The sequence below is a fragment of the Musa acuminata genome, chromosome BXJ2-10 (genome assembly GCF_036884655.1).
Source record: "Musa acuminata AAA Group cultivar baxijiao chromosome BXJ2-10, Cavendish_Baxijiao_AAA, whole genome shotgun sequence".
Classification (NCBI taxonomy): domain Eukaryota; kingdom Viridiplantae; phylum Streptophyta; class Magnoliopsida; order Zingiberales; family Musaceae; genus Musa; species Musa acuminata.
This window is the reverse complement of record NC_088347.1, coordinates 18,324,005-18,468,183: the sequence shown is the minus strand read 5'-3', so window position 1 is coordinate 18,468,183 and position 144,179 is coordinate 18,324,005. Positions and strand designations below refer to the sequence as shown.

At 40.6% G+C, this 144,179-nt stretch overlaps 5 protein-coding genes across 9 annotated transcripts; 2 read left to right on the top strand and 3 right to left on the bottom strand.

Moving 5' to 3' along the window:
* The first annotated feature begins 56,192 nt into the window (after positions 1-56,192).
* Positions 56,193-78,994, top strand: LOC135624375 (two-component response regulator-like PRR73). Of its 4 annotated transcripts, none has more exons than XM_065127894.1 (9): positions 56,193-56,450; positions 56,853-57,207; positions 67,221-67,382; positions 67,493-67,626; positions 67,862-68,020; positions 70,119-70,284; positions 70,364-70,799; positions 70,885-71,704; positions 78,646-78,994. In XM_065127894.1, exons 1-9 carry the CDS (start codon positions 56,436-56,438, stop codon positions 78,760-78,762), a joined length of 2,364 nt encoding a protein of 787 aa, XP_064983966.1. In that variant the 5' UTR covers positions 56,193-56,435; the 3' UTR covers positions 78,763-78,994. The 4 variants fall into 4 exon arrangements, with proteins under 4 accessions (XP_064983966.1, XP_064983964.1, XP_064983965.1 ...); XM_065127892.1 differs by having other exon boundaries at positions 56,757-57,207; XM_065127893.1 differs by having other exon boundaries at positions 56,719-57,207.
* A 1,594-nt stretch (positions 78,995-80,588) lies between these two features.
* On the top strand, positions 80,589-84,080 carry LOC135624374 (probable serine/threonine-protein kinase PBL7). 2 transcript variants are annotated; one of them, XM_065127889.1, is made up of 5 exons: positions 80,589-80,780; positions 81,469-81,689; positions 82,044-82,233; positions 82,330-82,721; positions 83,423-84,080. In XM_065127889.1, the coding sequence occupies exons 1-5, from the start codon at positions 80,711-80,713 to the stop codon at positions 83,744-83,746; spliced, it is 1,197 nt and encodes a 398-aa protein (XP_064983961.1). In that variant the 5' UTR covers positions 80,589-80,710; the 3' UTR covers positions 83,747-84,080. The 2 variants fall into 2 exon arrangements, with proteins under 2 accessions (XP_064983961.1, XP_064983963.1); XM_065127891.1 differs by having other exon boundaries at positions 80,590-80,780; positions 81,472-81,689.
* A 3,135-nt stretch (positions 84,081-87,215) lies between these two features.
* Positions 87,216-89,684, bottom strand: LOC103973641 (uncharacterized). The gene is made up of 4 exons (XM_009388271.3): positions 89,255-89,684; positions 88,861-88,977; positions 87,642-87,856; positions 87,216-87,566 (listed from the first exon to the last, which is right to left on the bottom strand). The coding sequence occupies exons 2-4, from the start codon at positions 88,951-88,953 to the stop codon at positions 87,257-87,259; spliced, it is 618 nt and encodes a 205-aa protein (XP_009386546.2). The 5' UTR covers positions 88,954-88,977; positions 89,255-89,684; the 3' UTR covers positions 87,216-87,256.
* A 424-nt stretch (positions 89,685-90,108) lies between these two features.
* On the bottom strand, positions 90,109-97,181 carry LOC135624372 (ADP-ribosylation factor GTPase-activating protein AGD7-like). Its single transcript, XM_065127887.1, has 3 exons — positions 96,150-97,181; positions 94,576-94,653; positions 90,109-90,730 (listed from the first exon to the last, which is right to left on the bottom strand). The coding sequence occupies exons 1-3, from the start codon at positions 96,957-96,959 to the stop codon at positions 90,269-90,271; spliced, it is 1,350 nt and encodes a 449-aa protein (XP_064983959.1). The 5' UTR covers positions 96,960-97,181; the 3' UTR covers positions 90,109-90,268.
* A 34,075-nt stretch (positions 97,182-131,256) lies between these two features.
* LOC108951943 (transcription factor bHLH113-like) lies at positions 131,257-132,614 on the bottom strand. Its single transcript, XM_018821519.2, has 8 exons — positions 132,523-132,614; positions 132,392-132,449; positions 132,155-132,308; positions 131,960-132,091; positions 131,804-131,878; positions 131,671-131,736; positions 131,537-131,587; positions 131,257-131,467 (listed from the first exon to the last, which is right to left on the bottom strand). Exons 1-8 carry the CDS (start codon positions 132,575-132,577, stop codon positions 131,357-131,359), a joined length of 702 nt encoding a protein of 233 aa, XP_018677064.2. The 5' UTR covers positions 132,578-132,614; the 3' UTR covers positions 131,257-131,356.
* Between the last annotated feature and the right edge of the window lie 11,565 nt (positions 132,615-144,179).

Here is a 144,179-nt window from a genome sequence, read left to right as displayed (position 1 = left end):
ATGTTGGGCTCTATGACTCCAGAGTTACAGAGACAACATGAAAAGATGGATGCCAGATCCATTCTCCTACATGTCCGTAAATTGTTTGAGGAACAGGGAAGGACTCAACGATATGAGATATCCAAGAGCCTTTTCCGCGCTAGGATGACTGAGGGGACACCGGTTCAGAACCATGTCCTAAAGATGATTGAGTGGATAGAGAAACTCACAGGTCTAGGAATGGTCCTAGAGGATAACTTGTGTGTGGACATCGTGCTTCAGTCCCTACCAGATTCCTTTTCACAGTTCATAATGAATTTTAATATGAACAAGCTTGAAGTGACTCTCCCAGAGCTCCTCAATATGTTGAGGGAGGCAGAGAGTACTATTAAGAAAGAGAAGCCAGTTCTCTACACTGGTGAGACCAGAAAGAAAAGGAAAGCAGAAAGGTCCCTTAAGAAGGGAAAGGGTAAGGGCAAACAAGGTAAAGCAAAGGTTGCTAAGAAAGACCCAACAAAGGACAAAGGCCAGTGCTTCCACTGTGGTAAAGATGGGCACTGGAAGAGAAACTGCAAAGAGTACCTTGCAGAAAGGGCGAAACAAAAGCTTGATGAAGCTTCAGGTACATTCATGATCAGTCTCCATTTGTCAGACTCTTATGATAACACATGGGTATTAGATACCGGTAGTGCTTATCATATATGCAATTCGTTGCAGGTTCTGGCAAGGCCTAGGAGACTAGAGAGAGGCGAGATGGACCTCAAGATGGGTAATGGAGCAAAAGTTGCTGTATTAGCTGTTGACGAGGTCGCCCTACATCTGCCTAGTGGAGCTTTTATTGCATTAGATGCATGTTATTTTGTTCCTTCTATTATCAAAAACATTATCTCCATTTCATGTTTAACAGTTAGTGGATATAAATTTGTTTTTGAGAACAATGGTTGTTCGATATTATTAGATGATAAGATCATCACGAAAGGAACATTGCATAATGATTTATTTATGTTAGACACCACTCCACATATCATGAATATAAATGTGTCCAAAAGGAAACGAGATGAGTTGAACAGTGCATACCTGTGGCATTGTAGGCTAGGTCACATCCATGAAAGAAGGATTCAAAAGTTGCTAAATGATGGATATCTAGATCCATTCGACTATGTGTCATATGCAACTTGTGAGCCTTGCATTCGTGGAAAACTGACCAACTCTCCATTTAGTGGAACTGGAGAGAGAGCCACTGAGTTGTTGGAACTCATACATAGTGATGTATGCGGACCCATGTCAACTCATGCCATTGGAGGTTACTCCTACTTCATTACATTTACTGATGATTTCTCAAGGTATGGATATGTGTACTTAATGAAGTACAAGTCCGAGGCCTTTGAGAAATTCAGAGAGTATAAGAATGAGGTGGAGAACCAGACTGGAAAGAGTATCAAAACTCTTCGATCAGATCGAGAAGGTGAGTACTTAAGTACAGAGTTTACTCACTTCCTCAAGGACCATGGGATATTATCCCAATGGACACCTCCTTATACACCTCAGCTCAATGGTGTCTTTGGAAGGAGGAATCGTACGCTATTAGATATGGTACGGTCCATGATGAGTTTCGTTGACCTACCCATCTTATTCTAGGGATATGCCCTAGAAATCGCAGCTTACCTTCTGAACAGAGTTCCAACTAAGTCGGTAGTGTCTACACCATATGAGATATGGAAAGGGAAGAAGCCTGATCTTAAGGTTGTTAAGATTTGGGGCTGCCCAACCCACGTTAAAAGACACAACCCCGATAAGTTAGAATCAAGGACAGAGCGATGCATATTTGTGGGATACCCCAAGGAAACTTGTGAGTATTATTTCTATCATCTCGAGGACAAAAAGGTCTTTGTAGCTAAGAGAGCAGTGTTCCTTGAGAAGGAACACATTCTTGGCGGAGACAGTGGGAGAATGATAGAGTTGAGCGAAGTTAGAGAACCAAGCTCAAGCACCACTCTACAGCCCGAGTCTGTTCAGGTATCTAATACACAAGTTTCAACTTTACGCAGGTCTGATAGAGTATCCCATCCTCCTGAGAGATATGTGGGACATATTAGAGCAGAGGATGTAGAGGATATTGATCCTCAGACCTACGAGGAGGCTATTATGAGTATAGACTCCGGGAAGTGGAAAGAAGCCATGAATTCTGAGATGGATTCTATGTACTCCAATAAGGTTTGGAACCTAGTTGATGCACCCGAAGGTATTGTACCCATCGGTTGCAAGTGGATCTTTAAGAAAAAGATCGGAGTAGATGGAAAGGTAGAGACCTATAAAGCAAGGCTAGTGGCTAAGGGGTATCGTCAAAGGCAAGGTGTTGACTACGACGAAACTTTCTCACCCGTAGCAATGCTAAAATCCATCAGAATTCTATTGGCTATTGCAGCACACTATGATTATGAGATCTGGCAGATGGATGTGAAAACCGCATTCCTCAACGGGAACCTGGAGGAGGAGGTGTATATGATGCAACCTGAGGGATTCGTGTCCAAGAACTGCCCAGATAAGGTGTGTAGGTTGCTTAGATCCATTTATGGACTAAAGCAAGCTTCCCGAAGTTGGAACATAAGATTTGATGAGGCAATCAGATCTTATGACTTCGTTAAGAACGAAGATGAGCCTTGTGTATACAGAAAGGTAAGTGGGAGCGCTATCACCTTTTTGGTGTTATATGTGGATGACATCCTCATCATTGGGAATGACATAGGAATACTATCCACAATAAAGGCTTGGTTATCGAGACACTTCTCCATGAAGGACTTAGGGGAAGCATCTTATATCTTGGGGATTAGAATCTATAGAGATAGATCCAAGAGGATGCTTGGCTTGTCCCAGTCCAGGTACATAGAAACCATTGTCAAAAGGTTTGGCATGGAAAATTCCAAAGGGCAAACATGAATATGATACCTTATGCCTCAGCAATAGGGTCTATCATGTATGCCATGCTATGTACTAGGCCTGATATAGCGCATGCTCTGAGTGTCACGAGCAGGTATCAGGCGGATCCAGGCTTGGAGCACTGGAAAGCAGGAAAGTGTATCCTTAAGTACTTGAGAAGGACTAAGGATCTTTTACTAGTATATGGAGGTAATAGCCTTAAGGTTGAAGGCTACACTGACTCAAGTTTTCAGTCTGATGTCGATGATAGCAAGTCGAATTCAGGGTATGTGTACACCTTGAATGGAGGAGCAGTGTGCTGGAAGAGTTCCAAGCAAGATACCACTGCTGACTCGACCACAGAGGCGGAGTACATTGCTGCATCAGATGCAGCAAAGGAGGGAGTCTGAGTGAAGAAGTTCATCACAGATTTGGGAGTCGATACAGATAGCGACAAGTCGACTTCCTTATATTGCGACAACTAAGGGGTGATTACTCAAATAAGGGAACCCGGGTCTTATCAGAAGTGTTCTGAGGAGGTTCCAACTTATAAGAGAGATTGTCACCCGAGAAGATGTAGCAGTGGAAAGAGTTCCATCCGAAGATAACATTGCAGATCCACTGACAAAGCCGTTGTCTCATTTTGTCTTTGAGCGTCACAGGGGTCTGATGGGGATCAGACACATAGGTGATTGGCTTTAGGTCAAGTGGGAGATTGCTAGTCATAAGTGCCCAGCAAGCCAATCACGTGAGTGATGGCACGTGTGACTTGATACAGAATCTTTTTGCTTATTATATTTTGGCGTATATCACTTTATAACTATTGCATAAATGCATATATATTGTGATGTCCTTGGATTTGTGCAATGGGAATCGGATCGTGATGAGATCACGATAATGAGACCGATTCACCTTTAAACACATATCCTAAATAATCCCGGTCATAGGTTACTCGAGAGGGACATCGTGATAACCGGATAGACTGGTGTGCTGTATACCCGTCCATATGATGGATGCAGCTGGTCTCATAGCTGCTCGTGTAGGGACACTAGGGATACAGTACAGGTGCTCATTGGAGAATGAGTTCACTGATTGATCCGCTTACGGAATGCTGGATGGTTGATGATGCCTTATTGTCAGACAATGATTCCGTAGTCCTAGTGGTGTATCTGGTCCTTAGACTTGAGACACCAAGGATGTCCTGTATGAGTGCTCCACTCTTTGATACCAGACTTATAGGTTTGGCTGTTCCCAGATCTAGTACAGCTGGTCATTGGGAGTGGTAGTCGACCTTACGAGGGCTATTGAGTGTCGATAGAGGATCATCCACTCTCGGCATCATGAGAGGAATATCCCATGTGTTCTTGCTCAGACAAATCCCTGGCCAGGGTCATTCGGGTTGAGAGAGAAAGAGTTCTCCGGGAGAATCCGATTAGAGCGAGACTCGAGTAGAAACCGTATGGGTCTGACAGCACCATGCTTGATATACGGTCTCTGGGATATTAGATGGATGAGGGACTATAGGTACATGGTAACTGAGGACAGACAGGTCCAATGGATTGGATTCCCCTGTATCGTCTGGGGACTACGGCGTAGTGGCCTAGTACTTCCGTAGTCGATGAGTCGAGTGAATTATTACAGAGATAATAATTCACTGAGTTAGAAGGAGTTCTGACAGGTATGACTCACGGCCAGCTCGATATTGGGCCTAGAGGGTCACACACATATGGTAGGCATTGCGATGAGTAGAGGTTCGGATATGAGATATCCGACGGAGCCCTTGTCTTATTGGATGCAGATCTAATACCCACTAGGGAAAGGACCCATTAGGGTTTTGACACGGGATCTCTATAAATAGGAGGGATTCACAGCCTCATAGGCTAGAGTCTTTGCTTGCCCTTCCTATTCTCCTCTCCCTCTCCACCTCAGAGTAGGCCTGGAGTTTTGAGGAGCGTTGTCGCAACCCTGCTGTGTGGATCACCGCTAGAGAGGAGGACGCTTGACCTCCTTCACCCTCTCCTAAGGATCTGTAAGGAAACAGGGATATACGATCTCCCTAGGTAACACAATCTCTATACGCAGTTTTGTGTTTTTGCGGATTTTGCGCACCAATCTTCGCACGACGATGAACATCTTTTTGGGAATCGGGGAATTTTGTTTTCTTGTTCTTCCGCTGCGCATATGATGTCGCCCCCCTATGATTTCCCAACACTTACAGTAGTAGCCTGTTAAACCGAGAAAGCTGCATAGCGATTTTATGTTCCTCGGGGTGGACTAGTTCTGCATTGCTTTACTTTTAGAGGGGTCCACCGCCACCCTATTATATAATATGCCCAAGATATTCTACCTTCTATTGACGAAAGCTGCACTATGATTTTTTTGACAAAAAGAACATATTCTTGTAAAATCGTCAAAACAAGACGTAAGTGTTGAAAATGACTTTCAAGAGAAGGACTGTAAATAAGGATATCGTTGAAGAAAACCAACACAAACCTACGAAGATAATTTCTGAAAATATCATTCATAAGACTTTGGAAGGTGGAGGGAGCATTGGTGAGACCAAAGGGCATACCAAAAATTCGTAGTGGCTGTTGTGTATTCGAAAGGCGGTTTTCGGTATGTCTTCTTCGCACACTCGTATTTGATGATAATCGGATCGAAGGTCTAGCTTTGTAAAGACTTATGCTCCCTTTAATTCATCAAGCAATTCATCTACTATTGGAATAGGGTATTTGTCCTTAATGATTATGCTGTTTAGAGCTCGGTAATCAATGAACATTTGCTATGTTCCATCCTTCTTTTGTACGAGGAGCACCGGTGAAGAGTAGGGGTTGCAACTTGGCCGAATAACTCATGTTTTGAGCATCTCTTTTATAATCCTTTCTATTTTATCCTTTCAAAGATGTGGATACTGATATGACCGAGTATTTACTGGAGGCTTGCCCGTAAGAATTGGTATACATTGATCATGCCGATGGGTAGGAGGTAGGTTACGCGGTTTGTCAAATATATCTGAAAATTCAGCAAGCAAAGGAAGTAGGTTTGAATCTTCAAATTCTATTAGCTCTCCCTTAGTTTGATGCTCAAGTTGTACTAAAAAGACGCTGCATGCTCGGTACAAAACCTTATCCATTCGTTGTGAACAAATCATCATTTCATCGCCCCCTCGTTTTCTGTGTAGTATCACCTGTTTCCCCTTATTGTAAAATTTCATAATTAGTTTCATAAAATTTCAGAAAACATCACCTAATATCATCAGTCATTCGATACTAAGCACACCTTATAATCATCAAGAGGGAGGAGGAAGAAATCTGCAATTATCTCTTGATCCTGCAGCAACAGTTTCACCCACGGGCACCTATGATCACACTTCAAAATTCGTCCGTCGGTGACCTTAATGTCAAAACTGCTGTAATTCTTGATAGGTAAGGCTATTCAGATAGCAACCTTTCTATTCATAAAATTATTAGTGCTCCCGGTGTCAATAAGAATGGTGATAGGTTGTTGCTTTAGAAGTCCTCCCACTTTTATCGTTTGCGGGTTTGCGTAGCCGGCAAGGGCATGCATCGTAATATCGATCGATTGTTGTTTTTCATTCGTGACCTTTTCCTCATGCTCCTAGACCTCCTCCTCCATATCTTCAAGAGGTTCAATTAGTAGGAGGCAGCCCCTTTTGCAATGATGATCGTGGTTCCACGGCTCGTCGCAATACCAACAAAGACCCTTTGCTGATTGGTCACGTTTTTATTCTCTTGTCAAGTTTTTTGGCAGCAAAGGACGGCTAGGAGCAGAAGGAGGTTTATATGCCATGGGTCTAGGAGAGGTTCTCATCCTCTAAGTATTTATTCTTCTTGTATTTGGGCGAAAGAAATCATAGTTATCACGGTATGGAACTGTCGTGCCTTATCCTCCCCTTTTATCTCTAGCTTGAGTCATTCGATAAATGTTCTTAACAATTGATAGTCAATCCAATCACAAGCAAGGTAGGATAGCTTCTTAAACTTGGTTTGGTACTCTTGAATCATAGAGATTTGTCAAATCTTTGCGAGTTGGCCATCGATAATTTCATACTTCGTAAGTCCGAAATGATTCAGCAGTGTGTTCTTAAATTGATTCCGAGCTCCATGATTGTATTCCAGCCAATATACTATTGAATAGCATCTTCTTCAAGGTGGATGATAGTAATTTCTGCCATAGCATCATCCAATGTTCGGTAGTAGCGAAAGTAACATTCGGTGTGCGAAATCCACCCCACCAAGTCTACTTCTTCCCATCACAGGAAGTCCACCCTCATGCATGGCTGAAGCATGTCCGAGAGCTATCCCTCCTTCTCTAGAGGCCTTTCTAAACTCTCTCCTTGCTAAAATTTGATTGGACTCGACGGTTGTCCAATTTTGAATTCTGTAAACAAAGCACACAATTTGTCCTCCAAGCGTGATTCAATCCAAGATTCCCATGCTTCAAATTTGGCATTAATTGGATCTTGAGAAGCCATAGCATATGCATGTAGATCAGAGATGTCCCTGTCTTTTTTTTGTTGATAGGTTAATGGCATGGGGTGGTGGAAGGTTTAGAAAAATTGAGGATCACGGAAAGGTACTACAGTAGATTTTTACATCTAAAGTATAACAGTTTGGACGTAAAAGGTCAGTGGTTTATATTGAGAAGTTTTTAACGAAACCAAAAGAAAATCCATTGTTTGGAAGTGTCAAAGCTGTCATAAAAATTTCATAGAGATTTGGATAGAAAAAATATAGTAGTAAGATCAAACAAACTGTGCTATGTGATTGGAATTCTGTAGTGCATTTAGCAGTTTAGACGTAAAAGATTAATGGTTTATATTGGGAATCTTTTGTTGAAATCAAAGGAAAATCTACTGTTAGAAAGCGTCAAAGCTATAATAAAAATTTTGTAGAGATTTGGACTGAAAAAATGTAGTATCAAGATCAAACAAACTATGTTATGTGGCTAGAATTCTGTAGTGCATCTAGCAGTTTGGATGTAAAAGATCAGTGGTTTATATTAAGAATCTTTTGATGAAACCAAAGGGAAATCAGCTGTTAGGACATGTGCTATATGGTTTATATTGGGAATTTTTTGATGAAATCAAAGGGAAATCTACTGTTAGGACATGTCAAAGCCATTATAAAAATTTTGTAGAGATTTGGATAGAAAAAACACAGTAGCAAGATCAAACAAACTGTGTTATGCGGTTAGAATTCTACAGTGCATCTAGTAGTTTGGACGTAAAAGATCAGTGGTTTATATTGGGAATCTTTTGATGAAACCAAAGGAAGCATCAAAGCTATCATAAAAATTTTGTAGAGATTTGGACTGAAAAAATACAGTATCAAGATCAAATAAACTGTGCTATACGACTAGAATTTTGCAATGCATCTTTCGTCGTAGAGATAAAAACTTTACGACGAAAAGTATATGCAGCAATATAGGAACAATTTTTTTTGAGATTTTTGAACAAGGATAACTAAATTACAGTAGTAGTAAGGTAGGAAACCAGAACCTGTTGTAATTCATTGGGAGATCAAAGGATGATCTGCGATGGTGTAGATGATAGCGAAATTTGGCGATGATCTTTTAAGCAATTATGAAAATTACTTTGGGCAGCTATGGAGGGATGATGGATGACTAGATTTTTGAATAAAAATAACTAAATTGCAGTAACAGTAGGGTAGAAAACCAAAACCTATTGTAATTTACGGGGAGATCAAAGGATGATCTGCAGTAGTAGAGATGACGATGAAATTTGACGACGATCTTTTAAGCAATTGTGGGAATTGCTTTGGGTGGCTATGGAGGGTTGATGGATGGCTGTGGAAGGGCAGCAAGATGTTAGGAATCCTACTCTGATACCAAGTGTTAGAACCCTAATGGATTCTAAGCTTGGGGTTGATCTCTTTAAGGGATCAGTCTCCTTGGAACTCTATAGGGGTTCCTTCCTCCAAGTTATTACTCAAAGGTTGCTAAAAAGATTCATCTATTGCTTATCAAAAGAGGATGAATACATAACTATTTATAGGACTTCTAAACCCCAACTCCTAATAGGACTCCTACTTAAGACTAATACTTCTAACTAACTCCTAATAAGACTCATACTCTAAGAAGCAACCTCCCAACTAACCCTAACCCTAGCCGACCTCTTCTTTAATAGGGATCAGCTAGGTAGGTTTTACATGAATGCCCCTTTCAATAAAATTCAATTAGGACTCTCCTAGCTAGAGTCATAATAGGGAGATTGTTAGTTATAGGTGCCCTACAAGTCAATCACGTGAGTGATGACACTTGTGACATGCTGCAACGATCTCTTTGCTTATTATTAGTGACATTTTATCATATATTATCCATATGTATATTGTGAGATCCTTGGATTTATACAACAAGAATCAGATCATGATGAGATCACGATAATGAGACCGATTCACCTTTAAACACAAATCCTAAATCATCACAGTCATAGGTTACTCGAGAAGGACATCAAGATAACCAGATAGACTAGTGCACTGTATACTCATCCATATGATAGAGGCGGTTGGTCTCATAGTTGCTCGTGTGGGGATAAAAGAGATATAGTATAGGTGCTTATTAGAAAATGAGTTCATTGATTGATCTACTTACAGAATGCTGGATGGTTAATGATAACGAATGTCAGACAACGATTTTGTAGTACCAGTTGTGTGTTTGGTCCTTATACTTGAGACACCAAAGATACCTTGTTTGAGTACTCCATTCTTTGACACCAAACTTACAGGTTTAAAAGTTTCAAATCTAGTACAACTAGTTCTCAAGAATGGTAACCAACTTTATAAAGGAAATTGTTTGTCAATAGAGGATCATCCACTCTTGGTATTGTGAGAGGAATATCCATTGTGTGCTCACTCAAACAAAATCCCTAGCCAAGGTCATTCAGATTGAGAGAGAAATTCTCTAGGAGAATACGATTAGAGCGAGTCTCGGACAAGATTCTATATGGGCCTGATATTACCATACCCAATATATGGTCTCTAGGATGTTAGATGAATGAGGGATTATAGACATATGGTAATTATGGACAGACAAGTCCGATGGATTAGATCCCTTGTACCGTTTGGAGACAATGGCGTAGTGGCCTAGTACATGTGATGTATGATGTGTGGACGAATTATCATGGACCGTGTGATGTGTGTACTTGTGATTATTATTATTGAGGTCTGCGAGCCTCCATTATATTTCTCGTTTATTGTCGGGCCTGCGTGCCTATGATTAAGTTGTAATCACATGAGGAGGCGCAGCGGGAGCGTGGATACGATAGCGGGACCCACGAGACGGACGATCGTGATGAATGAAGATGCATCAAGATGTCGACGGAACCGACGAGGACGAGATGGACGATCACAGGGCATGGAGATGCACTGTTGCACACATAGATCTTGATGTGAGTGATTAGGCCTACTGGCTTGGGCCTAATCACATTAGGTTATGGTCCATGATCATCTGGTGCAATTGATTATACACATACTAGATAAGTAGATATATTTGCATGCAATGTAGATATATATTAAATATGTATATGTGTGACATGTCATATTAGGAGACCAAATCATAGAAACATCTCTCGATAATATTAAGTCGGTAAACGTGAGGCAATTATATTGACCCACGTGGCCTTGCATCGTTATGAGTAGGAACCGATTCTTGGTGTAGGTTGAGTTGGTCGAGTCCCTCGAGACTCACCTATATCGCGATTCGCTATCTTGCTTACGACATAGAGATGTCACTGGTGACTTGAGGGCATGGTATACTTGGTCGAGTCCCTCGAGGGTATATCATCAAATCAGACTCATCTTGTAACGAAGGTGTTGACTTAACCGAGCATCATGGTTGGTCGAGTCCCTCGAGGCCATGGTGATTCGGAGGCCGAACAGGACGGGAATCACAAGGAGTTGTGATTGGTAAGAGTTGCCTACCTTTTAGGCTTAGTGTGATTGGTCGAGTCCCTCGAGGTTACACTAAGACGCTGATTGGATCCTGATCCCCATTAGAAGTCTGTCGGAGACTTCCGTTTCACGTGCTGAGGGTGTTGCGTGACTCATTAGTAAAATAGTGGGAGCATATTAAGATAGAAGTCCATATCTTGATAGTTTATTTCTTGTAAAATCTGCATGTTATTCATTTCTACTGCATCTTTATTTTCAGAAAATGTCGCTTTTAAATCCCTTACGTGGCATACTTGATGTCAACCGCCTCATTGGTCCAAATTATACGGATTGGCTCCGTAACTTGAGAATTGTTCTCACAGCGGAGAAAATCGTATACGTCCTTGATATAGTGATGCCTACGCCCGAAGAAGGGGCAAGCGAGGATGAGATCGCTTGCTACGTGAAGTACATTGATGACTCCACTTTTGCTCAGTGCTATATGTTGGGCTCTATGACTCTTGAGTTACAGAGACAACATGAAAAGATGGATGCCAGATCCATTCTCCTACATGTCCGCAAATTATTTGAGGAACAGGGAAGGACTCAGCGATATGAGATATCTAAGAGCCTCTTTCGCGCTAGGATGACTGAGGGGACACCGGTACAGAACCATGTCCTAAAGATGATTGAGTGGATAGAGAAACTCATAAGTCTAAGAATGGTCCTAGAGGATAACTTGTGTGTGGACATTGTGCTTCAGTCCCTACCAGATTCCTTTTCACAGTTCATAATGAATTTTAATATGAACAAGCTTGAGGTGACTCTCCCAGAGCTCCTCAATATGTTGAGGGAGGCAGAGAGTACTATTAAGAAAGAGAAGCCAGTTCTCTACACTAGTGAGACCAGAAAGAAAAGGAAAGCAGAAAGGTCCCTTAAGAAGGGAAAGGGCAAGGGCAGACAAGGTAAAGCAAAGGTTGCTAAGAAAGACCCAGTAAAGGACAAAGGCCAGTGCTTCCACTGTGGTAAAGATGGGCACTGGAAGAGGAACTGAAAAGAGTACTTGCAGAAAGGGCGAAACAAGAAGCTTGGTGAAGCTTCAGGTACATTCATGATCAATCTCCAATTGTTAGATTTTTGTGATAGTGCATTGGTATTGGATACCAGTATTGCTTATCACATCTATAATTTATTATAAATTCTAACAAAGCCGAGGGGAGATTGACGAGAGGAATATTGCATAAAGGTTTGTTTATGCAAGACACTACTCCACATATCATGAATGTAAGTGTCTAAGAGGAAACGAGATGAGATGCACAGTGCATACCTATGGCATTGTAGGCTAGGTCATATCCATAAGGGAAGGATTCAAAAGTTGCTAAATGATGGATATCTAGATCCATTTGACTATGTATAATATGCAACTTGCGAGCCTTGCCTTCGTGAAAAACTGACTAACTCTCCATTTAATGGAATTAGAGAGAGAGCCACTGAGTTGTTGGAACTCATACATAGTGATGTATGTGGACCCATGTCAACTCATGCCATTGGAGGTTACTCCTACTTCATTACATTTACTGATGATTTCTCAAGGTATGGATATGTGTACTTAATGAAGTACAAGTCCGAGGCCTTTGAGAAATTCAAAGAGTATAAGAATGAGGTGGAGAACCAGACCGGAAAGAGTATCAAAACTCTTCGATCAGATCGAGGAGGTGAGTACTTAAGTACAGAGTTTACTCGGTTTCTCAAGGACCATGGGATATTATCCCAATGGACACCTCCTTATACACCTCAGCTCAATGGTGTCTCTGGAAGGAGGAATCGTATGCTATTAGATATGGTACAGTCCATGATGAGTTTCACTGACCTACCCATCTTATTCTAGGGATATGCCCTAGAAACCGTAGCTTACCTTTTGAACAGAGTTCTAACTAAGTCGGTAGTGTCTACACCATATGAGATATAAAAAGGGAAAAAGACTGATCTTAAGGTTGTTAAGATTTGGGGCTGCCTTGCCCATGTTAAAAGACACAACCCCGATAAGTTAGAATCAAGGACAGAGCGATGCAAATTTGTGGGATACCCCAAGGAAACTTGTGGGTATTATTTCTATCATCTCGAGGACCAAAAGGTCTTTGTAGATAAGAGAGCAGTGTTCCTTGAGAAGGAACATATTCTTGGCGGAGATAGTGGGAGAATGATAGAGTTGAGCGAAGTTGGAGAACCAAGCTCAAGCACCACTCAACAGCCCGAGTCTGTTCAGGTACCTAATACACAAGTTTCAACTTTACGCAGGTCTGATATCACATCCTCTTGAGAGATATGTGGGACATATTAGAGGAGAGGATGTTGAGGATATTGATCCTCAGACCTACGAGGAGGCTATTATGAGTATAGACTTCGGGAAGTGGCAAGAAGCCATGAATTCTGAGATGGATTCTATGTACTCCAATAAGGTTTGGAACCTAGTTGATGCGCCCGAAGGTATTGTACCCATTGGTTGCAAATGGATCTTTAAGAAAAAGATCGGAGTAGATGGAAAGGTAGAGACCTATAAACCAAGGCTAGTGGCTAAGGGGTATCGTCAAAGGCAAGGTGTTGACTACGACGAAACCTTCTCACCCGTAGCAATGTTAAAATCCATCAGAATTCTATTGGCTATTGCAGCACACTATGATTATGAGATCTGGCAGATGGATGTGAAAACCGCATTCCTCAATGGGAACCTCGTGGAGGAGGTGTATATGATGCAACCTGAGGGATTCGTGTCCAAGAACTGCCTAGATAAGGTGTGTAGGTTGCTTAGATCCATTTATGGACTAAAGCAAGCTTCCCGAAGTTGGAACATAAGATTTGATGAGGCAATCAGATCTTATGACTTCGTTAAGAACAAAGATGAGCCTTGTGTGTACAGGAAGGTAAGTGGGAGCGCTATCACCTTTTTCGTGTTATATGTGGATGACATCCTCATCATTGGGAATGACGTAGGAATGCTATCCACGGTAAAGGCTTGGTTATCTAGACACTTCTCCATGAAGGACTTAGGGGAAGCATCCTATATCTTGGGGATTAGAATCTATAGAGATAGATCCAAAAGGATGCTTAGCTTGTCCCAGTCCAGGTACATAGAAACCATTGTCAAAAGGTTTGGCATGGAAAATTCCAAGAGAGGTCTCATACCGATGAGACATGGGATATCGCTTTCTACGAGTATGTCCCCAAAGACTCTAGAAGAAAGGGCAAACATGAATATGATACCTTATGCCTCAGCAATAGGGTCTATCATGTATGCCATGCTATGTACTAGGCCTGATATAGCGCATGCTCTGAGTGTCACGAGCAGGTATCATGCGGAACCAAGCTTGGAGCACTGGAAAGCAGTAAAGTGTATCCTTAAGTACTTGAGAAGGACTAAGGATCTTTTACTAGTATATGGAGGTAATAACCTTAAGGTTGAAGGCTACACAGACTCAAGTTTTCAGTCTGATGTCGATGATAACAAGTCGAATTCAGGGTATGTGTACACCTTGAATGGAGGAGCAGTGTGCTGGAAGAGTTCCAAGCAAGATACCACTGCTGACTCGACCACAGAGGCGAAGTACATTGCTGCATTAGATGTAGCAAAGGAGGGAGTCTGGGTGAAGAAGTTCATCACAGATTTGGGAGTCGTGCCGGGTAGCGAGGAGCCGATCTCCTTATATTACGACAACAACGGGGCGATTACTCAAATAAGGGAACCCGGGTCTCATCAGAAGTGTTCTGAGGAGGTTCCAGCTTATCAGAGAGATTGTAACCCGAGGAGATGTAGCAGTGGAAAGAGTTCCATCCGAAGATAACATTGCAGATCCACTGATAAAGCCGTTGTCTCATTTTGTCTTTGAGCGTCACAGGGGTCTGATGGGGATCAGACACATAGGTGATTGGCTTTAGGTCAAGTAGGAGATTGCTAGTCATAGGTGCCCAACAAACCAATCACATGAGTGATGGCACGTGTGACTTGATACAGAATCTTTTTGCTTATTATATTTTGGCGTATATCACTTTATAACTATTGCATATGTGCATATATATATTGTGATGTCCTTGGATTTGTGCAATGGGAATCGGATCTTGATGAGATCACGATAATGAGATCGATTCACATTTAAACACATATCCTAAATAATCCCGGTCATAGGTTACTCGAGAGGGACATCGTGATAACCGGATAGACTGGTGTGCTGTATACCCGTCCATATGATGGATGCAGCTGGTCTCATAGCTGCTCGTGTAGGGACACTAGGGATACAGTACAGGTGCTCATTGGAGAATGAGTTCACTGATTGATCCGCTTACGGAATGCTGGATGGTTGATGATGCCTTATTGTCAGACAGCGATTCCGTAGTCCTAGTGGTGTATCTGGTCCTTAGACTTGAGACACCAAGGATGTCCTGTATGAGTGCTCCACTCTTTGACACCAGACTTATAGGTTTGGCTGTCCCAGATCTAGTACAACTGGTCATTGGGAGTGGTAGTCGACCTTACGAGGGCTATTGAGTGTCGATAGAGGATCATCCACTCTCGGCGTCATGAGAGGAATATCCCATGTGTTCTTGCTCAGACAAATCCCTGGCTAGGGTCATTCGGGTTGAGAGAGAAAGAGTTCTCCAGGAGAATCCGATTAGAGCGAGACTCGAGTAGAAACCGTATGAGTCTGACAACACCATGCTCGATATACGGTCTCTGGGATATTAGATGGATGAGGGATTATAGGTACACGGTAACTGAGGACAGACAGGTCCAATGGATTAGATTCCCCTGTATCGTCTGGGGACTGCGGCGTAGTGGCCTAGTACTTCCGTAGTCGATGAGTCAAGTGAATTATCATAGAGATAATAATTCACTGAGTTAGAAGGAGTTCTGACAGGTATGACTCACGGTCAACTCGATATTGGGCCTAGAGGGTCACACACATATGGTAGGCATTGCGATGAGTAGAGGTTCGGATATGAGATATCCGACAGAGCCTTTGTCTTATTGGATGCAGATCCAATACCCACTAGGGGAAGACCCATTAGGGTTTGACAGGGGACCTTTATAAATAGGAGGGATTCAGAGCCTCATAGGCTAGAGCCTTTGCTTGCCTTTCCTATTCTCCTCTTCCTCTCCACCTTAGAGCAGGCCTGGAGTCTTGAGGAGCGTCGTCGCAACCCTGCTGTGTGGATCACCGCTAGAGAGGAGGATGCTTGACCTCCTTCACCCTCTCCTAAGGATCTGCAAGGAAACAAGGATATACGATCTCCCTAGGTAACATAATCTACTCTATACGCAGTTTTATGTTTCGCGGATTTTTGCGCACCAATCTTCGCACGACGACGAACATCTTTTTGGGAATCGGGGATTTTGTTTTCTTGTTCTTCCGCTGCGCATGTGATGTCGCCCCCAAGATTTCCCAACACTTTCTGGTATGCTTGAAATATAATTTGAATTGTCATATACATTGCAACACATCGCAAATGCTTGAAACATATCAAAATATACTTCATATGCATTGTAGATAAATGTATTTCATTATGATAAGATATCTTGAGCTTAGCTTGCTATTTTACAATTGATATCTTGCCATGGAATGATGGATTGCTATCTTTGTTATCTTGATATCTTTTATATTTGAAATACGTATCATACTTGAAAACGATGATTGTCTATCATTAGACTTGAAAATGGATGTCATGCATTTACATCATTTTTATTGATAAATACATGACATCGTATTTTGAGAATTTTAAATCATAATAGGAATCATAATGTGCATGTTGATAAGTTTAAATGAACATAACTTATCGGTTTGATACTTGAATTCAAAAATATCTTTTCTCAAAGTTGTTAGGATCGAGAGCACTAAGAGGGGGGGGGTGAATTAGTGCAGCGGAAATCTTACAGCGATTAAAAAACAAAAGCTGCGTTCGTTCAAAAACTAATATGATGCAAAAGCAAATTCTCAGTTTGTATCTAAGTGCAGTTTGCGTCTAAGCGCAGATTGCGTCTAAGCGCAGTTTTGCGTCTAAGCGCAGTTTACGTCTAAACTCAGATTTACGTCTAAACGCAGTTTTACGTCTAAACGCAGATTTACGTCTAAACGCAGATTTACGTCTAAACGCAGATTTACGTCTAAACGCAGTTTTACGTCTAAACGCTGTTTTACGTCTAAACGCAGATTTACGTCTAAACGTAGATTTACGTCTAAACGCAGACTTATGTCTAAACGCAGTTTTACGTCTAAACGCAGATTTACGTCTAAACTCAGATTTACGTCTTAAACTCAGATTTACGTCTAAACGCAGATTTACGTCTAAACGCAGTTTTACGTCTAGACGCAGATTTACGTCTAAACTTTGAAACTTGTTTGTATACTCGCAGAAGGCAAGTATGCAGTTGGAATCAAGACATAAACGTGAACTGAGATCTGATGATTGAGCAAGGAAAGCCGATTTACGTCTGAATGCAGTTTTACGTCTAAATGCTGAAACTCGTTCGTAAAATCGTAAAGGAAAGTTTGCAGTTATCAATAGGATCAAAATGTAAGTATAAACTGCAAAGAAGCTTGTTCGTAAAAGCACGGAAGACAGTTCTGCAGAATCAAACGTAAACGTAAACAGTAACGTATGAAAATACGAATTTACGTCTGAATGCAGATTCGGAAGAACAGCACTTAGAACTTGTTCGTGAAAGCGCAGAGAGCAGTAGTAATGAGGGAGGTTTGCAGTAATGATAAAGTGCTCGAAAATAAACGCAAACCAGAGATTTAGAGTGGTTCGGTCAGCCTTGACCTACTCCACTTTTGGCTTCCTCCACCGATGAGGTTGCCGACGTCAACTAGGTGCCTTCCTTCAATGGGCGAAGGCCAAACTGCCCTTTTACAATTTCTCTCCTTTTGACAGGCTCAGGAGACAACCTTTACAGACCTTTCTCTCCTCACTTTACAACTGAAAACTTGAAGAACAGAAGGAGGAGACTTAAAGGCTTTACAACACTTTTGAGCTCTTAGAATCACAGAAAAGATCAAGATTTCGGTGTAGGTCTTTATCTTTTCAGTGCTAAATGGGTGGGGTATTTATAGGCCCCAACCCAATTCAAAATTCGAGCTCAAAACGATCAAATCGATCAAATCCCAGAATTCTGGGATCAGGCTGTTGCACCTCTTGACTGGAGAGGTGGCACCGCCTGGCAGAGCTCAAAGACTGAGCTCAGGCGATTGCTTCTCTCTGCCAGAGCTCGAAGACTGAGCTCGATGGTTCCATCACCTGGCAGAGCTCGAAGACTGAGCTTGGTGGTTGCATCACCTGGCAGAGCTCGAAACTGAGCTCGGTGGTTGCATCACCTGGCAGAGCTCGAAACTGAGCTCAGGCTGATGCACCTCTCTGCCAGAGCTCGAAGACTGAGCTTGGTGATTGCATCACCTGGCAGAGCTCGAGACTGAGCTCAGGCTGATGCACCTCTCTACCAGAGCTCGAAGACTGAGCTCGATGGTTGCATCGCCTGGCAGAGCTCGAAACTTGAGCTCTGGCGGTGCTACCTCTTGGCAGAGGAGGTTGCACCGCCCAGTCTAGCTCGAAGACTGAGCTCTGGGCGGTTGCACCTCTTGGCTGGGGCGGTTGCACCTCCCAGCCTCGCAGCCCTGGCGGTTGCACCTCCTGGCTGGGGCGGTTGCACCTCCCAACCTCGCAGGAAGACATAGCCTGGGCGGTGCTACCTCCAACCCTGGCGATGGCACCTCTTCACTATTCCAGCTCACTTGGTTTGGCTCCAAACTTGGTCCAAACCAGTCCGAACTTGGGCCTAATTGGCCCCTTCTTGGGTTATAGGATTAACACCTAATCCTAACCCTAATTAACGTGCTAACTATGAATTTAAAGACATTTTCTAAGCTATTACAAAGTCCGCAAGTCAAGACTTCTTCTAGCGAGCTTCCGGCAAACTTCCGGTGGTCTTCCGATGAACTCTCGGAAACCATTCTGCGGACTCCCGGCAAGCTCCTAGACTTCACGATTTGTTCTTAGCGAGTTCCAACGAGCTTCTTCGGCAAGCTCCGATCTTTCTCGGCGAGCTCCGCGAACTCCCAACGAATCTTCGGACTTCCGTCGAACTCTCGAACTCGCAACAAATCCTTCGCGCTTGACTCCAACACTTTGTTTCGCTTTATGTCTTCATCGTTATCATAGTTAATCCTGCACAACAAAACAAAACTTCAATCGAGACAATTAATCCTAAGCAATTAACCAAGTTGTCCGACATGTCATTGGTCCCTCGACGCTTCGTCCGATTCTTCGCCGCATCGTCCTCTCGTGCAGCCTATTGCCCAATCGGCCAGTTGACTCTGCAACTCCGATATCCTTGGCACAATACTCGTTCTTCTTGGCCCGATGCCCGAGTCCACGGCCCGAAGCCTTCTGTCGATACGCCGACCGATCCACCGGCCCGACGTCCAATCTTCTGACATGTTCCTTCGGCACAACATGATTTTCATGCTTTAATTGTCTCATCCTGATCGAAGCATCCTGCGTCACTCAAAACGCAGATTAAATCATAAACATATATCAAGTAGTTTCATCATCAAAATACGAGATTCAACAAAAGTATGGCATATAGATAGGGAGAGTTAAGGATACCTCCGTCATCAATTGATTGTTATCATCAAAATGGGGGAGATTGTTGAATCTCATATTTCGATGATAAAATTAATTGTAAATTATTAGATCTAATTTATATGTTGAGAAAAGTGTGCAGGATTAACTACGATAGCAGTAAGACAAAAAGCAAGTGCTATGTCGGAGTCAAGATTGAGATCTCGTTAGGAGTTCAAGAGTTCGTCAGAAGTCCGAACGTTCATCGGAAGTTCTACCGGAACCAACCGAGAAGTCTAGGAGCTTGCCAAAGAAGTTTATCGGAACTCACCAAGAAGATCATCGTAAAGTTCAGGGGCTTGCCGAGAGTCTACCGGAACATTACCGGTAGTTCGTCGGAAGTTCGCCGAAAGATCGCCGAAAGAGCAATTGACGTACCGGAATAAGATGCTTTGTCAATTGTCTTAATTATTATAGTTAGTCTATAAATTGAGTTAGAATTGGGAGGTAATCCCACTAACTTAGTTAGGGGCCAACTAGGTCCTTAACAGGGTTGAATTGGGCTAGATTGAACAGCCCATTCAGCCCTTGAAACCAGGGCCGACGGTGGCACCGCTTAAGAGTCCCAATCTCCAAGGTGGTCTGGATGATGGTACTGTTGGCAGTTAATGCTGCCAGCGGTGGTACCGCCCCAGTCAGGCGGTGGTACCGCCAGAGCTCGGTCAGGCAATGGTACCACCTAGACTAGGTGGTGGTACCACCTAGACTAGGTGGTGGTACCACCTAGTGTTAGACTGCAAGTGGTAGTATCGCCCAGTAATGACGATGGTACTGCTAGTACCTCGAAATCCGTGGATATGACACTTTTAGGCTCCAATTTTGAAGCCAATGGGGCCTATAAATGCCCCACCCTTTTCTGCATGAAAGAGTACAAAAGTATTAGCATAATCTTGAGTCTTTGAAGTGTTAAAGAGTTATAAAAGTGCTAGAGTCCTCCTCCCTTTCTTAGTGTTGAGATCATTCAAGAGAGGTATGAGATTTGTAAGGGTTCTCTCCTTAACCCGTGAAAACGGAAAAGCGCTATAAAGAGGTGATTGGTCTTCGCCTATTGAAGGAAGGCCATTAGTGGATGCTGGTAACCTCGATAGAGGAGGAATCCGAAAGTGGATGTAGGTCACGATGACCGAACCACTCTAAATTTTGGTTTGCTTTTCAATTATACAATTTACATTATTGTAAACCTCCTTAATCTTCTCTTTGCACTTTTACGAAAGCTTTCAAGTTCAATTTCTCTCCGAAACAGATTGAATCGAAATGAATATTTTTCAGAATCAAGTTTAATGGGGAAAGTTTTTCGCTGCACTAATTCACCCCCCCCCCCTCTTAGTGCCGCTCTTAATCTTAACAGATCTGTGGTAGATGGCAGCAAAGGTTTGATAGAAATCAGTGGAAGTTGCTACAGATATGTGTTGTCTTGTAAGAGCAGAATTATCGTCGAAGAAATAACGATTTCTCGATGAAATTTTCAGCAAAAATTGAGAGATTTTATGAGGGAATTTGATAGTAAAATCTTGGTTTATATAACAGTAAATATAACTAATTTAATCAAGAAAATTTTGGTAGTATAATAGCAAGGAAATTGGTATAAGTTGTAATAGCAGAATTCTCGTCGAAAAATTTCAGTGGGTTACGATGAAAATTTGCAACAACACAAGAATGTTTTTAGAGATAAATTCCTCAATAGATCAATCTTAGATAAAAGCCAAGATGATCTATGAAGTGTATAAGAAATTTTATTCAAAAAGGGTCGTAAATAGATTGGCTAAGGCAACAATATTCGATTGAAATTTTCTACAACAATCCTTCGTTCACAAAGGTGATAACTTTTGCAACAAAAGGAATTCACGGGAATATAGAAATAATTTTTTTTTAGATTTTTGAATAAGGATAACTAAATTACAGCAATAGTAAGGTAGGAAACCAGAACCTATTACAATTCACGGGGAGATCAAAGGATGATCCGCGATGGTGGAGATGACGACGGAATTCGGCAACGATCTTTTAAGCAATTATGGGAATTGCTTTGAGCGACTGTGGAGGGCTAATGGATGGCTATGGAAGGGTAGCGAGCTACTAAGAATGCTGCTCTGGTACCAAGTGATAGAACCCTTACATATTCTAAGCTTGGGGTTTATCTCTTTAAGGGATCGACCTCCTCGGAACTCTATAGGGGTTCCATCCTCCAAATTGCTGCTCAAAGGTTGCAGAAAAGATTTATCTATTGCTTATTAAAATAGGATGAATACATGGCTATTTATAGAGCTTCTAAACCCTAACTCCTAATAGGACTCCTACTCAAGACTCCTATTCCTTTACAACTCTTAATGCTTCTCTACGAACAACTCCTAAGAGGACTCCTACTTAAAACTCCTATTCCTTTACAACTCCTAATGCTTCTCTAAGAAATAACCTCCTAACCCTAGCCGACCTCTTCACCTCTTTAATAAGGGTCGGCTAGGTAGGTTAACATGAATACTCCTCTCAATTATGACTCTCCTAGTTAGAATCCTAATAGTATGTCCCCAAAGACTCCTGAAGAAAGGATAAACATTGATATGATACCTTATACCTCATCGATAGGGTCTATCATGTATGTCATGCTATGTACCGAGTCTGATATAGCTCATGATTTGAGTGACACGAGCAGATATCAAGCGGATCTAGGCTTGGAGCACTAGAAAATAGTAAAGTGCATCCTTAAGTACTTGAGAAGAACTAAGAACCTTTTACTAGTATATAGAGGTAGTAGTCTCAGGGTTGAAGGCTACACAGACTCGAGTTTCCAGTCCGAAATCGATGATAGCAAATCGAATTCAAGGTATGTGTATACCCTGAATGAAGGAGCACTATGCTGAAAGAGTTCTAAGCAAGATACTACTACTAACTTGACCATAGAGGCAGAGTATATTGCTACAGTAGAGGCAGCAAATGAGGGAGTATGGATGAAGAAGTTCATCATAGATCTGGGAGTCGTGCCGGGCAACGAGGAGCTGATTCCCTTATATTACGACAACAACAGGGTGATTGCTCAAGCGAAAGAACCTATGTCTTATCAGAAGTCTAAGTACATTTTGAGGACATTCCACCTGATCGGAGAGATCGTGACTTGAGGAGATGTAGTAGTGGAAAGAGTTCCATCAGAAGATAATATTGCAGATCCACTAACAAAGTCGTTGTCTTATATTGTCTTTTAGTGTCATAGGCGTCTGACGGGGATCAAACACAGAGTTGATTGGCTTTAGGTCAAGTGAGAGATTGCTAATCATATGTGCCTTGTAAGCCAATTACATTAATGATGGCACGTATGACTTGATACACTATGTTTTTGTTTGTTATTATTATTTGGCATTTTATCACTTTATATTCAATATATTATGATGCCCATGGATCTGTTCAATGAGAATTGGATCATGATGAGATCACGATAATGAGACCAATTCGCCTTTAAACACTGATCCTAAATAATCTCGGTTATAGATTACTCGAGAAAGACATCGAGATAACCGAACAAACTAGTGTGCTATATACCCATCCATATGATGGATGTAGTTAGTCTCATAGCTGCTCGTGTGGGGACACTAAGGATATAGTGCAGGTGCTCATTGGAGAATAAGTTCACTGATTGATCCGCTCATGGAATGCTAGATGATTGATGATACCTTATTGTCAAATAGGGATTCCTTCATCCTAATGGTGTATCTAGTCCTTAGACTTAAGATATTAATGATGTCCTGTATTAGTACTCCACTCATTGATACTATACTTATAGGTCTTGAGGCTCTAGATCTAATACAATCGATCATCGGGAGTGATAGCCAACCTTACGAGAGTTATTGAGTGTCGATAAAGGATCATCCACTCTCGGTGTTATGAGAGGAATATCTCATATGTTCTTGCTCAGACAAATCCTAAGCTAGTGAAATTTAAATTGAGAGAGAAAGAGTTCTTCAGGAGAATCCGATTAGAGCGAGACTCAAGTAGAAACTGTATGGGCTTAACAGTACCATGCCCGGTATACGATTTCTAGGGTATTAGATGGATGAGGGACTATAGATATATAGTAACTGAGGACAAATAGGTCTATAGGATTAGATTCCCTTGTATCATCTAGAGATTGTGGCGTAATGGCCTAGTACGTCCACAGTTGATGAGTCGAGTGAATTATTATGGAGATAATAATTCACTGAGCTAGAATGAGTTCTAACAAGTATGACTCACTACCAGCTCGATATCTGGCCTAGGAGATCTCACATATATGGTAGGCATTGCGACGAGTAGAGGTTCATATATGAGATATCCGTCGGAGTCCCTATCTTATTGGATATCCAATAAGCCCATGAATTATTGGATCCTATGGATGAGATCCAATAAAAGATTATTGGATAGAGATCCATTAATCTAAGAGGCTTGGGTAGTTGGATGGAGATCCAATACCCAATAGGGCAAGATCCATTAAGGTTAAGTTGACAATGTGCCTCTATAAATAGGTGAGAACCAAACACCCATTGGCTAGAGGTTTTCTTGGTTGCTACCTCCTATTCTCCTCTCCCCTTCTCCTCCTTAGATAGTAGGCCTGGAGATTTGAGGAGCATCGTCACAACCTTACTATGTGGATCACTATTAGAGAGGAGGATGCTTGATCTCCTTCATCCTCTTCTACAAATCTATAGGGATTCAAGGATATACGATCTTCCTATGTAACACATCTATCTCATGCGTGATTTTTAGTTTTGCAGATTTTGTACACCAATCTTTGAACGACGACGAATACATCTTTGGGAAATTTTGGGATTTTATTTTTTTGTTCTTCCACTGCAATGTGATGTCGCCCCTAGATTTCTCTACAAGGTATTGCAACAAGTAGAGATTCATATATGAAATATCAATTGGAGCCCATATCTTATTGGATATCCAATAAGCCCTTAAATTATTGGATCCTATGGATAAGATCCAATAAGAGTCAATAAGAGATTATTGGATAGAGACTCACTAATCTAAGAGGCTTGGGTAGTTGGATGGAGATTCAGTCCCCAATATGGCATGATCCATTAGGGTAAAGTTGATAGGGGACCTCTATAAATAGGAGCGAACCAAAGGGCCTCTAAATTCTTTTTAGCTACCACCTCCTATTCTCCTTTCTCTCTCTCCTCCTCAATCTACAACCCTTATTTGGGGCATGTGGATAGCAAGAAGGGGCAGCCCCTTCTTAATTGTGTGGTGCGTGCAACGAGGAGGATTGTACAATGATTTGAGGAGTGTCTTCGCAGCCCCTACCGTGTGGATCACCGCTAGAGATGAGGGCAGTTGACCACTCTTATCCTCTCTCATAGATCTATAAGTTTTCAAGGATATATGATCTTCCTAGGTAACACAATCTTCCTTGTACCCATAGTTTTTTAGTTTTGCGAGTTTTTGCGCACCAATCCTTGCACGACGATGAAACCTTATTTTTTTATAGAAATTATGGGATTTTATTTTATGTTCTTCCTGCACATGTGATATCGCCCCAGATTTTCTAACACCACGATGAGCCCCCACGGCCTTGGCAGGATGGGCCACAGCCACTCGTTGATAGCGTCGGAACCCGCTCCAAGATCGGCTACGTCAAAGACTCTATGGATGGCTACAACCTAAAACCCCCGCTCGACCTCCAGTGTGCTCGAAAGATCGAGGAGGGATGCTAAAGGACAAAGACTAATAGGATCCATACCTGTAAAACAAGGAGAAGCTCAAGTGGCACAAACGATAATGACTGATGGGACAAACATCAATGAAAGACCAAGACAAGAGGCACGTGGGAGTAACACGGTCAGGGCACTAAATAAATCCCCCTCCCAATAGCTAAAGGGACATAAGAAGACCTCTCGTCTCCTGCAAAAATGATGCCCATGCATATCTACCTCGGATGGCATAAAATCCCCATGTTGTCACCCAAAAGCGACCACAACGGGATTCGGGCTGCGAACCTTAGTAGATGGAACCCCCCAAAACCCTAAAAGGGCTGCCAAACCCAAGGTTGGCCAAAGTCCTTGAGTGGGGAGGGACCCCATCATGATCAAAAGCCAACTAAAAGGGCACCTTATCAAGAAAGACCTAATGCGCCATCAACGTAAAAAGGATGCCACATAAAAAATGACTCAGCGTGCCACAACATCATTACCCAAGGAGAAAAGACATTGCCAAACCAAGCGACCAGATCTACCCCGGAAAAAGCTCCAAGCTAACATGACAAATCAATACTCCTGCTACGGTGGTCGATCCATGACTCATTATAGCAGAAGTCGCCATGGAGAATCAATACTTCTATTATGATGCTAGAGTCGAGACCTGCTACGATGGAAGCCGCTATGGCGGATCAATACTCCGCTATGGCGGTTGAGCCCAAACTCGGTATGATGGAAGCCATCATGACGGATCAATACTCCCGCTATGGTAGTCAAGCTAAGACCCGCTACAGTGGAAGCCACCACTGCAAATTAATACTCTCTCTATAACAATTGAACCAAGACCCACTATGGTGGAAGCCATCATGGCGGATCAATACTCCCACTATGGTAGTCAAGATAAGACTCACTATGGTCGAAACTATCATAGTGGATCAATACTCCTGCTATGGCAGTCGGGCCAAGACCCGCTATGAAGGAAGCTACCACGACATATCAACGCTCTCGCTACGGTGGTCGAGCCAAGGCCCACTATGACAAATCCCCAAACCGACACCCTCTCCTATAAGTAATAGAAGGAGAGCTCGCCCCCTGCCTCTTGAAGCAGAAGGGGAGGCAGTGATAAAAACAACCTCCTAGAGCGGATGGGGGAGGTAAAAATAGACGGATAAGAAAACCTCCCCAAGTGGAAGGGGGAGGTCAAAATTAGAGAGGAAATGAGCTCCTAGAGCGGAAGGGGGATACCAGAGAAAAATGAAGGAAAAAGAAAGGACTTACTAAAGAAAAACCACCATGGCAGTCTCCTACTCCCGCTATGACAATCGAGTTAAAATATGCTATGGCAAATTCCTACTCCCACTACGATAGTCAAGGCAAAAATCGTCACAGTGGACTCCTACTCCCGCTATGATGGTCGAGGTAAAATCCACCATGGTAGACTCCTAGTCTTGCTACAGCGGTCAAGAGAAGATCCATTACGACGAACCCTTACTCATGCTACAACAGTCAAGGCAAAATCCACCATGGAAAACCCTTCCTCTAGCTATGATGGTCGAGGCAAAATCTACAACTGCGGACCCCTACTCTCGCTATGACGGTCAAGGCAAGATCCACCACGATGGACTCTATACCCATTACAGTGAAAACCTACTATGGTGGATAAACCCAATACCAACGCTTGGGAAAGACCATCATGAGAAGCACGAAGCCACTACGTGGCAGCACCTACAACTTGACACACCTAAACGAAGTAGAGCTATGCAGCGAAATGACATGCCTCGAAACCCCTACCAAAGCCCCGAAGCATGCCTTCTGGGGGGATGAATGATAAGGAAAATAACAATGCTATCGACTCACCTCGCCACCTGAGCTGAGGAAACCACCTCAACAGTAGCTAAAGGAAGGTCTGCATGCATGCATTACAGCTAGGCTGCATGGCACAACTTCCCCAGCCCTACCTTCCAGATGAATGACATAGGGGACCATTACTTACTTGTCCTGGACAGGCTAAGAGCACTAGCAAGGCATATTATCACTGGTGTCCTACTCTGACATCGTCCTTCAGAGGACGTGCTCGTTAGCTACCACCATCAATAATCTCCTAACAAGGTAATGGACACCATAACCCATCGTTGCCTTCAAGTCACCTACCGCTCAAGTATAAAACCCAAGCCTTCAAGCCAAATAGGGGCAAGCGAGCTTTATCTCAACTCTTCTAAGCTCTACTAAACCTCCTCTACCTACTCTACTAACTTGAGCGTCGGAGAGGTCGGGTTGGGACATCCCTTCGATAACGATCGCTTGTGCAGGACCCAAGCACGTTTAAGGAACACCTCAAAGCAACGTTTGGCGCTTCAAGACAAGGCCAAGGTGCCCCTCGGGATAATCTCTAATTTTCTTCAACAAATAAACTGTACCTCGGGACGATCATGAGTCAGCTGCCGTGAGCCAACAATACCTAAGAGTTCATATACCACCTCGGTTGCCTGCCTGGATTGCCTCATCCATCCCGATGCGGGTCCCAAGATGGATCTATATTTTTGGGATCAAACCATCCTCGGCTGCCTCAAACTGCTCGGACTCTCCTGTCAAGATAATAACACTTCCCTTGTATCACGTTCAGGAATCTGATCCCCAGACCACCTTATGAACTCTGTATCGAAAGCCATGTGGTCTCCGAAACTGCTTTCGAAGAAGACAACATCTACGATGGGAAACAGGTGGCAGTGAGGAAGAATATAGCCTCTTTCACCTTCTTCCGTCTGCACCAACCAAGTAGAGGAGATCCAAAAAAAACCCAAGGATAAAAGGTGCCAAATGCAAAGGGAATTAAAGAAGGACACACAAGCAGAAAGAAGAAGATGCAAAGATCCTGCGACTGGCTCGTGGCCATTCGAGGGAAGAAGATGGAATCCTTAGACTTTGACAGTATCTTCCTGCATGGCGAAGCTCAAGGAGCCATCCATGCTTGTCTCAGCCGGGCAGCACGACTGGGAGCTAAGCTTACAACTGCAAAGCTTATCCTGGTTTTGTTCTGCTCTGGAGGATGCACAATTGACGACGAGCCCTCTGTGTTTACGTGTTGAAGGAATCTTGACCTTAGGAAGTTGATTGCGACCGGAAGTCTGGGTGTCATCACTTTGGCGCTCTGGATTGGAAAGAGCCACATTTGAATAAAAGAAGCCTATCCAGGCAGCATAAACGCCCACATCACACATCAATTACGACATGATTAGAGCGTTCATTCGAGTGCGACTGAGAAGAATATATATGTGCAAAGCTGTATAGTCTCTAGAACATTCTACTTAGTCCTCTGTTGAGAGTCATGGGGCGTTGGGCTCATTATTTTAATTCTTCTATCCTTTCATCGCAAGCATGTTCCCTCTGCATTGTAGTGTGAGTGAGAAGTTTCGAGAAGCCCACTTGTCTTGGTTTTGTTGACGGCATCCCACTCCATGTACAAACTTGATTTGGGGATCATTCCAGTGATTAAGACACTAAATAAGATAAGAAGACTAATCCAAAACAATTAGAGGCTATTGTCTCGTATAACAAACTAATTACATTTGACAATGGAATTTTAGGGAAAAAAAACAGTTTATATGCATTTGATAGAGAATATTTTGGTATCACCCCACAGCAACAACCGATAACAACCTCGGAATCAACGTGGTATCTCAGAGTCAACATAATGCACATGCATGGTACGAACTACGTGTTAGGAACGAGCCGGCATTAAGAGAGGTGGTGAATTAGTGCAGGGAAAAGATCACGGATTCAAATCGTTTCATTTCGATTAAAACCAATTTCGACAAAAACCGTTTCATAAAAATCTTAACTTCAAACATATTCGTAAATGTATTGAAAGCGGTAAGCAAGTAAAGTAGTTTACAGTTAAAGTAAATTGCTCAAGATAAAATGCAAATCAGATTTTCTAGTGGTTCGATCGTCGTGACCTACATCCACTCCGTCGATTCCTCTTTCGTCGAGGCCACCGGCATTCACTATCGGTCTTCCTACAATAGGCGAAGACCAACCATCTTTTATAACTTGATTCTCCTTTTACCGGATTTAGGAGATAACCCTTACACCCCCACTTACTTATCTCTCAAACTATTCTAACACTTTGAACTTTGAGAGGAGTTTCACACAAGATTACAGCAGCGTTTCTTTCCTTTTTACTCTCAATACTCGTGTATCTTAACTAGGGATGAGAGGGGTATTTATAGGCTTCAAGTTGATTCAAATTTGGAGCCCAAAAATGTCTCATCCTGGGTTTTCCGAGTACGGGCGATACCACCTCTTGGCATCATGACATTGGGTGGTACCACTGCCTGACAGGGGCGGTACTACCGTTGGCAGTATTTACTACCGACGGTACCACCACCCATACCACCTGGGAGACTGAGTCTCCCTGGCGGTGCCACCGTCGGCTGGGCTTTGTTAGGACTCTAGCTAGGAGAGTCCTAATTGAGAGGGACATTCTGTTAGGACTCTAGTCCTAATTGAGAGGGACATTCTGTTAGGACTCTAGCTAGGAGAGTCCTAATTGAGAGGGACATTCATGTAGGAGGTTTTTTCTTAGAGAAGAATTAGGAGTTGTAAGGGAATAGGAGTCTTGAGTATGAGTCATATTAGGAGTTGGTTAGAAGTAAGAGTCTTAAGTAGGAGTTCTATTAAGAGTTAGGGTTTAGAAGCCCTAAATAGCCATGCATTCCTTCTCTTTTCTTAAGCAATAGATGAATCTTTTCTGCAGCCTTTGAGCAGCAACTTGGAGGGAGGAACCCCTATAGAGTTCCAAGGAGGCTGATCCCCTAAAGAGATCAACCCCAAGTTTAGAATCTATAAGGGTTCTATCACCTAGTATCAGAGCAGCGTTCTTGGCATCTCGCTACCCTTCCACTGCCATCCATCAACCCTCCACAACTACCCAAAGCAATTCCCACAATTGCTTAAAAGATCGTCGCCAAATTCCGCCATCATCTCCACCACCAGGGATCATCCCGTGAATTGCAACAGCAAACTTTCACTGATTTCTATCAAACCTATACATGTCTTTAACCCGTCAACAAAAGAGAGATCTTAACATCATAGATTTGGAGTCATATACTATGGCATCTGAGGACGCAATCAATGCTAAATTTGAAGCCTTTGAGGCACGAATGGAGGATAAGATTCAGACTCTCCTTACCGAATTCAGTTTGGGCCGACCACCAAGCCCGAAGAAATCACATCAAGGAGAGAGCTCTAACTAATCACATCATGCCCAAAGAGATGACTTCCAAGAGAGGAGAGGCTCTATGACTGACCCCAACTATTCGTGCATGAGAGTAGACTTCTCTAGATGGGAAGAAGGAGACCCAATTGGTTGGATCTCGCGCACAGAGCGATATTTTCGTTACCATAAAACTGCGGATGCATCCATGGTGGAAATTACAGCTATACATCTTGAAGGGGATGCCATACAATGGTTTGACTGGTTTGAACACACTTATGGAGTCCTTTCATGGCGACAATTCAAAGAAGGACTACTGATTCGCTTCGGACCAACTTATTACGAGAACATTGACGGACAACTAGCAAAGATCCGACAAACCTCCACCATTCAGAAGTACCAAATCACGTTTGAAAGATTATCTAATAAAACTCATGATTGGTATGAAAAACAACTATTGGGGACTTTTATTGAGGGCTTAAAGCCGGAGATCTGGGGAGAAGTTAAGGCGCGACAACCATACACGCTTATGGCAGCCATCTCTTTCGCATGACTTCAAGAGGAGCGATTGAACCATGAAGCCCGGAGGACTAGGATCACTCCATGACCTACAATACTAAAGCTCTTAGCCCCCCCTACTATCAACCGAGTCCCTGCACCGAAAAGATTAACAAGAGAAGAACTTCAGGAGCGATCTGCGAAGGGGTTATGTTGGCATTGCGACGAGCCGTGGAGCCGCGAGCATCGCTGTAAAAAAGGTAGACTTCTTATGATTGAACCAATAGAAGAAGAGGTCATTGAACATCTAGAAGAGAGCCTTGAACATGAAGAACAAGATATGGAAGAAGAGCCACAGCCGACCGACATTACGGTACACGCACTAACCGGCTACTCAAATCTGCAAACGATGAAAGTTGGAGGCCTTCTCAAACAACAGTCGATCACTATTCTCATCGACACGGGTAGCACTAATAACTTCCTGAATAGTAAGGTTGCTGCTCGGATGACACTGCATATTGAAGGTTGCAGCAAGTTCGATGTAAAGGTTGCCGACGGTAGAATCCTAAAGTGCGACCAAAGATGCCCGCAGGTGAAACTATTACTGCAAGACCAAGAAATTATCATCGATTTCTTCCTCCTACCAATCGATGACTATGAGGCAGTGCTTGGTATAGAATGGCTGACTACACTAGGTGATGTCTCTTGAAACTTTTCTAAATTAATTATAAAATTGGTGATGTCTCTTGAAACTTTTCTAAATTAATTATAAAATTCTACTGTAAGGGCAAACATATCATCCTACGCGGGAAGCGCGGAAGCAACGTTACCACTGTTTCGACCCAACGAATGGAAAAAGTTTTGCACAAGGTAAATGGTGGCTTTTTGATGCATCTCCAGCCACAACCACAAGAGAAGAAAATAGAAATTGAAGATCAAATTCTTGCCCAATTGCTTACTGAATTTGCCGACATATTTGATGAACCGTGCGGTCTTCCTCCTTCTCGGCAACATGACCATCGAATTCCAATCCTTCCGGGCAAGCCACCAGCGAACACTCGACCGTACCAATATCCTCACCTCCAGAAAGATGAAATTAAAAAGATCGTAAAGGAGATGCTTGAAACAGGGGTGATTCGGCCAAGTTGCAGTCTCTATTCCTCACCGGTGCTACTTGTACGCAAAAAGGATGGAACTTGGCGGATGTGCATCGACTACCGAGCTTTAAATGGCATCACCGTCAAGGACAAGTACCCAATACCAGTGGTGGATGAACTTCTTGATGAATTGAAAGGAGCTCGAGTCTTCACGAAGTTGGACCTCCGATCCGATTACCACCAAATTCGGGTATGTGACGATGACATTCCAAAAACTGCATTTTGCACACATGATAGCCATTATGAATTCTTGGTAATACCTTTTGGACTCACTAATTCTCCTTCAACCTTTCAAAGTCTCATGAATGATATATTTCAGAGCTTTCTTCGTAAATTTGTGCTAGTATTTTTCGATGATATTCTTGTTTACAGCCCTTCTCTTAAGACTCACTTTCAGCATTTACGGATTGTTTTGACGATCCTTTGGGAGAATACTCTTTTTGTTAAGCAACTAAAGTGTAGCTTTCTCTAGCAAAAAGTAGAGTACCTTGGGCATATAATATCAGAAGGAGTGGTGGTAGACCCAACAAAAATTGAGGCAATGCAAGGCTGGCCGAAACCTACAAACATGAAATTACTACGGGGGTTCCTTGGACTAACGGGCTACTACCGAAAATTTGTTAAGGACTATGGGAAGATCAGTGCACCACTCACTTCTTTACTAAAAAAAGATGATTTCCAATGGTCGGACAAAGCCTCTGTTGCCTTCGACAAACTTAAAGCAGCCATGACAACGACGCCGGTGCTTGCGCTACCAGATTTCAATAGACCCTTCATCATTGAGGCCGACACATCTGGAGTCGGAATTGGAGTCATTCTCATGCAAAATGATCGACCACTCGCATACACTAGCAAGACATTGTCTCCCTCCCATCAAAACATGTCAGTATATGATAAGGAGATGCTTGCCATTGTACACGCAGTAACGAGGTGGAGACCTGTTAGAACCCTTGCAGATTCTAAACTTGGGGTTGATCTCTTTAGGGGATCGGCCTCCTTGGAACTCTATAGGGGTTCCTCCCTCCAAGTTGCTGCTCAAAGGCTGCGGAAAAGATTCATCTATTCCTCTCAAAAGAGAAGGAATACATGGCTATTTATAGGGCTTCTAAACCCTAACTCCTAATAGGACTCCTATTTAAGACTCTTACTTCTAACCAACTCCTAGTCAAGACTCCTATTCCCTTACAATTCCTAATTCTTCTCTAAGAAAACACCTCCTACATGAATGCCCCTCTCAATTAGGACTCTCCTAGCTAGAGTCCTAACAGAATGTCCCTCTCAATTAGGACTCTCCTAGCTAGAGTCCTAACAGTTTACATGAATATCCCTCTCAATTAGGACTCTCCAAGCTAGAGTCCTAACAGACTCACCCTCTTCAAATCAGCCTTGTCCTCGAGACTGATGATTCGTGAATTCTGGGAATTTGATCTTCAAGTCATCATAGTTCTCCCAAGTGGCATCTTCTATTGGTAGGTTCGTCCACTGTATTAGCACTTCATTAGTGGGTCGTCGTCGTCGAGTCACGATCCGTCGATCAATAATGGCACTTAGCTAGGTCTGGAGTTCTCTTTGGGTAGTCATATTTGGTGGGTGGCTTTGGGCTGTCTCCAAGCACCTATTTAAAACTTTCGTCTTGCTGTTGGTTTATGGGTGATATGTCGTACTCCTTTCTAATTTAGTACCCTGCATATGGAATAACTTTGTCTAAAATCTGCTCTTGAAGATGCAAGTAGAATTTGTCACAAGCACAATGCGTCCCTTATAGCATAATTCTTTTAAGTCCCGATTGTAATGAGCCACAGAGCTTGGTGCTTCCTCTAATTTTTTTTTTGTATCTTACTGGTCTCCGAATCTTCCTACCATTCCATCTTAATATCCTCAAGGAAGTCCCTGGTTGGAAGTAAAACGACCGAAAATTCAGCTTGTTCAGGTAGCTGCGAAAGCGCATCTGCAACAATATTCTCTTTCCACCTTTTGTAAGTTATTTCATAATCAAATCCAAGAAGTTTTGTTACCCATTTTTGATGCTCAAGGGATGATATCTTTTGCTCCAAAAAGTACTTGAGGCTTTTATGGTCAGTTTTGATTTGAAATCGTCGACCAATCAAGTAGGGTCTCCACCGCGTTACTGCACGCACAATAGCGAGCATCTCCTTATCATATGTTGACTTATTTTGATAGGAGGGAGATAATGCCTTGCTAGTGTATGCGAGTGGTCGACCATCTTGCATGAGAAATACTCCAATTCTGACTCCAGATGTGTCGGCCTCAATAATGAAGGGTCGGTTGAAATCTGGTAGTGTTAGCACCAGCGTCGTCGTCATGGCTGCCTTAAGTTTGTTGAAGGCAGCAGAGGCTCTGTCAGACCATTGGAAGACATCTTTTTTCAGTAAGGAAGTAACTGGTGCACTAATCTCTCCATAGTTTTTCACGAACTTGCAGTAGTAGCCTGTTAAACCCAGAAAGCCATGTAGCAATTTTATGTTCCTCGGGGTTAGCCAATTTTGCATTGCTCCAACTTTGAAGGGGTCTACTGCCACACCTTTCTCTGATATGATATGCCCAAGATATTCCACATTCTTTTGAAGAAAGCAAAAATTCATAGTGGTTGTTGTGTGTTCAAAAGGTGGTTTTCGGTATGTCTTCTTCGCATACTCGTATTTGATGATACCCGGATCGAAGGTCCAGCTTTGTGAAGATTTGTGCTCCCTTAGCAACTCATCTACTACTGGAATAGGGTATTTATCCTTGATGGTTATGCCATTGAGAGCTCGGTAATCAACATATAATCGCCATATTCCATCCTTCTTTCGTATGAGGAGCACCGGTGAAGAGTAAGGGCTGCAACATGGCCGAATAACTCCTATTTTGAGCATCTCTTTTACAATCCTTTCTATTTCATCCTTCTGGAGATATGGATTCTGATATGGCTGAGCATTTGCTGTAGATTTGCCCTTAGTTTGCTGCTCAAGTTGTACCAAAAAACCGCTGCATGCTTTATGCAAAACCTTCTCCATTTGTTGTGTGCAAATCATCGTTACGTCGCCCTCACGTTTCTCATGCAGTATCACCTGTTTCTCCTTACTGTAAAATTTTATAAATAGTTACATAAAATTTCAAGAAATATCACCTAATGTCATCAACCATTTAATTCTGAGTATGGCCTCATAATCATCAAGAGGGAGGAGGAAGAAATCTGCAATTATCTCTTGGTCCTGCAGCAACAGTTTCACCTGCGGGCACCTATGATCACACTTCAAAATCCGTCCATTGGCGACCTTAGCGACAAACCTGCTGCAATTCTCAATAGGTAAGTTCATATGGACAGCAACCTTACTGTTTAGGAAGTTATTAGTGTTGCCCTTGTCGATGAGAACAGTGATCGGTTATTGTTTGAGAAGGCCTCCAACTTTCATCGTTTGCGGGTTTGAGTAGCCAGCTAGTGTATATACCGTAACTTCGATCGGTTGTGGCTCTTCTTCTGCATCTTCTTCTTTATGTTTAAGGCTCTCTTTTGGATGTTCAATGATTTCTTCTTCTATCAGTTCAATCATAAGAAGTCCCCCTTTACTACAGTGATGCTCACGGCTCCACGACTCGTCACAATGCCAACATAACCCCTTCGCATATCGCTCCCGAAGCTCTTCTCTTGTTCACCTCTTTGGTGTAGGGACTTGGTCGATAGTAGGGTGGGCTGAGGGCTTCAATATTACTGGTTGAGGAGTGACCCTAGTCCTCCGAGCTTCATGGTTCAATTGCTCCTCTTGATGTCGTGCGAAAGAGATGGCTGCCATAAGTGTATACGGTTGTCGCGCTTTAACTTCTCCTCGGATCTCCGGCTTCAAGCCCTCAATGAAGGTCCTCAATAGCTGTTTTTGAGACAAAAAGAAGGTTCTAAAAATTTTGTAGAAATTTGGATAGAAAAAGCACAGTAGCGAGATCAAACAGATGGTGCTATGCGGTTGGAATTCTGCAATGTATCTTTCGTCGTAGAGATGAAAACTTTGTGACAAAAAGTTTATGCAGCAATATAGGAACTTTTTTTTTTTTTTGGATTTTCGAATAAGGATAACTAAATTGCAGCAACAGTAAGGTAGGAAACCAGAACCTGTTGCAATTCACGGGGAGATCAAAGGATGATCCGTGGTGGTGGAGATGATGGCGGAATTCGGTGACGATCTTTTAAGCAATTGTGGGAATTGCTTTGGATGGTTGTAGAGGGTTGATGGATGGCTGTGGAAGGGCAGCGAGACGCCAAGAATGCTGCTTTGATACCAGGTGTTAAAACCCTTGCAGATTCTAAACTTGGGGTTGATCTCTTTAGGGGATCGGCCTCCTTGGAACTCTATAGGGGTTCCTCCCTCCAAGTTGCTGCTCAAAGGCTGCAGAAAATATTCATCTATTCCTCTCAAAAGAGAAGGAATACATGGCTATTTATAGGGCTTCTAAACCTTAACTCCTAATAGGACTCCTATTTAAGACTCTTACTTCTAACCAACTCCTAGTCAAGACTCATATTCCCTTACAACTCCTAATTCTTCTCTAAGAAAACACCTCCTACATGAATGCCCCTCTCAATTAGGACTCTCCTAGCTAGAGTTCTAACAGAATGTCCCTCTCAATTAGGACTCTCCTAGCTAGAGTCCTAACAGTTTACATGAATGTCCCTCTCAATTAGGACTCTCCAAGGTAGAGTCCTAACAAGACCCTACCTGATCGACCGGCGATTTCAAATTAAAACTGACCATAAAAGCCTCAAGTACTTTTTGGAGCAAAAGATATCATCTCCTGAGTAGCAAAAATGGGTAACCAAACTTCTTAAATTTGATTATGAAATTATTTACAAAAAGGGGAAAGAAAACGTTGTTGCAGATGCACTCTCACGGCTACCTGAATAAGCTAAGGTTTCAGCCATCTCCCTTCCTACCACCGGTCTCCTCGAGGACATTAGGGAAGAATGGAAGAAGGATCCAGAGATCAGCAACATCATAAAAAAATTGGAGGAGGATCCAAGTGCAATAGCCCACTACACCTAGGATTCGAGAGATCTAGGCTACAAAGGTCGCATTGTGTTTATACCTGACTCTCATTGCATCGCAATCATCTTGCATGAAATGCACTCCATACCTTCAGCAGGGCACTCTGGATTCCTAAGAACCTACAAAAGAGTGAAGCAAAATTTTTATTGGAGAGGGATGAAAAAAATTATTGCTGAATATGTGGCACAATGTGATGTATGTCAACAGCACAAGGGTGACACTATGGCAAATCCAGGGAAGCTACAACCACTACCTATACCAGACTCAGTGTGGACTGACATCTCCATGGACTTCATTGAAGGGCTGCCATCTTCCAAAGGTAAAAGCACAATTCTTATGGTGGTTGATCGACTTACGAAATATGCTCATTTTTATGTTGTAAGAAATCCCTACACTACTGCTAGTATTGCCCAGATTTTCATAGAAAATATTGTTAAACTACATGGGATGCCAAGGTCCATCGTAAGTGATCGTGACAAGATCTTCACTAGTAAATTTTGGACCGAGTTATTTCAATTACAAGGCACCAAACTCAAGATGAGCACAGCGTATCATCCACAAACTAACGGCCAAACAGAGGTGGTAAATAGGTGCTTAGAGACGTACCTCCGGTGTTTCGCTAGCGACCGACCAAAAGAGTGGGCGAAATGGCTTCCTTGGGCCGAATGGTGGTATAATACTACATATCATTCATCTATAAAATGTGCCCCTTATGAAGTATTGTATGGTCGACTAGCCCCTGTGATTCCAAAGTATGTAATTGGCTCGGCCAAGGTAGATTAGGTTGACCAAGAATTGATTGATAGGGACAAACTCTTACAACTATTAAAAGATAATCTCTCTACCGCTCAAGCCAGAATGAAGTAGCAAGCCGACACACGACGAAGTGAAAGAGAATTTTCAGTGGGAGATTGGGTTTATCTTCACCTACAACCATACAAGCAACTCTCTATCAACACTCGAGCCTCCATGAAGCTATCCCCACGTTTTTATAGGCCCTATCAGATCATAGAGCGTATTGGAGCCGTGGCATACAGACTTAAATTACCTGAGGATGCCAAAATTCACTCTGTCTTTCACGTATCATGCCTAAAGCTCAAGTTGGGAGAACACGAGTCACCCCAGATCCAACTGCCCAACACAACTGAGGATGGAGTTATTCAAGCCCAACCACAAGCCATCCTCGATCGTAGGATCGTGATGCTTCACCGACATCCCTCTACTGAAATACTAGTGCATTGGCATAATCTACCACTTGAAGACGCCATATGGGAACCATATGAGGAGCTGAAGACCCGGTTCCCTGAGTTCATGGAATCTCAGCCTTGAGGACAAGGCTAATTTGAAGAGGGCGGGTCTGTTAGGACTCTAGCTAGGAGAGTCCTAATTGAGAGGGACATTCTGTTAGGACTCTGTTAGGACTCTAGCTAGGAGAGTCCTAATTGAAAGGGATATTCATGTATGAGGTTTTTTCTTAGAGAAAAATTAGGAGTTGTAAGGGAATATGAGTCTTGAGTAGGAGTCCTATTAGGAGTTGGTTAGAAGTAAGAGTCTTAAGTAGGAGTCCTATTAGGAGTTAGGGTTTAGAACCCCTATAAATAGCCATGTATTCCTTCTCTTTTCTTAAGCAATAGATGAATCTTTTCTGCAGCCTTTGAGCAGCAACTTGGAGGGAGGAACCCCTATAGAGTTCCAAGGAGGCCGATCCCCTAAAGAGATCAACCCCAAGTTTAGAATCTATAAGGGTTCTAACAGGCTTCTAGGTGCTGAATGAGTTGTTCAATACGACCCAATTCAGCCCTATTAAGAGCCCAATTGACCCCTAATTAAGTTAGTGAGATTACCTCTCAATCTAACTTAATTTATAGACTAACTACAATATTTAAGACAATTGACAAAGCATTCTAGTTCCGGTATGTCAATTGCTCTTCCAGCAAGCTTCCTGTGATCTTCCGGCAAACTTCCGACGAACTCCCGGTAATGTTCCGGCAGACTCTTGGCAAGCTCCTGGACTTCACAATGATCTTCTTGGCGAGTTCCGACGAGCTTCTTTGGCAAGCTCCTAGACTTCTCGGTTGGTTCTGGTAGAACTTTTGACGAACATACGAACTTCCAACGAACTCTCGAACTCCCAACGAAATCACGTTCTTGACTCCGGGACTTCATTTTACTTTAAGCCTTGCTATCTTAGTTGATATGGAATAGTACTTTCGAGCTATAAGGCATGATTTTGAAGATACCAAAGTTTCAATAGCAACTATATATCTGAATGGGGATGCAAAACTTTCTTGATGGCACCTGAGCCTCATTGCTATGGAGGTGCTAGAGACGCAAAGGAGCTCGAGAATTTCTTATTTGATATGGAATAGTACTTTCGAGCTATAAGGCCTGATTTTAAAGATACCAAAGTTTCAATAGCAACCATGTATCTGAATGGGGATGCAAAACTTTGGTGGCGAACTCGACGGGAGGAGATCCAACAAGGTCGGTGTCGGGTGGACATATGGGAGGACTTGAAACGGGAGTTGAGAACTCAATTCGTACCCAAGAACACAGAGTTCGTTGCAAGGAGGAAGCTGAGACAACTCCACCAAAGTACTTCCATCCGAGACTACGGGAAGTAGTTTTCTACACTGATGCTAGACACAAAGGACTGTTGAATCTCGTATTTTGATGATGAAACTACTTGATATATGTTTATGATTTAATCTGCGTTTTGAGTGACGCAGGATGCTTCGATCAGGATGAGACAATTAAAGCAGGAAAATCATGTTGTGCCGAAGGAACATGTCAGAAGATTGGACGTCGGGCCGGTGGATCGGTCGGCGTATCGACAGAAGGCTTCGGGCCGTGGACTCGGGCATCGGACCAAGAAGAGCGGGTATTGTGCCAAGGATATCGGAGTTGCAGAGTCAACTGGCCGATTGGGCAATAGGCTGCACGAGAGGACGATGCGCCGAAGAATCGGACGAAGCGTCGAGGGACCAATGACATGTCGGACAACTTGGTTAATTGCTTAGGATTAATTGTCTCGATTGAAGTTTTGTTTTAAGTGTGCAGGATTAACTACGATAAGAGTAAGACAAGCAGCAGGTGTTGCGCCGGAGTCAAGATCAGGATCACGTTGGGAGTTTGAGAGTTCGACGGAAGTTCGGACGGTCGTCGGAGGTTCAGCGTGAACAAATCCGAGAAGTCCAGAAGCTTGCCAAGCGAAGCTCGTCGGAACTCGCCAAGTGGATCGTCGCAAGTCCAGGAGTATGCCGGATGTCCGTAGAAGGATCACCGAGGGTTATCGGTTGATCGACGGAAGTTGGCCGGAAACTCGCCGGAAGAAGCGATTGACGCATCGGAGCAAAGCTGCAGAAGTTGTCTTAGAGTTAATCGTAGTTAGCATGATGATTAAGCATGAAAATGGGAGGTGATCCCATTAGCTTAATCTTGGGGCAATTGGGCCCCTGAAAAGATTCAAAGTGGGCCGAATGGAGTGAACCATTCGGACCCTGATTGCACCAGGAGGTGCAACCGCCCCAGCCAGGAGGTGCAACCGCCTGGGCTGTGGGGTTGGGAGGTGCAACCGCCCCAGCCAGGAGGTGCAACCGCCTGGGCTGTGGGGTTGGGAGGTGCAACCGCCCCAGCCAGGAGGTGCAACCGCCAGGGCTGCGAGGCTGGGAGGTGCAACCGCCCCAGCCTAGAGGTGCAACCGCCCAGAGCTCAGTCTTCGAGCTAGACTGGGCGGTGCAACCTCCTCTGCCAAGAGGTAGCACCGCCAGAGCTCAAGTTTCGAGCTCTGCCAGGCGATGCAACCATCGAGCTCAGTCTTCGAGCTCTGGCAGAGAGGTGCATCAGCCTGAGCTCAGTCTCGAGCTCTGCCAGGTGATGCAATCACCAAGCTCAATCTTCGAGCTCTGGCAGAGAGGTGCATCAGCCTGAGCTCAGTTTCGAGCTCTGCCAGGTGATGCAACCACCGAGCTCAGTTTCGAGCTCTGCCAGGTGATGCAACCACCAAGCTCAGTCTTCGAGCTCTGCCAGGTGATGGAACCATCGAGCTCAGTCTTCGAGCTCTGGCAGAGAGAAGCAATCGCTTGAGCTCAGTCTTCGAGCTCTGCCAGGCGGTGCCACCTCTCCAGTCAAGAGGTGCAACCGCCTGATCCCAGAATTCTGGGATTTGATCGATTTGATCGTTTTGAGCTCGAATTTTGAATTGGGTTGGGGCCTATAAATACCCCACCCATTCAGCACTGAAAAGATACAGACCTACACCGAAATCTTGATCTTTTCTGTGATTCTAAGAGCTCAAAAGTGTTGTAAAGCCTTTAAGTCTCCTCCTTCTGTTCTTCAAGTTTTCAGTTGTAAAGTGAGGAGAGAAAGGTCTGTAAAGGTTGTCTCCTAAGCCTGTCAAAAGGAGAGAAACTGTAAAAGGGCAGTTAGCCTTCGCCCATTGAAGGAAGGCACCTAGTTGACGTCGGCAACCTCGTCGGTGGAGGAAGCCAAAAGTGGAGTAGGTCAAGGCTGACCGAACCACTCTAAATCTCTGGTTTGCGTTTATTTTCGAGCACTTTATCATTACTGCAAACCTCCCTCATTACTACTGCTCTCTGCGCTTTCACGAACAAGTTCTAAGTGCTGTTCTTCCGAATCTGCATTCAGACGTAAATTCGTATTTTCATACGTTACTGTTTACGTTTACGTTTGATTCTGCAAAACTGTCTTCCGTGCTTTTATGAACGAGCTTCTTTGCAGTTTATACTTACATTTTGATCCTATTGATAACTGCAAACTTTCCTCTACGATTTTACGAACGAGTTTCAGCATTTAGACGTAAAACTGCATTCAGACGTAAATCGGCTTTCCTCGCTCAATCATCAGATCTCAGTTCACGTTTACGTCTTGATTCCAACTGCATACTGCCTTCTGCGAGTATACAAACAAGTTTCAAAGTTTAGACGTAAATCTGCGTCTAGACGTAAAACTGCGTTTAGACGTAAATTTGCGTTTAGACGTAAATCTGAGTTTAAGACGTAAATCTGAGTTTAGACGTAAATCTGCGTTTAGACGTAAATCTGCGTTTAGACGTAAATCTGCGTTTAGACGTAAAACAGCGTTTAGACGTAAATCTGAGTTTAGACGCAATCTGCGCTTAGACGCAAACTGCACTTAGATACAAACTGAGAATTTGCTTTTGCATCATAACAGTTTTTGAACGAACGCAGCTTTTGGTTTTTAATCGCTGTAAGATTTCCGCTGCACTAATTCACCCCCCCCCTCTTAGTGCTCTCGATCCTAACAATTGGTATCAGAGCGGGGTATTTCTCATTTCGGATTTACACCCGAGAGAAATGACTTTTCAAGAGGGCTGTTCGGTCTTTCGTCCACCGTTCTTTAACGGATTAGACTACACTTATTGGAAAACTCGAATGAGAGTTTTCTTAATTTCTCTAAATCTGGATTTATGGAATATCATTGAAAACGGTTTTCAACTTCCCTCCAAACCGATGAACGAATGGTCGGTTTTGGAAAAGAAGAATTTTTCTTTAAACGCAAAGGCTATGAATGCCTTATTTTACGCATTGGACAAAAATGAGTTCAATCGGATTTCTACGTGTGAAACGGCTTTCGATATTTGGCGCACTCTTGAAATCACGCACGAGGGAACTAGTAGAGTCAAAGACTCGAAAGTTAATATTTTACTGCTTGATTTCGAGCTTTTTCATATGAAACCAAGCGAAACCGTTGTTGACATGTACACCCGTTTTACGGATGTCGTCAATGGTTTAAAATCACTTGGTAAAAGCTTTTCGGATTTTGAACTCGTTAACAAAGTTTTGCGCTCACTTTCTAAAACTTGGGATTCAAAAGTAACTGCTATTCAAGAATCGAAAAACTTGAACCATTTTCCACTTGAAGAACTAATTGGTTCATTGATCACATATGAAATGACGTGCAATGCACGCGAAGAACTTGAGAACCACCTTCCAAAGAACAGGAAGGATTTGGGACATAGAACATTTGAAGACCACTCGAGCATAAGCTCAAGTGATGGTGAACTTAAACTACAAATGAAACGAAAATTAAAAAGCAAAAAGAATGGAACTACTTGCTTTAAACGCAAGAAGAAGAACAAAAATTGGGATGAATCGAGCTCATCTGAAGACGAGAAAGTCAACAAAAGCGAGGCGGCAAACTACGCCTTACTAGCTTACGACATTGAGGTAATTAAAATGCCTTTGGTTTATTTTGAAATTACTTGATGCTTTCATGATATATTTTCTTTTTTAGTTTAAAACTAATTTTCTTGAAAATTACATGTTTAAAAATAAAAATACAAAAATTATGATCATGCTGATAATTTCAAAAATAATATTGCATATTTTATGATAAACAAACAAAATGATTTTGATCATGGTTAAGAAGTAATAATGTGTATCATGTTTGATTAACATTGTTGAATGAATCACGTTTGAATTAAAGTAATGCATAAAGATGTTATTAACAATTTTATGCGTGAGATTTTAAGTTATCCATGATCATGAGCTTGTTTGATCTTCTTGATTTAATTTCAAGATCTATAGCAAAAATCATGTCTGAATATATGAAAATGTTAATTTCATTTTCGGATTCACTTAACAATTGATATCCTAACAATCAGATTTTCTCATACACTTATAAAAAATATTTTTCTAAAATAGATTTGATGAAATGATTCCTGCTTATAAATTCCATCTTGAAATATGAATGATAGTGTTTTTGCTTGCAAAAATTTGTTTCACATTCATATCTCCTATGATTCATGTGCAGAAAAAGAATCTTTTAAAAAATGCTTTTCCCATTTGATCGAGATTAATGATTTCATGATATTTCATGAATCTCGAAATTAATTTTAATAACTTGATTATGAACTTCAAGTTAATGATTTAATTTGAATAAGTTTTATCTAAATCATAATCTTGATCTTGCAAAATTGAAGTCACAAATAATATCTTGTGGTAGTCATGAATTGATACTCACAATATGAAAACATTAATATTCATGACTTAAATTGGATTGAAACATTGTATGCTTAAATTAATCATTCTCCTATGTTTCAAAAATTCCTTGAATGCCTTATGTGATGATTGAAAACTAACTTGCTTTATGATGAATCACGAATCATGACTTGATCTATGATGTAAATGCCTTGAAATGATTGAAATATTTAACACTTTTATGCTCTTCCCCCTACTTTCTTCTTGTTTTCAATGATAAAATGGGGAGAAGTTTTGGTCATGCATGGTAGGATATAATTCGACAAAATTGATACCATCATGATATGAAACATTTATGATGTGCAATTATGCATGCAATACTTGTGCTTTCTAATTATGATGTGATGTATTGCATATAATGTAAATCATGATTTAAAATGCTATGAGTGCCAAGTTACACATTTTGAGAAGAAATTGTTATATTGAAACATTAATGTAATTATGAATGGTGATATGATATCATGCATGTAATACTTCAATAATGATGCATGCAATGATAAAATATTCATGATGAAAAATTGTCTTGACATTCATAACTTGATTATTCATCATTTGTCATGATTTTGAAATCGTTGTAAAAGGAAAAGAGAACTACAAAACTGTATTCTCTCTTTCTTTTTTACAATGACAAAGGGGGAGATAGCTAGCTTGTACAAGTCAAGAAGATGCAAAAACTTGATTGCGAGCTTGCCTATTTTAAGAAGCAAAGATTGCTAACTTGCTCATTTCAAGAAGAAAAATTGTCTTCTTGAACATCACTATCTTGAATATCTCAAGAAGCAAAACTTGCAATTTGCACATTGCAATAGGAAGCAAGAATCATGAGCTTACACAAGAAATTTATCTTGCATTTGCTTTCGAAATTTTTGCTAGCTTATATATTGTGAAACTTGTATATCATAAAAATTGCTAGCTTGTTGGTCTAAAGAGAAGCAAAAAGTTGCTATCTCAAAAGAAGAAAATGTGCTATCTTGCCTATCTCAAGAGGCAAAAATGCTAACTTGCGCATCTAGCAAAATGAGCAAAATTTTCAAGAAGCAAGAGTTGCCTTCTTGAACATCTCTAATTTGCTAGCTTGCATAATATAGAACTTGCTATCTTGAACATTACCAAAAGTGCTATCTTATATGCTATAAAACTTGCATATCTAAAACTTGATAGCATGAATGTTCTAAGCATGATGTAACACTTGCTAAATCTTCTAGCTCCAAGATTGCATGATGATAAAACTTGATATTATGTTTTTCATGCAATGAGTTGAATCTATATCACAAACACTTGATTGTAATACTTCTCCTTTTTGTTGATGACAAAGGGGGAGAAGTATGTTGATGAAAGTATGTTGATGACATGACATATGATGCATAAGTTTATGCATATGTTCATGTTGACGTGTTGCAAGTATTCATGATGAATATTGCAATGACTTGAATTCAGTTTGAATTCAAGGTTCTATCAATATGGCATATTGATAGGGGGAGTTTGTTTAAACTCCGGGAGTTAAGTTTAACTCCGTCATCAAGTGGTTGTCATCATCAAAAAGGGGGAGATTGTTGAATCTCGTATTTTGATGATGAAACTACTTGATATATGTTTATGATTTAATCTGCGTTTTGAGTGACGCAGGATGCTTCGATCAGGATGAGACAATTAAAGCAGGAAAATCATGTTGTGCCGAAGGAACATGTCAGAAGATTGGACGTCGGGCCGGTGGATCGGTCGGCGTATCGACAGAAGGCTTCGGGCCGTGGACTCGGGCATCGGACCAAGAAGAGCGGGTATTGTGCCAAGGATATCGGAGTTGCAGAGTCAACTGGCCGATTGGGCAATAGGCTGCACGAGAGGACGATGCGCCGAAGAATCGGACGAAGCGTCGAGGGACCAATGACATGTCGGACAACTTGGTTAATTGCTTAGGATTAATTGTCTCGATTGAAGTTTTGTTTTAAGTGTGCAGGATTAACTACGATAAGAGTAAGACAAGCAGCAGGTGTTGCGCCGGAGTCAAGATCAGGATCACGTTGGGAGTTCGAGAGTTCGACGGAAGTTCGGACGGTCGTCGGAGGTTCAGCGTGAACAAATCCGAGAAGTCCAGAAGCTTGCCAAGCGAAGCTCGTCGGAACTCGCCAAGTGGATCGTCGCAAGTCCAGGAGTATGCCGGATGTCCGCAGAAGGATCACCGAGGGTTATCGGTTGATCGACGGAAGTTGGCCGGAAACTCGCCGGAAGAAGCGATTGACGCATCGGAGCAAAGCTGCAGAAGTTGTCTTAGAGTTAATCGTAGTTAGCATGATGATTAAGCATGAAAATGGGAGGTGATCCCATTAGCTTAATCTTGGGGCAATTGGGCCCCTGAAAAGATTCAAAGTGGGCCGAATGGAGTGAACCATTCGGACCCTGATTGCACCAGGAGGTGCAACCGCCCCAGCCAGGAGGTGCAACCGCCTGGGCTGTGGGGTTGGGAGGTGCAACCGCCCCAGCCAGGAGGTGCAACCGCCAGGGCTGCGAGGCTGGGAGGTGCAACCGCCCCAGCCTAGAGGTGCAACCGCCCAGAGCTCAGTCTTCGAGCTAGACTGGGCGGTGCAACCTCCTCTGCCAAGAGGTAGCACCGCCAGAGCTCAAGTTTCGAGCTCTGCCAGGCGATGCAACCATCGAGCTCAGTCTTCGAGCTCTGGCAGAGAGGTGCATCAGCCTGAGCTCAGTCTCGAGCTCTGCCAGGTGATGCAATCACCAAGCTCAGTCTTCGAGCTCTGGCAGAGAGGTGCATCAGCCTGAGCTCAGTTTCGAGCTCTGCCAGGTGATGCAACCACCGAGCTCAGTTTCGAGCTCTGCCAGGTGATGCAACCACCAAGCTCAGTCTTCGAGCTCTGCCAGGTGATGGAACCATCGAGCTTAGTCTTCGAGCTCTGGCAGAGAGAAGCAATCGCCTGAGCTCAGTCTTCGAGCTCTGCCAGGCGGTGCCACCTCTCCAGTCAAGAGGTGCAACCGCCTGATCCCAGAATTCTGGGATTTGATCGATTTGATCGTTTTGAGCTCGAATTTTGAATTGGGTTGGGGCCTATAAATACCCCACCCATTCAGCACTGAAAAGATACAGACCTACACCGAAATCTTGATCTTTTCTGTGATTCTAAGAGCTCAAAAGTGTTGTAAAGCCTTTAAGTCTCCTCCTTCTGTTCTTCAAGTTTTCAGTTGTAAAGTGAGGAGAGAAAGGTCTGTAAAGGTTGTCTCCTAAGCCTGTCAAAAGGAGAGAAACTGTAAAAGGGCAGTTAGCCTTCGCCCATTGAAGGAAGGCACCTAGTTGACGTCGGCAACCTCGTCGGTGGAGGAAGCCAAAAGTGGAGTAGGTCAAGGCTGACCGAACCACTCTAAATCTCTGGTTTGCGTTTATTTTCGAGCACTTTATCATTACTGCAAACCTCCCTCATTACTACTGCTCTCTGCGCTTTCACGAACAAGTTCTAAGTGCTGTTCTTCCGAATCTGCATTCAGACGTAAATTCGTATTTTCATACGTTACTGTTTACGTTTACGTTTGATTCTGTAGAACTGTCTTCCGTGCTTTTATGAACGAGCTTCTTTGCAGTTTATACTTACATTTTGATCCTATTGATAACTGCAAACTTTCCTCTACGATTTTACGAACGAGTTTCAGCATTTAGACGTAAAACTGCATTCAGACGTAAATCGGCTTTCCTCGCTCAATCATCAGATCTCAGTTCACGTTTACGTCTTGATTCCAACTGCATACTGCCTTCTGCGAGTATACAAACAAGTTTCAAAGTTTAGACGTAAATCTGCGTCTAGACGTAAAACTGCGTTTAGACGTAAATCTGCGTTTAGACGTAAATCTGAGTTTAAGACGTAAATCTGAGTTTAGACGTAAATCTGCGTTTAGACGTAAATCTGCGTTTAGACGTAAATCTGCGTTTAGACGTAAAACAGCGTTTAGACGTAAATCTGAGTTTAGATGCAATCTGCGCTTAGACGCAAATTGCACTTAGATACAAACTGAGAATTTGCTTTTGCATCATAACAGTTTTTGAACGAACGCAGCTTTTGGTTTTTAATCGCTATAAGATTTCCGCTGCACTAATTCACCCCCCCCCTCTTAGTGCTCTCGATCCTAACAAGGACATGTCCGAGAAGGATAAGCTATTCAGTTTCCTTGATGGCTTGAAGCTATGGGCTCAATAGGAACTATATCGAAGGAATGTCACCAATGTGATCAGGGCAATTGCGGCCGTAGAAAGACTCGCCAACTTTGTTTCTTTAGAGGACTTAGGGAAAGCGAAACAATCTTTAAGAAATTGACCTCCAAAATATTCTTGAGGGAAGGAGCCCGAGGGCGAGTAAAAGAAGAAGAATTCCCATAAAAAGCTAAGCTCAATAGGCAAGGCCCCAAAACCTGGTGGATGCTTCTTGTGCGGAGGGCCGAACATGGCGAGGGAGTACCCATAAAAATAAGCACTCAATGCCTTAACAGCTTCAATCGATCCCCCCAAATCAAACAAGGGCAAGGCCGTCACCCTTAGTTCAAGTAGTTAAGAATTCAAAAGCGATAATGAGAAGTCACAAGGTCCTCGAATAGGAGCAATGCATTTATTGAATGAATTGCAGGGTCAAGTGGAGGAGAACATGAAGGCAAAGCCATAGAAAGCAGGGAGTAGTAAGTTGATGTACGTAAACGTTAAGCTTAATGGCCAAACAACCCATGCAGTGATGGACACGGGCGCTACCCATAACTTTATTGCCGACCGAGAAACAAAGCGACTAAGGCTGATCTTGGAGAAGAACCCAAGTCGTATGAAAGTAGTGAACTCAGAGGCCAAGCGGATCTCCGAGCCGGCAAAGGGAGTCCCCATTAAGATCGGAACATAGAGCGGGAGTATGATGGTGGCGCCATTTGATGACTTACAAGTGATTCTCGGAATGGAGTTTATATACGTGGTAAAGTTGATGCCAATACCGTTCCTAAACTCCCTATGTATGATGAGAGGTGATGACCCCTATGTGGTTCTCATCTCTTGGAGAAGAACCAAGGACCCCCAATAAATATCGGTATTACAACTGAAGAAAGGGGTATGAAAAGGTGAATTAACATTCGTGGCTGTTGTGAAGCTAGAGCCCCTCGACGAGGAGGCCATTCCTGAACTTGCTGTGGTGGCAAACATTCTAAAGGAGTTCACAAATATTATGTCATCCGAGTTGCCAAAAACTTTGCTACCACATAGAGGCATGGATCATTATATCAAGCTGGAGTAGAGAGTGAAGTCTCTAGCAAGACCACCCTACTGCATGTCCCCTCTAGAGTTGGTAGAGCTCAGAAAGCAATTAAATGAACTACTAAACGGTGGTCTTATCCGTAGTTCTAAAGCACTATTCGGAGCTCTAGTTCTCTTCCAAAAGAGAAAAGGTGAGAGCCCCAGACTATGCGTTGACTATTGAGCCCTCAACAAGGTGACGGTGAAGAATAAGTATCTCATCCCGCTCATCGCAAACTTGTTCGACCAACTAGATAAAGCAAAGTACTTCTCCAAACTCAACCTTTGATTGGGGTACTAGCAGGTGCACATTACTGAAGGTGACGAAGCAAAGACTATTGAATCTCATATTTTGATGATGAAATCAATTGATAGTGTTTATCTGATTTACATTTTGAGTGATGCAGGAAGCTTCGATTAGGGAGAGACAATTGAGGCAGGAAGAATCATATTGGGCTGGAGTGGAACATGTCAAAAGATTGGACATCGAGCCGGAGGATCGGTCGGCATGTCGGTAGAAGACTTCGGGTTGATAATTCAGGCATCGGGCCAAGAAGAGCAAAAATTACAGTAAGGAAATCGAAGTTGCAGAGGTCAATTAGCTAATTGGGCAATAGGTTGCAAGAGAGGATGATGCACCGAAGAATCGGACGAAGTGTCGAACTAATGACATAACCAGATAACATTTGTTGAGCTTTATAATAATTATCTAGATCGAAGTAGATTTTAGGTCCAATTGAGTCAGTATTGGGGTGAAACAATACCAACTCAATTAGGGGCCAATTGGGCCTAAATTAGGAGTGATTTGAGTTCATTGGGAGGCCTATTCAATGACCCAAATGTTGGGCCAGGCGGTGGCACCCCCAGAATTGGCGGTAGAACTGCTTGTGAGTTGGAAAACTCAAAAAACCCAATCTTCAAGGCTGTCAAGCAGTGGTACCGCTTAGACACAGTCTCCCAGGTGGTAATACTACCATATTGGGTGGTAGTACTACTCAGTGTCAGGCTGCAAGCGGTGGTACCGCCTAGTGCAAGCGGTGGTACTACCCGTACACTGAAATCTTAGGGATTTGAATTTTAGGCTCCAAATTTGAATCGATTTAGGGCCTATAAATACCCCACTCTTTCCTGATTAGAATGGTAAGAATTGGGTAGAAAGGGGGAAAGAATCCGTGACAAAAAAGAGTTGAAAAAACTTAAAAAGTGTTGAGTGTTCCCCTCTACCTCTTAGAGTTTAGAGTTTAGAGTTCATTCTATAAGAGGTGTGAAACTTGTAAAGGTTTTCTCCTAAGCTTGTCAAAAGGAGAATAGAGTTATAAGAAGGAGTTTGATCTTCGCCTATTAAAGCAAGATCATTAGTGGATGTCGGTGGCCTCGACGGAAGAGAAATTGGTGGAGTGGATGTAGGTCATGGCGACCGAACCACGATAACTTGGTTTGCATTTACTTCTTGCAATTTACATTTTTTTTTTTATAAGTTCTTGCAATTTACATTTACTACAAAATGTCATTCTTTACTTGCTTTACATCCACTACACTCTTATGTATGCTTTCAAATTAACATCTTCTGAAACGTGTTTAATCGTAATGAGATTTTGAATCGACATAATTTTTACCGCTGCACTGATTCACCCCCTCCCCCCCCCTCCCCCTCCCTAGTGCCGAATCATTCCTAAAAGTTGGTATCAGAGCCACGTTTTTCTCATTTGATTTAACACCCAAGAGAAATGATTTTTTTTTACTTTTAAGAGGGTCACTCTCTCATTCGTCCTCCTATGTTCAATGGGACGGACTACATATATTGGAAAACTCGAATGAGAGTTTTCTTACTTTCGTTGAATCTCAATTTATGGAATATAATCGAATTTAGTTTTCAAAAGTCTTCTCTTCTGATGAATGATTGGAATGAGTTGGATAAGAAGACTTTTTCTTTAAATGCAAAGGTTATAAATATCTTATTTTGCACCTTAGATAAAAATAAATTCAATTGGGTTTCTACTTGTGAAACGACTTTCGATATTTAGCACACTTTCAAAATCACACACGAAGGCACTAGTAGAGTTAAATACTCTAAAATTAATTTTTTGATACATGATTTCGAGTTGTTTCATATGAAACCAAGCAAAACTATTGTTGACATATACACTCATTTTATGAATGTCGTCAATAGTTTAAAAGCACTTGGTAAAAGTTTTTCGAACTTTAAACTTGTTAATAAAGTTTTACATTCACTTTCTAAAAATTGGGATTATAAAGTAACGACAATACAAGAATCAAAGAACTTGAACCATTTTCCCATTGAAAAACTGATTGGGTCTTTAATGACCTATGAAATGAATTATATAGAACAAGAAAACTTGATAACAACCTTCCAAAGAACTGGAAGGATTTTACACTTAGAATAAAAGAAGACCACTCGAGCGAAAGCTCAAGTGATGGTGAACTTGAACTTCTCACTATAAAACTTAAAAAGTTCATGAAACAAGAATTAAAGAATAAAAATAAACTTAAAAAGAACATACGTACTTGCTATGAACGCAAGAAGAAGAAGCACTCTGGGACGAATCAAGCTCATCCGAAGACGAAGAGAAAACTAACAAAGGCGAGGTGGCAAACTATGCTTTAATGGCTTTCTACAATGAGGTAATCAATATCTCCTTAGTTTACTTTAAAATTACTTGATGTTCTTAATGAGTTATTTTTAATTTAGTTATATAAATTTCTTTTTGAAAATTTTATGTTTAATGATGTAATGAAAATGTTAAAAGTTTTAGGATCATGCTTATCTTTCTAATAATTTTAAAAACGATCATGACAATTGCATGTTTTATGATAATGCAATAAAATGTTAGATATAAATCTAATACTTGTATACCTAAAAATATTAATTGTATATATGTTTTTAAGAAGCAATAATATGTAATGAAACCATGCTTGATGTTTTAATTAAATAATGTAACGATGATTTGAGATCATGCTTAATGAGTTTATCTTTCAAAATTATGCATGATGATGGATTATTGATCTTTGCCATAATAAAAGTTCTTTTTTGTTTTAAACGATGATGCATATTTTTATTTGGCATAAAAAGATAAAGGCATATTTGTATGAAATCAAATCACTTAAATTAAAACAAAAAGGGAGAATGTATGTTTTCTTGAAAATACCTCTAAAGCTTTTCGATTTTTCAACAAGTGATTCTTAGTGATGAATCTATCTTAAGTAATCTCTTGAAAATGATCTTGATTTGACGATTTGAATTTAAATGAGCTTTATCTTGATTTTTTAAGATTTATAACTTGAGATTTCTTATACATGAATGGAGTTCTCATGTAAATCTAATTACATTACCTTCATTGAATTTTCCAAAAAGTGATTTTGATTATTTGAATTTGAATGAAAATTTTTCAACTGAATCATGAACTTTTGTTTTGATTTCTCTACTTGAGCTATCTTTTATGAGAATCAAAATATTTTCTATCTTCGATGATTTCTTCTTACCATTTACTAAATAAGAGACTTATGCAAATAAACTATAATCTTGATAATGGTATACAATGGTTTGAAATTATGTATGTTATATGTTGAACATTTGAATCCATATTTTGGTATCATGTATATCTAAGAAATATATATTTAATAAATTGAATGAGTTGAAAATGAATGATGATTTTTCTCTTGATTATAACTTGTGATATTTTTTATATATGAATCATCATCTTGATTTCTCGATATTCGATACATGAGATTTTTCTATGAATCAAGATTTTTCATACTATGATTCTTCTTGATATTCACCAAAAAGGATGTATTCAAATTAACCATGATATGCTACTTGATATTTTGATAATTATGACTTGAGTTTTGTTATGGTATTATTCCGCTTTTCTTCATTCTTATTTACAATGATAAAGGGGAGAAAAAAAATCACTAGCATTTCAAGAGATCGATAAATTTATTTATTTTATTTTGAATCTATTGCAAGTGATTTTGATGATCTTGAATATTTGAAGTTGAATGTTGGGTACCAACAATCATGAAGTGATAAATGCTTAAAGATTTTAATATCTTTGTATCATGTATGATATGCCCATAGTAATGATTGATTTATTTTTGGTATCATGCGTGAAGTAAGAATGAAATGAAATGTTTTAAAATTGTGCATGTTTTAATTTGAAACCATAATGATATACAACCATATTTTAAAAAAAAGGGGAGGGATTGATACTCTAACTTTGTTATAATTTGAAAATTGATGTAAAGAGAAAAGAATTACAACATTGTATTCTTCCTTCTTTTTGACAATGACAAAGGGGGAGAAAAATTACTGGCTCAAGATGCAAATTTTGGAAACTTGCATATTGCAAAAGAAGCAAACTTGCTAGCTTTCTCATCTTAAAAGAGAAGCAAAAAGTGCTATCTTGCAAATCTCAAAGACAAACTTGCAAAATTTGTAATCTTGCACATCGTTAAAATTTATGATGATTTGGTGATTATGCATGCTCTAAAATGATATAAAATTTACTAACTTGCATGTTGTAAAGTGATGAAAAATTATTGCTAGCTTGTATGTTGTAAAACTTACATATCTCTAAAATTTGTTGCTTGGATGATGCACTTCTCCTTTTTGTTGATGACAAAGGGGGAAGAAGTGTGATGATGTTATATATGATTTTTGCTTGAATTTTTAAATTCAAGAGTTCTATCAATATTGCATATTAATAGGGGGAGTTAAGGTTAACTCTATCATCAATTGGTTGTCATCATCAAAAAGAGGGAGATTGTTAAATCTCAGATTTTGATGATGAAACCAATTGATAGTGTTTATCTGATTTATATTTTAAGTGACGCAAGAAGCTTCGATCAAGGAGAGATAATTGAAGTAGGAAGAATCATGTTAGGCTAGAGTGGAACATGTTAGAAGATTGGACGTCGAGCCGAAGGATCGGTCAACGTGTCGGCAGAAGACTTCAGGCCGATAATTCGGGCATCGGGCCAAGTTGCTTGTAACTGTTCATTCTACTTTTGAAAGTCCTTGTTTTCTCTTTCTCTTTTTTCTCTTACACTCAAGGTGCTCGCTAAGTTGTTTGTAAAGCTTCCCTCTTCGTGAAACATCAAGACTTGTCTGTCATTCGTTTTCAATCTAATCAACTTTCTATTTTACAAGTCCTTCGACCTGTACGAGGTTGCAACAAGGCTGACCCTTTGCGGACACATATGTTGTAAGGGCATCTTATGACTTAGACAAACCTAGCTAAGTCCGAGGAGTTGGCGCAAGGGTGCTTCACGACTTAGGCAACTCCAGCTAAGTCCATGACTTTGCTGCAAGAGTGTCTCAGGACTTAAGCAATTTCAACTAATTCTATGACACCCTGACCAACACCAAGGGGCTATGATAGGGATAATCCTATCCCTTCCTAGCTTCTCAGCCACGTAAGCAAATACCTAAGCAAGACTCCAAGTCATCAGCTCCCCGCAAGAGACCATGTGATCCGGCCTAAGTTCAAGAAGTGGGCACACCAAGACCCGCTCTATATTAATGGTTGACTGCATGACCCAACCTCACTTGTCCTTCCAACCAGATAGAAGAAGAGAAGGTCGTACTCGACCTGAACAAAAGAAGGGAGCCTGACCACAAGCATGGCCCTGACAATCCTCTTGATGTAGCCCACAAGCAAGCAAGCTAGCCACATTGACACCTTCACCCCACTAGATAAGGGGGGGCCAAAATGGAGACTTGACATCCCCCACCAAGCGCTCAGTCGGGAAGCCCCTGGCGTAGACTTGTTGTGTAGGACTATCAACAACCAAGAGATGACATCACTGTTACGAGATAACCCCACAACAAAGGAGAGCCCGATTCCTCTACTAGGTCTTTCCATTTCAAGGCTAGATCACCCCTTGCGAATCATCCTCCTAACGAACCTCCCTCGTCGGTCTGCTACATCAGTGAAGAGGAAATAATAGAATAAGCCTGCACCTTCAATAGTGAACCTATCAGGTCGATTCACCAATCGATGATATTCGTGACACTATCACCATTGATCCAATTATTTATAATATAGAAACAAATGATTTATTATTTACTTGTATTCCAATTTTAAAAACCTAAAAATTAGGGTTTATTATTATGTTTAAAAATAAACAATAAACCATAGCATCCTAATTATTTGGTGTTGGTCATATTAAAATTTATAAATATATAAATATATTTGAAATTTTTAATAAAAGAGTTTTTAAGCTCTCTCTCTCTCTCTCTCTCTCTCTCTCTCTCTCTCTCTCTCTCTCTCTCTGTTTTTCATATCAGTAATAACAGAAATGTAAAGATACAAATTTTTTTGGGTCCGAGTGTTTCCAAATAACACCGTGATCCGAATCCGGAATAAGGGAGAAATAAACACCGTTAACTCGACGTTATGATTTTTATTCTCTCACTGGTTGGTCCCCGCACTGCCAGAATTAACATACCGCCCTCGAATCTCCTTTTATTTACTACATGAGGCGTCCAGACGCGTTGCGGTAAGCTAACTGATGCAACGCCCCGCACCTTCCGACGTGGCCGAAATCGATCGCGGCGGATGCGCAGGGGAAGCGTCAGCTCGCGGCTATTGATCTCGTCCACGTGTACCTCCACGTGAGGCCATCTCCCGTCCGACTTGGCCTCGACGCCTGTTGCCCACCTCCATTTGCTCCACGTCACCCGGCGACCCGACCCTAATATCTCTCTCCTTCGACGCCTCCAGTTCCGATGATATCTCGTCTCAAACCCAAACCCCCCATCCCCCACGCACCATCCCCGACCCCCCGAGCACCCCCGCGACCCGCCTCGGCGCACCCCCCCCCCCGCCCCCCCCCGCCGCGGTCCGAGCCGTAGTCCATGGCGCTTCCCGCTGGCCAAGACCAAGAAGGAGCTCCTCCTCGCCGACCTGAGATTTAGATTCCCCAAATCGGATCCTCCTCCTCCCGGAAATTTTCTTGTCCTTTATTTTTTTGGATCTTTACAGGGAGTTCGTAGTTGGTCGGATCTCCGGGAACGGGTTCCTGAGATTTCACACTTTTATCGGTGGCGGAGGGACTCGAAATCTGATACGTTTTCCCTGTTCTTGATGGTGTTAATCAAGGTTGTTGGGAGTTCCTCTTGGTCTGGAAATCTATTTGGCGTTTTGTTGGATTCTTTTGTTGGCTCTTTGCTCTTTGTGGTTCTCGATTAGCTCTTTGGGCTTTTCGTTAGTATCGCTGTTGATCGTCATGTAAGGCCGCAAATCGGCGGATTACTCTTTCATTTTGATGATTGTCTTTGTTTTGAAGTCTGATTCGAAGGCGATATCGTGTTTTACTCGAAATAGCTGTTTTATCTTTTGTTGGTCTGAGAATGGTTTCAATTTGCAGTGCTTCGAGTTCATCGCCATCTTTTATTGTGGTTTCAGAAATAGGTGGTGTTGATCGGGGTTTACGTTCTATGCTCGTTAAGAAGGGAACGAGATGTGTGCATTTAGTTGTTATTGATGGTAGGTGCCCATCAGGTGAGCCCCGATGGGGGTAGGAATAAGGGGCTGGCGAGCAGTAGCCATCGGGATCAGAACGAGTACAAAGAGGTAGCGGATGCCGCTGCCGAGGAACGTCAAGGGCTCTCAGAGGAAGATGAGTCCAAGATCAATGAGGCAGTGGGAGGGTTGAACCATAACCAGATAGGGGATGCTGTGCCACCGGAACAACAGTCTGGTGGGCTCCAGAAGCAGCAGCAGCAACAGTCGCCAGGGCCAATCATCCGCTGGGAGAGGTTCCTTCCCGTCAGAACGCTCAAGATTTTGCTGGTGGAGTATGATGATTCGACGCGTCAAGTTGTCAGTGCGTTACTCCGCAACTGCAGTTATGAAGGTAAACATTCAATCTCCTGGTGATTCTGCTTTAGTTCTAACTCAATTCTATTGTAAGTGCTGAACTTAGTGTGCTAAAAAAAGGCAACAACTGTCATCTTCATATCTTCTAAATATAATAGATTTTCCATTCTAGGTGGGCTAGACATTTGTTTTGTTGTTCTGACTTCTGATTTTGATAAATATTCTACATTTTCCTTATAGGTCGGGTAAACTGTAGTTGATTTTCTGTTATACACAATAAATATGTGATTTAGATGGACATATCTATTGAGTTGCTTTATTTGCTTTATTTCAGCTTCTTCAACCAAATGGAGGGATGAGGGAACTCCCTTTCCTTTAAAGGGAAAATGTTTCTGTGCTCATATGGTCTTACTGAACTTTGCTTGCAATATTTAGGCAATGACCAAGAGATTTTCATTTCAATTGTTCACTTCCTTTTACTTGTGATGAGTTTTTACTTTGCATGCCCATTAATTGTTTGTTTTTAATGGGATCGATCATCGAAATATAGGAGATTGAAGATCACAGTGGTCATCACAGTGGTCATAGAAAAAAGAATTCACCGGTCTAAATGTTGTAAGCCTATGATGGAATTTGATACTTAATTGTAGATAACAACAGTAAAGGTCCTTATAAGATCTGGGGATTATTAAACATACAACATGTGTTACATGCTCAAACAAGATACCTAACAAATGCATACTGGTGATATCCTTTAAAGAACTATGGATTATTATCAAGTGCACATGGTTATTATGTTCCTTTTATCAAATATCATTTTGTTTTACTTGTGGGAGTCTATCCACCCATTAACATAATCATGGTTGAATTGCTCCCTAGTTGTAAATACAATTACATATGGGCTCTGTGCTGGCTCAAACCAAGGTACTTAAGTCTGAAAATTAGAGCTTGGATCATTTCAGTCATGGCATAGGCTGATCCACATCAAGGCAAAGCCTAACTCGATTCCCAAGTTTGAAGTGCAGGCAAAGAAATGGATTGTGTATGTATGGGAATAAACAACATTAGTATATTTAATGCCATGATTTAAATGACTCTTTTCAGGAAGAAAATAATATGGGATACTTCTTGATATCTATAGGTTAATGTTAAGACTGAACCTAGCGTTTGAGGCTTCTATCATTATGGGGTTTGAATATTTATAGGTTAATCTGCATTTATGAATTTATAGATTGTAAGCTTTTCTTATGGCAAGTAGAATGAACAGTTGTCTTACTTGCCCTGAATATTCCAGTGCATAGAAGTTTATAGATTGTTCTTTTGTGTTTCATTACATGGAATCTCTTTTGCAACACCTTTTCTCCATCTATAATTGTTTTGAGTATGAAATTATTTCATATTGTCCACTTTTTGTTGTTTTAAAATTCATGTCATACACTATCATTTATAATATGTTATTTTATTTTTATGTTGGGTTAAGGTCCATTTTAGCCCATGTGGTTTTGGCTATAGATCACTTAAGCCTTTATGGTTTACTCATGTAAAAAAAAAACCCTTACATTTTTAAAAATGTAGCATATAAGTTCCCCTCGTCAAGTTTGAGTTAACAAACATTAGAGTATACTTACGTGGCATGCTGACATACAATAAATCATTAATATAATGACACATGTAATTTATGTTTAGAAAAGGGTTAAGGTCCATTTTAGCCCCTGTGGTTTTGGTCATGGACCACTTAAGCCCTTATGGTTTATTCGTGTCTAAAATAACCCTTATATTTTAAATAACGTAGCATATAAGCCCCTTCCGTCAAGTCTGAGTTAACTGATGTCCACCATCAATGGTAGGAGGAGGCGCCATGGAAGCGACCACTAGCAGTAGCACCGAGCCTCTCTTGTCTAATAGGGCGTCGTACGCACGTAGCCTCTCCCGTACTGATGACGAGCTCATGAGCTTTCGGTTCTGCCTCAGGTGGATGTGCGTCGACCAGCCCGATGCTAGGCACACAGTGCTCTCCTGGTCCCTCTTCCCCCTCTTAGGTGTTTTTGTCCCTACCGCTTCCCACTTCGTCCTCTCCTGTGCCCTCACCCGTTGCGCCTACAACGTGATGGTCCAACTCTCCCTCACCTCCACCTCCACCTCCGGCCTCTCTTACCTTTATCTCTTCACCTTCGTCCATCGCCATGGTGTCACGGACTTAGCTGGTTTTGCTTAAGTCGTACGGCACCCTTGCGTGTCCGTCCGCAAAGGTCAGCCTCCCCGAAGCCTCCCATGGTCCCTTGGGACCCACGAAAGAGAAAACGGGTTAGAGAAAATGCCTCACTCGGGATCCACAAGTAAACATTCCAGGAAACACTTCATAGACAATGCAAATTACAAACAGACTTTGCAAGCTCTGAACAGTTGCACAACAAAGGGTTAAAATGGTCCATTATAGACCGAAAATCTCTCACAAGTGTCCACATGACACAACCTTTATTTACAAGCCTAAAGCTGCCACCAAACCCAACTAAAATGGGACTATTAAGCCTTCGGTCGTCCCTCTACATGCTGTGCAAAGCATGAACATATCGAAAGACACGGACATACATAAGCATTACATCAAACATCCTGTTTCAAAGTTTGTCCGTGACATTCTCCCCCACTTATTCCTTCGACGTCCTCGTCGAGGCCTTTGTGAACACTACAACTCATCGCCTTTGCTGAGTCTTCAATCTTCTGCTCTAGCGGCAATGCACCTCTTGGCTTCCAGCTGCTCTCCGCTGTTGTTTTTTTTTAGTAGTCGAACCTTTGATCCGCCATGCTACTTCAACTCACCAATGACTCTGACTCTAGTGTGGGGTTGGCTGAGTTATGTTGATCCTTGTTGATTCCTGCGAATCCTCCAGATAAAGGAAAAAGACCATCCTTACTATGCGTCAGTCTCTCAAATGGCTCATGCTGCTTGAACTGGGCTGATGCTTGTTGGAGCTTTAACGAGCATCGCCTCGCAAACTTTCGAAGTTTTTGGTCATTCCTCTACAAAATTTGCTCATCGACTCTTCTTTCACTTAGTTGTCACTTCCAAGTAGATTCGCATCACTTCCGCTTTCGATTGGCATTCTGTTGGGAAATGAGGCGGATACTCTACTCTCAGTAGCACTGATCACCAATGGTGAGGATTTGACAACTATTGTCTTTTAATATCTTCGAAGGGTCTTTGAACCTATGCAGAGCTCCTCTGCTGGATAGATAAGAGAATTAGGGTACTCGGTTTCGCCCATTCTCTTAAGGGTTAAGAAGGCAAAGGTTACTTGACTTCGCCCGCCTCCTCGAGGTTGTACTCCATGCATCGAGTTGGTTACTGGCCTTCGCCTGCTCTTTGCTCATACTTCTGAAGTACTTGAAGTGTTTGCACTCCTTGCGTTGAGTTAGTTACTGTGATTCACCTTCTCAATGCCATCGAACTTCTGGAATGCAGGAAGTTTTCACCCCAACTTGGAGTAATTCTCTAATAGATTTGGTCGCCTCTGGGATTGTACCGTCTTCTCCATCAACCCTGCCGCCTACTTTACTGAGTAGCAAAGGTACAGCACCACGTACTGCCTACTTCGTTCCTTGGTCGTGCACTCTTACCTGACCCGAAGTCCTTCACTTTTGGCTATCTTGATGAGATGCTCGTTGACACCGGCCTTACGAAGTTCCTTGGCCTCTGCCCTTCAGCCTTGTCTCGGTACTTGGAGTTTGCCTCTGCATGCTCCACCTCCTCGGCCCCTTTCACGACCAAGCGCTCTCCCTCCATGAGAGCAAGGGATCAATGACTATCACGGAAGTCCCGCCTCTGCGGTACCATGGCGCTACCATGCCCATGGCCCTATTATCCGTCACCTCGCATCTACATCCCTTTTCTTCACGATCAGTAGATATGTCTCTGTGGCACTCCTCCGAGTTCGCCTCCATTCTAACTGATGCTTGATTTTGGGTAGCTAAGTCCCTTTGGACTCGTCGTCGCTTCCTCGCCCCTTTTGACCCCTTGCTTCAACACCTCTGTGTTCTCCAAGTAGCACCTTTTGGTCGATGGAAAGACAAACTACAACTCCCATGCATGGCCTCTGCCATTACGTTGTAGGATTTGCACTAATTCTGTTCTCCTTAGCTTCCTTGGTAGCAACGTTCGCTTATTCGATCTTGTCCTCTGACTTGCCGGGCTCCCTTAAGCAAATATGGGCTCTGGAGCAGTCCAACTCTCTAGCTGCTTCGATTATACCTCTACATGATCAAGCCCTTCCCATGGGACTCACTGGTACTTGCATTCGAACTTTTCCCTTGGTGGAACACAGCTCCTATATGCTGATGACCAAGGCTTTCATTCGATGCAAAATTCGATACACGCACAGATGCCCCGCCTCTGCGGTACTATGACCTTCACTCCTTGAATCCATAGTCCTTCTTGCCGTCGTGTTGTTCACCGAAGTGGAGCTTCCAGTAGCTCTCGATCATACCTCCGTATAATCTAGTCCCTCACGGGACTCATTCATGTGTATCACATTGCCACGAACTGTTCCACCACGATCCGCTGCACCATGTCGCCTCCTGGTGACATCTTCATTGCATTCTGATCCTTGTGGGATGAATTCGAATTGTGATCCCTCCATGTGTGGCCTCTGCCAATACATCACAGGGTCTCTTCCACCTTTGATTTTGTTCGCTCATTTGGCAATCGACCTTCATCCACCCACTCTTGGGTTACACCTAGATGAAGTATCGCTCTAGGACAGTCCATTGCCTAGTAGCTCCCGAAGTCCCTCGACTTCACTGCAATTAGTGCACCATTGCCTGGATCCTGGGCCTCTGCCCCTACCAGCATAATCTTCGCTGCACACCGCTTCCTTCATGGCAACTTGAATGACAACACTGTGGCATATTCTTCAAGAGTACCCGCCTCCACGTCCTCTTGCCCCGTGCTAAGGCCTTCTGAACCCAACTTCGCCTCCGTAAGTTGAGTCGCCTTAGTTCCTCCATCAAATGCTTCTCCGAGATAAGGTGCATGTGCCTAGAAGCTCCCTTCGTCTTTAGCACCATGCACCATGCAAGATGAGTCCGCTCCATCAGAATGAAGGACCCATGGAACAACATGATTCTGCTCTTGCCTCTGCAAGAGTTCATGTCCTTGACCTCTGTCCAAGGAAAGCATTGTGCCTCCGCTCCATGTTCCATCGTCTATGCTGGCTCCCTTCATGCGGCTTGGGTACTTCACCAAGTTACACCCAAGTTGCTCCGCTCCTCGTTTTGCATTGAGTTGATGGTGGCCCTCGCGCCCACCATTCCACAGGTCAACCCTCCCTTAAGTCCGATCTCCATATCGACTCCAAGTGTGCCTTCATTTGTGTTGCTTTGGGTCGCTCACCTACTTGATCTCGCAATGCATCCACCAATGCATTCTCTCGAGCGAGATCATGCGACGACTCCTCGCCGCTTGCTCAGTCCATTGAGCTTCGTGGAGTTGTTGTTTGTTGAGGTACTCCTCCTCAATATGTGAGGTCCGTCCCACATAATTCTCCCTCTGGAGAGCCGGGACTTATCCCTCCTGGATAACTGTCCCGTTGGAGCAATATCTCTCTTCGTTTTAGAGACCACCATCCCTTTGAACTACTCTGATTTGCTGAACAAACTATGCATTGTTCTGCCTCCTGCAAACGCACTTGCTAGATTGCGACTCCACGTCAATACAGCCCCCGTTGCACCACTCAAGGCCTAGCAACATGATGAAGTCGTTGCACACTTCAGCCTCCTACGGACGTATCCTTCACATGCCGAAGAGAAAGTTTTAATACTCCATGGCGCCGAGTTTCGATCGCCTTGGGATAGCCGCGAACATTCCATCGTCCGCATACAAGCCCATGTATGAGTACCGAATTCTTTGAGTTAGCAATTCCCCTCACCTCTGTGAGCTTTGCACAACTCTTTCGGTCGCTGAGCAACTCATTCCACCTTGTATGATCTGATCCTTTACCAAGCGCCTCGCTTGCCTTCAGCACCATCAAGTATAGTTGTCAACGTTGAGCCGTAGCTCAAACTCAGCCATCCCAACTTTTGTGTGCTTCGCATTCTTCCAAGCTTGCCTGTTCTCGTGGCGCCTCTCGCGCGAAGGGTTGGTCATTCCTTTGAATGTCAATCTCAGATGCTCGCTCCTCCGAACGACTCCTTTTCCCTACATCTCCATGCTCGTTTTCTCCCAAATGGTCGTGCGTGTGCTGACTGCCCTCAACGCAGCCCCGCTAGGTCCCCCACGTTTGCATGCTAAGTGTTTCTATGAGTGCTTGTCCCACTCCGATACCATCTGTCACGGACTTAGTTGGTTTTGCTTAAGTCGTGCGGCACCCTTGCGTGTCCGTCCGCAAAGGTCAGCCTCCCCGAAACCTCCCATGGTCCCTTAGGACCCATAAAAGAGAAAACAGGTTAGAGAAAATGCCTCACTCGGGATCCACAAGCAAACATTCCAGGAAACACTTTATAGATAATGCAAATTACAAACAGAATTTATAAGCTCTGAACAGTTGCACAACAAAGGGTCAAAATGGTCCATTACAGACCGAAAATCTCTCACAAGTGTCCACATGACACAACCTTTATTTACAAGCTTAAAGCTGCCACCAAACCTAACTAAAATGATACTATTAAGCCTTCGGCCGTCCCTCTACATGCTGTGCAAAGCATGAACATATCGAAAGATACGGACATACATAAGCATTACATCAAACATCCTGTTTCGAAGTTTGTCCGTGATAATAGGTTCCGTCGCTTCCTCTTCCTTGACAAAATGGATATTAACCTTTTTTTAAACTTAAATTATACATGTCATTATATTAAGGGTTAAGGTCCATTTTAGCCTATGTGGTTTTGGCCATGGATCTCTTAAGCCCTTATGGTTTACTTGTATCTAAAATAACTCTTATATTTTTAAAAACGTAGCATATAAGCCTCTCCCGTCAAGTTTGAGTTAACAAACGTTATAGTTTGCTTATGTGGCATGTTGACTCACAATAAACACATTAATATAATGACATGTGTAATTTAGAGTTAAGGTCCATTTTAGCTCCTATTGTTTTGGCCATGGACCTCTTAAGCCCTTATGGTTTACTCGTGCCTAAAATAACTCATATATTTTAAAAAACATAGCATATAAGCCCCTCTCGTCAAGTCTGAGTTAAAAGACGTTAAAGTCTGTTTACGTGGTATACTGACTCACAATAAATCATTAATATAATGACACGTGTAATTTAAGTTTAAAAAAAACTGAGACATCCATCAATGGCTAAAGGAGGCGTCGTTGTGGAATCGATCACCAATAGCAACATCGAGTTGTTGCCTAGCAGGTCATCGTCAGTGCGGGAGAGGCTGTGTGCGTATAATGCCCTACTAGGTAGCAGTGGCTCGGTGTTGTTGTTGGTGGTCACTTCCACAACGACGCCTCCTCCTGCCATTGATGGAGGTCTTAGTTTTTCATTTAACTGAAATTGTATGTCTCATTATATTAATGATTTATTGTGAGTCAGCATGCCACGCAAGTAGACTTTAATGTCTGTTAACTCAAACTTGACGGGAGAGGCTTATATGTTACGTTTTTGAAAATATAGGGACTATTTTAGACACGAGTAAACCATAAGGGCTTAAGAGGTCTATGACAAAAACTACAGGGGCTAAAATGAACCTTAATCCTAAATTACACATGTCATTATATTAATAGTTTATTGTGAGTCAACATGCCACGTAAGCAGACTTTAACATCTATTAACTCTGACTTGACGGGAGGAGCTTATATATTATGTTTTTGAAAATGTACGAGTTATTTTAGACATGAATAAACTATAAGGGCTTAAGAGGTCCACAACCAAAACCATAGGGGCTAAAATAGACCGTAACCCTTATATTAATGGTTTCTTGTGAGTCAGTATGCCGCGTAAGTAGACTCTAACATCTGTTAACTCAGACTTGACGGGAGGGACTTATATGTTACGTTTTTTAAAATGTAGTAGTTATTTTAGACACGAGTAAACCATAAAGGCTTAAGTGGTTCATGACCAAAACCACAGGGGCTAGAATAGACCTTAACAATTTTTTAAACTTAAATTACATATGTCATTATATTAATGGTTTATTGTGAGTCGGCATGCCATATAACCAGACTTTAACGTTTGTTACCTCAGACTTGACGGGAGGGGCTTATATGCTACGTTTTTTAAAATGTAAAGGTTATTTTAGACATGAGTAAACCATAAGTGCTTAAATGGTCCATGGCCAAAACCACAAGGGCTAAAATGGACCTTAACCCTTTTGTATTTATAAATGAATTTTTCCAGAATATGAAATTAGCTCCTATTGTCAACTTCAAGGATTTTAATTTCAAATGATAGCGCCCGTACTGGGCGGTATCAGCCTGGTTGCGGTGAGGGAAGAATAAATGTCGAGGGAGAAGAGAGAGAAGGCGTTTGAAGAAGAGGGAGAATCAGGAGAACCTTGACGCTTTCTGATCCAGTGCTGCCCTCCCTCGATGATCCCGATCCAGAAGGTACTAGAGATGCGGCGGCTCAGCATCTTCAGCTTCTTCTTCGCCGCGTTCTTCGTCGAAGGCTGAAGATGCTTGCGACCTTTGTCGCATTCTTCGCCGAAGGCCGAAGGCGTCTGTAGCCTTCGATGCCTTCGTCGAACGCCGTAGATGTAGAGAAGATTAATCTTCTTCTCGTTTGACACGACGAGGAGAAGAAAAGGAGGCGATGTCACCGAGGCAGCATACGCCTCCTTTTTTTTAATTATATTATATTATATATATATACGTACCGAGCGATATACCCTAGCGTACCGCTCGGTACACCTATACCCATACCGTACTGTACCGAGCAAAGCTCGAAACACCGGTACGATACGAAATTACGAACCTTGGTTAACTTTGTGTTAACTTTTTTTTAAAATTCTTTCGAAGGACACCAAAGCAGTACAGGTCTAGTATTGTCAGTTCAATGAGGTGTCAGAACTAATATTGGACCAAGGTTTTAAACTTTGGTACCCACAAGGGTTTCCATTGTTTTCCATGACCAATTGAGCTTATGTTTCCTTTTTGACTCCTGACATGGTTCACTTGTTTTATCTAGACCCAAAGAATTCTGAGCTATTTAGTTTGCAGAGTATGCAGATTAAACCATGAATGGGACCATCTTGGTGTCATGGTGCTTGTTTGTTTTGTCCTTGACTTCTCTAGATGTTATATTTTTATGGTAATATTTCTGGGAGATGGTGTTTGTATTTAGACTCCTTAATGCTCTTCTTTCCCATGGTAATTATTAGTTTTACTTTCTTATATCCTACAATAAGGTTTGCCTTCATTTATTCCAACTGGTTCTTAATTTAAAAATAACCAGTTAAATTTGTATAAGTATAATACCAGCTTTGTTTTTAGTTTTAAACTATATTCTTAGTATCACATTTTCTTTTTAATTATGGACCAATAAACCTTGACACTCCTGAGCTCCATGAGTGTTTATAGATCAGAAGCAACTATTGCAGACCTGACCTTGTCATAAAATGCAAGGTCCGAGGCCCAAAGTTCTATTTTCTAGACACATGGTGGATGGTAATGGTTCATTTTCCTGACCTGATGGTATTCCTACTAATTAGATAGGATAAAGGTCTCTCTAGATTTGCAAGGAAAAATGAAAATCAATATTATATTTAATGGCAATGATACCCCTGAAAATTTTCTCAAGGAGTCTTTATTATCAGCTTGATGTATCCATATGAGATTCTAATAAAGACCTACAATTATGACTATTTCATGATCTAACTTGGTTCTACACCCATCCAAGAACAACTAAGTTTTATATTTCAAGAAACATGTGCCACGCCTATAGTATTATCAGGTATTGGTTTACTCAGTAATAAAAAAAACTTTATGGCTTGCTAAATTTGTCTTTGGTACACATTTTCTTGAACTAAAGCTACTTTATTTTCTTAGCAGTGAGTTCAATATAAATAATCAGGTGGTAATTGATTTATTTACTTTTTCATTCTTGACAGTTACTGCTGTTGCAAATGGTCTACAGGCATGGAAAATATTGGGGGATCTAACTAATCATATTGACCTTGTCTTGACTGAGGTAGTCATGCCTGGTTTAACAGGCATCGGTCTTCTAAGCAAGATCATGAACCATAAAACCTGCAAGAATATTCCTGTGATCAGTGAGTATTCTTCTTTTATTTCATTATTAAAATATCAATTTCTTAAAGTGTTTATCAATTATTCGTATGTGATACTTTTAACTGCTTCACTTTTTGAGCTTTGTGTGCAGTGATGTCATCAAATGATTCCATGGGTACTGTCTTTAAGTGTCTATCGAAAGGTGCAGTTGACTTTTTGCTGAAGCCTATCCGGAAGAATGAGCTTAAAAACCTTTGGCAGCATGTCTGGAGAAGATGCCACAGTGTAATTTATCTTGTTCACTGATAATTTCAAGCTCTTTATGTTATGGTGTCTGTCAAAAGTCATAGTCATCTATATCATTGTCATAAGTATCTTCAATTTTTGATGGGTCAAGGCACTTTGATACTGGTTTTGTCACAATGAGACCTTTTGTCCTCTATCCGTTGGTTGATTGTTTTAGTAAATTATCCTCCCCCCTTGTGTTTGTTTCTGATTGCACCAACTTGCTTTATCTCAGTCCAGCAGTAGCGGAAGTGAGAGTGGAATCCAAACCCAGAAATCAGTCAAGTCAAAGAGCTCTGATGACTCTGACAATAATAGTGGCAGCAATGATGATGACAATGGGAGTGTAGGCTTTAATGCAAGAGATGGCAGTGACAATGGTAGTGGAACTCAGGTAAACTTTCTTCTAACATGTTTTACTTGTCATCTTCTTATCTTTCATTATGGGAGCACAAAAATAAGATATTTATATGATAACTAATAAATGTTGGCTGCATCTAATTTTCTGCGCTGGAGCTTCAATGCTTTCTGGAACATACGATTTGTTTCTAAATGCCTCTTTCTTTACAGATTTCTGAAGTTGTCTTATGGTTCTAAATTCTAATGCCATGATCAACTTTATGGGCAACATGTGGAAGAACATCAACTTGTTCCTTTTTGTTTTTATTTGTAAAACCTGTGTGCATCCTAATCTACTTATTGACACTACTTAATGACACTAATTTCATCACATAATTTGATTTAGTATGCACTAAAAAGAACCTACTTTATAATAAGTTGCATAGATCAGAAATGTTTTGTGAACAAATTATGGGAAGATTTGTTTGTCTTACTGTTGTCACTTCTAATGATGCATTTATGATAATAATGACCCTCTAATATCTGAACTTGCTTACAGCTAGCATCCCAATCTAAAATTACTTTGTTTCTAACCTTTTTGAACTATTTAGACGAATGATAGTACAGAATTGATTTGTGCATTGAGATTATAAAGTCCACTAGAATTGCATCACAAGAATAAGCTGAATGTAAAAAGGAAATAACAATTGTGAAAGAGCAATCACTGAATCTACTGAGATCTTCAGTTGGGAGGATGACTCCACTTAAGCTAGTTACTATTGACCAATGAACTCGATGTCAGAACATTTTGTTGTATAAAACTGAGTCTCTTTTAGTACCAAACACTCCCTTACATATGATTCATGTCTATACCACATTTCATGAATCATGAATCATTTTCTCATCTTCTGTGCATCTTGTAGATATCTTCTGATATATTCAACTCTTGCTTCAGGCTCTTATTGGAGTATAGAATTTTTTCATGTACATTTGCCCTCCCTTAGTCATACAGCTTTGTGGTACCTCTAAGCATCATTTGATTGTGATGATCACAAAGCTTAGAATTGTCTGAAGTTATTTATGGTATATGTCTTACTTATAGATATCATTACAATGTGTTGGTATCTGACATGTATATGTGGGCCATACTGTTATTTTCTCTTCTCTTTCATGATATTCTTAAGAAAAACCAAGAAGAGAGCGATTAATTTACTAGACCCTGGACCAACTGAAAAGATAGAGAGGTGTGCCTATTTCTTTTTCACATGACAAACCTTGATGGCTCATAAGCTATGTGAAGTTGGATTGATCAATAATGGGAAATTTTCATACATTTTTCCTCCAAACATTGAATTTATCCCTCCAAACTTTAAAATATCATAGATTTCCTGCAAAATTATATATTATAACAAATCAAATATATCCCTTCCAAGGGCTACCTTTAGTGGGTATTGGCTAAAAGTTGGTTAAATGGTATGGCACTATGGCTAAAGCTCTAATTGGGGTGAGAGGATGAGTCAAATATAAGAAATGCTCATTTCACCTCTAACTTACTGATGCAATGAACCTATCTCTTACCCTCTCAGCTTTACCTATCTGAATCATGTCCAAATTTGATTTCAATTGTCCAAATCCTTCCCTTTCTCAATCCCCCATTATCTAGTCTCTCTTTTACATGTGTAAATCATCTTATGAGAGAGAGAGAGAGAGAGAGAGAGAGAGATTTGTGATATTATGAATGGAAGGAGAGAGATGCTTCATATTTATAATGAATGGATCAGACTGTTCCAGAGCCATTTATCAAGGGTGCATTAAGAAGTAATCCTCATGACCATTAATGTTCTGGGAGCGTATCTGAAAAAGCAAACAAGAACTTGTTCCTAACAATCAAAGAAAACAGTAGGCCAATGATGGATAATTAGTGGGACATATTTGATAAACTTACTCTTTTGCAGATGTAGAAAATTTTGGAGTTCAAAGGAATAAATAAGATATTTCGGTATTCTGAAGGATATGTATGAAATATTACCACAGTTCAGCAATTTGAGAAGAACAGAATGCCTTTTGTTGCCTTTCTTTTGCAACATCCTCGCATTACCTATAAGGCTTCCATACACAATGAGTGCTAGAAAAGATTCTAATTTGACACGCAGAGTTCCTGGACAAAGCGTGCTGCAGAGGTTGACAGCTCCCAGCCTATATCTTCTTCAGATAGGTTAGCTGATCCGCCTGATAGTACTTGTGCACAAGTAATTCATGCGACACCCAAAACCTTTTGTAAAGATCTGCTGCCTACATCTGCCAACAGAGAAAACCAGGGTAAGCTAATATTACTTCAAAAACAACTAACTTGTCACATATTTCCAGTGTTCTTGTAAAACTTTGGTCTGTCCTCTAGATGATTGCATGGGCAAAGACTTGGAGATTGGAGTCTGCAGGGCTCCAGAAATGCAAAATGAAACTAATCCTAGCGAGCAGCATTGTACCAAACAAACAGACACAATAGTGGATAAATTGTCCGCAAAGGACCCCAAGAATGAGGGCCTTCTAAGCACTCTTCGCAACAATCTGTTTGATGATTCAAGTGCTCAAGCTGCTAACCTGACTGGTGCAATTGATAATAGCTCTGATACTCAAGTGGCGACCGGAGCTATTCAGACTCTCAGTGGCTTCTCCAAGATCTCAGAAGGCCAAAATAAGATTAACTACACCTCAAAAGATTTGCTGCCCCTTAAGCTGAGTTTAAAGAGGTTGAGATCAATTGGTGAGAGTGGAACTGCCACTCAAGATGACCGAAATGTTGTAAGACGTTCAGATTTGTCTGCATTTTCAAGGTGCAGCAAACAAACAATTTAAAAATATATTGTTCATTATATAGGTCAGAAAGATAGAAGTTCTAACTGCTCTTATACATGCAAGGTATCACACATCTGCTGCTTCTAATCAAGCCCCCATCGGAGGTGGAGGAAGCTTCTCCCCACTTGACAATAGCTCAGAAGCAATTAAGACAGTATCTACAAACAATTTTATCTCTGGTTCCAATGTGGCTTTCCTGAAGCAAGGCTCCAATGGCAGTAGTAACAACAATGACATGGGATCCTACACCAAGAATGTTTTCACAAAACCAGCATCATACAAAGATAAAGCAGCATCTTCATTATTAGTCAAGTGTGCACAGACCTCAGCTTTTCATCCGGTGCAGTATCGAGCCTCAGAAAGCCAGGAGCCTGTGCAGGAGAATGTGGAAAATGTGACAACAGCTTCAGCCACAGGACATTTGAGGGATATCCAGCATCAAGTCCCGGCACAACATCATCATCATCACCACTATCATCACCATCACCACCATGTTCACAATGTGCAGCAGCACAAACCACAGCTGCCACAAAATCGCAGCGACTTGTCACTAAAGAACAATGCAGGAGCTGCACCACAATGTGGGTCATCCAGTGTGTTTAATGGGCCAGTTGAGTGTGATGCTGCAAATTATAGCATAAATGGAAGCCACTCAGGCAGTAATCATGGAAGCAATGGAAATAATGGAAGTAGTACTTCTATCCAAACTGGAGGATTGAACATGGAGAGTGCTAATGGTATTGCAGAACAGAATGGCCCTGGAAGTGGAAATGGAAGTGGGAGTGGCAGCGGTAGTGGAATAGATCAGAACCGACTAGCTCAAAGAGAGGCTGCCTTGAAGAAGTTTCGGCAAAAAAGGAAAGAAAGGAACTATGGAAAGAAGGTAGCTCTATCTTTGCTCTGATGTTTTAAATTGATTTTATTTTGAGAGCATGCACATTTATTTGAACAGTGAAGCATATGCACCCAGTGCACCTCCAATTTGAATTATCTTTGGCAAACTAAAGTTGTGCCTTTGAGATAAAATTGATTGGTGCACAATCTTTAGCTCAGTACATCATCATGTTGAAACCAAGGTTTTTAATCTCATATCGTACTGACATATTGAGTTTTGCTCGGTATGGTATGGTGCCAGTGTACCATGCGGTATACTAGGGTGTATCGAGTAGTATGCCTAAAATATGTATAAAACCCCTTCGAAAATACCTGAAAAATAGAAAAAAGTTAGGATAAGGTTTTTAAGTTAGAAATAAATATACATTTAGTATAGTTTTAACAAAACTAATGTAAATTAGGCAAGAATAGTGCCACATATCTTTTTCGAGCTTTGAGGAGTTGCCTTGTGCAAGGTTCGCAATTTCAGTTTGTTTTGGATCATCCTTCCATTAATATTGAATTATCTACAGAAAAACTATTTGAATTGTTAGATTATTTTGTATGCAATTTAAATTTTAAGATTCAAATAAATTAAGTAATCATATGTGTAGATATACCTGATTCTACTACCAAAACGAACGATGGGCCTCCACGGGTGGTGGATCGGGATCATCGATCCTATATATCTGTATATTAATATGATATGTTTGTCAGACCTAATCCTGAAATTAATCCCACGACATAGTGTATTGATATACCATATGTCATTTGCGCATTAATGTGGTAATGGTCATAGGTTGATCATCGTGAATCACATGTGTCCGAGGCGGCTCCTGAGGCATGTATTGGTGAATGTCAGAACTTCTACTTTCGCTACTGATCTGTTGCTTCGTGTCATATTGTTGCTCGGAGAAGTATGACCAACTATCACCGTACTATTATTGGCCATAACATTCGCCATAATACGACAATTGTGAATACAATAAGTTTCGTTCTGTGTCTATGTCGTGTAGGCTTTGTCGCATCTACTAAAAATCATCCACTGGCTTTCCCTTCCCCTTCCGTGCATAAACTTGACCAGTACCTCGTTGAGCTCCATGATTTGAATCTTTGGTGGTATGTGTAAAACACTGCTCCTTGGTCCATACACCACCCTCAAATTGTGTAAACGGGACCAACGACTCCCTAATGTCGTCGCTATCATCGGTCAATGCATTGTTGTCCACGTCATTGCCATGTCTCTGGACCGAGCAAGTTGCTGAATGCGATTGTGAAGGTGTCTCATCGCTTGACTCGATTTTTTCCAACAGTGCAACTGATGCTACTGCTTTCCCCTTTGTCTTTGCCTTTGTATGTTGGGCGGATAATTGTGATGGTTGGGTGTCTCTAGTTTCTAAAGTAGATCTTGTCTAGCTCCTTCTGCCATGTTCTGACCGAGGGAGATTTTTCTTCTACTTGGGATGTGCTTCCTCTTCTTCTATTGCCTCGGTGATAAAACACGAAGGACATTGAGGATCTCCCACCCCATCAAGCAGAGGATCCTCTTGGTTCTCCGTCACTTCGACCCACTCTAACATCAGCTCTAAATCTTCATTGTAGAAATGGAGGTCGAGGGGATCAATCTTTGGTTCCTCTGGTTCCTTGTCCAGCTCGACACACCGCAACCTTAATCGCTTGTTATAGTGGACCTATACCAGTTTCTCAACCATTTATACGATTGTTGTGGACCTTCATATAAATTAATGCGAACGTTAACTAATTATGTTTGCAACCACTAGATATCGTCGTCTGTGAAAGTACACGAACGACAATCTTCCTTAAATTTAGTGCATCCCCTCCAAATTGTAGCCACCACTCTGTCACAGACTTAGCTGGAATTGCTAAAGTCATGAAGCACCCTTGTGGCAAAGATACGGACTTAGCTGGAGTTGCCTAAGTCGTGAAGTACCCTTGCGCCAACTCCTCGGACTTAGTTGGGATTGCCTAAGTCATGAGGCGCCCTTGCGACATATGCGTCCGTAAAGGGTTAGCCTAGTTGCAACTTCGTATACGTCCCGAAGGACCTGTAAAATAGAAAGTTGATTAGACTAAAAATGAGCAACGGACAAGTCCTGACGTCTCGCGAAGAAGGAAGCTTTACAAGCAATTCAGCGAGCACCTTGAGTGCAAGAGAGAAAAGAGAGGAAGGAGAAAACAAGGACTTTAGAAGGTAGAATGAGCAGTTGCAAGTCCACAAACAGCTGCTCACCAGGTGTCGAGCGCGAAGGCAAGTTCCCATCAAGTTAACGTGCGAATTTATGAAGATTGTTCAACACAAAACACTATACCGAAGCCCCATCCAGCCCTATACCACCCGGGGGGTTCCAGGGTGCTGAGATGGCTAACATCTTGCTTGCAGTTGCGGTCTGTAGAAAATAGCCCGTGGCACGTGAAAACAGAGCCATTTTAGGGTAATTTTGCCTGGCGTAGTGATTGGTCGCACTGTAGTGCCGCAACCTATTCGAACATGTATTTTTACAAGCAAAAACACACAAAACCAAGGCAAAAGATGCTGCTAAGCATCTGTACATGGATGCAAAAGCGACGAACGGTTCATTGAACGAAGTTGTTGCAAGTGCACGACGACCGTTCGTGACAACTCGATTGCAAAAAGATATAAATAAGACTTTATTAGCATAACAAATAATCAATATCAAATATAGTTGATAATAAATACCAGGATCCATTGTGTAATGCACGATACTAACCAATTGTATCTCGGAATAATTGACCCTCCATAAAAACATCGATTGCATCAGTAGTGGATGACAAGAGTCAATATATAATATTTTTTGGTGTCGTTAGCAAATCATTTTGCGTTCCAAGAGTATATCGAAATTGAATTGTTGGGTTTAGATAATATGCTGCAAGACATAATATTGTTAGTAGAAATTTTTTATTCAATAAAAAATTATGAATTAAATTACACTGAATATAAATTTACTTGTATTATGGATATGTTGGTCCATATGAACTTTAGTCTTACGATCAATGATTTATAAATATTGGTTGGCCTTAAAATTATCTTTGAATGCTTTCCTGACCTTGTCTCTTGTTGTAATCAACATATGTTTAAGATAAGGCATTTGTGGACACTCGTCTATATCGATCTTACGGAGGACAATATAAAGTGGTTCTACACTTTTTATGATTTCATTCACGATCTCCCAAAATCTAAAAGAAAGAATGGTCTTTTCCATCTTTTTATCGCTCAATCTCGAATATTTGGAATCAGACCATTTTTGTGAGGTGACCATTGCCTTGAGGCCCTACCTCTTTTACTGTAATGACTTTAGCATAATGAAATTGGTAGCAAACCGAATGACTCCAGGTCGGAGTATCTCACCATTTACATACCTACCTTTACATTAAAGAGTCGACCCAAATATGATTATATATAAACTTGTAATTGACTGTACTCGAGCTACACACTTGCTGACCAATGCTAGCTCGCCAATATCCTTTAGCATTATATCCATGCAATGAGCTACATATGTAGTCCAAAACAATGTTTTTTCTTTTTTTTATCAATTGTAAACCTGTCCTTTGTAAATTTGCTCTATTATTGGTGACTATTTAGACAATATATTGTGGTCCAATCTCCTCTACTATAGTGTCCATCAAGTTTTCAATATAGTTTGTATCTTGGATTTTGTTAGAAACATTAACCGACTTATGAAACACCACCCGTTTGTTGCAATAAACAAAAACAATTATGATACTCATTCTTGTTGATCCTGTCCAATTGTCACATATTAATGTTACCCCATATTCGTCTCATTGTCTCTTGAAAGATTTGATCCAATCCTTTAATTATGTCACCTCATCTAAATACATGTCGTGGATCTCCCTCGATGTTTGAGGTTGGATCCCCATGCTAGACTTTTGAATAGAAGAGATCATGCTATAGTAATATGGACCTTGGGCCATGTTTGCTGGAATCCTATGAAAGCTGAACTATTTTGAAATTGCCTTCCCAATATTCCGCTTCTTTTCTTTTGCATATGTATCGTCAATCCGTGTTTGTTTCGTTATTTGTGGAGGATAAACTTACGAATCAATATCAACAATATCTGGTATGGACCTCCTGCCAAGACCTCTCATTAAAACCACAGAGTCTACCATGCCTTCTGCTACTAGTTCAGCTTAACTGAGGAGGGGCAGTTGGTTTGCTCATGTTGGCTGACCTCTGGATTCCCCTACCATTGTCATGCTCCCATTGTGAGTCAGGTCGTCGATGTCTCGTTGCTTCGTCATACATATACTGATGCTCTAGTGATGCACGAATACCAGCTGTGAGATTCGGGTCGATTTCATCATCGCGACCCTCATAGTTGTCATAAACTGGTTCCTACGTAGTCCTACAGTATTTTTACTCAACTCTTACCTTCTTTTTTGTTGTATCTTCTCTTGCTTGGTGTAACTTATCTCGAAATAATTTACGGACCTCCATCGGAACCTTCTTATATTTTGCAACATCGGGATATTCACCGGTTAAATTCATCTTCATCTGAGTGATTCCTCCATCATTGCCAATGTAGTCACAATAAATATATTGCCAATGATGACAATTCCCATCCATCTTTCGAGCATGAACCCAAGCGTCATCATATGACTGTTCTTTTAATGTCATGTTCTTACCAAATTTAAATTAAATAAACTATAATCATGTAAAGCATCCTAATAGGTATTAAAGATATTAAATTGACTCAATATCGATCAAATTTTAATTAAATCATCATTAAAAACATTAATCATAGCAATAATTTTTTTATTAAAACCTAATTAAACCTATTTTACCACCATAAACATGTTAAACACATAAAAAAAGTATTAAATATGTAATTTTGATCTAATATAGGTTAAATTATGATAAAATCATCATTAGACACACTAATCACATAATTAACATAGTTAATTATCCACTAATTATTTTTCTTTCAATACTATAAGCATGTCGAACACTCTAATAGGTATTAAAGACATTGAATTGACCCAATATCGATTAAATTTTGATTAAATTATCATTAAAACCACTAATCATAATATTAAAAAACTTTATTAGAGCTTAATTAAACCTATTTTATCATCATAAATATGTTAAACATATAAAAAAAATTAAATATATATTTTTGATTCAATATGGGTCAAATTACGATGAAATCATCATTCGATATACTAGTCACAATTAACATACTTAATTACCCACTAATTATTTCTCTTTTAATACCATGTCAAACACCCTAATATGTATTAAAGAAATTGAATTGACGTAATATCAATCAGATTTCGATTAAATCATCATTAAAACCACTAATCGAAGCATTAAAAAACTTTCTATTTAAATCTATTATACCATCACAAACATATGATCCAATACTTAATATGCATGAAATATAAACATTTAATCTATTAAATGTCTAATTTTGAATAAATCAATATTAAACATAATAATCACAGTATTAAAAACCTTAATTACTCCTTAATTAATACTATTCTACTATCAAAAGCATATCAAACAACATATTAGACATAAAGTCATACATCGAATAGGCGTAATAATCTCATAAATCAATAAAAATCTAGAAAGAGAATACATATGTCTTGATAAAAAGTTCTTCCTCTTAATCCTACCAAGTTTGTCTCCTAAATTTAATTCAATCTACAAATCATTGCTTTGTTGAGTTTAGGAGAGTGAAAATGTGATAATAAAAGAGAGATTGTGAGTAAAAATGAGTTTAAGAAAGTTTAAGAGAGTGTGAGAGTGAAATGGATTGAAAGAGAGAGGAGAAAAGGATTTAAAAACCCTTTAGGATACCTCCAACGGTCAAATTGATCATTTGAAAATCGTTATCAATCGGTAATGGTTGAAATCGATCGGTATTGCTTGGTACAGGTCAGTAATGGTCGAAATCGACCGGTACCGCTCGGTACAGCCTCATATCGCTCAATATGGAGCCAAAAACCTAATATTGCCTGGTAATGGGTGGTTCGCATGCTAGTCTGCTAGCGAATCGGTACGTACCATTCATACCAGGCAGTACAATACGAAATTAAAAACCCTAGTTGAAACTACCAATCCTACCTTCTATCTAATAGAAGTAGAAAAGGAAAAAATAAATGCAAAAAGAAAAAGTGAAGCAAATTAAAAGGAAAAGGGCAAGATAAAATATGGATATGGACTTTTACTAAAATATCTTCAAGAATCTTAATACTGGACCTCACTGCTTTTTTGTGTTTTTGCTGGTTCTTGGGAAAAATTGACACCATAGTTTATTGAAGCAACATGAAATATAACTACTTGCAAACTCTTGTAAGTAATTGCTTTCTTTATTAAAAAAATGGCTTCTTTTGAGGAAAATTACATTTGATGTGCTGACGCTCGACATATGTGGATTTTGTTAGACCTGAAAGAGAAATAATCATCTGGAGATGGAGGTAATTAGCATAGAAGAGAAATTTGATTGTAGTGCAAAATAAAGAAAAACATGGGACTCAGAATTTATCCTTGATTTGACCACAGCCTAAAAAAAATCTCAATTGTCATTAGAAGTAGTATGTTTCCTTACTTCAAGCACAGTATGTATACTCACTCAGGAGCATCAGGTAATGCATAATATGTTTTTCGGATCTTGTATTCTTCTTCGTTTCGGTTGTCACTATTCATTTTTTCTTCTATGGATAAAATAACCTCAAATTTGCAAGAATATTTACTTGTTCGATTAGGACAAGCTTTATAAAGAAGAAACCTTGTAGCATATCGCAAAGATTTGTTAATGTTGGTGTGCCCAATTGCCCTTGATATTCTGATCATTGAGTGATAATTTTATAGACCGTCTGTGACCATGTGATTACACCATAAGTTGAAAATACAGACGAAAGTGAAGTTTTAGTGGCTTTGATTTTCAGGTCCGCTACCAGAGCAGGAAAAGACTTGCGGAGCAGCGGCCTCGTGTGCGTGGGCAATTTGTGCGGCAATCCATGCATGAACATACTAGCCAAGATGCAGAAAGATGGCCTTCGTGACCATCTGATTGGACTGTTAGCCAGCAGGCATTTGCATTATCTCGATCCAAGTCAGTTAATTGATGGATAGATCTTGTATACACATGGCTTGAGAACACTAGAAAAAAGGGACTCTCTCTGTGCTGTACTAATTAGCAACTACATAATGTTTCTTAACCTTGTTCCATATCTATCAGCTACATTATGAAACTACATTCCTTAATCGGTAGAATTTTAATTATTGTTCTCAAAACTTCTGCTCTTATCATGATCTCTTTACATTGTCGGCTGTTGGAATTATATTTGCAGATTAGCTTTGTTTTACCAAGTTGAATTATGTTTGCAACGATCACTTGAAACTTGTGTGTGTCATGAGTGGCAGGCTTCGGGACACTTGGCCTTTCGGGATGTCTCACTTCTTCATTTGTCATAAACTTTGTTGCTGGAGGACGAGATCTACAATGAATGCCTATGATGACTTCGCCACTTCAGAGGTCAGAGAGCCACACATCACTTGATATCCTGGTCTGGCTCAAGTCTTTTCCTGTCTCAGAAATATAGCTCTTCGTCAGTATAATGGAAATCTAGTTTTGTTTACCTGCTTTTTCTTTTCGTTTCTTTTTTTTTTTGTCTTCCTAAAATGTAACCCTTTCTTTTCCCACTTTACCAAGGGACAAAAAAAAAGGGCGATATGTGATGTCTTCATTTGCGTCATTCGCGGTTCATTGCTCCAAAGATCATTACTGCCATGATGTCAATTAACAGTGGTAGGAGAAGGCTTCATGGAACATTCGGTAGCTGATGGTGTGTACTTCCACAGTTTCGAGTGCTATCTTGCTTCCCGTCATCTTGGCCATGTGATCCCAATTCTACTCGGCTTCCTTGAAAGCAAAGTCATCACTACTGACACAAGGGAATATGTCCGCAATAAAAAAAAAAGATCGACACGACGTGGATTCTGCTCTTCCTTTTGTTAATAGTTCCAATAGTTCATTTCTCTTTCTCTTTTTGTTTTTAATAATTAGGGAAGAACTTGAGATGCATGTCTTCTTCCCCAGTATGCCGTGGTGGTATCATTGGCTCACGGGACCAACATATTTGACAGTCTCCCTGCGGTGACATTTTCCCGTAAAAGTTTTAGTCTCTTTGGAAGACTAAAGAGGTCAAAATGGACTTGGAAGATTAAAGAATGGGAGGACGAATGGATAGTCAATTAATCAGTAAAATAATAGACGCAAAAGGTAATCAGAGGCATAAGAATAATTATACATAAGTGATGCAAACATAAGCTGTTTTGGAGGAGGGGGGGGGGGTGCAGGGTCACTAAATAAATATGAAATAAAATTCTAATTCCACACATAGGTGGCCAATTCATATTGTATTTACGATTATATGCCAAGATTAAGACCTTTAATTTTAAAGTAAATCTAATAAAGATCAAGATAAAAGGCAGAGTACAAACAGTTTTTATTGTAAATGTTCATAATTGTGTAAAAAGGTATATCTATATACTATCTTCCGTTGTATAAATTATACACAGTGCCTCAAGCTGTCTAGAATGTACTACGGACTTTTATCAGATAACTGTAAAATATTTGGGATCAAAATCTGCATCACTCATTATTTGACAATATCAATATATATATAATATTTTTGTCATCAGAAAATATGTAGAAGGAATAAAGAAAAGAAAATATTACTATGAGAATGTGCATGCGAAGTAGTGAAGTAGATATTCGAATTATGAAAAGATATACATAAAAAATGTTATTGCTAAATTTGCTCGAATCGTACATTTCGCTATTTTAAGCCGTTACGTTATAAATGAGAGGGGAGACCTCTCGCTTCCCCTAAATTATTTCTCCTCTGTCAGTCTCTCGCACTCTCTTTCCTTCTCATTCTTACTTCATCTGCGTCTATAGGAAACACGGGAAGGGAAGAAATCGGAGGAAAATTTGGTGGGAGAGCGATGGGCGGTTGCTTTCCCTGCCTCGGCAAGCCAGACACCGACGACAACGATCCGATCCCACCTCCGTTAGGTACTCTCTCCGGGCTTCTTGGCGCACAACTACGTTTTTTAGTCTATTTGGTCTTCCATACCAGATCGATCGAGTCGATGGCTCGTGATGTTCTTTCCTTGGTGTTTTCTTTTGGATAATCGAGTTTTGGTTGGATGCCTTTGGTTTCCAGCTGAAAGTTTGGATCTTTACAAACCCATAACACCGCCCACACCCTCGCCCCCCCCCCACCCCTCCACCCACCAAAATCTGCGGCAGCGGTTCCTTCAGATTTTGTTCAGATGATGCGCCAAAGTTGGGTTTTTTTGGTGCGGTTTGGTGTTTGGTTACTGCTAGGATCTCCGTTCGTTGATGTCTTAGGAAGTCACGATGACGATCGATAGAATGGTTGCGATTTGTTTCTTTCAATCTACTGACCAAGTAGTCGATCTTTTTTATCTAAAGTATTTTGTCGCCTGATTTGGGCGAAGATTTGATATTTCTTCTTTAATTAGCGATATGGTGTGCCAAACTGAAGGAATACACATCTGCACTGTGGTTCCTCCTTGTATTCCTCAAAATTTGAGCCTCCGCTTGTGTGTGCCATCTTATTGATCCCAAGCAAGAGACTTTTCTGGTCATGTTGAGTAAAATGCAAGATCTTTTGATCATTTTGCGCTTTTTTTCCCGTTGTTCATGATTTTTAGCCATTGCTTTCTTGGATGTATAGCAGATAAGTCAAAATCAAAATCAAAATCCCCACTGGTCGTAAAGAAACAAAGCTCAGTGAAGGAAACAAAGATCTCGAGCAGTGGCTCTGGACGGATTGCTGCCCAGACATTCACATTTCGCGAACTAGCTGTGGCAACTAAGAATTTTAGAGCTGATTGCCTCTTGGGCGAAGGAGGATTCGGCCGAGTTTATAAAGGAAGGTTGGAAGGTAGCAACCAGGTCAGTGCATGTCATGTATTTGACCCTTTATTTACTTCTTTTGACCTTGCAAATCAATATCTCTGACTTTCAATTAATGAATTAAATCTTCGTACGTAGTTGTGAAACTCTAATATGCAAGGTGTTATTGTTGTTTATTTGACCCATTTATTCTTTCATTTTGCAACAAGATATCTTGTCAGGAGCGCTTTGGTTATCCCTTTTGATTCTCCGAGCTCCTCCTCTTCATCTTCTATTTAGGAAACAGTAAAACAAGGCCATCATTTTAAAACTCTAAGAATCAGTTGTTGCTTGTCGAATATATGATATATTTGTATAAAGATGGTAACAAGAAACTTATTTCACTTTCAATAGATTGTGGCTATCAAGCAGCTCGATCGAAATGGCTTACAAGGAAACAGGGAATTTCTTGTTGAAGTTCTGATGTTAAGTCTTCTTCACCACCCTAACCTTGTTAATCTGATCGGGTATTGTGCTGATGGAGATCAAAGGCTTTTGGTCTATGAATATATGCCATTAGGATCCTTGGAAGACCATCTTCATGGTATGATACATTAGCTTCATCATCATGTTGCTTTCATTACCATTTTGTAAATATTTATTTCCATTTCAATAATGTCTGGTCATGTGAATGCAACAGACCCTTCTCCAGACAAGAAGTGGCTTGATTGGAACACTAGAATGAAAATAGCTGCAGGTGCAGCAAAAGGATTAGAGTACTTGCATGATAAGGCGAGTCCTCCAGTAATATATCGTGATTTAAAATGCTCCAACATTTTGCTTGATGAGGAGTATAATCCCAAGTTATCGGATTTTGGCTTGGCAAAGCTTGGTCCTGTCGGTGATAATACTCATGTGTCCACCAGAGTGATGGGCACGTATGGGTACTGTGCACCTGAATATGCAATGACCGGACAACTGACACTAAAATCAGATGTTTATAGCTTTGGGGTTGTTCTTTTAGAACTCATCACTGGAAGAAGGGCTATTGACAATTCTAGAGCGGCTGGTGAGCACAATCTTGTTGCATGGGTGAGTACCTCTGGTATTTTTTTTCCCTGTGCATGCATATCTTATGAGGGTTGATTATTTAATCTGTCTCCCTTTTATTGTTTTATATCAAAATTCAACTACCATTGGTCAATAGTTATCTTGCACTCTGCTGAACCATCTGTTTTACTTTTGCCTCTGAAGTTTACAAACAGCACAAATGCATCAATGTGACTGCAAACATAAGGTAAAATGAGTCTTGAGGTCTCACTTTCTTCATCTATGTTTTCATCTTGTCCGATACTAGTAATTGCAAAATACCACAGCTACCTCTTTGGCTTCATTAAGTAGGACCTGAATTCCCTTGTTTCTGGTGCCTCTGGATCTAGGCTATGACACCAATGTGTTTGCTTTATGCTTTATTATGAGCTGTCACCTGGGCATGCTTGACTAGGATCTTGTTATATCGCCTTAGCATCAAGTCTGTGGTTGGAACCAAGGTAACAGGTCCTGGCTCAAGATCTCTAGCTCTATATAAAGTTAGATTTAAAAAAAGAGAGTATTGCCATTATGAGCATTCCTGTCGATTTGAAATTACTTCTGTTCGGCACGCACAGTTATTTTTGGCTTGTGACCTGCATGATTCTTTCCAGAGAGAGATTCTTCGTGATATCAATTCTATGAAACTCTCGGATTCTCTTATGCATCAACAATCTTTGTCGATGTGCTCTATTTGGTTGCAGGCACGACCATTATTCAGAGACAGGAGGAAATTTTCACAGATGGCTGATCCTATGCTTCAGGGCCAGTACCCAGTCCGGGGCTTGTACCAGGCACTTGCCGTTGCTGCAATGTGTGTGCAGGAACAGCCTAGCATGAGGCCTCTAATAGCTGATGTTGTAACAGCCCTCGCTTACCTCGCTTCGCAAACTTACAACCCCAAGAACCAACAAAACCAGCACACTTCTCGGCTACCAGCACCGGGTACACCTCCTCAGACACGATTGGACATTGAAAAGAAACCAAGCGGTGGATCTGAAAGAGATCGATTGAGAGGATTGAAGTGAAATCATCCAACAGCATCAATGCTTATTCGTTTGTTGATCCATTAACTCGCCCACTATGCCATGTCTCATGGCGGAACAGAGGAAAACTACACCATGTGTTCATCATGGTTCGGGTCTCACCACTATTCAGTCTTTGGCTGTCTGTTTGGCGTATGTATAACAAATTTGCCATGCTTGAGCATAAAGTGTCAGGAGGAGGTAATCTTTTTCGGGATTGTATATGTAAGTTTTGGTCTTTGTATCTAAGTGCATTGTGTTAGACATGATGTATCATATTGATATTATTTTTTGATCTGGTTCTACAATCAAGCCTTTATATTTGTTTCTACTCAAATTCTTTGGTATATCTTTCTTTTATTGTCACCACCACATGCTATCACATCCAGTTGATGGAGCTGATTTATAGTGAGGCTTTTGTCTTTGTTTTAACATACTTAAGAAACGATAATTAGCCATCCTTTCTCTACCAACAAGCTTAATGACATGCTTCTTTTCTTGGTTTCTTAATTTGGTAGTTCCATGCAGATCCAAAATGACTGCTTAAAATCTGTTCTCAACAATGTTACATGCTTTTGTATCCAAAGGAAAAAAAAAAAGAGAATGTTGCATGATTTGGTTATGAGAAAGACAGCATAGGCATGCATCAGGTGAGTTTGCAAATGACAACAGTCAGGTCCAGCCTAGCAAGTGTGGCATTGATGAAGGATGACTTGTGTGCACAGTTAGGTCCCAGTATTATGTGTCTTGCCCATGCTAGGATGCTATAAAAAAACTCACGCACACAACTTGCATGAGAGAGAGAGAGAGAGGAATTGTCAAACTATAGAGAAGGACAGCCTTAAATAGTACCTTTTGATCCCTGGAGTAAATTCAAATTACTCTTCTTGTTGTACTATGAAAGAGCTGGCACCTGCAGGCTTCAAGAACTCTTCGAGTTGATGCTCCCTCTGGTGGAAGAGCACTGTAGAGAACTGAACCACAAAGACACATCACTCTCTCAGATCAAGAAATCACATTCAATGACTCCACAGATTTTTGGATCCATTCTTTGATTGTATTGATGAGGCTCTTCTTCTTCTTCTTCCCTCTGTTGTGAGAACATGTCAGAGAATCTTGTAGTAGATCCTGGTCCTTCTTATAGAATTATTTATGGGATAATGTTGGTTTTGGTAAGGTATCCGTGGATTTGCTAATGCAACGCTGTCCTTGGTTGTCCACCACCATATCTTTCCGCCACTATAGAAGTCATCCATGACTTGTGTGCACGGAACCCAATAGTAGCAGTTGACTCGTCACGCGGCCGGAAGAGAGAGAGAGAGAGAGATGAACACGTTCATGGAGTGGGTGTTCATGCCTGCCGGACTGCCGGAACTGTAGTCAAGGACCATATATAAGTCATAACCATGAAATAAGGAAGGCAAGCACGCATCTAATGGCCAGCATAAAGATCTAAGCACGCATCTAATGCCATAAATTTGGCATGTGGAAACAACACAGGGACTGACAGGGCTCGAATCTTTGACCTACTATTGTCTCTGTTACGTGTTGCTGGTAGCACAAGACAACGGAGATTCCAAACACCCACCCACCGTAGACAGCCTGAAACTGCCCCATTCTACTTTCTCTTTCTTGGATCTAAAACAAAAATCTTGTCTTCATCGTTACCTTTGTGTTATTACATTATACCATATTCATGATACGATATATCAAACAAAAAACTATCATTTGTTATTATATTGATGACATAAATATACAAATTATCATTTTGGCTTTAAACATATTACTTGTGTGTATATATATATATACATATATATATATATATATATATATATATATATATGTTTTCGTTGTGTTATATCTGATCCATTTATAATAGATAGAGGGTCTGAAACCTCATTCTATAATTAAATTAGTAAGCTTGTGTCATATCATCACAAAATTCTAGGATATATATAAATATATATTCACCGATTATTATTTAATAGAAAATGGGTTATATATATAATAGCCAATTATCAACTAAGAAACATAATCTTATAATCTTATAGTAGTAGTGCATATCAAAATTGAAGAGCTTAAGAGGCATCCATGAGACCTTAGTTAAACATGAGAAAAACTTGAAAAGACGATTTCTTTAGAAAATATTTTTATATTTTTTAATTGATATTTTTATATTTTTTTAAATAGTATTTTAATTTAAATATATTCGAAATTATCCTAAAAAAAATTTCATTTATTGTTTTGGTCTGAGTGTTTTGGCCACCATAAAAAAATACTGTAAAACCTATTTAAAAATACTATTAATAATCTAAATAGACTTTTTAATCTTAATTTAATTAATAATAACTTAAAAATATAATATTATAATGATTTATGAACGATGATAATAGTACGATGTCATTTATAATATATTTTCAATATATTAATAAAATATTATAAATATTATTAAAATATATTTATAAAATAGGTTATTATAATGATTAAAAATTGATTTAAAAATAAATAAAACTAAAAAGAAAATTTTTAGAAAGTGTTTTGAATATGAAGTATTTATTATCTGAGGGGAATAGCGAGCGAGGAGATGCCAAGAAATCGCCCAACTTCGAATGTAGTTTTCTCCCCAGGAAAACGCATTCCGCCGCCCACAACGGGGTCAACCATTTGCATTCGAGTCCAACGAGGAGCAGCGTGTGATTTGACATCGACATAAAAGCAAACACTTTGTCGGCAGACACAGGACTTGGTTGGTGGCAGCCCTTCTCGAGCTTCGCAGTCCCCCCTGCGGTCTGGTGGGTGGGCGACATCCCCTCTGGCTGAGGAGAGCAGCCCCTTCCATAAGATAAAAAGCTTTCGTCCTTCCTTTCTCGGTTGTGTACGTAACCAAGCACGGTAGAACAGTGTCGTAGTACTGTTCTGCAATGCATAGGCTGGCTGGATACAGCATCCACAACCATCACAGCAGGAGCCAGCAAGTCAAACCACGTCTGGTATTTCACAGTTCCATGTGTCAACCCATCGTAGACCATTGCCATCGTCGGTACTCTTCATCTGTGCAATCACTGTTTCAAAGTGGTAGCAACGACAGCTCGATATTGTCCTTTGTATCATCCAGTACAAGTCGATGCACTGCTCGATATCTCAGCAACATGTTCGCCACAACTGCATCTCCCGTGAGATCAGTGCAAACCTGCAGGTGGGACATGGCGATGTCTTGTTCTTATGATAGACAAGGCAAAGAGCCGCAGACTCCATCATCCTTTTTTCTTACGACGAGTTCAAACGAACTCCCAAAGGAGAGAACAGCAGTAAAACCTTCGAATGGGCGTGGAGTACGTCGATGCATGAAACGCATGCATATGCTGTGTAAATGCAACTGATATCACAAGTATCCACCGCCAATGGAATAACACACGACCCAATATATAGATGTTGGCAGAGAGACGTAAAGGCAAATAACAACGGTGCGATGTATTCACAGAGGAAAACAAGTCTGTCATCAACTACTACATGTTACAGTGCAACTTCGCATTCACATCTAAGCTGTTGGATGCTCTCCATGTCAGTGACGCTGTTAAACTCTCCATACTCACCTATAGGATCATCCTCATTAAAGTAATCGGATCTTGCGTTCATCGTCAACATCTGACAGATGAGCCAGAAGATAGCAGCGTCGAGGGCCAGGAAAGCACCGCCACCAAAGAGACCAGTCTTAGCAGTAGGGCACCGTGTAGTGAGATCATGGTGGACATTGCGAGATCTGTGAAGGCCTTCGGAGACGGTAGTCCACACCAGCATGGCCAGAGCTATAAATGTAACACCTCTGCGACCGGAGCAGTAGAACATCAGAAACAATGACTCATATAAACGGCATTTGAAGAAGATGATGGAAGCTTACTCTGCAACGATGAAGAATGGAAGCAAGATGGTGTTCTGGAACAAAGCATTACTTGGAACAGACTTGCCTTTGTAGGGAAAGTAAATGGCAACATGGCCTGCTACGGCAGCTAGAATGAGTGCGACAACAGACGAAGTTCCCAGTAGCACTGTTGGATCATCTGGGAAATTGCAGATAATAACATCCTTTCCTTGGATTGGAGTGCCGAAAGCAGGCTGTAGGAAACATGAACGGATCCTTGTGAGGGGGGTTTGAGAAGAACAGAAGAAAATGAGAAGATAAAGACATGTTAACTGCATCCAATCCATCACCATGGAATCATTTTTTGTTTGCACAGAGGTGAGGTGGAGACCCATTATTTGTATTGGAAAGGAGGAGAATGAATGCTTGATGAGAAATATGATAATAACTACAACCCATAATTTAGTTTCCGAAAAGTTGGCATGACAATAAATAATTATAAGGCTTTTCTTTTTCTAACATTTTTACTAATTAAGTACAAAAGTCTGATAACCCAACCAACCACAGAGTTCCTTCTATCCTACATAAAATCAAGACTCCCATTTCTGACCACTTCGACCCGTTTAACGAATGCGAGCTTCTCTTCATCCGAACATGAGCATGTCTCAACTCATGCTATCACTATTATTACTCGGCGATGGGTCATGTGCTATCGACAAGTATGTTTCCTCCATCCTTCTCTCTTTCTCTACCACCTCCTCTCTTTTCCTCCTCCTTCATCTTCATTTTTTTTTCATTTCTTCTTTCTTCTTTCTCCTTTCTCCACCACTCCTTCATCTTCTCTCTCTTTTTTTTTTTTTTTTTTTCTTTCTCTTCAAAATACTAATAACGACTAATATTCGATCAGATCATCGAAATGGATCCGATACTCGAAACTTATATAACCAGAAATCATTTATATTGAAGGAGTCTTGAACATGTAGAAATTAAGAAAAAAAGGAGAAATCTTAGAGCACAAAATGACATTGGAAACAAATGACAAAGCAGCCTACCTTCAAAATTTTTAGCTACATTTTCTTCACGCTAGGAAGTTCATATGGTTGCATGTAATTAAACAGAAGCCTTGGGTTTCATTTATATATCCAAGTGATGTGCCATGAAGAAGAACATACTCATAAGGAATGCTGGCTGATATCCAAAATAAAATATGCGAAAACAAAATGCTGCCTTAAAAACCAGACTGCGACATAAGACATGCCTTTTTGTTTTCTGCAACTATACCAAATGCGAAGGACACGGACCCAAGAAAAAGCACAGAGAGTGCAATACTTGTGGTTTGATCGAAGGCCATTGCTTCAATCCTCAAATAGCACTCCTGCAACAACAAAGTGGAATGAGATCTCGATTAATCGATTCCAAGCCCAGAAAATTAAAAATGGATAAAAAGCATCACCGTTAGCTCGCCAAATCAAAGGAAAACAAGAAAGAAAACAACGAAACATCACCAGACGAAACCAGATCAAATCAAAATGCTCCTTCTCGGATCGTCGACAAGGACGAACAAGCTCAGCTTTTGACGACGCCACAACATAGATCCAACAACAGATGGAAAGACGGAGCTGCATGAAATCTACAGACTGGGGTTTCCATACCTGCGGGATCCCTCGGGAGAGATGCCTGGAGGTGATGATTTGGGGGTCCGGTCACCTGCCCAACTCCCCGTCGACCATCATTTTATGCTACACGGAGACGAGGGTATTCTAGTAAATACGTTAGAATTAAGCATCCGAACCGTCGATCCCACCTGTGATGCTCTATTGGACGGCTCTGATGTCGGTATCGGACTGAGGTATGCGGTAGCCATTGGAGGCAATCCTACAACCGAGGAATCCGCGTACGCGCAACGGAGCTGTCCAATTTAAGATCGATGAGCTAACGAAATGCCACCGAACGGTAGGTAGATCCCACCTGTGATGCTCTATCGGACGGTTGTGGTTTGGGAATCAGACGGCAACGTATGCGGTAGTCATTGGAGACAATCCCAGAACCGAGGAATCCGCGTACGCGCAACAGATCCAGAAAGATTCCGTCGTCTGTCCAAATTAAGATCGATCAACTGACAAACCGCCACCGAACGCGACGGTTAGCCGTTAAATTCTGGCGCGCAAGCTAGAATGGCGCCTAAAAACTGGTTAATGAATCCGCACCATCAATTCGTAGGCAGTGCGAGCAGCTATTTCAAGCTACTGACACTGATAGAAATTTACCTCATCCTGCACACGATGAACAGAACATCTTACGATTTTGATGTATCTGTCAATCAACTTCAAGGTTTTGGGATTCTTCATATCCATGGCACTGGGAGTAGCTGAAATCTGCAATGAAGCTTCCTCTGTTCCATTGATAAATTTGAACTAGTTTCTGAAATATTTATTTCATAATTTCTCATATTCACATCATATCGACATCCATATTCGTCTAACAATAACAGTCGAGGGGGATCCAATGAACCAAAGCATATAAACTTGTAGGCATGATTTCATTGTCATAGTTGCAGAAAAGTTTAAGATCCAGATACAGTTAATGGACGAAATCACAATTCGTCGACCATATAAACTTGGCATAAACATGCACCCGGGAAATTGGGATAAAAGGAGAGATCAACCTCAGAGAAACCCACCATCAGTCCACAATGAACCAGATTTTCCATTTTGATTGACACCCTTGTTTAGATTATCATGGCCAGCATCATCTCTAACATCATCCCAACCTGCCCAGCTTTCACCCCTTTGTGTTCCCTTCCCAGGCTCTTCCCTCCTCTCTTTCTTATCCCAGTCATCCCAGGAACTGATGGAATTGTATTGTTTGTTTGAGTCCTCTTGACGGGAACTCCAACCTCGCTTGTCCTGACCAAATTCTTGATAGTAGCTGCTCTTTTCACTCTCTTTTCGTGGCCAATCGTCCACATTCCAGCTGATCCCTTCTTTGGTGTAATCCTCTACTTTTTGTGATGCCATTGCCATTACACCTTTCATGATTCCCCACGTCTTATGCCCAATTTCGGTGGTTTTTGTGGCTACCACACTCATAGTTTCGTTGACTTTCTGATCATACCCTGACTCTTTCATCTGTGTTACAGAAAAGTACAAATGAAGATATGAATATGATACTTTTGGTTGATATATTCGTATGCCTAAATTAAACACTTGCATTACATAATTCCTCAAATATCAGGTATAAAGAAAAAGTTCCTTAAATTCTCTGAACATAACTTTCAATTGTTAGAATATAATACATTGCATGCTAATATTACTTCTTGTTGCATGTAGGACAAAAACATTTCTGGAACTTACTTTTCTAGTGATAATATCTCATCCATTAAAAGAATATAAGCAAAACACCAAAAAAGAGAAACATCGACAAGCAAGCGGTGTTAAAGAAAAGAAAAAATAAAGTCACATGTTTGCAAATTGATAAACAATTTGGACATATGAACATTTTCAAAGCATACAAGATGACTCTCCGTGGAAGCTACAGTAGAGTGAGCTACAAAATTTCATAAGATTTACATGTTGTTATGCAGCAATATGAATATTTGCCCACATCGACATACCTTATTATTATGTTTGGAAATAAAATTCAAGAACCGAGATATGATTCACTGAACCAGCCTAGGCTACCCTAGACATGAATCATTCTTTGTAATGTGGTTCTTCCATGTAAATTCTGTTGTTTATAGAATTTTTGGAAGTATTGGCTGCTACTACTAAGTTGGTGGTCATAGCAACAACAAAAACAACTCTTTGTATGCCTACAGGGATTTCTTGCTATTGAATTCTGTCAAGGACAGTTATCCTCGGATTGTTTCTAAGCAGGTCTCTTGAGACCTTCCTATGACCACCGGTTACTGTCACACTGCTCAAATTAATACATTTAAGAGGTGTGAACCTATCTTTAATCAAGAATATTATAATTCGTCCACAATCCAAACCCGGGATCCAAAATAATATTTGAGGACACTGAAAATCATTCAAACATCATTCACATCCATAAAACTTATATTATTTATAATCATACATCATATCACTCGATAATTCATGAAACCTAAGTCCAGCTAAAAAAAATCATTAACCACCACTTATAAATCAACAAGTTCATATCATCATAAAATTACAACTTAACATTCTAAAATTCCAAACATAAGAGGTCTTTTAACTTTTATAAGATACATTAGTTTGGATTTGTTGACAATAATTCATGGCAAACATAGTGTGCTCATACAACAACAATATATCAACCAACAAAGACTTGTCCAAAATCTCCTAGCTTTCCATTGTCTCAGTCCAATCCTAACATTTTAGTGAGTGACAAGCTAACTTGAAAATTTTATATAACAACAAGGTGAGCTACAAAGCTTAGCAAGCAACTAACATATCTATGACGAAAGGTGGTAGTTTATATGACCTTAATATCAAGGTGTAAGGAAGGGATACAAGAATTCATATTTGTCATTTCATTAAATATAAGAATCGTAAATGTCATTTCATTAGAAACATACTTTGTTCATAACAATGGAGTAAAGAGTATTTAGGAGCATATCAATGACATAAGAATATTTAGGAATATGTCAAGAGAACAAATGAGAAACAAAAGCTCAAGTGTCATATTTGATATTATATTCATTTTATTCATATCCAAAGAGCACGTAGGAAAACATAAGCAATACTTTAGATAACATGCCAAAGGACATAGAGGGTGAAATGGGATCATAACATAATATGGTCCATCAATTTCTAGATGACTATCAACACAAGTCTCCCACGTTTGGGAGTTTCATCCCCCACGTCCGAATGAAGCCATATAAGAGCATCGCAAGCTCTATATATAACTCCCTTTCCTATTTCTAGCAAAGGTTTACATTATCCCACAAACACTAAAATACAAAAGGATGTTGTGAATAAAAAAAATGAGCATGCATAAGAAGCACATGTGAAACAACAAAAATATACATGTGGATATATGAAACAATATGAGGCAAGATAAAATTTTTACATAATGCATTCAGATAGATAAAAATCAATGACAAGAGATACCAAAGTTCAAAGCAATCAAATAAGGCTTAGTTTAGGGAAAAATTCTAGCAGAATCTACGAGGCACATTGCACGAATTACTTGAACAATCAATCATTCTCCAATTTACTTAAGAGATATATCATTTGAAAGATATATCAGTTTACTTTGAAATGAATCAAGTTTTGCACAAATTAAAATTTCCAATTGGGAGTTACAAGCAATTTGGTATATATAGGTCATAAAATATTATCCCTGTTTTACAAAATTTGAAGGGTCAAGTGAAACAGATGTTTGGGCAGGCAATTGCATTCCAAATCTTTCAAGATACTAAAAGAAAGATATACGAGTCTAGTTTCTAAAGAATTAAGTTTCGTACAAATTGGAGTTTCCAACAGAGAGTTACAAGTAATTTAGTATAAAAATGTCAGAAATTATCATCCTTATTTTGCAGAATCCGAAGGGTCAATTGAAACAAATGTTTAGGCATACATTTGTATTCGTAATCTTTCAATAAGATACTGTAAGAAAGATATACGAGTCTAATTTCCAAGAATTAAGTTTCGTACAAACTAGAGTTTTATACAAAATGTTATAGTTAAACTCTACAAAGTACTCATAATCAAGATGAAATCAAGGATACGAATTGTTGTAGGATGGGTTAGAAACTTGCCTTAGAAGAATTTGATCCCAAGGGTGAGGAATTGATCCAAAAATCTCAAGCCAAGCAAAACTTCTTCGTTTCCCTACAATTCCTCTTCCCTTCCCTTCCTCTCTTTCCTTCTCTATTCTTCCCTTCTTCCTCTATCATACTCGCAGCCTTCTCTTTCCTTCCTCTCTCTCTCTCTCTCTCTCTCTCTCTCTCTCTCTCTCTCTCTTTTCTTCTCCCTTCTCTTCTTCACTTTCATTCTTCTCCCTTCTCTTCTTCCCTTTCCTTCTTCTCCCTTCTCTTCCACCGATGCAGCAAATCCTCTATTTTCCTTGGGCAAAAGGTAGAGGGATAAGTGTGCATAGAAGGCGGTGGGAAGAAAACCCTTTTTTTTGTATCTTTTGCAATTTAGTCCTCGTAATATCTATATTTACAAATAGGTCCTCGGATAAAAACATTACATCCTTCCCTCTGAATGAAAAGTTTAGTCCTATAAACTTCACGTCTAATTCAAAAGATAACCACTATTGATATTTTTTCATGACATCAATCATATCATAACATCATATTTGGCTTAACTTAATATGAATCTTTCCTAACTCACATTCAATGGCTAGGATTCACAATTTGGTCCCTAGCAATAAGTTTTCAATTTAAAATCATTTAATGCAAGAAATTATTAAATAATCCTCATTAAAATAACAAGAAAATCATGGACATCATAAACAATTCGAAAACAAAGGATATCACAGTTACCCATATGATCCCCAACTTACAACGCATTACTAGATTTCCTTCATTTTATTTGAGATTCATACCATCATTAATTTTCATAAAAATAGTCATTTTTATTGACTTTCTAGATAACAACAAACATTCATCTCAACATTTAGATCTGTGCTAGAATAGCTTTTCTGATATGTTGTTCACTAACTACTCAACATGAACAAAGCATAGATGGTTTTATAATAGACTTGTAACATACTTCCTTTTTAAGTAAAAGTGTGCTTCGTGGGCACACAAGCGTGAAGGTTTCCACAGGTTCTCTGAAAGATAAAATGGTTATGATGGCAATAAAAAATATCAGCACCAATATTTGTTGAAGCTCAAGATTGTCACATGGTAGAAGCACCCAAACGATGTACAACATCTACACCATTGTTTGGAAAGCTAGATTTTGAAATATTCCCCAGAATAATCAAATTGTGCTGAAAAGGTGAGATATGAAAAATGGGTAAAAAGGGCAAAAATTACCTTGGAAGTCAGCTCCTTTCTGCCTGCTTGGACAGCATTAGCAGCAGAGCTTGCAACTAAGGATAGTCGGCCAAGACCCTAACAACATGAACAATAGTCAGTTGAAAGTTATTCAAGTTAGTAAGCCCCATGACCTAGAAATTGAACTGATGGGTAACAAAGAAAAATCTCATAAACCGTGAATATGGGAAATAGAGTATTTACATAACTGAACCTAAGTGCTAACTAAATGCACATTCAGAATTTAGTTACTAATTTCATGCAAAATATTGGATCGTGTCTAACTGGTGAGGTCCCTACAGCAAACACTATGATCAGAAATATAAAGGTATAGACATCTGTCTGGGAGAATAAAACAGAAAGAAACTATTAGAAATTGAAGGAAACACAGAAGACAGTGTCAACGGAAAAAGAAGGCAAGGCTCCAACGAATGCATGGTTTGGGGAGGTCTAATATACACAGCTGTACCCTGCAAGAAAGGGTGTTTCCATGAGTTAAACCTTGATGATCCAGGCTGCAAAGAAGCAATTTTAACATGGTGACACATCCAGTAAAAATGTCAGATAAAAATTGAGGTTTACACGGTTGATAATGATTGAGAACAAAACTTGAACCAAGAGGGTAACATACTGAAGGGTGGGTAAGAAAGTGTGCTTTATGGTGGTTAAGTTTGCACGAGAACAGCTTGTTGCAACCTCAAGTTGAGGACTGGAATAGATAGTTGAGAGCTAGTTAAAAATTATTGGAAACAAACATCAAAATGGATTTGTATGAACTGGTCAACCGATTGTCCTCTTTCCTAAGGTCGAACTAGCAGAGCAACATGGTAAAAAGGGGTTCCATGCAGATCAACCTTAAATTTTGGGACCAATGCAACACACATAATTTAAAAGCTCACGCTTTGTGGCAAATTATATATGCATAGGCATGAAACTCAAGAAAGAAAAAAGAAATTCACTAAGGGGCTTCTTGCCCAAAATCTTATTCGTGAAAAAAGGAATCTGCTAAGTCGTCAAAAAGTGGCCAGTGGCCCAAAAATTTTCAAAAGTTGCAACACAACTAGGTCTCCTAGCAGGCCATATAAATACGACTGAAGAAAGAATATTGATCAACAAAGTCACCTATTACAATATATACTTTCAGGAATCACAAAATACATGACCCATGAGTCTTCTAAACCCCAAAGCGAAGAACATTCATGCAATGAAAACATAGTTATTTTGAGATATCAGTACATGAACCGGAAGGTATTTTTTGTGTGAACTTATGTTAATGTATTATTTCCATGATCAAGAAAGAACACATGACTTAGAAAAAGGGTCTCGGTATCAAACTGATGTTGCTGAGTGAGAAACAGTATTTAGTGAATGACAATTCTTGTTATGATTTCTAGAAGAACAACGCAATACACCAAGTGATTGCACCTTTGCTTATAAAGGTCTAGAAAACCTTATCGATCATGGAGTTTCACACTCGTATAAATGGAATTCTCTTGGTCGCCTAACTACAGATAAGAGACAGATGCGAAGATAGAGTATACAGATAGGCAAGTCATATGTGCCTTGTTCGTCACCTGAGAAACAACAGATACTGTATCTCGGAGCACATCGCCCTGTGAATTATTCCTTCGAGGCGGCGGCGGTGTCGATCCGAATCCCACGTATTTCCCCCCCTGCGATGGCGGGATTCCTTCAGGCCGAGATCCATTTTCTTCCATCTTCCTTGCGAAAAAGCTCTCCTTGTTAGCCGCGGAGGCCTCCAGCTGTGCCCTGGTGTAGATATCCTGTGTCGATCTGTTTCTGGCCGGCTGGTGCGCCCCTCCAGCACTCGGGTCCCTGGAATCACCCGTCCATTGGTTCCTTCTCACATCGGAAGAGGAGGACTGGAAGACATGGTTGTCCCAACTGTCGCACCCACCGTTGCCCGTCAAGGTTCTGCCATTCCCACCGCTCTGCACCAAAGACGGCCTTTTCGCCCCGGCATCGGGAGTTTCTTTGACAACCGGCGGGTCCGTCCAGGGGCGGCCCTCGGCAAGGGCCAGGATGCGCTCCCGGTAGACGGCGGCCGCACGGGTATTGTACTTGGGGACGATGTCGGTCTCCCTGGAGACGCCATATCCGGCGAGGAAGGCGTTGAGGCGGTCGTTGCCGCCAGCCTCCATCTTCTTGAGCTGGATCTCGGACCACGAGTCCATGGTGACGGACCGGACGAAGCTGATGTGGACGCCCAGGCCGCGGTGCTTGCCGGAGCACTCGAGGCAGATGAAGACGCCGTAGGAGACCGAGGCCCACTGCGGGTTCTTCTGGGCGCAGTCGACGCACGACTTGTTCCCCGGCTGCGACTGGAGCTGGCGGAGGCGTCGCGAGGCCGCGGCGGCAGCCATCCCGATCCGGACGTGTCCCGGATAAGAAGAGGGACGAGAGATTAGGGATTGATTGATCTAACAAGGCTTGATCCTCTCCTTACTAATCTCTCTCTCTCTCTCTCTCTCTCTCTCTCTCTCTCTCTCCGTCGGCTTCGTTTTCGTGGGTGGTCGCCGACACGATGTCAAAGGATGTCTTCAGGTTTTCTTTTTTGGGGAATAAAGTTTCGCGTGTTGAGTGGGAGACGCGAAGTGGAAATGGCGTGGATCGCGCACGATTAGCGGACAGTCGGTGCCGAACTCGTGGCCGGAGCCTCGCTGTATTATAACGATGATGACAACTCGGCCGCTTTCGGCCTCGGAGACCGCACACGATTTTGACAACGACAACCGCGGAGCATTCCTCTGCACGTGGATCTCGGTGCCACATCATCGGGCAGGTCGTCGCGCTGCTTCTGTGGTGCGTGACGTGGAACATGTTCTTTCAAGATCAACGTGAGGGTTGACGACCTGCGGAATGTATTTTGACCTCTGACTGTCTAAGCATCGGGAGGAATATGGATGGATTTCTTCAACTCGAAGAGAGAAGGAAAGATTATATTCTTTCGATTCAATTCAACCCGACTTATTCCAACCCCAATCAATCATCTAAATTCCGGAGAAACTTATCCAAAAAAATCTTTCTCGATTTGGCAATTTGACTGATATGGTCAAATCTTATCATCGATCCACGTTAGGAAATATTATTGATGATGATGAAACTGGACGGAGGAATGTTTTGTTCCCAAAGGTAGAAAACACTTGTCATATCCATTATCTACTTCTATAAAGACTAAATTGGGTTTATCCGATAAAATCTCTCTTAATGATTAAATTAGTATCTTTTTAGTTTTAGGCATAAAAGCGTATAAAGAATTTATTGTTTATATCTTAAGTTCGGAATAAAGTTACATTTTGAGAGATTATTTTATATAGTTTCTATCGACCAATTTAATATAAAAACATCTTTTATATGTTATATTGACGTAGTGATTTGAGTCTGTATATCATTCGAATTGATCGAAAATAATAATCATACCATTTGTTCCTTTTATTGTGCTTTGAGATATTGATTTTGTCCAGATAAAATATGTTATTTATTTTAAGATTTCTTCGTTGTTTATATTAAAAAATAATTAAATTGATTTTTGATCGTCATCTTATTGGATGCATCGAAAGAAAGAGAAAGAGGATACTTTGATTGCATCAAGCATATTGAATATTTTTTTCTCTTCAATAAACATATTCATATGTTAAATTGTGATGGAAATGCATCATATACAAATGAGATATTTTAGTTACATTAAATGCTTCATATATTTTTTATTCTAAATGCACATAATATACTTCGATCATATTAGTTACATTAAACACTTTAGTTACACGAGGCACATTAATTACTTTTTTTGGTATGGACAAACAAAGGAGACACATCACTAGCATTGAGTACATCAGTTATTTTTTTATCTCAGATGGACATATCATACATAAAAAAAATATTTATTATATCATATATAAAAATATTTTTTAAAATTTTCTTGCGTTAGATTATATTACTGAGGAAAAAGGTCCAAAATCTTCAAAAAAAAAAAAAAAATTTAAGGGAAGTACTTTTTTTTTTTTTTTTTTGGTAAGGGAACCAATGATTACTATAAAATCATCCTCCATAATATGGATCCAAAATTGATTGACCCAAAAAACACATATTCCAAAATTCATGCCATGAATCCAAGCATTAGATTAGAAGGATCGGACGATACACCAAGAAGATCAGATGTTATAGGAGGTCAATATGTCAATGGATTAGGTGATATGACAAAGTACCGTATGAACCAATAACATGCCGGACAACATAGTATGAGAGACTTAGTTCCTTTTTAATTAAGAATAATTTTTTGAAAGACAAGGTTGATACTATATTGTTTATTAAATATTTTAAAAATATTTTTTTTATAGTTCAAATTTATATTGATGATATCATTTTTGGTTCTTCAAATGAGTCTTTGCGTAAATCTTTTGCCAATAATATGAGTCAAGAATTTAAAATGAGTTTAATGGGTTAATTAACTTTCTTTCGTAGGATTACAAATTAAGCAATTTAGTGATGGAACCTTTATTAGTCAAACTAAGTATATTTTAGATTTATTAAAATGATTTAATATGGATAGTGCTAAGGCTATTAATACACCAATAAGCACTTCTACAAAATTAGATATGGACATTAATGAAAAATATTTTGATCAAAAGACTTATAGGGGTGTGATATGCAGTTTATTATACCACACAACAATTAGACTTTATATTATGTTTAGTGTCTATGTGCTAGATTTCAATCTAATCCCAAGCAATCTCACTTAAAAGCTATTAAAAAGATTTTTAAATTCCTAAAAGGAATACCTAATTTAGGATTATGGTATCTAAAAATTAAAAATCTTGAATTGATTATTTCTGTCGATGTTGATTTTGTTGGATGTAGAATAGATAAAAAAAACACATCTGGAATATGTCAACTCTTAGGTCATTCACTTGTTTCTTGGTCTTCCAAGAAACAAAATTCTATTGCATTATATACAATTGAGGTTGAATATGTAGCAATAGGTACATATTGTGCACAAGTTATTTAGATGAAAAATACTTTAGACTTCACTCGAAAAAAATTCTTATAAAATATGATAATACTAGTGATATTTGTATAATAAAGAATCTCATTCAATATTCTATAACTAAACATATTGATATTATGCATCATTTTATTAGAGATCATATTAATAATCATGACATATCTTTAAAATTTATTGATACAAAGCAATAATTAGTATATATTTTTATAAAACCAGAAGTAATTTGATTTAATTAGAAAAGAAATAGGCATGTTAAATCTTCCAAATGCATAAATGTTTCTTATATCTTTTTCATATCATTATCTTGATTTCTTATTTTTCATGACTTAAGTTTTCTTTCAAGATCATATCCTATAACTCTTCCTTTTGCTAAAGAGAATATTTTCTTTCAAACGAATCATGATCCTTCTCTTGATTTCTCGATATTTTTGACTTGATTTCTCTTGAATCAAGATTATTTCCTATGATTCCTTCCTCTTTCTATTTACAAAAGTAGAACCTTGATTTATGAACTCTTGTATTCATGACTTGATCTTTCTTTTATTCATATAATGATTGAATTATTTATTCCATTTCCCTTCTCCTTTCTTTATTTAATGATAAATGGGATAAAGAAAATTGCTAGTATCTCAAAGAAAAACAAAAGTCTTATCTTGCATATCTCAAGAGAAGCAAAGTACTAGCTTGCTCATCTGAAGCAAAACTTACAAACTTACACGTCTCAAAAGAGAATTACTAGCTTGTACATTTCAAGTAGAAGCAAATATTGCTAACTTTCACATCTCTAAAACATGCTAGTTTGCATGTTCTAAAGCAATGATATATGCAAAATCTTGAAATTATGCAATGATATATGCAACGATTTTAAATTATGTTTCAAAAACATGCTAGTTGCACTTTTCTCCTTTTTGTTGATGATAAATGGTGAGAAATAATGATGATTTGAATTTTTTTTTATTTTAGTATCATGCATGCCCAAGTAATGATAATTTAAAAATTTATTGTTTCGGTATCATGCATTCCAAAGTAATGATGATTTGGGAATTTATTTTTTTGATATCATGCCCAAAATGATGATGATTTATAATGGTTTAGAATTATGCATATTATATCATTATAATTTAAAATATTTATGATTTAAAATGATGCATAATATGCATAGAAGTAATGATATTATGATAATGCATATGATATATGCAATACTATGCATATAAAGTGTGAAATGATGAAGTTTGCAATGAAAATAATTAAAATTATTTTGATTTGAATTCTAAAGTTATCATTTTTTAAATTCAAAGTTTCTTTTAATATGTCATATAGATAGGGGGAGTTTAGTTTATACTTTATTATCAATTGGTTGTCTATCATAAAAAAGGGAGAGATTATTGAATACCAGATTTTGATGATGAAATTAATTAATGAGTTTACGATCTAATATGTTATTTGAAAAAAGTGATGTAGGACTAACTTTGATTAGAAAGGGCAAAACGATTGAAGTAAGAAGAATCAAACATTGCGCCAAGATCGGAAGTTGCATGAGTCAACTTGTCGATGGATCAGGCGATATGCTGAAGGTTCGGACGATATGCCGAAAGTTCGTCGGGAGTTTGGATGAACAAATGAAAAGTCGGATAACTTAGATATAATATCTTGTAATTGTTTAAAGTCTTTATTGTCGAAGTTAAGTCTTAATTTGAATTAGATTTGGATGTATCCCTACTAACTCAATTAGGGGCTAACTGAGCTTGAGTTTGGGCTATTTTGGGCCAAGTGGAAGGCCCATTCAGTAATCCTTAGTTGGCCCAACCAGTGGCACCGCTTAAGGCTCAGCCTGCTAGGCTTTTTGGGCGATGGTACCACCCAGACTAGGCTGTGGTACCACTGACAGATAATATTGTCAAGCAGTGGTACCATCCTATCAAGCTATGGTATTGCCAAAGCCCAGCCTCCCAGGCTCTATCAGGCGGTCATACCACTCAAACTAGCAATAGTACCTATTGAATCTCATATTTTGATGATGGAATCAATTGATGAATTAATGATCTAATCCATATGTTGAGATAAGTGATGCAGGACTAACTACGATCGTGAAAAAGGTAAAACAATTAAAGAAGAATTGAATGTTGAGTCAGAGTCAATGATCGGGCATCAGACCAAATGAATTGGGGGATATACCAAATGATCAGATGATGCAGTGAAAGCTCACCAAAAATTTACCAGGAGTTCACCGAAAGCACACCGAAAGATCACTAGGAGTTCACCGAGGGTTTGGTTGAACAATTGATGTTCCAAACAACTTAGATTGCTTATATTATAATTGTATTAGTCTTAATTATCGTAGTTAGGACTTTAATTTAAGTTAGTTTTAGTAGAAATCCTACTAAGTAAATAAGGGGCTAACTGAGCCCTAAATATGACTGAATTGGGCCTATTGGATGGCCCATTTAGCCACTCGGAGCCACGTCAAGCGATGGCACCACCCAGATTGGGTGGGGGAACCGCTTGAGGCTCGACCTCTCAGGTGGTCTAAGTGGTGGTACCGTCGATAGTTAATACTTCCAAGCGGTGGTACCATCAGAGCCCAATCTCCGAGACTCTGTCAGGTAGTGGTACCGCTAGTACCCTGGAAACCCAGGATAAAACACTTTTTGGCTCCATTTTTTAAGTCATTATAGCCTACATATAGGGAAATCTAGGGGCGACATCACATGGCAGCGGAAGAAAAGAAAATAAAATCCCCAAAATTTTTAAGATGTGTTCATCGTCGTGCGAAAATTAGTGTGCAAAATCTGTAAAACTAAAAACCACGTGTGAGATAGTTATAAATTATTATAAAAATAATAATTTACTAAGTCAGAAGGAGTTCTGATAGGGATGACTCATAGCCAACTCGATATTGGGCCTAGAGGGCCACATAAATATAGTAGGCTTTATGACGAGTAGATGTTCGGATATGAGATATTTGTCAGATCCCCTATCTTATTGGATATCCAATAAGTCTTGAATTATTGGATCCTATGGATAAGATCTAATAGGAACCAATGAGATATTATTGGATAGAGATCTACTAATCTAATAGGTTTCGATAGTTGGATGGAGATCCAACACCCAATAGGGCAAGATCCATTATGATTAAGTTGATAAGAGGGAACTAAACAACAACGGGCCAAAGGTTTTCTTGGTTGTCACTTCCTATTCTCCTCTCCCCTTCTCCTCCTCAAATAGTAGGCTTGGAGATTTGAGGAGCGTCATCGTAGCCCTATTATATGGATCACCGTTAGAGAGGAGGACGCTTGACCTCATTCATCCTCTCCTACAGATCTACATAGATTCAGAGATATACGATTTCCTTAGGTAACACAACTATCTCATGTGTGGTTTTAAGTTTTGTGAGTTTTGCGCACAAATCCTCACACGACGATGAACACATTTTTAAGAAATTTGAGGATTTTTGTTTTCATGTTCTTCCACTTTGCATGTGATGTGGCCCCTAAATTTTCCTATAGTGGTATCAAAGCCAAGTTGTTCGTGCAAAGATTGATTTTGAACTACGTGTATTATGTTTTAGATAGGCTTTTGATGTCAAAATTATTGACGTAAAAGTGAGAAAGCGCAACAATTATTATTTCTCTTGTTGCCCTCACAAATGGTAGCATTAGCCACCATCTACGTACAAGGGGCTAGTAGCCAACGACCTGCCTACAATAGGCGCCACCAATGGTTTGGGCTCTTATAAGGAAGGCTGCTTACGGGCAAAGGGCTCATAGCAGCACTCGCCCATAGTTGCAGTGCCACCCGTAGGCCACCTGACCGCAAGGGTGGGCAGTGCTCGCATGTGAGCCGCCTATAGGGTCGGGGCTTGCCCGTAATGTTCACCTGCACCGACGGTCATGGGCAGAAACACCCATTGGGGCAGTGTCACTTGTGGACAAAACCACCCGCAAGGGTGGAGCTCCCTTCCACCACATGACGTAGTGTAGGGTGGCGGTGGCTGCAACGCAGTAGGGGAGGAGAAGGAAATTAGGGTTTTTGGCCAAATGATAGTTTTACCTCTCAGAATTTTAAAAATTTTAAGTTTCGTCTTTTCTATCCAAATTACCAAAATAAACCTCATAATTCAAAAAATTTCCTACATATTCTCAATTTTAGAAAATATTAGTTAATTAAAAGTTTATTTAATTATTATTATTATCTAGTGTCCCTGCATGATGATGATGCGTACATATAATGTATGATGTGGACGGATGATCATGAACCGTGTGATGCGTGTACATGTGATGTGATTATTATTATTATGGTCTACGAGCCTCCAATTTTATTCTTGTTTATTATTGGGCATGTGTGCCTATGATTAAGTTGTAATCACATAAGGAGGCACAATAGGAATGTGAAAGCGATGGCGGGACCCACGAGACCGAGATGGACGATCACGACGTATGGAGATACGTCGAGATGCCGATAAAACCGAGGACGAGATAAACAATCACAGGACATAGAGATACACTACTACACACATAGATCTTGATGTGAGTGATTATGCTCATTAGCTTGGGCCTAATCACATTAGGTTATGGTCCATGATCATCTAGTGTGATTGCTTATGTGACTGCTTATACATCTACTAGATATGTATATATATTTGCATGTGATGTAGATGTATATTAAATATGTATGTGTGTGACATGTCATATTAGGAGACCAAATCAAAATCCTCTCTCTCGATAATATTAAGTCGGTAAAACATGAAACAATTAAATTGACCCACATGGGCTTCTATTGTTATAGGTAGGAATCAATTCTAGACATAGGTTGAGTTGGTCGAGTCCCTTAAGGCTCGCCTATATTGTGATTAGCTATCTTGCTTACGATATAGATATGTCATCGATGACCTGAGGACATGATTGCTAGTCATAAGTGCCCAGCAAGCCAATCACGTGAGTGATGGCACGTGTGACTTGATACAGAATCTTTTTGCTTATTATATTTTGGCGTATATCACTTTATAACTATTGCATAAATGCATATATATTGTGATGTCCTTGGATTTGTGCAATGGGAATCGGATCGTGATGAGATCACGATAATGAGATCGATTCACCTTTAAACACATATCCTAAATAATCCCGGTCATAGGTTACTCGAGAGGGACATCGTGATAACCGGATAGACTGGTGTGCTGTATACCCGTCCATATGATGGATGCAGCTGGTCTCATAGCTGCTCGTGTAGGGACACTAGGGATACAGTACAGGTGCTCATTGGAGAATGAGTTCACTGATTGATCCGCTTACGGAATGCTGGATGGTTGATGATGCCTTATTGTCAGACAACGATTCCGTAGTCCTAGTGGTGTATCTGGTTCTTAGACTTGAGACACCAAGGATGTCCTGTATGAGTGCTCCACTCTTTGATACCAGACTTATAGGTTTGGCTGTTCCCAGATCTAGTACAGCTGGTCATTGGGAGTGGTAGTCGACCTTACGAGGGCTATTGAGTGTCGACAGAGGATCATCCACTCTCGGCATCATGAGAGGAATATCCCATGTGTTCTTGCTCAGACAAATCCCTGGCCAGGGTCATTTGGGTTGAGAGAGAAAGAGTTCTCCGGGAGAATCCGATTAGAGCGAGACTCGAGTAGAAACCGTATGGGTCTGACAGCACCATGCTCGATATACGGTCTCTGGGATATTAGATGGATGAGGGACTATAGGTACATGGTAACTGAGGACAGACAGGTCCAATGGATTGGATTCCCCTGTATCGTCTGGGGACTACGGCGTAGTGGCCTAGTACTTCCGTAGTCGATGAGTCGAGTGAATTATTACAGAGATAATAATTCACTGAGTTAGAAGGAGTTCTGACAGGTATGACTCACGGCCAGCTCGATATTGGGCCTAGAGGGTCACACACATATGGTAGGCATTGCGATGAGTAGAGGTTCGGATATGAGATATCCGACGGAGCCCTTGTCTTATTGGATGCAGATCCAATACCCACTAGGGAAAGGACCCATTAGGGTTTTGACACGGGATCTCTATAAATAGGAGGGATTCATAGCCTCATAGGCTAGAGTCTTTGCTTGCCCTTCCTATTCTCCTCTCCCTCTCCACCTCAGAGTAGGCCTGGAGTTTTGAGGAGCGTCGTCGCAACCCTGCTGTGTGGATCACCGCTAGAGAGGAGGACGCTTGACCTCCTTCACCCTCTCCTAAGGATCTGCAAGGAAACAGGGATATACGATCTCCCTAGGTAACACAATCTCTATACGCAGTTTTGTGTTTTTGCGGATTTTGCGCACCAATCTTCGCACGACGATGAACATCTTTTTGGGAATCGGGGATTTTTGTTTTCTTGTTCTTTCGCTGCGCATATGATGTCGCCCCCTATGATTTCCCAACAGTGGTATCAGAGCCAGGTTGTTCGTGCGAATGATTGGTTTTGAACTGCGTGTGTTGTGTTTAGGAAGAATATTGACGTCAAAATCGTTGACGCAAAAGCGAGGAAGGGCAGCAACAGTTGCTGCCCTCGATCTGCATACCTGCAGCCACCTGCAGCGACAGCCGCAGCCAAGCAGCACAGCGCCGGCGCATGCGCAAGCGCTGTGCCTGCAGCGGCCGGCCGGCGGTCTGCTTGCAGCAGGCTTGCTGCTGGCGGGGCTGGCAACCCACGGGCAGAGGCGCCGCAGGGAAGCGGCGCCTGCCGCCGAAAGGAAGCGGCGCCTGCCGCCGTTGCTCCCACGGGCGAAACCCCCCCCCAGGGGCGGCCGCCCGGCGGTACAGCACCGTCTGCGGAGGCAGCGGCGCCCGAAGGGGGCGCCCACCCGCAGCGGCATCGCCGCCAGCGGGCGTGCCGCCTGCAGGCGAGGGCAGTGCCCTCGCCCCGCCGCACAGGCCGCCGCCGGCAGGGTGGCGGCGGCGGCAGCAGCAAAAAGGGCAAAGGGTATTAGGGTTTTCTGGGCAAAAGACAGTTTTGCCCCTCGGAATTTGAGAAATTCCAGTTTCTGTCTTTTGTCCAAATTACGAAAATACCCTTAGGAATTGAGAAATTCCCTATATATCCCTGATTTCAGAAAATATTAATTAATTAAAAGGTTTAGTTGATTATTATTTTTTATTATTATCTAGTAGTCCTACATGATGATGATTATTTATACATGTGATGTATGATGAGTGGACGGATGATCATGGACCGTGTGATGTGTGTACTTGTGATTATTATTATTGAGGTCTGCGAACCTCCATTATATTTCTCGTTTATTGTCGGGCCTGCATGCCTATGATTAAGTTGTAATCACATGAGGAGGCGCAGCGGGAGCGTGGATGCCATAGCGGGACCCACGAGACGGACGATCGTGATGCATGGAGATGCATCAAGATGTCGACGGAACCGACGAGGACGAGATGGACGATCACAAGGCATGGAGATGCACCGTTGCACACATAGATCTTGATGTGAGTGATTAGGCCTACTGGCTCGGGCCTAATCATATTAGGTTGTGGTCCATGATCATCTGGTGTGATTGCTTATACACATACTAGATATATATATATATATATTTGCATGCGATGTAGATATATATTAAATATGCATATGTGTGACATGTCATATTAGGAGACCAAATCATAGAAACATCTCTCGATAATATTAAGTCGGTAAACGTGAGGCAATTAGATTGACCCACGTGGCCTTCCATCGTTATGAGTAGGAACCGAATCCCGGTGTAGGTTGAGTTGGTCGAGTCCCTCGAGACTCACCTATATCGCGATTCGCTATCTTGCTTACGACATAGAGATGTCACCGGTGACCTGAGGGCATGATATGCTTGGTCGAGTCCCTCGAGGGTATATCATCAAATCAGACTCATCTTGTAACGAAGGTGTTGACTTAACCGAGCATCATGGTTGGTCGAGTCCCTCGAGGCCATGGTGATTCGGAGGCCGAACAGGACGGGAATCACAAGGAGTTGTGATCGGCAAGAGTTGTCTACCTTTTAGGCTTAGTGTGATTGGTCGAGTCCCTCGAGGTTACACTAAGACGCTGATTGGATCCTGATCCCCACTAGAAGTCTGCCGGAGACTTCCGTTTCACGTGCTGAGGGTGTCGTGTGACTCGTTAGTAAAATAGTGGGAGCATATTAAGATAGAAGTCCATATCTTGATAGTTTATTTCTTGCAAAATCTGCATGTTATTCATTTTTGCTACATCTTTATTTTCAGAAAATGTCGCTTTCAAATCCCTTACGTGGCATACTTGATGTTAACCGCCTCACTGGTCCAAATTATACGGATTGGCTCCGTAACTTGAGAATTGTTCTCACAGCGGAGAAAATCGTGTACGTCCTTGATACAGTGATGCCTACGCCCGAAGAAGGGGCAAGCGAGGATGAGATCGCTCGCTACGTGAAGTACATTGATGACTCCACTCTTGCTCAGTGCTATATGTTGGGCTCTATGACTCCAGAGTTACAGAGACAACATGAAAAGATGGATGCCAGATCCATTCTCCTACATGTCCGTAAATTGTTTGAGGAACAGGGAAGGACTCAACGATATGAGATATCCAAGAGCCTTTTCCGCGCTAGGATGACTGAGGGGACACCGGTTCAGAACCATGTCCTAAAGATGATTGAGTGGATAGAGAAACTCACAGGTCTAGGAATGGTCCTAGAGGATAACTTGTGTGTGGACATTGTGCTTCAGTCCCTACCAGATTCCTTTTCACAGTTCATAATGAATTTTAATATGAACAAGCTTGAGGTGACTCTCCCAGAGCTCCTCAATATGTTGAGGGAGGCAGAGAGTACTATTAAGAAAGAGAAGCCAGTTCTCTACACTAGTGAGACCAGAAAGAAAAGGAAAGCAGAAAGGTCCCTTAAGAAGGGAAAGGGCAAGGGCAAACAAGGTAAAGCAAAGGTTGCTAAGAAAGACCCAACAAAGGACAAAGGCCAGTGCTTCCACTGTGGTAAAGATGGGCATTGGAAGAGAAACTGCAAAGAGTACCTTGCAGAAAGGGCGAAACAAAGCTTGATGAAGCTTCAGGTACATTCATGATCAGTCTCCATTTGTCAGACTCTTATGATAACACATGGGTATTAGATACCGGTAGTGCTTATCATATATGCAATTCGTTGCAGGTTCTGGCAAGGCCTAGGAGACTAGAGAGAGGCGAGATGGACCTCAAGATGGGTAATGGAGCAAAAGTTGCTGTATTAGCTGTTGGCGATGTCGCCCTACATCTGCCTAGTGGAGCTTTTATTGCATTAGATGCATGTTATTTTGTTCCTTCTATTATCAAAAACATTATCTCCATTTCATGTTTAACAGTTAGTGGATATAAATTTGTTTTTGAGAACAATGGTTGTTCGATATTATTAGATGATAAGATCATCACGAAAGGAACATTGCATAATGGTTTATTTATGTTAGACACCACTCCACATATCATGAATATAAATGTGTCCAAAAGGAAACGAGATGAGTTGAATAGTGCATACCTGTGGCATTGTAGGCTAGGTCACATCCATGAAAGAAGGATTCAAAAGTTGCTAAATGATGGATATCTAGATCCATTCGACTATGTGTCATATGCAACTTGTGAGCCTTGCATTCGTGGAAAACTGACCAACTCTCCATTTAGTGGAACTGGAGAGAGAGCCACTGAGTTGTTGGAACTCATACATAGTGATGTATGTGGACCCATGTCAACTCATGCCATTGGAGGTTACTCCTACTTCATTACATTTACTGATGATTTCTCAAGGTATGGATATGTGTACTTAATGAAGTACAAGTCCGAGGCCTTTGAGAAATTCAGAGAGTATAAGAATGAGGTGGAGAACCAGACTGGAAAGAGTATCAAAACTCTTCGATCAGATCGAGGAGGTGAGTACTTAAGTACAGAGTTTACTCACTTCCTCAAGGACCATGGGATATTATCCCAATGGACACCTCCTTATACACCTCAGCTCAATGGTGTCTCTGAAAGGAGAAATCGTACATTATTAGATATGGTACGGTCCATGATGAGTTTCGCTGACCTACCCATCTCATTCTGGGGATATGCCCTAGAAACCGCAGCTTACCTTCTGAACAGAGTTCCAACTAAGTCGGTGGTGTCTACACCATATGAGATATGGAAAGGGAAGAAGCCTGATCTTAAGGTTGTTAAGATTTGGGGCTGCTCTGCCCATGTTAAAAGACACAACCCCGATAAGTTAGAATCAAGGACAGGGCGATGTAAATTTGTGGGACACCCCAAGGAAACTTGTGGGTATTATTTCTATCATCTCGAGGACCAAAAGGTCTTTGTAGCTAAGAGAGCAGTGTTCCTTGAGAAGGAACACATTCTTGGCGGAGATAGTGGGAGAATGATAGAGTTGAGCGAAGTTAGAGAACCAAGCTCAAGCACCACTCTACAGCCCGAGTCTGTTCAGGTACCTAATACACAAGTATCAACTTTACGCAGGTCTGATAGAGTATCCCATCCTCCTGAGAGATATGTGGGACATATTAGAGCAGAGGATGTAGAGGATATTGATCCTCAGACCTACGAGGAGGCTATTATGAGTATAGACTCCGGGAAGTGGAAAGAAGCCATGAATTCTGAGATGGATTCTATGTACTCCAATAAGGTTTGGAACCTAGTTGATGCACCCGAAGGTATTGTACCCATCGGTTGCAAGTGGATCTTTAAGAAAAAGATCGGAGTAGATGGAAAGGTAGAGACCTATAAAGCAAGGCTAGTGGCTAAGGGGTATCGTCAAAGGCAAGGTGTTGACTACGACGAAACTTTCTCACCCGTAGCAATGCTAAAATCCATCAGAATTCTATTGGCTATTGCAGCACACTATGATTATGAGATCTGGCAGATGGATGTGAAAACCGCATTCCTCAACGGGAACCTGGAGGAGGAGGTGTATATGATGCAACCTGAGGGATTCGTGTCCAAGAACTGCCCAGATAAGGTGTGTAGGTTGCTTAGATCCATTTATGGACTAAAGCAAGCTTCCCGAAGTTGGAACATAAGATTTGATGAGGCAATCAGATCTTATGACTTCGTTAAGAACGAAGATGAGCCTTGTGTATACAGAAAGGTAAGTGGGAGCGCTATTAGCTTTTTGGTGTTATATGTGGATGACATCCTCATCATTGGGAATGACATAGGAATGCTATCCACTGTAAAGACTTGGTTATCTAGACACTTCTCCATTAAGGACTTAGGGGAAGCATCCTATATCTTGGGGATTAGAATCTATAGAGATAGATCCAAGAGGATGCTTGGCTTGTCCCAGTCCAGGTACATAAAAACCATTGTCAAAAGGTTTGGCATGGAAAATTCCAAAGGGCAAACATGAATATGATACCTTATGCCTCAGCAATAGGGTCTATCATGTATGTCATGCTATGTACTAGGCCTGATATAGCGCATGCTCTGAGTGTCACGAGCAGGTATCAGGCGAATCCAGGCTTGGAGCACTGGAAAGCAGTAAAGTGTATCCTTAAATACTTAAGAAGGACTAAGGATCTTTTACTAGTATATGGAGGTAATAGCCTTAAGGTTGAAGGCTACACTGACTCAAGTTTTCAGTCTGATGTCGATGATAGCAAGTCGAATTCAAGGTATGTGTACATCTTGAATGGAGGAGCAGTGTGCAGGAAGAGTTCCAAGCAAGATACCACTGCTGACTCGACCACAGAGGCGGAGTACATTGCTGCATCAGATGCAGCAAAGGAGGGAGTCTGGGTGAAGAAGTTCATCACAGATTTGGGAGTCGATACAGATAGCGACAAGTCGACTTCCTTATATTGTGACAACTATGGGGTGATTACTCAAATAAGGGAACCCGGGTCTTATCAGAAGTGTTCTGAGGAGGTTCCAGCTTATAAGAGAGATCGTAACCCGAGGAGATGTAGCAATGGAAAGAGTTCCATCCGAAGATAACATTGCAGATCCACTGACAAAGCCGTTGTCTCATTTTGTCTTTGAGCGTCACAGGGGTCTGATGGGGATCAGACACATAGGTGATTGGCTTTAGGTCAAGTGGGAGATTGCTAGTCATAAGTGCCCAGCAAGCCAATCACGTGAGTGATGGCACGTGTGACTTGATACAGAATCTTTTTGCTTATTATATTTTGGCGTATATCACTTTATAACTATTGCATAAATGCATATATATTGTGATGTCCTTGGATTTGTGCAATGGGAATCGGATCGTGATGAGATCACGATAATGAGATCGATTCACCTTTAAACACATATCCTAAATAATCCCGGTCATAGGTTACTCGAGAGGGACATCGTGATAACCGGATAGACTGGTGTGCTGTATACCCGTCCATATGATGGATGCAGCTGGTCTCATAGCTGCTCGTGTAGGGACACTAGGGATACAGTACAGGTGCTCATTGGAGAATGAGTTCACTGATTGATCCGCTTACGGAATGCTGGATGGTTGATGATGCCTGTCAGACAACGATTCCGTAGTCCTAGTGGTGTATCTGGTTCTTAGACTTGAGACACCAAGGATGTCCTGTATGAGTGCTCCACTCTTTGATACCAGACTTATAGGTTTGGCTGTTCCCAGATCTAGTACAGCTGGTCATTGGGAGTGGTAGTCGACCTTACGAGGGCTATTGAGTGTCGACAGAGGATCATCCACTCTCGGCATCATGAGAGGAATATCCCATGTGTTCTTGCTCAGACAAATCCCTGGCCAGGGTCATTCGGGTTGAGAGAGAAAGAGTTCTCCGGGAGAATCCGATTAGAGCGAGACTCGAGTAGAAACCGTATGGGTCTGACAGCACCATGCTCGATATACGGTCTCTGGGATATTAGATGGATGAGGGACTATAGGTACATGGTAACTGAGGACAAACAGGTCCAATGGATTGGATTCCCCTGTATCGTCTGGGGACTACGGCGTAGTGGCCTAGTACTTCCGTAGTCGATGAGTCGAGTGAATTATTACAGAGATAATAATTCACTGAGTTAGAAGGAGTTCTGACAGGTATGACTCACGGCCAGCTCGATATTGGGCCTAGAGGGTCACACACATATGGTAGGCATTGCGATGAGTAGAGGTTCGGATATGAGATATCCGACGGAGCCCTTGTCTTATTGGATGCAGATCCAATACCCACTAGGGAAAGGACCCATTAGGGTTTTGACACGGGATCTCTATAAATAGGAGGGATTCACAGCCTCATAGGCTAGAGTCTTTGCTTGCCCTTCCTATTCTCCTCTCCCTCTCCACCTCAGAGTAGGCCTGGAGTTTTGAGGAGCGTCGTCGCAACCCTGCTGTGTGGATCACCGCTAGAGAGGAGGACGCTTGACCTCCTTCACCCTCTCCTAAGGATCTACAAGGAAACAGGGATATACGATCTCCCTAGGTAACACAATCTCTATACGCAGTTTTGTGTTTTTGCGGATTTTGCGCACCAATCTTCGCACGACGATGAACATCTTTTTGGGAATCGGGGATTTTTGTTTTCTTGTTCTTCCGCTGCGCATATGATGTCGCCCCCTATGATTTCCCAACAATGATATGCTTGGTCAAGTCCCTTAAGGGTATATCATCGAATCAAACTCATCTTGTAACGATGGTATTGACTTAACCGAACATCATGGTTAGTCGAGTCCCTCGAGACCATCATGGTTCAGAGGCTAAACAAGATGAGAATCACAAGGAGTTGTGATCGTCAAAAGTTGCCTACTTTTTGGGCTTAATGTGATTGATCGAGTCCCTCGAGGTTACACTAAGACACTGATTGGATCTCGATCCCTACTAAAAGTCTATCGGAGACTTCCATTTCATGCACTGGGGGTGTCGCATGACTCACTAGAAAAATAGTGAGAGTAGAATAAGATAGAAGTCCATATCTTGATTATTTATTTTTCTATAAAATCTGCATGTTATTTATGTATGTTACATCTCCTGTTTGTTAGAAATATGTCACTTTTAAATAATTTACATGGCATACTTAATGTCAATCAGCTCACTAGTCTGAATTATATGGATTGGCTCTGCAACCTTAGAATTATTCTCATTATGGAGAAAATCATATATGTCCTTGAGACGGTGATGCCTATGCCCGAGAAAGGGGCAAGCGAGTATGAGATCTCGCTCGCTACATTAAGTACACAGATGACTCCACTATTGCTCAGTGTTATATGTTGGGCTTCATGACTCCTAAGTTATAGAGATAGCATGAAAAGATGAATGCTAGATCCATTCTCCTATATGTCTATGAACTATTTGAGGAACAAGGAAGAACTCAACGATATGAGATATCCAAGAGTGGATAAAAAAACTCTAAGTCTAGAAATGGTCCTAGAGGATAACCTATATGTGGATCTTGTGCTTCGATCCCTACTAGATTCTTTTTCATAATTCATAATAAAATTTAATATGAATAAGCTTGATGTGACTCTCTCTAAGCTCCTCAATATGTTGAAAGAGGTAGAAAGCACTATCAAGAAATAGAAGTCAGTTCTATATATTAGTGAGACCAGAAAGAAAATGAAGGCGGAAAAGTCCCTTAAGAAGGGCAAGGGCAAGGGTAGACTAGGTAAAGCAAAAGTTACTAAGAAAGACTTAACAAAGAAAAAAGGTCAATGCTTCCACTACGACAAAGATGGGCATTGGAAGAGGAATTGAAAAGAGTACCTTACAGAGAGCGTAAAACAAAAGCTTGGAGAAGCTTTAGGTATATTCATGTTCAGTCTCTATTTTTTAAACTCTTATGATAACACATGGGTATTGGATATCGGTAGTACTTATCATATTTATAATTCATAGCAGGTTCTTGCAAAACCTAAAAGATTGGCGAGAGGCGAGATAGACCTCAAGATGGGTAATGGAGCAAATGTTACTACAGTAGTTATTAGCGAGATCACCATACATCTGCCTAGTAGAGTTATTATTGTATTAGATGCATGTTATTTTGTTCTTTATATTATCAAAAATATTATTTCCATTTAATGTTTGATAGTTAGTAGATATAAATTAGTTTTTGAGAATAATGGTTATTTAATATTATTATATAATGAGATCATCACGAGAGGAACATTGCATAATGGTTTGTTTATACTAGACACTACTCCACATATCATGAATGTAAGTATATCCAAGAGAAAATGAGATGAGGTGAACAATGCATACTTGTGGCATTGTATGCTAGGTCACATCTATGAGGGAATGATTCAAAAGTTGCTAAAGGATAGATATCTAGATCTATTCGACTATGAGTTATATGCAACTTGCGAGCCTTGCCTTTGTAGTAAACTGACCAACCCTCTATTTAGTGTAATTGGAGAGAGAGCCACTGAGTTGTTGGAACTCATACATAATGATGTATGTGGTCTCATATCAACTTATGTCATAGGTGGTTACTCCTACTTTATTACCTTTACTGATAATCTCTCAAGGAATTAACATGTGTACTTGATGAAGTACAAGTCTGAGGCCTTCAAGAAATTCAAGGAGTATAAGAATGAAGTAGAGAACCAGACTAGAAAGAGTACTAAGACTCTTCGATGAGATCGAGGAGGTGAGTACAAAGTTCACCCAGTTCCTCAAAGATCTTGGAATTCTATCCAAATAGACATCTTCTTATACACCTCAACTCAATGGTATATCTGAAATGAGAAATTGTACACTATTAGACATGGTGTGGTCCATGATGAGCTTCACCAACCTACTCATCTTATTTTGGGGATACACTCTAGAGACCGCAGCTTACCTTATGAACAGAGTTCCTCCTAAGTCGATAGTGTCTACACTATATGATATATGAAAAGGAAAGAAGTCGGATCTTAAGATTATTAAGATTAGGGGTTGCCCTGTCTATGTTAAAAGACACAACCCCGATAAGTTGGAATCAAGGACTGAGCGGTGTAAGTTCGTAAGATACCCCAAGAAAACTTGTGGGTATTATTTCTATCACCCCAAGGACCAAAAGGTCTTTATAGCCAAGAGAGCAATGTTCCTTAAGAAGGAACACATTTTTGGCGCAGACAGTGGGAGTGTGATAGAGTTAAGCAAGGTTTGAAATCCTAGCTCAAACACCACTCCATAGCCCGAGTCTATTCAGATACCTAACACACAAGTTCCAACTTTATGTAGGTCCGACAAAGTATCACATCCTCTTGAGAGATATGTAAGACATATTAGAGGAGAGAATGTTGAGGATATTGATACACAAACCTACGAGGAGTCTATTATGAGTATAGACTCTAGGAAGTGGCAAGAAGCCATGAATTCTAAGATAGATTTCATATACTCCGACAAGATTTAGAACCTAGTTGACGCACCAAAGGGTATTATACCCATTGGTTGCAAGTGGATCTTCAAGAAGAGGATAAGAGGAGATGAAAATATAGAGACCTATAAAGCAAGGTTAGTAGCTAAGGGATATTGTCAAAGGTAAGGTGTTGACTATGATGAAACCTTCTCACCCATAGCCATAATAAAATCTATCCGAATTCGATTGGCTATTGTAGCACACTATTATTATGAGATATAGCAGATAGACGTGAAAATCATATTCCTCAATGACAACCTCGAGAATGAGATGTATATGATACAGCTTGAGGGATTTATGTCTAAGGACTACCTAGATAATGTATGTAGGTTGTTTAGGTTCATTTATGGACTGAAGCAAGCTTCTCGAAGTTGGAATATAAGATTGATAAGGTAATTAGATCTTATGACTTCATTAAGAATGAATATTAGCCTTATATGTACAGAAAGGTAAGTGAGAGCGCTATCACCTTTTTGGTATTATATGTAGATGATATCCTGATCATTGGGAATGATGTAAAAATCTTATCCACAATAAAGACTTGGTTATCTAGATACTTCTCCATGAAGGACTTAGGGAAGGTATCCTATATATTGGGGATTCATATTTATATAAATTAATCTAAGAGAATGCTTGGCTTGTCCCAATCTAGGTACATAGACACAATTGTCAAAATGTTTGGCATGAAAATTTTCAAGAGAGATCTCATACCAATGAGACATGGGATATCACTTTCTAGGAGTATGTCCCTAAAGACTCTTAAAGAAAGGGCGAACATAGATAGGATATCCTATGCCTCAGCGATAAGGTCTATCATGTATGTCATGCTATGTACTAGGCCTGATATAATGCATGCACTAAGTATCATGAGTAGGTTTCAGGGGGATCCAGGATTGGAGCACTAGAAAGCAATAAAGTGTATCCTTAAGTACTTGAGAATGACTAAAGATCTTTTATTGGTATATGGAGATAGTAGCCTTAGGGTTGAAGGCTACACGAACTTGAGTTTCCAATCCGATGTTGATGATAGCAAGTCTAATTCAGGATATGTTTCACCCTGAATGGTGGAGCAATATGCTGAAAGAGTTCCAATCAAGATACTACTATTGACTCAATCACAAAGATGGAGTACATTGCTACAGTAGAGGCAACAAAGGAGGAAGTCTGGATAAAGAAGTTCATCACATATCTAGGAGTCATGCCGGGCGGCAAGGAGATGATTCTCTTATATTACGACAACTACAAGGCAATTGCTCAAATAAGGGAACCCGAGTCTCATCATAAGTGTTTACAGGAGGTTCTAGCATATTAGAGAGATCATGGCCCGAGGAGATGTAGCAATGGAAAGAGTTCCTTCCGAAGATAATATTGTAGATCCATTGATCAAGTCATTATCTCATATTGTCTTAGAGCATTACAGGGGTCTGTTAGGGATCAGAAAGATAGGTGATTGGCTTTAGGTCAAGTGGGAGATTGCTAGTTATAGGTGTCCTACAAGCCAATCACGTGAGTGATGATACGTGTGACATGATACACATTCTTTTTTCTTATTATATTTTAATATTTTATCACTTTATATTGCTTATTGCATATATGTATATATATACATATATATTGTGATGTACATAGATATATGTAATTGAAATCAAATCGTGATGAGATCACGATAATGAGACCGATTCACCATTCAACACAAACCATAAATAATCCTGGTCATATGTTACTTGAGAGGGACGTCGAGATAATCGGACAAACTAGTGTACTGTATACTCGTCTATATGATGAAGGCAGTTGATCTCATAGCTGCTCATGTGGGGACACTAACAATGCAGGTGCTCATTGGTGAATGAGTTTACTAATTGATCCGCTTATAGAATGCTGGATAGTTAATGATACCTCATTGTCAGATAGTGATTCTATTATCCTAGTAGTGTACCTGATCCTTAGACTTGAGACACCAAGAATATCCTATATGAGTACTCAACTCTTTGATATCAAACTTATAGGTTTGGAAGTTCTAGATCTAGCATAATCAGTCATCGGGAGTGACAATCAATTTTAGAAGGGCTATTGAGTGTCGATAGAGGATAATTCGCTTTCAGTGTCATTAGAGGAATATTCATGTGTTCTTGCTCAGATAAATCCCTAACTAGGGTTATTCGGATTGAGAGAGAAAGAGTTCTATGGGAGAATCCGATTAGAGCGATACTCGAGTAGAAACTATATAGGTCTGACAACACCATGCTCGGTATACGGTCTTTGGAATATTAGATGGATAAGAGACTCTAGGTACATGATAATTGATGACAGATAGGTCCAAAGGATTATATTCTCTTGTATCATCTAGGGACTATGGTGTAGTGGCTTAGTACGTTCGTAGTCGATGAGTTGAGTGAATTATTATCACTGAGCCAGAAGGAGTTCTGACAGGTATGACTCACAACCAACTCGATATTAGGCTTAAAGGGTCCATACATATGGTAGGCATTATGACGAGTGGATATTCGAATATAAGATATCAACCAGAGCCCCTATTTTATTGAATATCCAATAAGTCCATAAATTATTGGATCCTATTGATGAGATCCAATAAGAGCTAATGAGAGATTATTAGATGGAGATCAAATAATTTAGAAGGCTTGGGTAGTTGGATGGAGATCCAATACCCAATAGGGTAAGATCCATTAGGGTTAAGTTGGTAGAGGGCCTCTATAAATAGGAGGGAACCAAAGACCCATAGGCTAGAGGCTTCTTGGTTGTCACCTTCTATTCTCCTCTCCCCTTTTCTTTCTCAAGTAGTAGGTGTAGAGATTTAAATAGTGATTTAAGGAGCATCGTCGTAGCCTTGTTGTGTGGATCACAGCTAGAGAAGATGATACTTGACCTCTTTCATCCTCTCCTATAGATCTGCAGGGATTTAGGGATATACGATCTCTTTATGTAACACAACTATCTCACACGTGATTTTAAGTTTCGTGGGTTTTGCGTACCAATCTTCGCATGATGACAAACATATTTTTGGAAAATTTAGGATTTTTTTATTTTTTATTCTTTCACTACGTATGTGATGTTGCTCCTAGATTTCCCTATATATACTAATCTCAACAAGGTATATTTAAAGGACAACTATCTGCTCTCTTGGATTAATCAACTAGTTGATGCCACATCGGGTTATGAGCTCCTCACCTTTTATGGATGCATTCTCAAGGTATAACTAGATAAAGATGGTAGAGACACAAGACTAAACGTGCCAAAACACCTGAATTAGGAAGACCCAACTCATAGGATGAGATCATGAATGCTCCCAAGGTTATGTCATGTTGTCAAGGACATTCAGGCCATGTGTCATATGAATTAAATGATGTACTTTAGACCCCTCTTGCAAAAGCCTCGAAGCATGCCCTCGCGAGGTGGGTGGGGCCAAGGGCCCAAATAATAGAGAACATATAATCAGCTTAAAACCTCCCACGTAAACGCTATGTAAGGCTTGTGGGAGGAAAATGTACATACGAGCTGACACCCACTTGTCCGAATGGATAGTGTTAGGATCGAGAGCACTAAGAGGGGGGGGGGGTGAATTAGTGCAGCGGAAATCTTACAGCGATTAAAAACCAAAAGCTGCGTTCGTTCAAAAACTGTTATGATGCAAAAGCAAATTCTCAGTTTGTATCTAAGTGCAGTTTGCGTCTAAGCGCAGATTGCGTCTAAGCGCAGTTTTGCGTCTAAGCGCAGTTTACGTCTAAACTCAGATTTACGTCTAAACGATGTTTTACGTCTAAACGCAGATTTACGTCTAAACGCAGATTTACGTCTAAACGCAGATTTACGTCTAAACGCAGTTTTACGTCTAAACGCAGATTTACGTCTAAACTCAGATTTACGTCTTAAACTCAGATTTACGTCTAAACGCAGATTTACGTCTAAACGCAGTTTTACGTCTAGACGTAGATTTACGTCTAAACTTTGAAACTTGTTTGTATACTCGCAGAAGGCAGTATGCAGTTGGAATCAAGATGTAAACGTGAACTGAGATCTGATGATTGAGCGAGGAAAGCCGATTTACGTCTGAATGCAGTTTTACGTCTAAATGCTGAAACTCGTTCGTAAAATCGTAGAGGAAAGTTTGCAGTTATCAATAGGATCAAAATGTAAGTATAAACTGCAAAGAAGCTCGTTCGTAAAAGCACGGAAGACAGTTCTGCAGAATCAAACGTAAACGTAAACAGTAACGTATAAAAATACGAATTTACGTCTGAATGCAGATTCGGAAGAACAGCACTTAGAACTTGTTCGTGAAAGCGCAGAGAGCAGTAGTAATGAGGGAGGTTTGCAGTAATGATAAAGTGCTCGAAAATAAACGCAAACCAGAGATTTAGAGTGGTTCGGTCAGCCTTGACCTACTCCACTTTTGGCTTCCTCCACCGACGAGGTTGCCGACGTCAACTAGGTGCCTTCCTTCAATGGGCGAAGGCCAAACTGCCCTTTTACAATTTCTCTCCTTTTGACAGGCTCAGGAGACAACCTTTACAGACCTTTCTCTCCTCACTTTACAACTGAAAACTTGAAGAACAGAAGGAGGAGACTTAAAGGCTTTACAACACTTTTGAGCTCTTAGAATCACAGAAAAGATCAAGATTTCGGTATAGGTCTGTATCTTTTCAGTGCTGAATGGGTGGGGTATTTATAGGCCCCAACCCAATTCAAAATTCGAGCTCAAAACGATCAAATCGATCAAATCCCAGAATTCTGGGATCAGGCGGTTGCACCTCTTGACTGGAGAGGTGGCACCACCTGGCAGAGCTCGAAGACTGAGCTCAGGCGATTGCTTCTCTCTGCCAGAGCTCGAAGACTGAGCTCGATGGTTCCATCACCTGGCAGAGCTCGAAGACTGAGCTTGGTGGTTGCATCACCTGGCAAAGCTCGAAACTGAGCTCGGTGGTTGCATCACCTGGCAGAGCTCGAAACTGAGCTCAGGCTGATGCACCTCTCTGCCAGAGCTCGAAGACTGAGCTTGGTGATTGCATCACCTGGCAGAGCTCGAGACTGAGCTCAGGCTGATGCACCTCTCTGCCAGAGCTCGAAGACTGAGCTCGATGGTTGCATCGCCTGGCAGAGCTCGAAACTTGAGCTCTGGCAGTGCTACCTCTTGGCAGAGGAGGTTGCACCGCCCAGTCTAGCTCGAAGACTGAGCTCTGGGCGGTTGCACCTCTTGGCTGGGGCGGTTGCACCTCCCAGCCTCGCAGCCCTGGCGGTTGCACCTCCTGGCTGGGGCGGTTGCACCTCCCAACCTCGCAGGAAGACATAGCCTGGGCGGTGCTACCTCCAACCCTGGCGGTGGCACCTCTTCACTATTCCAGCTCACTTGGTTTGGCTCCAAACTTGGTCCAAACCAGTCCGAACTTGGGCCTAATTGGCCCCTACTTGGGTTATAGGATTAACACCTAATCCTAACCCTAATTAACGTGCTAACTATGAATTTAAAGACATTTTCTAAGCTATTACAAAGTCCGCAAGTCAAGACTTCTTCTAGCGAGCTTCCGGCAAACTTCCGGCGGTCTTCCGATGAACTCTCGGAAACCATTCTGCGGACTTCCGGCAAGCTCCTAGACTTCACGATTTGTTCTTAGCGAGTTCCAACGAGCTTTTTCGGCAAGCTCCGATCTTTCTCGGCGAGCTCCGCGAACTCCCAACGAATCTTCGGACTTCTGTCGAACTCTCGAACTCGCAACAAATCCTTCGCGCTTGACTCCGACACTTTGTTTCGCTTTATGTCTTCATCGTTATCATAGTTAATCCTGCACAATTAAAACAAAACTTCGATCGAGACAATTAATCCTAAGCAATTAACCAAGTTGTCCGACATGTCATTGGTCTCTCGACGCTTCGTCCGATTCTTCGGCGCATCGTCCTCTCCTGCAGCCTATTGCCCAATCGGCCAGTTGACTCCGCAACTCCGATATCCTTGGCACAATACCTGCTCTTCTTGGGCGAATGCCCGAGTCCACGGCCCGAAGCCTTCTGTCGATACGCCGACCGATCCACCGGCCCGACGTCCAATCTTCTGACATGTTCCTTCGGCACAACATGATTTTCCTGCTTTAATTGTCTCATCCTGATCGAAGCATCCTGCGTCACTCAAAACGCAGATTAAATCATAAACATATATCAAGTAGTTTCATCATCAAAATACGAGATTCAACAATCTCCCCCTTTTTGATGATGACAACCACTTGATGACGGAGTTAAACTTAACTCCCGGAGTTTAAACAAACTCCCCCTATCAATATGCCATATTGATAGAACCTTGAATTCAAACTGAATTCAAGTCATTGCAATATTCATCATGAATACTTGCAACACGTCAACATGAACTTATGCATAAACTTATGCATCACATGTCATGTCATCAACATACTTCTCCCCCTTTGTCATCAACAAAAAGGAGAAGTACTACAAACAAGTGTGTGTGATATTGGTTCAACTCATTGCATGAAAATCATACTATCAAGTTTTATCATCATGCAAGTTTGCTAATATCAAATATCAACATGAAAAAAATTACGATGTAAGCTTTTGATATCATAATGCAAACATTTCAAGTGTTTATCAATTATAGCAGTTCATCACATGGTAAGATATCAACGCGTAAAATTACGATACAAGTTCTTGATATCTTAACGCATGATGAAAACATGGCATAATACAAGTTTGGCAATCATAGCATCAATTCATATATCTCTTAATGATGCAAGCATTGCAAATATGGCAATCATATCAATTCATATATCTCTTGATGATGCAAGCCTAGCATCAGTGTTCATAGCATCAATTCATATATTTCTCCCCCTTTGTCATCAACAAAACGGAGAACGATATAAGCAAATTTTAAGCATAAGTGCTTGTTGTTATGTATGTGAAATAAATCCTTGCAAGTAAAAACACTTTCATCCATATTCATCAAATCCATTTCTCAAAAAATATTTTTCACATGATGTGTGTATGAGAAATGTATTTGCTAGTTAATTACATATGTCAAAAATCAATGATATGAACTAAACTTGATATGACATATGCTTGTTAAGTTTGGAAGAGAGTGAACTTGATATGTTAGATTCAAGAGAATCCGAAAATGAAATTTGACTCTTTCTTCCATTCGGACAAGGTTTTGCTATAGATATTCAATTACAATCATGAAGGTAAAGCATGCTTGTTATCATGGAAGTTTTGTATTCAAGCACATAATTTTTAACATGTAATTGTGTAAAATCATTATGCCAATCAAGTGATTCGATCATTCAATCAAGAAGGTTCGAAAAATAATTTTAACACGTTCAATCATTAGGACGTATTTTTGCCATAGTTTTTCAAATACAATCATAAAGATAAGACATACTCATCATCATGATAGTATGATAGCAGGTTTACCATATACAAGCTAGCAAAAAATTTCTACATTTTAAGGCCCGCAAGCTAGCAATTTTGAGATGTTCAAGAAAGCAACTCTTGCTTCTTGATATATGCAAATTTGTCAAGTTTTGCTAGATGTGCAAGTTAGCATTTTTGCCTCTTGAGATAGGCAAGATAGCACATTTGCTTTTTTTGAGATAGCAGCTTTTCGCTTCTCTTTAGACTACGAGCTAGCAATTTTTACGATGTACAAGTTTCACAATATACAAGCTAGCAAAAAAAAAAAAAAAAAAAACTTCGAAAGCAAATGCAAGATAACTTTCTTGTGTAGGCTCATGATTATTGCTTCCTATTGTAATGTGCAAGTTGCAAGTCTTGCTTCTTGAGATATTCAAGATGGTGATGTTCAAGAAGACAACTTTTGCTTCTTGAAATAAGCAAGTTAGCAAACTTTGCTACTTACGATAGGCAAGCTGGCAATCAAGTTTTTGCATCTTCTTGACTTGTGCAAACTAGCTATCTCCCCCTTTGTCATTGTCAACAAGGGAAAAACCCTTTACATCAATTTCTAAATCATGACAAAGGTAAGTAATCATTCTTATTTGTGCATCATTATAGTTTCAATGCACAAATTCATTAACATTACATTTCAAAAAATTTTATGCATGATACCGAAAAATCAATCATCATCATGAGCATATCAAACATGATATTCAAGCATTCATGATATATCATTTTGGCAACATGATCATAGATATTCAAACGATGGTATCTAGAATTCATTACATCCTATTATGCATGATCATTAACTCCTCATTTGTATTTCATGCATTATTTCATTTCATCTCATAAGGAATATCAAGAAGAGTTATTGGATGATGAGATAAATATTTTATGAATACACAGAATATCATAAGTGTTTCATGTATTCATATTATCACATGAAGCATATTATCATTTTTAAGATTCATAACATGAATAACGTTATTACTATTTCATCAAAATCAGTTTCGAGATTCACATAATATCATGAAATCATTAATCTCGATAAAATGGGAAAAACATTTTCTTTTTAAGTGATTCTTTTAACACATCATAAAAAAGAAAAACTCATTCATAATTCAAGTGATTTACAAGATATCATAAATGAATTTATCACTTGTATTTCACCAAAATCGAGAACTCTAGAGTTAGAAAATGATTGAAGCATTTAATCTGATTGAAGAATGATTCATATTTAAAGTGTAGCATTTGTCAAATCTGAAATCATCAAGTATAACTTTAATATTTTCATTGCAACATTAAGCAAGGTTTCATTGAACATAATTTTGAATGATTCTTGTAAATGCCTAAAACTTCTTTAGTTTTAATTTATGATTGACTTTATAATAGCATGCTCAAATCTTTATTCTTATGTCAAAAACCATACATTATATTTAATAAACAAAGACAATGAAAAATATCAAGCCTTCCAGACAAAAGCCATGTATCGTCATTGAAAAGCAATATGAAAATCATCAAAATATACATTCTTGCTTCTCAAGCACATAAATAAGATTAATCTCACTAGGTGTAAAATCATTAGATTTCTATCTTGCATTAACATAAGACATGCAATTTTCATTATCATTTTCAAGATTACAAGCATGATCATATTTTTGCATTTTCATTGTTAAATTATAATTTTCAAGAAAATTTAAAGAAAAAGAAAAATGCATCATGAAAAGCATCATGTAATTTCGAAGTAAATTAGGGGGATTTCGATTACCTCATCATTGTAGGCTGTTAAGGCGTAGTTTGCCGCCTTGCTTTTGTTGACTTTCTCTTCTTCGGAGGAGCTCGATTCATCCCAATTTTTGTTCTTCTTCTTGCGTTTAAAGCAAGTAGTTTGATTCTTTTTGCTTTTTAATTTTCGTTTCATCTGTAGTTTAAGTTCACCATCACTTGAGCTTAGGCTCGAGTGGTCTTCAAATGTTCTATGTCCCAAATCCTTCCTGTTCTTTGGAAGGTTGTTTTGTTCATCATTGTCCTCATCACTTGAGTCATCGCTCAAGTGGCATTCATTTGTCCAGAGTTCAACATGTTCATCATGTGCATTGTACACCATTTCATATGTCATCAATGACCCAATTAGTTCTTCAAGTGGTAAGTTGTTTAGGTTTTTAGCTTCTTGTATTGCAGTTACTTTTGAATCCCACTTCTTAGAAAGAGAACGCAAAATTTTGTTTACGAGTTCAAAGTCCGAAAAACATTTTTCAAGAGCTCTTAAACTATTGACGACATCCGTGAAACGGGTGTACATGTCGCCTATAGTCTCGCTTGGTTGCATTCGAAAAAGCTCGAAATCATGCAATAAAAAGTTAACTTTCGAGTCTTTGACACTACTAGTTCCCTCGTGCGTGATTTCAAGTGTTCGCCAAATGTCAAAAGCTGTTTCGCACGTAGAAATCCGATTGAACTCATTTTTGTCCAAAGCGCAAAATAAGGCATTCATAGCCTTTGCGTTTAAAGAGAAATACTTCTTCTCCAAATCCGACCATTCGTTCGTCGGTTTAGAGGGAAGTTGAAAGCTGTTTTCAACGATATTCCATAAATCCAGATTTAGAGAAATCAAGAAAACTCTCATTCGAGTTTTCCAATAAGTATAGTCCAATCCGTTAAAGAACGGTGGACGAAAGACCGAAAAGCCCTCTTGAAGAGCCATTTCTCTCGGGTGTAAATCCGAAATGAGAAATACCCTGCTCTGATACCAATTGTTAGGATCGAGAGCACTAAGAGGGGGGGGGGGGTGAATTAGTGCAGCGGAAATCTTACAGCGATTAAAAACCAAAAGCTGCGTTCGTTCAAAAACTGTTATGATGCAAAAGCAAATTCTCAATTTGTATCTAAGTGCAGTTTGCGTCTAAGCGCAGTTTTGCGTCTAAGCGCAGTTTACGTCTAAACTCAGATTTACGTCTAAACGCTGTTTTACGTCTAAACGCTGTTTTACGTCTAAACGCAGATTTATGTCTAAACGCAGATTTACGTCTAAACGCAGTTTTACGTCTAAACGCAGATTTACGTCTAAACTCAGATTTACGTCTTAAACTCAGATTTACGTCTAAACGCAGATTTACGTCTAAACGCAGTTTTACGTCTAGACGCAGATTTACGTCTAAACTTTGAAACTTGTTTGTATACTCGCAGAAGGCAGTATGCAGTTGGAATCAAGACGTAAACGTGAACTGAGATCTGATGATTGAGCGAGGAAAGCCGATTTACGTCTGAATGCAGTTTTACGTCTAAATGCTGAAACTCGTTCGTAAAATCGTAGAGGAAAGTTTGCAGTTATCAATAGGATCAAAATGTAAGTATAAACTGCAAAGAAGCTCGTTCGTAAAAGCACGGAAGACAGTTCTGCAGAATCAAACGTAAACGTAAACAGTAACGTATGAAAATACGAATTTACGTCTGAATGCAGATTCGGAAGAACAGCACTTAGAACTTGTTCGTGAAAGCGCAGAGAGCAGTAGTAATGAGGGAGGTTTGCAGTAATGATAAAGTGCTCGAAAATAAACGCAAACCAGAGATTTAGAGTGGTTCGGTCAGCCTTGACCTACTCCACTTTTGGCTTCCTCCACCGACGAGGTTGCCGACGTCAACTAGGTGCCTTCCTTCAATGGGCGAAGGCCAAACTGCCCTTTTACAATTTCTCTCCTTTTGACAGGCTCAGGAGACAACCTTTACAGACCTTTCTCTCCTCACTTTACAACTGAAAACTTGAAGAACAGAAGGAGGAGACTTAAAGGCTTTACAACACTTTTGAGCTCTTAGAATCACAGAAAAGATCAAGATTTCGGTGTAGGTCTGTATCTTTTCAGTGCTGAATGGGTGGGGTATTTATAGGCCCCAACCCAATTCAAAATTCGAGCTCAAAACGATCAAATCGATCAAATCCCAGAATTCTGGGATCAGGCGGTTGCACCTCTTGACTGGAGAGGTGGCACCGCCTGGCAGAGCTCGAAGACTGAGCTCAGGCGATTGCTTCTCTCTGCCAGAGCTCGAAGACTGAGCTCGATGGTTCCATCACCTGGCAGAGCTCGAAGACTGAGCTTGGTGGTTGCATCACCTGGCAGAGCTCGAAACTGAGCTCAGGCTGATGCACCTCTCTGCCAGAGCTCGAAGACTGAGCTTGGTGATTGCATCACCTGGCAGAGCTCGAGACTGAGCTCAGGCTGATGCACCTCTCTGCCAGAGCTCGAAGACTGAGCTCGATGGTTGCATCGCCTGGCAGAGCTCGAAACTTGAGCTCTGGCAGTGCTACCTCTTGGCAGAGGAGGTTGCACCGCCCAGTCTAGCTCGAAGACTGAGCTCTGGGCGGTTGCACCTCTTGGCTGGGGCGGTTGCACCTCCCAGCCTCGCAGCCCTGGCGGTTGCACCTCCTGGCTGGGGCGGTTGCACCTCCCAACCTCGCAGGAAGACATAGCCTGGGCGGTGCTACCTCCAACCCTGGCGGTGGCACCTCTTCACTATTCCAGCTCACTTGGTTTGGCTCCAAACTTGGTCCAAACCAGTCCGAACTTGGGCCTAATTGGCCCCTACTTGGGTTATAGGATTAACACCTAATCCTAACCCTAATTAACGTGCTAACTATGAATTTAAAGATATTTTCTAAGCTATTACAAAGTCCGCAAGTCAAGACTTCTTCTAGCGAGCTTCCGGCAAACTTCCGGCGGTCTTCCGATGAACTCTCGGAAACCATTCTGCGGACTTCCGGCAAGCTCCTAGACTTCACGATTTGTTCTTAGCGAGTTCCAACGAGCTTTTTCGGCAAGCTCCGATCTTTCTCGGCGAGCTCCGCGAACTCCCAACGAATCTTCGGACTTCCGTCGAACTCTCGAACTCGCAACAAATCCTTCGCGCTTGACTCCGACACTTTGTTTCGCTTTATGTCTTCATCGTTATCATAGTTAATCCTGCACAATTAAAACAAAACTTCGATCGAGACAATTAATCCTAAGCAATTAACCAAGTTGTCCGACATGTCATTGGTCTCTCGACGCTTCGTCCGATTCTTCGGCGCATCGTCCTCTCCTACAGCCTATTGCCCAATCGGCCAGTTGACTCCGCAACTCCGATATCCTTGGCACAATACCTGCTCTTCTTGGGCGAATGCCCGAGTCCACGGCCCGAAGCCTTCTGTCGATACGCCGACCGATCCACCGGCCCGACGTCCAATCTTCTGACATGTTCCTTCGGCACAACATGATTTTCCTGCTTTAATTGTCTCATCCTGATCGAAGCATCCTGCGTCACTCAAAACGCAGATTAAATCATAAACATATATCAAGTAGTTTCATCATCAAAATACGAGATTCAACAGATAGGAGTCTACATAGTAACTCGGATCGGTTACAAACTATCTTCCCTACGGAACATTCATAGGAATATTTTAGGAAGTTCAGGGGTAACTCGAGTCAATTACAAACTATCTCCCCTATGAAATGTTTACGAAATATTTCATCTCTTCAAGGTCAGGTATAAAAATATACCCTCAATCCAGGAAAAAGAGAAGGCACAAATTAAAAACTTAAACCCAGAAAAGTTGACCTCGGGACTAACTTATACGCCGGAGGGACCGACTCAATAAGCTTATCTTGACTTTGATCTTTGTGTAGATGATAACTCAAGAGAATGCACATTGTACCTCAGACGACTTGCATGTACGGATCAAAGCCACATCATGTTGACAAAGACGTGAACGATATTTTCTCCTAACATATGCCTTCGATTAACTCCTCACGACAAATTAACCAATAAGCCATTTGGTCAATTCAGGATTTGATCAATTGTATCATATCGATGTTATGGTTAACTTGACGATCTAACTATCTTGAGGCCATGAATATTTCATTTCTTCAAGGTCAAGTATAAAAACACATATTCAACTCTAAGGAAAAGAGGGAGCACAAATTCATAACTTAGACTTAGAGAAATTGACCTTGGGATTAACTTAAATATCAGATGGACTAGCTCGAGAAGCCTCTCCTGAATTAGTCTTTGTGCTAGTGATAACTCAAGAGAAGACGCTTTCCACCTCAGACGACTCTGCACGTATGGAGTAAGGCCACGTTATGCTGACAAGGATGTCAATAGTATTTTCCCCAAACAAATGCTTTCGATTAACTCCTAACGGCAAATCAACCAATAAGCCATCTAGTCAATTCAGGATTTGATCAATTGTACCATATCGATGTTGTGGTCAATTTGACGATCTAATTATCTCGAGGCCATGAATATTCCATCTCTTTAAGGTCAGGTATAAAAATATACCTTCAACTCCAGAAAAAAGAAGGGGTACAAATTTAGAACTTAGACTTAGAAAAGTTGATCTCGAGACTAACAAAGCATCGGAGGGATCGGCTCGAGAAGCTTCTCTCGATTTCGGTCTTTATGTATATGACGACTAGGGAGAAGACGTTTTCTATCTCGGACAACTCCGCATGTACGGATTATGGCCACATTATATTGACAAGGATATCAATGATATTTTACCCCAATAGATACATTTGATTAACTCCTCATGGTAAATCAACCAATAAGCCATATGTTTAATTCAGGATTTGATCAATTGTACCGTATCGATGCTATGGTCAACTTGACGATCCAACCATCGAGGCCACGAATGCCTTAGGGAACAATTGTCTTGACAACATGACCACTTGAATAGTGATCGTTATGATATATTAAGCAGCTATTATCACGAGGGAATGATTGTTTAACTACACTATTTAGGAAAAGGTTATGATATACGATTAAAAAAATATTTAACAAGTACTTTTGGGTAAGGAAACTATGATTATTATAAAATTATCATTGATAATGTGGATCCAAGATTGACCCAAATGCTCTTCATGAATTTGATTTTTCATGTATATATATATATGATTATAACATTTACTCAAACATCATATGATATCACCAAATTATTAATTTGATTCGATGAAATTGACATGTTTTCAAGTACGTTGATATGACCACGTCCATGCCGCAGCACCCTAATGGCACCGAGAACATGAATATGAAATCTCAATCTTAATGACAGGTACATAAATGGAAGAATTGTTGTGCCAAAATTAACATTTATGAAACAGGATGGATCCATAAGAAGCCTCATATCCACATGGTCTGTCTGGCTCCTGGGAAATAATTCCTAATTAGAGGCTTCACCATATCACTCGTACTACTATGCTATGCTATTATTTTATCTGCAATTCTCCAATCCAATTTGTAAATATATATTTTTGTTGCTCTTTCTATTTTTAATATAAATATATAGATCATGACTCAATCTTATTGATGAAATGACATTGATAACAAAAATTAAGATGGCATCATCAGTCACCAAATTACAAAATCAGTATATGTGTCTACAATTTCGGTACATGGCCAAACATACAACGACAGATACATGAAACAAGGTCAAGGAAAAATGTAAGGTTTTAGTATACATTAAAAAGAAAAAGGATATTTCTATTGGCACAATCACAATTAACCTTTCTAATATTTCTAAGATACTTCTAACCTAAGTATTATTCTTAACTTATTACTTAATTTCCACCCTCTCCCAACTCTTTCATACAACCTCTTTTTCTTTCCCTTCTTCTTCTTCTCCTCCTCCTCCTAATTGTCGGAGACGATCGGAGGGGAGGCAACCAATGTTTCTTACATCAGCACTCACAAGGATATGATTGATCGTAGAATGAAATGAATTATATAAAGCAATGATAATTGAGGAGTGGTGAGAAATAAAAAGTATAATCAATAATTAAGTGGTTATATTTAATAAAATTATATTCTATTTTCTTTTTAGATGGTTGTAAAAAGTAAGGGATTAACAATCTCCACATAAAAATTATACTCATACAAACCATCCATAGGATCATGTTTTAATTGAGTGTAACAAAGGCTTATCATCATCTCTTTTGAACGACAACTAAATCGGATCTTGCTTGAAGAAGAAGTCAAGTACTTGGCAGAGGCAGACAACCCACGTTGGTTAAAGTTATGGAACTCAATAGAAGTTGAGACCATAGTCTTCTTGATCCAGGAGCTCAACCATGGCGAAGACAGGGACAAGGCACAGTCCTCTGCTTTGCAACTCAGCATTGCTGTCTGCGAGGCCCTGAGAATTACACACACAGATGCAATGATTGTTCTTCAACCGCCACAAAAAGAGACTCAGATCGATTACCTCATCACCTTCTTCCGGGGATCTCATAACGAAGTAAGGAGCAGTCAGCATCTGCGTCATGGCAGCAGAATCATGATTTATCTTTGATGTATTTGCGTGCAAGAAGTATTCGATCAATGCCCACATGTACGTACCTCTATTTGTTCGTGGAGGAACTTGATCGAAAGAGCAGCCTCGTGAAGAACCGATGCGGTATCCGCCTGCGCGTCATAAACAGGAATGGTGTATGCATTCAGTGTAGTAAATGGAGACGAGTGATGTGTTCACCTTCCCGAAGGGAGAAACGAGCTGCTGAAGAGCTGTTATTTTGTCCCCTAGCTTCTGGCTTCTCCTCGCAGGTGCCTATCCATTAATGTCGATCACGGATCATCGAGGAAAAGAACAAGAACAGCTACGAGCGGATCATGGTGAAGGTCTACCTACTTTGATGAGCGGCATTCTGGCCATCGTCTTCGAACACATTGTCTTCGGGTTCTTTGATGATGGTGAAGAAGGTGTTTGATTCTTGTTTGCAGGATCCCTACTTATCGTCCGCTTCCTTCGTTCTGCCACAACCTACAAGGCAACAAAACGCTAAGAGATTGGATCAAGACAGTGTCTGACTCAAGAACAGCTCACTTTGGGATGAATCCCGGCGGCGCTGCAGCCTGTGGTCATCATCGGATCTCCCTTTCCTGTTACGTTAGACATGCCTACGAATCTTCGAAGTGAACCTGTCAAGGATCCTCCGTCGGACTTCTCCTGAAGAGCACCGAGGAGTCCGCCGCAGTTTCTGTTCACAAGCAAAGTTCATCACAAGAATTGCTAAAGCTGACATCCAACTCTACCGAGAGACAAAACGACTTCGAGGCTTACACTCTCTGGAGCTCCGTAGAGTCATCAGAACTCTGCAGCCATGGTGGTCCTGTGTTGCCTGCATGAACACATGACGAACTGAGAAGAACCCATTACAAGAGCTAGCAGTAATCTGTATTTTCTTCAGGTACCGAGGCTGCTGCTGAACGGGGAAGAGAGAGAGGGAAGGACTGCGTCGTTCCACATTCCCTACGGTTGGATTCCAGGAATGCAGAATTCTAAGAGCGACCATAAAGCGAGTGGGGCTTCTCATTGATTTATACTGCAACAACCGCGACGAAGGCGATGGCTCTGTTGCTATCTGTTTGAGGAAGGGTTGGCATCAGAGAAGAGCGAAAGGGAAGAGACGACAGTGATCGGCATGGAAATGGCAAAACCGAGCAAGGAAATCAACGTAGAGAATGGAAAAAGATGAAGAGACGCCTTACATAGCCGAGACTAAATGGGCATCCGTTTCATATCTCTATCAATCTCCTGACCTATCATAAATGATGCAACGTCCATTAAGAGAGAGAGAGAGAGAGAGAGAGAGTGCTTGTGTCTGCTCTTTCCTTGTCCATTGAAACCTGTTGACTGTCATCCCAGGTTTGAGGGTAACTTCATTTGCATGGGACAAAATGAGGTTAAAAGAAGGTCTCAATCAATTCGTGTTTAGCTGTTTACGTGGAAGACCAATGACATGACACATCATGCTTACAAATTTAGGTCCTCTAATTTTAATCCACTGGAGCCAATATATATGAAATACAACTATAATAGACCATCGTTCACTATAACTGTAGCCTGCACTATTCTAACTTTGTTCTTGCCACATGCCATGTCTGGAGCTGTACCCTAATCTCTCTCTCTCTCTCTCTCTCTCTCTCTCTCTCTCTCTCTCTCTCTCTCTCTCTCTCTCTCTGTTTATTTTGATTAATTACCTTCCGCTTCTATCTATATGCTTAGGTGACACTCGGATACACATAAAGTTCATGGATTGTGTAGTTCATGAAATCCATTTAGGATCATCAAAGCCCCATTGACACAGGACTCTCGCAAAGATATCAACCTCTTATATCTACTGGTATGCAAATTAGCAGAAATAGGAGAACATTGAGGCTGTGGAATTAATGGAGTAAAATGTGAATGGAATAATTTCGAAGTCTTGCAATTTATGGGCACTTCAAAGTCTTGCATGCAGTGGCACTCAAGTATTAGATGTGAAGTCTTAGGTCGTAGCAATGGGTGAAAACAGCAGCAGCAGCAGCAGCAGCAGCACATAAAAAGCCATGTAAATTTGGAATGTCTACCGCTTCATGCCTTGACCACGGAACACCACGGTTCCATAGTTCCAGTCAGGTCCGATTCTGAAATCGATATAATTTTGATTTCAGAATCAAAATTAAAATAAAGATACAATTGATTAATTGTGTCTATGACTAAGTTAGAATCATACGAGGAGGCATAGCGGGAGTGTGGAAGCAATAGTGGGACTCACGAGGCCAAGACGAACGATCGTGATGTATGAAAATATGTCGAGATACCGACGGAACCGACGAAGATAAAATAGACGATCACAGGACATAGAGATGTGTCACTGCACACATAGATGAGTTATTAAATCTATTGGCTCCGGCTTGATCACATTAGAATGTGGTCCATAATCACCTGATATAATTACTTATGTGTGATTATATATATATATATATATATAACTTAACATCGCAAAGTGTTTCACATTCAACTAGAAAGTTATTCTAGAATCAGAAAATATGTTGGGCGATTTTCTTTTAAGAAAATACTTATATTTTAAATATTTCCTACAAAATACCTCCTCTTTCATTTTTTTCATATAATACTTCTAATTTAAAAAATATCCTCAAAATATTTTCACCAAATTTTTTTTTCCCTATTTTTTAATAGATCAAAACATTGTAATGAAAGAAAAAAATTTAATGGACGGTTTGAGTATTTTTAAAATTAAAAATACTGTTTGAGAAAAAAAATTGAATGGAGTCTGATTGAGAAATAGTATTAGAAGAAATTATAATTATCTTATTCATTAATAGTTTGTCAAACATATTCTATACATCTAGCATACCCTCCAAATTAACTTATTCAAAAGGTGTTAATCTATCTTAAATTAATAATATTATAATTTATTAACAATCTAATCCAGGATACAAACTAAACATTTAAGGATACTAAAAAGTATTCAAATATATTTTGTATCCATAAACCTGTGCAGTTTATACTCATACATTATATTACTTGATAATTCAGAAAATCCAAAACCAACTCAACAAAATATTAACCACACTTATAAAATCGCAAAACCAATCATTTACCACAAGTTCATATCATCATCATAAATTAAACTTAACATTCCAAAATTTCAAACGATTGAGGTCTTTTAAAACTTTTACACGATATATCAATTTAAATTTATCGATAACATTTCATTACATACAAAATGTACTTATACAACAATAATATATCAATCAATAAGACTTGTCCAAAATCTGAATAGCTTTCCAATGCCTTAGCCCAATTCTAATATTTCAGTGAGTTGAGTTAACTTGAAAGATTTATATAGCAACATGGTGAGCTACAAAGCTCAACAAGTGATTATGTTGAGAGAGGATAGTTTCAAACAAACATGGTATCAAAGCAAAGAATAAGAATTCATAGATATTGCCTCATTAGATACAAAATCATAAATATCATTTCATTCAAAATATATTTGGTTCAATAAAGAGTATTTTGAGCGTATTAATGATAAGAAGTATTTCGAAGTATATCAATGACGTATAAAATATTTCAGAACATATCAATGACATACGAAATGTTTCAAAGTATATCAATATAACAAATAAGAAACAGAAGCTCAAATGTCATATTTGACATTACATTAATTTCATTCTTATCCAAAAAGCACATATAAACACATAAACAATATTTTGGATATCATATAAAAAACACAAAGGGTGCAATGGGATCATAGACTGAATATGATATATTCATTTTCTGGATGACCATCAGATAGAAGTCTCCCATGTCTTAGAGCTCTATCCACCTAAGTTTGGATGAAGTTAGAGCGGGCCAACAAAGCATCGCGGGCTCAAAGCATGGGTGAAGTCTCTCATGTCTTAGAATTCCCTTTATCATTTCTAGCAAAGGTTCATATTATCCCATAAATACCATAGTATAAAAGGATATTATGAGTAATAAAATTAGCATATATCGGATGTATATACGAAACAATGAAAATATACATGTGCCTATATAAAATAATATGATGCAAATACAAACTTTTACATAATACGTTCAGATATACAAAAGAATTAAGAACAAGAATATACAAGATTAAAGTAATCACATAAGGCTCAATTGAAAAAAGAATTTTAGATGAATTCGATTTCAAATATATGAAACAAGAAGAAGTAAAATTGGCAAAAGTTCTGTTTTTGGCATATTCGATAAGGAACATTGTATAAGTAATTTGAATAATCAATTATACTCTAATTTACTCAAGAAAAATATCGTTAAAGATATATCAATCTATTTTTAAATAAAATAAATTTTATATGAATTGAAATTCCCAACCGACACTTATATTTAATTTGGTAACCAAAGGTCAAAGAACAAAATCTTTATTTTACAAAATCTAGAGGGTTGATTGAAATAGATATTTGGGTAGGTATTTGTACTCTAAATCTTTCAAGTAAAATACTAAAAGATAAATCTATAAGTCTAGTATCTAACAAAATATGTTTTTTTTAAATCGGAGTTTCCAACATATAGTTATAAGTAGTTTAATATTAAAATATTAAAAAGTAAGATCCTTATTTTGTAGAATTTATAGGGTTAATTGAAATAGAAGTTTAAGCAATCATTTGAACTCTAAATCTTTCGTCAAGGTATAAAAAGAAACATCTATAAGTCTATTTTCAAATAAAGTAAATTTTGCCTAAATCAAAATTTGGTTAGAAAAGTTATAACAAGAATAAGATAGATATATCATAAATTCTAAAAAATTTAAACTCAAAACTTTACATCTAAACGAAAAACTCTTCAAATTTCTTATAATCAAGACAAAAGAAAAGATTATAATTATATTAAAAAGGGTTAAAACACTTGTCTTACAAAAATTTTAAAATTTTAAATTTAAATTTTAAATATTAAAAAGTTCGTCCTTCTCCATGAGCTCTTCCTTTCTCCACCTCAGGTTCTAGTATCCCAAGTACGTGGAAAAGATCGCTGGGTAAGAGTTTTACCGGCCCCATCCATGACTAGCTCGCCAACTCTCATTAGTCTCTCACTTACCACCCTATAAAACCCTTCAGTCGAGGTGTGTAAATAGACACACATCATCCGACATGAATTCCAACTTGAGTGGGATTCGTACAGATATATCTTCTTTTTTGTTTTCTTTTGGATTTAGGTTGATTAGGAGAAGGAAAAGTTGCAATGGATAAGGTCGAGAAGATACATTAATAATTACGTAAACCTCTTTTTCTACCTTGTTAACGAGGGTAGTCCAAATGGAGGGTGAACCTCTGAGATCGTACTCTACCTCCAAACAGGTTAGCGAGCAGGTCAACTAGTGAGCGGTTAGAAAATTAATGCTCTTTCACGTAATGTTAGAATTTTATTAGAACTTGAAATTTTCTTGTTTTTAAGATTTATCTTTTTACATATATTTTTAATCTCTAAATGATTTTTGTTAATGCAGATTCTAGTTTTCGATGAGAATCTCTAAATGATTTTTGTTAATGCAGACCTAAGCTATATTGTATGCTTGTCTCAAACTGAGGTTGAGAAACTCGATAACTAGAAAGCTTAAGTTATATTTAGTTATAAGGTGTCGATTGAATAGTAAGCTTTAGTTATGAGGTTGAGAAACTCGATCCTACGATACTTAAGTTAGATTTAGTTATGAGGTGTCGATTGAATAGTAAGCTTTTCAGTATTAAATGTATAAAGCTAAATATTCTTAAAAAATTAGGAAACACACGTAAGGAGCCTTTTATAATGGATCTCATGATTGCTGTGCTTGAAGATGTGTTTTAATATGGAGGACGATTGCACATCTTGTCTGGTCTTAGGTGTAATCATTTCGCATTGAATATAAAAAATATGAAGGATTATAGGTGCGATTATAATATCAGAGAGATAGACATCATATCGATTATATGACGTGAAGGTTTCAAACTCGTGGTATCTAGATGTTGATTATACAATGTCAAAATATTGAACTTGTAATGCTAAGATATCAACCACACAATGTTAGGACGTTAGACTTATGAAATCAAGGGGAGCTTCCTTGTGTGATTTAGGTTAAAACCTGCACCAAGAAAGCAGTGGCGAATCAACGTGCATGACATGTTTTGAAGAAGTCCACATATTTCCCTATATATATATATATATATATATATACTCACACACACAAGCAAACCAATCTAACAAAGAATAGGACGGTCATGAATCAAGCACACAGAATGGTCATCATCAGCTACTAGACGACACTGCAACAATCCAACTTCATAGGAACTAATGAACCATCACTATCCTCGTCGAGCCCAAAAGGCCATTTTGACATGGCATATATGATGACGCAGCTGTAACATGGGTATGAACTTTGATCTCAACGTCATTCATGTTTTTCGTCTCCTTGTTAAGATTTAGATTGTTTCCTCTAGAAAAGTGAAGCAGTTTGTAGTTGATGCGAGCTTCTGATGTGATTAATTGTTGTCTGATTAGTTTGCCTTCTTTTCTTCTTCTTCTTATTCTTTTTCTTCTTTTTTTCCCTTGTTTTATCCCCAGTCGATAGGTTTCCATCCTTCCCGGTTCCTCCTAGATTACTTTTCTGTGATCAATTGGCGGTCTCTCACATGAACCAGATTCCTTTACGTTGTTGACAAAACCTGTAGCTAATCTCCAACGCAACCTACCCCAATGGAACTGTTCTTACTGCCAACGATTCCCGTTACCATACCATCATCTTGAGGAATTAAGAAATGACATCCAGACATCAAGTTTCAGCGAACATTCAACTCTGGAGTTCTGCGAAAGGTAGGTGTGACGATTGCATGGCTTCTGAGTGTCTGTGAGTGCTTCTACTTTGTCACGACGGAGCTGCTGTTCCTTTCGTTGGGTCCATCACGGCTACAGGATTTCTAGAATTGCTAGCTAACTTTTCCTGGACATAAACCAGATGAGGTTTCGGACAAAAGATAAGATTTTTCTACTATACAAAGAAATTTTTTTATTTAAGGAAATTCTTTATATAAATAGGAGAGGGACATATTAATGTATTAAAGTTAAAGTTATTTCAATAAAGCTTCTTCAATAATTGTTCTTATCTTCTATTATTTTCATCATGGTATTAGAGCCACTTGCGAGCAAGCTTTCTTCTCACTGTCGACTTATCTATTGCTTCTCCACTTACAGCGGTAAAAGAAAAAGGCTCTCTTCTAGTTGTCGACTTATCTATTGCTTCTCCACCTCCAGCGGCAAAAGAAAAAGCTTTCGACTATTGCTTTTCTATCGTCAGGCCATCGGTGCGATAAATCTTTCCTCGACGAACGGCAACTGTCTTCTCCACTGCCACTCTATACCAACGTATTGTCACGGACAAACTTCGAAACATGATGTTTGATATAATGCTTTTGTATGTCCGTGTCTTTTGGCATGTTCATGCCTTGTACAGCATATAGAGGGGCTGCCGAAGGCTTAATAGTCTCATTTTAGTTGGGTTGGTGGCCTCTTTAGGTTTGTAAATAAATGTTGTGTCATGTGGACACGTGCGAGAGATTTTCGATCTGTAATGAACAATTTTACCCTTTGTTGTGCCACTGTTCAGAGCTTGTAAAGTCTGTTTGTAATTTGCATTGTCTATGAAGTGTTTTTCGGAGATGTTTGCTTGTGGATCCCGATTGAGGCGTTCTCTCTAACCCGTTCTCTCTTTTGGTGGTCCTAAGGGACAATGGGAGACTTCGGGGAGGCTGACCTTTGCGGACGGATACGCAAGGGTGCCGCACGACTTAGGCAAAACCAGCTAAGTCCGTGACAGATGGTATCAGAGCAGGACAAGCACTTATAGAAACACTTAGCATACAAACGTGGGGGACCTAGCGGGGCTGCGTTGAGGGTAGTCAACACACGCGCGACTGTTTGGGGGAAAACGGGCATGGAGATGCAGGGAAAAGGAGTCGCTCGGAGGAGCGGGCATCTGACATTGGCATTCAGAGGAATGGCCAACCTTTCGCGCAAGAGGCACCACGAGAACAGACAAGCTTGGAAGAATATGGAGCGCACAAAGGTTGGGATGGCTGAGTTTGAGCTACGGCTCAACGTTGACTACTATACTTGATGGTGCTCAAGACAAGTGAGGCGCTTGGTAAAGGATGAGACCATCCAAGGTGGAATGAGTTGCTCAATGACCAAAAGAGTTCTGCAAAGCTCACAGAGGTGAGGGGAATTGCTAACTCGAAGAATTTGGTACTTATGCATGGGCTTGTATGCGAACGATGGAATGTTCGTGGCCATCCCAAGGTGACCGAAACTCGGTGCCATGGAGCATTTAAACTTTCTCTTCGGCATGTGAATGATACGTCCGTAGGAGGCTGAAGTGTGCAACGAGTTCAGCATGTTGCTAGGCCTTGAGGGGTGCAGCGGGGACTATATTGACGGAGAGTCACAATCTAGTAAGTGCGTTTGCAGGAGGCAGAACAATGCATAGTTTGTTCAGCAGATCGGAGTAGTCCAAGGGGATGGTGGTCTTCGAAACGAAGAAAGATGTTGCTCCAACAGGGTAGTTATCCAGGAGGGATAAGTCCCGGCTCTCCAGAGGGAGAATCATGTGGGACGGACCTCACATATTGAGGAGGAGTACCTCAATAACAACAACTCCACGAAGCTCGATGGATTGAGCAAGCGGCGAGGAGTCGTTGCATGATCTCGCTTGAGAGAATGCATTGGTAGATGCATTGCGAGATCAAGTGGGGGAGCGACCCAAAGTAACTTAAATGAAGGCATACTTGGAGTCGATGTGGAGATCGGACTCAAGGGAGGGCTGACCCGTGGAATGGTGGGCGCGAGGGCCACCATCGACTCAATACAAAAACGAGAAGCGGAGCAACTTGGGTGTAACTTGGCGAAGTACCCAAGCCGCATGAAGGGAGCCAGCATAGAAGTTGGAACATGGAGCAGAGGCATAATGCTTTCCTTAGACAGAGGTCAAGGACATGAACTCTTGTAGAGGCAAGAGTAGGATTATGTTGTTCCATGGGTCCTTCATTCTGACAGAGCGGACTCATCTTCCATGGTGCCAAAGACGAAGGGAGCTTCTGGTCACATGCACCTTATCTCGGAGAAGCATTTGATGGAGGAACTAAGACGACTCAATTTGCGGAGGCAAAATTGGGTTCAAAATGCCTTAGAACGTGGCAAGAGGACTCAGAGGTGTGACCCAAGAGTGGGTGGATGAAGGTCGATTGCCAAAGGAGCGAACAAAATCGAAGGTGGAGGAGACCCTGCAATGTATTGGCAGAGGCCACACATTGAGGGTTCACAATTCGAGTTTATTCCACAAGGATCAGAATGCAATGGAGATATCACCAAGAGGCGACATGGTGCAGCGGATCGTGGTGGAACAGTTCGTGGCAATGCGATACACACGACTTAGTCTCGGGAGGGACTAGATCATATGGAGGTATGATTGGGAGCTACTGGAAGCTCCACTTCGGTGAACAACACGATGGCAAGAAGGGCTATGGATTCAATGAGTGAAAGCCATGGTATCACAAAGGCGGGTCTTCCGGGCGTGCATCGAATTTTGCATCGGATGAAAACCTTGGTCATCAGCATAGGGGGGCTGTGTTCCACTAAGGGAAAAGTTCGAATGCAAGTACCAGTGAGTCCCATGGGAGGGACTTGATCATGCAGAGGTATGATCGAAGCAGCTGGAGAGTTGGACTGCTCCAGAGCTCATATTCACTTAAGGGAGCCCGGCAAGTCAGAGGACAAGGTCGAATAAGCGAACGTTGCTACCAAGAAAGCTAAGGAGAACAGAATCGGTGCAAACCCTATAACGTGATGGCAGAGGCCATGCATGGGAGTTGCAGTCTGTCTTTCCATCGACCAAACAGACTACTTGGATAATATAGAGGTGTTGAAGCAGGGGGTCGAAAGGGGCGAGGAAGCGACGACGAGTCCAAAGGGACTTAGCTACCCAAAATCAAGCAATCAGTTAGAATGGAGGTGGACTCGGAGGAGTGTCACAGAGGCATATCTATTGATTGTGAAGAAAAGGGATGTAGATGCGAGGCGACGGATAGTAGTACCATGGGCATGACAGCTCCATGGTACCGCAGAGGCGGGACTTCCGTGAAGGTCATTGATCCCTTGCTCTCATGGAGGGAGAGCGCTTGGTCGTGAAAGGGGCCGAGGAGGTGGAGCATGCAGAGGCAATCTCCAAGTATCGAGACAAAGTTGAAGGGCAGAGGCCGAGGAACTTCGTAAGACCGGTGTCAATGAGCTTCTCATCAAGATAGCCGAAAGTGAAGGACTTTGGGTCATGTAAGAGTGCATAACTAAGGAACGAAGCAGGCAGTACGCGGTGCTGTACCTTTGCTACTCAGTGGAGTAGGCGGCAGGGTTGATGGAGAAGATGGTACAATCCCAGAGGCGACCAAACCTATGAGAGAATTACTCCAAGTTGGGGTGAAAACTTCCTGCATTCCAGAAGTTCGATGGCATTGAGAAGGTGAATCACAGTAACTAACTCAACGCAAAGAGTGCAAACACTTCAAGTGCTTCAGAAGTGTGAGCAAAGAGCAGACGAAGGCCAGTAACTAGCTCGATGCATGAAGTACAACCTCGAGGAGGCGGGCGAAGTCAAGTAACCTTTGCCTTCTCAACTCTTAAGAGAATGGGCGAAACCGAGTACCCCAATTCTCTTATCTATCCAGCAGAGGAGCTCTGCATAAGTTCAAAGACCCTTCGAAGATAATGGAAGACAATAGTTGTCAAATCCTTACCAACGGTGATCAGTGCTACTGAGAGTAGATTGTCTGCTTCATTTCCCAACGAAATGCCGATCGAAAGCGGAAGTGATGCGAACCTACTTGGATGTGACAACTAAGTGAAAGAAGAGTCAATGAGCAAATTTTATGGAGGAAGGACCCAAAACTTCAGTAGTTTGCGAGACGATACTCGTTAAAAACTCCAACAAGCATCCGCCCAATTCAAGCAGCATAAGGAATTTGAGAGACTGGCGCAGTAAGGATGGTCTTTTCCTTCATCTAGGAGATCCGCAGGAATCAACAAGGATCAACACAACTCAGCTAATCCCACACCAGAGTTAGAGTCATTGGTGAGTTGAAGCAGCATGGCGAATCAAAGGTTTGACTACTCAAAAAGAGCAGTAGAGAGCAACAAGGAGCCAAGAGGCGCATTGTAGCTGGAGCAGAAGATTGAAGACTCAACAAAGGCGAGGAGTTGCAGTGTCGACAAAGGCTTCAACGAGGACATCGAAGGAATAAGTGGGGGAGAATGTCACGGACAAACTTCGAAACAGGATGTTTGATGTAATGCTTATATATGTCCATATCTTTTGGCATGTTCATGCCTTGTACAGCATATAGAGGGGCAGCTGAAGGCTTAATAGTCTCGTTTTAGTTGGGTTGGTGGCCTCTTTAGGCTTGTAAATAAAGGTTGTGTCATGTGGACACGTGCGAGAGATTTTTAGTCTGTAATGGACCATTTTACCCTTTGTTGTGCCACTGTTCAGAGCTTGTAAAGTCTGTTTGTAATTTGCATTGTCTATGAAGTGTTTTTCGGAGATGTTTGCTTGTGGATCCCGATTGAGACATTCTCTCTAGTCCGTTCTCTCTTTTGGTGGTCCTAAGGGACAATGGGAGACTTCGGGGAGGCTGACCTTTGCGGACGGACATGCAAGGGTGCCGCACGACTTAGGCAAAACCAACTAAGTCCGTGACAGTATGTTCCCTTCCGCTGTGGTGTCTCTAGTGCTACGCTCACCAGCACTGCCCCACCTTTCCTCCTTTGCTGTAGCCTTCTTCTTTATTGTAGCATTGTTGCAGCTTCCTCCTCTGATGTACTTCTATTGCAACTTTCTCCCACCTTTACTATAGCTTCCTCCTCTGCTATAGCATTGTTGCAATATCGTTGTAACTTCCTTCTCTGCTGCAACTTCCTCCTCTACTATAGTTTATTCCTCGGCATTGCTATAGCTTTTTCTATTACTATAGCTTTCTCCTCTACTATAGCCATCGCCGTCACAGCCGCAATAATAGTAGCAACGATCTGCTCTTGCCCTGCTCACAAAGCCTCTAGCTTGTAAACCATTATTTGCATCGATCCAAGATTGATATCCTTGACAAGAGCACCCTCTTGCAGGGATGAGACATGATAGAAGATAAGATTTCTTTAATTATATGAGGAAATTTCTCTACCCTGTTGAAGAAAATTCTCTATTTATAAATAGGAGAGGAATATATTCAAGCTAAAGTTATTTCAATAAAACTTTAATAATTATTCGAATGCTTGCGTAGGGATTAAGTTCGAGAGGCAAGAGGCCCAATGTGAACAGAAAGAGAGCATTTTGAAAGGTTGCTGCTGACTTGTTGACCTGACCCACTTTGGTTGACTCCCAAACACTTTGGCAAGCGGAAGGATTTGCCGGTTGTGTGCGTCTGCTGGACGGCCATTGCCGAATTATCGTTCAACAAACAACGGGATTCGACTTGAAAACTGGCTTCCTAAGTTATATAAGTCGTACGAG

Excerpts from the sequence above, each read along its gene's own strand:
- LOC135624375 (XM_065127892.1), top strand. The coding sequence starts at position 56,835 with ATGGTAGGTGCCCATCAGGTGAGCCCCGATGGGGGTAGGAATAAGGGG. Across the intron at positions 68,021-70,118 it reads ACAATGGTAGTGGAACTCAG|AGTTCCTGGACAAAGCGTGC; the intron begins GTAAACTTTCTT and ends TTTGACACGCAG. Across the intron at positions 70,800-70,884 it reads GATTTGTCTGCATTTTCAAG|GTATCACACATCTGCTGCTT; the intron begins GTGCAGCAAACA and ends TATACATGCAAG.
- LOC135624374 (XM_065127889.1), top strand. The coding sequence starts at position 80,711 with ATGGGCGGTTGCTTTCCCTGCCTCGGCAAGCCAGACACCGACGACAAC. Across the intron at positions 81,690-82,043 it reads GGTTGGAAGGTAGCAACCAG|ATTGTGGCTATCAAGCAGCT; the intron begins GTCAGTGCATGT and ends CACTTTCAATAG. Across the intron at positions 82,722-83,422 it reads AGCACAATCTTGTTGCATGG|GCACGACCATTATTCAGAGA; the intron begins GTGAGTACCTCT and ends ATTTGGTTGCAG.
- LOC103973641 (XM_009388271.3), bottom strand. The coding sequence starts at position 88,953 with ATGGCCTTCGATCAAACCACAAGTATTGCACTCTCTGTGCTTTTTCTT. Across the intron at positions 87,857-88,860 it reads TAGTTGCAGAAAACAAAAAG|CCTGCTTTCGGCACTCCAAT; the intron begins GCATGTCTTATG and ends TGTTTCCTACAG. Across the intron at positions 87,567-87,641 it reads CCATTCTTCATCGTTGCAGA|AGGTGTTACATTTATAGCTC; the intron begins GTAAGCTTCCAT and ends CTCCGGTCGCAG.
- LOC135624372 (XM_065127887.1), bottom strand. The coding sequence starts at position 96,959 with ATGGCTGCCGCCGCGGCCTCGCGACGCCTCCGCCAGCTCCAGTCGCAG. Across the intron at positions 94,654-96,149 it reads CAGTATCTGTTGTTTCTCAG|GGTCTTGGCCGACTATCCTT; the intron begins GTGACGAACAAG and ends TCATGTTGTTAG. Across the intron at positions 90,731-94,575 it reads GAAAGGAGCTGACTTCCAAG|ATGAAAGAGTCAGGGTATGA; the intron begins GTAATTTTTGCC and ends TCTGTAACACAG.
- LOC108951943 (XM_018821519.2), bottom strand. The coding sequence starts at position 132,577 with ATGTGGAACGACGCAGTCCTTCCCTCTCTCTCTTCCCCGTTCAGCAGC. Across the intron at positions 132,450-132,522 it reads CCCGTTCAGCAGCAGCCTCG|GCAACACAGGACCACCATGG; the intron begins GTACCTGAAGAA and ends GTGTTCATGCAG. Across the intron at positions 131,588-131,670 it reads TCCTCCACGAACAAATAGAG|ATGCTGACTGCTCCTTACTT; the intron begins GTACGTACATGT and ends GCCATGACGCAG.